At 40.8% G+C, this 144,179-nt stretch overlaps 7 protein-coding genes across 12 annotated transcripts; 3 read left to right on the top strand and 4 right to left on the bottom strand.

Annotated features, from left to right (window-relative positions):
* Positions 1-11,589: 11,589 nt before the first annotated feature.
* Positions 11,590-14,364, bottom strand: LOC119736656. Its single transcript, XM_038210671.1, has 4 exons — positions 14,350-14,364; positions 13,381-13,919; positions 12,723-12,863; positions 11,590-12,233 (listed from the first exon to the last, which is right to left on the bottom strand). The coding sequence occupies exons 1-4, from the start codon at positions 14,362-14,364 to the stop codon at positions 12,173-12,175; spliced, it is 756 nt and encodes a 251-aa protein (XP_038066599.1). The 3' UTR covers positions 11,590-12,172.
* A 6,729-nt stretch (positions 14,365-21,093) lies between these two features.
* LOC119738760 lies at positions 21,094-28,191 on the bottom strand. The gene is made up of 9 exons (XM_038213710.1): positions 27,996-28,191; positions 27,195-27,342; positions 26,765-26,872; positions 25,939-26,067; positions 25,320-25,526; positions 25,057-25,142; positions 24,628-24,680; positions 24,313-24,483; positions 21,094-23,149 (listed from the first exon to the last, which is right to left on the bottom strand). Exons 1-9 carry the CDS (start codon positions 28,143-28,145, stop codon positions 22,915-22,917), a joined length of 1,287 nt encoding a protein of 428 aa, XP_038069638.1. The 5' UTR covers positions 28,146-28,191; the 3' UTR covers positions 21,094-22,914.
* A 2,762-nt stretch (positions 28,192-30,953) lies between these two features.
* Positions 30,954-45,286, top strand: LOC119738325 (excitatory amino acid transporter 3-like). 2 transcript variants are annotated; one of them, XM_038213173.1, is made up of 9 exons: positions 30,954-31,334; positions 35,407-35,784; positions 36,738-36,898; positions 41,041-41,083; positions 42,283-42,578; positions 43,385-43,618; positions 44,019-44,213; positions 44,642-44,776; positions 45,087-45,270. In XM_038213173.1, exons 2-9 carry the CDS (start codon positions 35,413-35,415, stop codon positions 45,268-45,270), a joined length of 1,620 nt encoding a protein of 539 aa, XP_038069101.1. In that variant the 5' UTR covers positions 30,954-31,334; positions 35,407-35,412. The 2 variants fall into 2 exon arrangements, with proteins under 2 accessions (XP_038069101.1, XP_038069102.1); XM_038213174.1 differs by lacking the exon at positions 30,954-31,334 and having other exon boundaries at positions 35,413-35,784; positions 45,087-45,286.
* A 3,415-nt stretch (positions 45,287-48,701) lies between these two features.
* Positions 48,702-62,095, bottom strand: LOC119736657 (alpha-N-acetylglucosaminidase-like). Its single transcript, XM_038210672.1, has 20 exons — positions 62,087-62,095; positions 61,366-61,432; positions 59,763-59,914; positions 59,293-59,474; positions 58,523-58,741; positions 58,233-58,394; positions 57,451-57,522; positions 56,966-57,029; positions 56,132-56,205; positions 55,642-55,795; positions 54,844-54,993; positions 53,779-53,924; positions 52,771-52,939; positions 52,449-52,542; positions 52,068-52,236; positions 51,335-51,455; positions 51,040-51,102; positions 50,793-50,836; positions 50,047-50,204; positions 48,702-49,636 (listed from the first exon to the last, which is right to left on the bottom strand). The coding sequence occupies exons 1-20, from the start codon at positions 62,093-62,095 to the stop codon at positions 49,509-49,511; spliced, it is 2,397 nt and encodes a 798-aa protein (XP_038066600.1). The 3' UTR covers positions 48,702-49,508.
* Positions 62,096-86,012: 23,917 nt separating this feature from the next.
* Positions 86,013-115,923, top strand: LOC119737915. Of its 3 annotated transcripts, XM_038212569.1 has the most exons (30): positions 86,013-86,433; positions 87,278-87,487; positions 88,309-88,506; positions 88,726-88,878; positions 90,133-90,276; positions 90,533-90,739; positions 91,330-91,527; positions 92,197-92,349; positions 93,159-93,302; positions 93,898-94,104; positions 95,557-95,754; positions 97,713-97,853; positions 98,794-99,000; positions 99,624-99,821; positions 100,647-100,799; positions 101,748-101,894; positions 102,568-102,765; positions 103,751-103,957; positions 104,672-104,824; positions 105,694-105,846; positions 107,100-107,188; positions 108,129-108,396; positions 109,470-109,641; positions 110,436-110,614; positions 111,499-111,575; positions 111,833-111,936; positions 112,564-112,872; positions 113,685-113,722; positions 114,113-114,182; positions 114,567-115,923. In XM_038212569.1, exons 1-30 carry the CDS (start codon positions 86,271-86,273, stop codon positions 114,643-114,645), a joined length of 4,917 nt encoding a protein of 1,638 aa, XP_038068497.1. In that variant the 5' UTR covers positions 86,013-86,270; the 3' UTR covers positions 114,646-115,923. The 3 variants fall into 3 exon arrangements, with proteins under 3 accessions (XP_038068497.1, XP_038068496.1, XP_038068494.1); XM_038212568.1 differs by lacking the exons at positions 93,898-94,104; positions 95,557-95,754; positions 97,713-97,853 and having other exon boundaries at positions 86,072-86,433; XM_038212566.1 differs by lacking the exons at positions 97,713-97,853; positions 98,794-99,000; positions 99,624-99,821 and having other exon boundaries at positions 86,074-86,433.
* A 2,244-nt stretch (positions 115,924-118,167) lies between these two features.
* On the bottom strand, positions 118,168-134,133 carry LOC119736989 (aminopeptidase O-like). 2 transcript variants are annotated; one of them, XM_038211033.1, is made up of 11 exons: positions 134,012-134,133; positions 132,028-132,725; positions 131,463-131,629; positions 130,781-130,913; positions 129,637-129,822; positions 128,891-129,077; positions 128,298-128,519; positions 127,093-127,241; positions 125,437-125,560; positions 124,289-124,615; positions 118,168-123,276 (listed from the first exon to the last, which is right to left on the bottom strand). In XM_038211033.1, exons 2-11 carry the CDS (start codon positions 132,642-132,644, stop codon positions 123,127-123,129), a joined length of 2,262 nt encoding a protein of 753 aa, XP_038066961.1. In that variant the 5' UTR covers positions 132,645-132,725; positions 134,012-134,133; the 3' UTR covers positions 118,168-123,126. The 2 variants fall into 2 exon arrangements, with proteins under 2 accessions (XP_038066961.1, XP_038066962.1); XM_038211034.1 differs by having other exon boundaries at positions 123,127-123,276; positions 132,028-132,695; positions 134,012-134,068.
* LOC119736990 (hydroxysteroid dehydrogenase-like protein 2) lies at positions 134,063-142,798 on the top strand. 2 transcript variants are annotated; one of them, XM_038211035.1, is made up of 8 exons: positions 134,063-134,191; positions 135,281-135,444; positions 136,211-136,424; positions 137,332-137,435; positions 138,775-138,876; positions 139,519-139,722; positions 140,315-140,524; positions 140,903-142,792. In XM_038211035.1, exons 1-8 carry the CDS (start codon positions 134,178-134,180, stop codon positions 141,148-141,150), a joined length of 1,260 nt encoding a protein of 419 aa, XP_038066963.1. In that variant the 5' UTR covers positions 134,063-134,177; the 3' UTR covers positions 141,151-142,792. The 2 variants fall into 2 exon arrangements, with proteins under 2 accessions (XP_038066963.1, XP_038066964.1); XM_038211036.1 differs by lacking the exon at positions 134,063-134,191 and adding an exon at positions 134,906-134,997 and having other exon boundaries at positions 140,903-142,798.
* Positions 142,799-144,179: the final 1,381 nt, after the last annotated feature.

Here is a 144,179-nt window from a genome sequence, read left to right on the forward strand (position 1 = left end):
TGCAGCCCTACGGGTCCCATTCTTCACCAAACGAGGGCGCTATTTCATTGCCCAGTTTTCATTGGTACTCACATTTGAATCCCGTCTTGGCAAGCGTGCTTACGGAGCACTTTGACGTGGTTGTAAATGCGGTGACAACCGAAGTTATCAGAGACGCTTTGCCTGACGCAGTTTGGACATGCGCACTGGGCGTACAGCATCGTGCGGGGGTATCTGTCGGATGAAAGAAGAAACAAAATACAGATTATACGAGAACCAGTGTGATCATTCTTATTTTTCATTCTTGGAGCAACAGCCCTCTATTTCCAACAGCACTCGGTTTCAGTGGATTGTACTAATGGAGCAAATTGCGAAATTCCATGCCTTTTCTTAGTCTTGGATTTAGACGTCTCTATCTTTTGTCGTCGACAAAGGGCACAATTTGGTGATCGTCAACTTCTTGACCCTTACTCTAAGAATTGAATAAACGACACAATGAAATCGATTCCTTTTCACGCAATGAATCGAGTAAAATAAAGCACTAAATAAAGAATCAAGAATCCAATATAGTGGAGGATCGACTGAAGTTGCGAACAAATGTAAACTACGAAGGTCTTGGAACCAAGACTATGACAAACCTTCTGCATGTTTCTCTTCCAAAGCATGATAATGGTACTTACCTATCAACATCATTGTGCTCTACGTATGTCCACGGGCAGAGACCCCTAGTATTGACTTTTGTGTTGTCTACGGTAGGGATCAGTTCTTGGTGACACGTCTCCGACGTATACTCGGAGTATGTCGTCGGGGAGCTCGCGGCAACCGGCTGGCTGGAGCATCTGAAACTGACCGGTGCGGTCGAGTCGTCCAGCAGCCCTTGCAGCATCGCCGTCAACTGGGCACCGCTGAGATCTTCCGCGAGTGCAAAGGCGGCCGGTGCGTCGCGGCTCCTCCGGCTGGCGTCCCGGGGGGCAGAGCGTCTACTTTCCCGTTGTCCGTCGTCTCCCTTTCCCGCATCAAGCACCAACACGGTGTCTGTGTCTGATGAATTGTCCGAGGCGCTGGGGGTTTTTACGGCGTCTTGGAGCCGCAGAAGTAGGCCGGTGTTGTCGATGTCGACAGCATTGTCTCCCGGTTGAGGGATGACGCTGCCTCCCGTCAGTGATACGGAGAGGAGGAGGATGAAAACACACCAAGCAAGAAATGCCTGAATGAAAATAAAGGAATATTATTGTCAATAATCATTTTAACAACAGGTATTTATTCATATTCTTCAGTGGATGAATATGGCGTCAACATTTGATCTGTAGTCTCATTGTAACTACTGCTATAGTTGTTTGACGAAGACCGTTAACTGAAAACAAGTACGAGTGCGCAATAAGCTCTGGCGAAAAATGCGACGCCGATGGACCGAATGGAACACCATACTTTTGGTAAATGTTTGGGACATTTCATCCTTCTGGATACCGTCCAACAACTACACAAAATGGCGTCCACCTTGTTCGAGGAAGATGAACAGCGCACGTGCGAGGGCACAGTAAGCTCTGGCTGCGTTGCAAGAAGTCTTGCATGAAATTCTTGCAAGACGTCTTGCACGACAGTCTTGCATTAAATCGATCAAAATGATCCCTGCCAGAACTAAAAATGAAATCGATCAAAATGATCGCTGCGAGAGCTTAAAAATGCGACGCCGATGGCACATTAATGGTAAACGTTTGGTAAATTTTCGGGGGCAGACAGACAGACAGGCAGACAGACAGACAGACAAACCGACTGACCAACTGACACCAAGTGACATGTAGAAGCTCCTGCCAGAGCATGATGTTTCAATATTGCATTCAAGCACAAACATACATTAGCCGTGTCACTGAAATACCAACCAACTTCGGAAATGTGGCCTTCGTGCAATAACAGAAATATGTAGTCGCGATTATGGCCTGTGCAGCTCAGTAACTAAATAAGTAACGAAGATGTCAAAGAGCGGCTTTTACTGTTACCTCCTGTTTGAATTTGTCAATACTTTCGATTGTTCTCTCTCTGTGAAACTAATTGCAATGATCGGGTTGTTTCTATAGGCAGTGATGTACACAGTAAACAACTCATGCAGGTTCGCTGTCAACACTTCTCCATAATGATACGCTGCCTTTTTTTGGCTCAAACAAATCTAAGAGAACTTACCATTGCGTACCCCATCAGGCGCGAAGTGTTGAGTATAAAAATCTGCTGAAATCAGTGTTATTACAGTACACAGTGTTATTGGCGAAGCGATTGGTATAGACTGGTCTGGAGCTGTAGGTTTGATGCTTGAAGCCCGGAGGTGCAGATGCCGAATGTTGATTTTGGTGTGCCTGAGGAACCATTATATAATGTTTCTGCTGCTAGTAGATCCGGCACAAAACTATTGGCAGGGATGTCCATTCACACACCCACTCACTTTAAGAAATAAAAACCTTACAACAAGTCCATGTGATAAAAAAAAAACAAGGGAAAATATTAATGACAGCACCTGGTCCATAGGGGAATTCCAGACTAGTATCGTCTTGTCCGGGAATTGGTATCATCGTTGTTTAAGGCCGCGAATATTATACTTAAAAAAAAGCCTTTCCATAGGGGTTGTGAAATATACCAACAAAATATCAATTGACGGTCAATTTCGATTTTTTTGTTTTTTTTGGCTGAGGTGAATAATCAATATTTGTCTTGTACTTTTTAACATGAATGATAGTGGAGAAAAGTTTGTTTACTTACTCCACTAATTTGGTAACAAAAAAATAGGGTATTTCTCCCACAATGTTTAAGTCAATATTCATGTTATTCAAAACTTCTGTAGGCAACTTTTGTTCTTTTTCAGTTTCTACCTGGTTTTTTTAATTATTTTGTGCCGTTCGAAACATTTCAAATCATCATCAATGTTCTCACGAACCGATGCAATGGTTTCAGTTTGTTAGTAAATCTTAAATTTTGTTTCTTATTTTAAGTATTTTACTGTTTTATATTTTAAGTACGGGTGTCTTAAGAATATTTTTTTCTCCGATGAAGCTAGCCAAAAGTGTGAAAAAACTAAAATACTGACAACATATTGTTTTTTGAAGTATAGCCTTGATTTTTATAAATATAATTGTCTAGGCTATCTGCTAAAAGTGGATAATTTGTTGTGTTAGCAAAACAACTTGAATAAACTCTGATTGGTTGTTAATAAGTTTTCAAGTGTTTCAGTTTTAGCGTTCAAGTTTAGTCGACAAAAATCCCCCTAAAGATATCGATGGCATAATTGCAATAACGACCTATTCCACTCAGCTCCGATATCCATTTAACCAGCCAGACACCAGGTTTCCGGTAGTGAGCGCATTGCGTCGGGCCAGTGCAGGATTCGGATGTCAATCCGGGGAAAATCTTAACTCTATAGAAAGGAAACGTTCCAACGAGGAGTCTTATATTTTCCCTTATTTTTTTTTTTTTTTAAATCAAACGGATTTGTTAAGGTACTTATTTCTTTTAAGTGAGTGGGTGTGTGGACGTCCCTGCCAATAGTTTTGTGCCGGATCTTCGAGCAGCAGAAAAATTATATAATGGTTTCTTGGACACACCAAAATCAACATTCGGCATCTGCATCTTCGAGCTTCAAGCATCAAAACCTACAGCTCCAGACCAGTCTATACCAATCGCTTCGCCAATAACACTCTGTACTGTAATAACACCACTGACTTCAGCAGATTTTTATACTCAACACTTCACGCCCGATGGAGTCCGCAATGGTAAGTTCTCCTAGATTTGTTTGAGCAAAAAAAAGGCAGCGTATCATTATGGAGAAGCGTTGACAGCGAACCTGCATGAGTTGTTTATTGTGTACATCACTGCCTATAGAAACAACCCGATCATTGCAATTGCTTTCACAGAGAGAGAACAATCGAGAGTACCGACAAATTCAAGCAGCAGGTAACAGTGAAAGCCGCTATTGGATATCTTCGTTATACTTGTAATACTCACTGAGCTGCACAGGCCCTAATCGCGACCATACTCAGTCTTTTGTTTTTGCATGTACATTTCCGAAGTTGTTTGGCGTTTCAGTGCCACTGCTAAATTGTCTGTTAGGTGCTTGAATGCAATATTGATACATCAGAGTACAAATTGAAAATTTTTTTTTCATTTTAAGTTGTGTCTTCGTAAAACAACTACCAGTAGTTATCCAAAAATTCAGTCTACAAATCAAATGTTGACGCCATATTCATCAACTCAAGAGTAATAATGAATACCTGTTTTTAAAATAATTAATGACAGCAATAATTCCTTTCCTTTCATTCAGGCATTTCTTGCTTGGTGTGTTTTCACCGTCCTCCTCTCGGTATCATTGACGGGAGGCAGCGTCATCCCTCAACCGGGAGACAATGCTGTCGACATCGACAACACCGGCCTACTTCTGCGGCTCCTAGACGCCGTAAAACCCCCCAGCGCCTCAGACAATTCATCAGACACAGACACCGTGTTGGTGCTTGACGCGGGAAAGGGAGACGACGGACAACGGGAAAGTAGGCGCTCTGCCCCCCGGGACGCCAGCCGGAGGAGCCCCGGCTCGCCGGCCGCCTTTGCACTCGCGGAAGATCTCAGCGGTGCCCAGTTGGCGGCGATGCTGCACGGGCTGCTGGACGACTCGACCGCATCGGCCCGTTCCGTACCGGTCAGTTTAAGATGCTCCGGCCAGCCGGTTGCCGCTAGCTCCCCGTCGACATACTCCGAGTATACGTCGGAGACGTGTCACCAAGAACTGATCCCTACCGTAGACAACACACAAGTCAATACTAGGGGTCTCTGCCCGTGGACATACGTGGAGCACAATGACGTTGATAGGTAAGTACCATCATCATGCTTTGGAGGAGAAACATCAAAACTTCAGTCGATCCTCCATTGTATTTGATGATATGTGTTTCATTTCATTCGATTCATTGCATGGAAAGGAATCGATTCCATCGTGTCTTTTATTCGATTCCTAGGGTCCGACAAGAAGTGGACGACCACCAAATTGTGCCCTCTGTCGACGACAAAAATTTAGTAACGTCTTGGACCAAGACTATGTATTTCCGGCTTTGATGATTTTTTATTTGTTCTAGGATCGTCTTCATGAGATATCAGCCGGCTTGTCAACAGTGATATCACAATAATTTATTTACGGATAAGGCAACGAATTTTAGCAATTTGCTCTATTAGTACAATCTACTGAAACCTGAACGGCTGTGTTTCAACATCCGGAGTTGGAAATCGAGTGCTGTTGTTCCAAGAATAACAAATTAAAAAGACCATACTGACCTTGTGCTGAATTCGTGCGGTTCTCGTATAATCTGTTATTTTGTTGCTTCTTTTCATCCGACAGATACCCCAGCACCATGCTGTACGCCCAGTGCGCATGTTCAGACTGTGTCAGGCAAAGCGTCTCCGATGACTACGGTTGTCACCCCATTTACAACCATGTCAAAGTGCTCCGTAAGCACGCTTGCCAAGACGGGATTCAAATGTGAGTACCAATGAAAACTGGGCAATGAAATAGCGCCCTCGTTTGTTGAAGAATGGGACCTGTAGGGTTCGCTCGAACCCCCCGCCCTCACGCCCTGCAAACAGGGCGCTGGGAAGGGCAGATGAGCTTCACAGAATCTTGTGAAGAAAGTCGGGATGGCATTCTGGGTAATTTATCATGACCTATGTATAAAGCATCTGGCTGCAGCTGTAGACCGCGGTTAGCCAATACTATCCGAAAAGTTTGCCATAGAAATGCATACACACCATACCGGATGTGATTTCTTTCTCATTGCGGACCATGTGGACAAATTTTAAGCGTCGAATGCATGATAATGTGCATCACGACCCTTCGTAAATTCGAAACCGAGCCTGAGCAACTGACGGGAGTTGAAAATTTACAAAACAGACAAGTTTTACAAATTTTCCTACATTATTATGCTTTTTCAACCAAAAAAGGGTGCCGCGTTTATAAATGGGAATAAAAGAGTGATGAATGACTCCGTCTTAACGGCCGTTTCAAACCTTGTAGGGTCGTGGTCGTGATGACGCGCAGGTCACAGGTCACGCAAAATCTATCCAATCAGAGCGTTAATTCGTCAGCCCTTCCCAGCGTTCTGTGTGCAGGGCGGGGGTACGAGAGAACCTGTAGGGCTGCATGTGGGCCACTAATTTGTATACATTTTGAGGTCCGATTTTCCCCGTCCCTGTTACATCTAACATCTACGATTTCATAATTCTGATGCACTTCTTGATACAGTCCTCCTCCAAGAGTGAGTACCTACCCAACAATGTAAAATCGTTGAAGTCATTAGAATATTCTTAATGATACTTTTGGCAAATTCAAGTACTATTAATTATAACAGGTACAAAAAATATGCCAAACTTTGGACCATACATTTATAGAATGATCCGTGTGCGAACTTAACTGGATTTTGTACAAATTCCCTTCTAAAACCACCTCACAATACATCGCAGTGTTTCATCATTAGCCAAGTCTCAAAAGTGTTGCTTGAAATGGTAAATTGGCATTTTCTAACCAAGCTTGACCTATTTTCATTCGTTTTCCCCCAGATACGAATCAGTTTACGAGAGAGTACCCGTAGCCTGTGCTTGCCTCAGAGCTCTGGAGTAGTAGAACGGAGACCGCAGGACTGGTTAACATCTAGAACGCCCTCTGTTGTTAACAGCTACAATATAGCAGGCAATAATAATTGCATTACACAACTGAAGTGACCATGAGCTAGACTTTGAAGTGCTTTGACTGTGCAAATTGAATATAACTTGAATATAGCATATATTTATTTATATGTAACATAGTCAGTGAATATAACATAATCATATACTTTTGCTACTATTTATTTATTGACATGCACAATAGTTGATGTTAAGTGAAATTATATGTCCAATGCAATAACACCACGTTTCAATGCACATTTGTACAAAGATATTTAAGACATAAATAATATATTTATATAATTTATTGATCATGCCATTTATTGGTGCTATCTATGCATTCCGACTGATATTTATTCGATCATTACAAATGTCGTGTAATATTGATAAGTTTGTTTGGATATTATATGGTTTTATAGCAACGTGAGCTTGTTTACGTTCATAATTTATTTCGATTCGTTTTGATGAATTACTTTGAATAGAGATTTGAAAACCCGTACAGCTGCAGTTTGACAGTTACATTAGTAACACATATTGTGCTCAATATACTGGTTTGTAAAACTTACTTTGAATACATTGTATATATATATTTTTTGAATATTTTCTGAAAATAGAGAATTCCTCAAAAGTGCCCTAGGCACTGTAGCTCGAAAGCAGGCTGGAGAAACCTGTAGACAGGAGACAATGAGAAAAAATTAAAGGTGGGAGGAAAACCCCAGAAGAATATTCTGGGTAAAACCTACGGATTCAAATTGGGAATAAAAAACCCCAATCCACATTTGATCCGGGTAGGACCCGGGCCTTTGCGGTGGAAGGCGAGGAAAGTAACCGCTGCGCCAACCTGACTCCCTAATTTTGTGTAAGTTAGAGGTAACCTTTTAAAGGATGCACATTACAGGTGTTATGCTTTCGCCAAGATTTACTATTATTTTGGACCATATATTGCAGTCGAATGTGAGGGCGCTCTGCAAGCAACGCTCAAGTCATCCACCACGGATCACTGACAATATTACTTATATCCGGGTGCTCACAAGTATGTTTTCGTTGTTATCAAAATAGATTAGGCATTAACAAATAAGGAAAAACTGCCACAAAAGAGACAAAGATGTTACAAATATCAAAGACCAGCTTTCAGTTGTTAATCGTTTAAACTATTTATTTAATTAATATTTATTACATTATTGTTAATATTCATTTGATTAATAGATTCGCAATCTTTAAATGATTTTGGCAATAGATATACTCAGAACATCATAATATTTATTTATTTATCAGTAATTTAAGTTTATAATCAAATATTATATCGTTCAAAATATTAAATTGGTGTTTGCATTATATTACTGAAATGATAAGTGCTTGCTTGTCGCCAATTTGTGTACGTTATCTTTGACACAGAGCCGAATTATTTTACCTAAAAAGAGTTTTTTCCCTGATGTGACAATGGTGATCTCTTAGTTTCAACCATCACAATAAAATTGGAACACTGAGACATTCGAAGTCAGTTAAATTTGTGTTTCAAAGTCATCTGTTCAATTCCATCAACTCGAACTTCAAAAGACGTTTTGGTGACCTGAACTCCAAATTGGAAAGGGCAAAATGGTTTGTACAGGAAAAGAATCCTGCCTTGAACAAACCAGCCCAAATACGCTATCAGTTCCGCCAGGGAGTACTAGAGGACAATGAACCTTTTTACTAATAAATTCATAATTATGCACGCATGCGCATAAATGGGCCTGGCGGCAAGAAGCGAAAGCGGTCCATTGAAAATGTATAGGGGTCCAAATATTCGGGTCATTTTTTTCTCAATTTGTCCAGGATTTGTTGCTTTTTTTATTTGAAAAAGCCCCTAAAATCATCATAGGTACTACTTACTGAGCTAAATGGGTTATTGGCGGCACAGAATAAAAAAAAACCTTTAAAATGTTGCTTTCGTCCCGTGCGCACGAGGGCGAAGGATATCAGCAGGGCACCATTCAGCACGAATGGGAAAAAAATAGCCGTGTGCTTCGGGGAACCCACCCACCCAATTCCCCTAGACGGGCCGAATCGCGGTGCTGAATCGCGCCGGGCTTCTCCGTGGCTGAATCAGCCCGTGATTCAGCCATGTGGCGAGGTTATGCGATTGTGAAGAGGAGTAGGTGCCAAAGGACGCTTGAGCGAACGTGGGCGAACATGCCGTCATGGAACTGGCGAAGGAGAGTGATTAATTTAGAGGGATCCCAAATCTAGACGAACTGAGGCGCCATAGGCCATCTCGAGTAACAGTGTCAAATGCTTTTGTGAAGTCGACAAACAGCACAAGGATCGATGATGCTACGGCCAGCAAGCCACATTGTGATTCTGGCAAAATATCCTCAACGATTGGCTTAAGGCGTACTAACAGAAGCTTGCCTTAGGGATGGACATCCGCGGTAATATTCCACAGTCGCGTCGGTCGCCCTTCCGCTTGAAAATAGTGACAATGATCGCGTGGGGTCCGCTCATAAGTCCGACACCTCAAAGGTCCGACGCCTCATAAGTCCGACAATATCGCATCCCCTAACCAAATAAAGGCCCATAAGTCCGATGCCTCATAGGTCCGACGCCTCATAAGTCCGAAGCCTCATAAGTCTCTTGCCTCGTATGTCCGACAAATTCAACGCCTCGTTTTTCCGAGGTCGGACTTATGAGGCGTCGGACTTATAAGGCGTCGGACCTATGAGGCGGAATAAATAAATTGTATGCCTCATGAGTCCGACGCCTCAAAAGTCTGAAATGACCTATGAGGCGTCAGACTTATGATACGGCCCCGATCGCGTCACGGAACTGTTGTGGAAGCCGGTTGCAAACCCAACAGTGGGTGAAGAACTCATAAAGTGCATCCAACAGCCTCTCACTGCACTGCCGGCTCGGATCATTCCATTGGAATGCCATTAGCCCCGGCAGCTTTGCCGTTGGTACCGACGGTGATTACATCTTCATTTGGTGTAGTTCGTCCAGTTCATGTTTGAAACCCTAACCGTCGATTCCCATCCAGCCAAACTTCAGCACAAGGGTTTGGTAGAGTCCAACTTTATATGTGTACAGTTTAATACCACATTCGATTGGCAACGAGATAATCCAGTGGAGAGCAATTGCAATACGGCCTTGACATCTTCGCCCTCATCGTTCAATAATAGTTAGATTATTAAGTTTGTTCTTTGGTTTCCTGAAACGACCTTCTCAAGTGTGCGATGATGTCCTTTTCAAACTTTGTCGGTACGGCCGGCGGTAAAAAGCATTGTAGTCCTTTGGTTGTTCTTTTAACTGCCCCGTATTTCGTCCTTTGCATGTGAGACGTTCGTTTTGATCAAGTTGAATGAACTTTGTGTAGTGATCATTCTTTGTTTGATTTTGGCTTTTATGTCTGTTTGAAAAAGAAGAAGAGTTTTTCTGTTGTTTTGTCCTTTGCTCCAGTTTGTGTCTTCTTTGGTAAATCTTTTCATTGACTTTCATTTTGTCTTTTGTTTTGGTATGTTCTTTTTCTTAGATGTGTCCTTTGATTGAAAATGTTGCCCTTAATTGTTTGAGTGAGTTTGTCTTTCTTTTTGTTTTGTTTGAGTTGTTTGTAAATTGTAGTTTTGTCCTTAGTTTATTTCCGACTTTGTCTTTTCATAAATTAGTTCCTTAATTCTTGTGTTTGTTTATTGTATGCTTCTTAATGCTTCTGTTTTACATCTTATAAATTTTGGCCCTTTTGGCCGCCCATAATGTTTGTTCAAGGCACAATTGTTTTCCTGTACAAACCACTTTGTCCTTAACATTTTGAAGTAACCTACATGTCACCAAAACGAGTTTTGAAGTTCGAGTTGACCGAATAGATAGATTACTTTGGAACACAATCCTGACACCGAGTGTGTCAATGTTCTAATTTGTTTGTGCGAAGATTGGGGGAAAAAAGGAAAGATTACCATTGTCGAATAAGAGAAAAACCATTCTTTCTGTGGAATTCTTCGGCCTTGTGTCAAAGTTAACTTATTAAAATTGACAGCAATCACGCACTTATCATTTCAGTAAAATATGCAAAAAAACAAATTTAATGATTTTGAACGATATAATAATGCATTACAAACTTATACTGATAAGTAAATAAATACTATCATGTTCTGAGTATATCTACTGCCAAAAGCAGTTAAAGCTTGCGAATCTGTTGATCGAATAAATATTAAAATATAATCTAATAAATAGTAATCCAATATAATCTAATAGATATTAATGCAATAAATATTTAACGTGATTAACAACTGAAAGCTGGCCTTTTATAATTGTAACATCTTTGTCCCTTTTGTGGCAGTTTTTTCCTTTTTGGTCAATGCTTAATCTAATTTGACAACAACGAAAACATACCTGAGCACCCGGACATAATAGCGTTGCTTGTAGTGCGCCCTCGCATTCGACTGCAATACTATTATCAATAATTTTATCGGCACGATAGTTGTGTCGTGGGAGGGCGCACTACAGCGCTAACACTATCGTTTGGAAATAAGTCCGGAGGACAAAAATCTTTATACATGTACACAGATTAAGCAAGCACGGTCTGCAAATTATCTTCCTGGCAGAAAGATAGACAATCATGAAATATGGTCCAACATGCCTTAATCGCAAATCTTGGTGAAAGCATAACACCTGCAATGTGCATCCTTTAAAAAGTTACCTCTAACTTACACAATATTAGGGAATCAGGTTGGCGCAGCGGTTACTTTCCTCTGCAATGGCCCGGGTTCGATTCCTACCCGGACCACTTGTGGAATGGGTTTTTCCGTCCCACCTTGATTCCTTGGGTTTTACCCAGAAAATTCTTCTGGGTGTTTTCCTCCCACCTTAACTTTCTTCTCATTGTCTCCTCCTTACAGGTGCCTAGGGCACTTTTGAGGAATTCTTGGTTTCATAACAAGAAAAGAAAATAAATATTTTAAAAATGTATACACAGTATTCATATTGGTTATACAAACCAGTATATTGAGCACAATATGTGCTACTTATGTAACTGTCAAATGCAGCTGTACGGGTTTTCAAATTTCTACACAAAGCAATTCATCAAAACGAATCAAGATAAATTATGAACGTAAACAAGCTTACGTTGCCTATAAAACCATATAAATATCCAGGCAAGCTTATAAATATCAAACGAAATTTCACATGATCTAATAAATATCAGTTGGAATGCATCGATAGCACCAATAAATAGCGTGATCAATAAATTATATAAATATATTATATATATCTTAAATATCGTTGCACCAATATGCATTGAATCGTGGTGTTATTGCATTGGACATATTATTTCACTTAACATCAACTATTGCGCATGTGAATAAATAAATAGTACCAAAAGTATATAAATATGCTATATTAAGCGATTATGTTATATACAAGTATATATTATGCTATGTCAAGCTCATGGTTGTTTCAGTACTGTATTGCAATTATTGCCTGCTATATTGCAATTGTTACCAGCAGAGGGCGTTCTAGATGTTCACCAGTCTCCTTTCTTCTACTCTAGAGTTCTGAGGCACGCACAGGCTACGGGTACTCTCTCGTAAACTGAGTCGTATCTGGGGGGAAAACGAAGTTTGGTTATTTAATTTAATTTAATTATTTCAAGCATCCCTTTTGAGACTTGGCTAATTAGGAATCGCTGCGATGTATTGTGAGGTGGTTTTAGAAGGCAATTTGAACTAAATCCACTAGAGTTTCGTGCACGAGTCTTTCTATAAATTTGGGGTCCAAGGTATGACACGGTACCTAATATCATGAATAATGGTGCTTCAATTTGCCATAAGTTTCATTAAGAATATTGAACAATAACTTCAAACGGTTTTTTTATTTGTTTGGTAGGTACATGACTTGTAGTTGCCATTAATAATCACTCTTGTAGGAAGACTGCATTAAGGAGTGCATCAGAATTATGAAATCACAGACAGTGACGGGGAAAAAAGTGGACCCCAAATTTATGCAAAAGTGACTACATGTAGCCATCGGCTGAGGTTCTTCTTCACCAAACGAGGGCGCTACTTCATTGCCCAGTTTTCATTGGTACTCACATTTGGATCCCGTCTTGGCAAGCGTGCTTACGGAGCACTTTGACATCGTTGTAAATTGGGTGACAACCAAAGTCATCCGAGACGCTTTGCCTGACGCAGTCTGGACATGCGCACTGGGCGTACAGCATCGTGCTAGGGTATCTGTCGGATGAAAGAAGAAAAAATAACAGATTATAGGAGAAATTCAACACAGGGTCAGTAAGATCATTTTGGTGTTCCTTATTCTTGGAACAACAGCACCTGATTTCCAACTCCGGATGTTGAAACACAGCCGATCAGGTTTCAGTGGATAGAACTAATAGAGGAAATTGCGAAATTCCATGCCTTTTCCGTAAATAATATATCGCTATTGACAAGCCGGTTTATATCTCATGAAGACGATCGTAGAACATTGATCGAAACGTTACCATCTTTTGTCGTTGACAGAGAGCACAATTTGGTGGCTGTCCACTTCTTGACCCTTACTCTATAAGAATCGAGTAAAAGACACGATGGAATCGATTCCTTTCCAAGCAATGAATCGAGTGAAATAAAGCACTTAGAATCCAATACAGTGGAGGATCGACTGAAGTTTTGAGAAGAAAAAAAACACGAAGGTTTTGCAACCAAGACTATGGCAAACCTTCTGCAGGTTTCTTCTCCAAAGCATGGTACTTACCTGTCAATATCGACGTGCTCCACGTATGTCCACGGGCAGAGACCCCGAGTATTGACTTTTGAGTTGTTTACAGTAGGGATCAGTCCTTGGTGACACGTCTCCGACGTATATTCGGAGTGTGTCGTCGGGGTGCTAGCGGCAATCGGCTGCCCGGAGCATCTCAAACTGACCGGTACGGAACCGGCCGGTGCGGTCGAGTCGTCCAGCAGCCCTTGCAGAATCTCCGCCAACTGGGCTCCGCTGAGATCTTCCGCGAGTGCAAAGGCGGCCGGCGCGTCGCTCAGATTGATGTCCCCGGGGGCAGAGCTCCTACTGCCCCGTTGCCCAGCCTCGCCCTGGCCCGCGTCAAGCACCAACACGGTGTCTGTGTCGCTTGATGAATTGTCTGAGGCGCTGGGGAGTCTTACGGCGTCTAGGAGCCGCATAAGTAGGCCGGTGTTGTCGATGTCGGCAGCATTGTCTCCCAGTTGAGGGATGACGCTGCCTCCCGTCAATGATACCGAGAGGAGGACGGTGAAAACACACGAAGCAAGAAACGCCTGAATGAAAGTAAATTAAAGGAATACTTATTGTCAATAATTATTTTGAGTAACATGTATTCATTCATACTCTTCAGTGGATGAACATGGCGTCAACATTGACATGGTGAACACGATCATTTGATTTTGTAGCCTGACTTTTTGGATAACAACTGCTGTTGTGTTACGAAGACTGATGACTGTCAAAGAAAAACTTTTTCAAATTTCTACTCTGATGTATCATTTGTATTCAAACGCAAAGAGACAATTTAGCCTTGTAGATTGCTTCGGTGCTTTCGATTACTCTCTGTGAAACTAATTACAATGATCGGGTTGTTTCTATAGCCAGTGATGTATCATGTACACAGTATACAACGCATGCAGGTTCGCTATCAACGCTTCTCGTTACGCTGCTTTTTTTTTTGGCTCAAACAAATATACGAGAACTTACCATTGCGGACTCCATCGGGCGCGAAGACTCGAGTATAAAATCTGCTGAAATCAGTGTTATTACAGTACACAGTGTTATTGGCGGAGCGATTGGTATAGACTGGTCTGGAGCTGTAGGTTTGATGCTTGAAGCTCGAAGGTGCAGATGCCGAATGTTGATTTTGGTGTGTCCAAGAAGCCATTTATATAAAGTTTCTGCTTTTTGTAGATCCGCCACAAAACTAGTGGCGGGGATGTCCACACACCCACTCACTTAATAGAAATAAATAGGCCTACGTTACAATTTCATGTGATTTAAAAAAAAAATAGGGAAAATATTAATGGCAGCACGTGGTCATAATCTTATCGGGTATTGTTTTTCTGTGGAGAAGCTATTTTTAGCAGTGAGCTGTGATTGGTTTAAAGAGGTCTAGGGGAATTCCAGATTTGTATCGGTCTTGTCCGGGAATTTGGTATCAGCGTTGGTTGGAAGACCGCGAATTAAAACTCCGAAAAATAAGCCTTTCCATAGCTTGACACCGGGGTTGTAAAATATACCAACCAAATATCAATTGACGGTCAGTGTCGATTATTTTTTTTTGGCTAAGGTGAATAATCAATAAACTGCTATTTATTTGTACTTCTGTCTGGCACTTTTAAAATGAATGATAGTGGAGAAAACATAATCTGTATTTAATCCACGAATTTGGTGACAAAATTATCAGCGTTTTTTTTCCCACAATGTTTCCATCAATATTCATGTTATCAAAACTTTCGAAGGTAATCTTTGTTCCTTTCTATTTTTACCTTAATTCCATTATTCCGTGCCGTTCGAAACATGTTTTAGTAATAAAAAGAAATGTTTCGAACAGCACAAAATAATTAAATTCACGTCGCTTTGTCACGTGATACAATTCTTATATTGATTCTTCTTTCAGTTATTTCGTTTATTGTTTTTTGAATTTATTGCATTTTTTTGGGATGCTTTCTTGTATGTGCCATGGTTTTAGTTTGGTAATACTCAATTATAAAATTAAAATTTTAATTTTGTTTCTTATTTTAAGTATTTTGCTGTTTTACATTATATGTACGGGATGCCTTGAGAATATTTTTTCCAATTACTGATGAAGCCAGAAAAAAAATTTAAAAAAAACTCAAACACTACAATTTTGTAAGTAATAACCTTTTTTATTTAATTGTTTGTCTGCTTAAAGTGGATAATTTGTTGCTTTAGCAAAACAACATGAATAAACTTTGATAATTAAAAAATTTTTTTTTTCGCGTGTTTCAGTTGTAGCGTTCAAGTATATTAATATAAAGTTTAATATAAATATATCGATGACATAATCGCAAAATTGACCGATTCCACTCAGCTTCGAAATCCACCACACCAGCCAGACACCAGGTTTCCGGTAGTGAGCGCAGTAAGTGCCTGTGCAGGATTCGGATGTCACTCAGGGGAAAGTCCTTACCGTGTGGAAAGGAAACGCTCCAACTAAATATCCGCAAGCATACAATAAGCGTGTTCATTGTCTATACCTAACCAGGGGCGGGTCCAGGTCATATACCATGGGAGGGGGGGGGCGTTGAGCTGCTAGGGGAGGGGAGAGGAAGAGGGGGGGGAAGAAGCAGGCAATTGCTCTTTAATTCTTGCATGAGTTTCCTTTTATACGATCTCGGGGGGGGGGGGGGGGTCAAGTCAAACCCCATTAGCCTCACCCATGCCCACTTTCCCGCACCCAAGGGGGAGGGGGGGGGGGGGGGGAGGGGGGGGGGCTTGAGCCAAAAAAGGTTGTCAGGGTTTTTTTTAGGCCCACGATTTGACCGTGGTGATTATGTGGCCGGACTCATGCTCTGGTGTTTCAGAGCATAGAGCAAGGACCCATGTTCAGAGGCAACAGTGGCGTGGGTTCGAGCTCGCCGGGTGGCCACTAATTTGTGCCCTTGAGCAAGGCACTTAACCATTATTGCTTCGTCCTTCGGATGGGACGTAAAGCCGTAGGTCACGTGTGTTGTGTAATCCAATGCACGTAAAAGAACCCAGTAACACTTATCGCTTAGAGAAGGGGTTTGCCCCCGGGTTTCTGGTCTCCAGTATAAACTCCCACGCGGAGTATCATGATGAACCAACCAAGAACCAAGAAATGGTGCCACCAACGTCAATATAGTCCGTCCCCCCCCCCCCAAAAAAAAAATTCCCAGAACCCCAATTTTTTTCCGCGCCCAAAAAGTTGGGGAACATTTTTTTTTAATTCATAATTCCCCCCCCCAAAAAAAGAATAACAATTGTGAACCCCCCCCCCTCCCTCAGCCAAATCCTGGGTGCGCCACTGCACTGCGTAGATCCGCAACTGCAAATTGAATATACAGACTGCAAAGCTTAAAGGGAAAATACAACATTTGCAAACATCAAAAAACGAAATGATCAAATTATCACGAAATACCTTACTGAATTGTTAGGGACTGTCATTCTAAAGCATCCTTTAAAATCGTGGCTCCTGGTGTGCTGACATTTTGAAGAAAAACTGTATTTTTCCAACGCTGGTCGGCCGACCAGCGTTGGAGAAAACTGGCTTTTTTCCCAACAACTGTTCCTAATTTTTCATATTTAGTTATTCTGACTTTTCTTTGCAATTGATTACACACCTATGAAGGGGTACAAGCCTGCTAGGCTGATTCTCTGACCTTACAATTCCCCAAAGTGAATTAATTGCTCCGTTTCATCTTAAGTGGGGTCAGGGAACCAGACTCCAAGAACATGATAGGTTTTCTTGGTTTTTCCACAATCTACAAGTCCAAAACGAGAAAAAAGTCAGTTTAACAATGTTTTCTTTAACATACTAATCCTCCAAATCCATTTGTTTCTGAAAATTCCAGCAAAAGCAAATGTTGTACATTCCCTTTAATCATTATTTACAATAAATCTGAACTAAATATTTACAATGACAGAAGCCGTGGTCCAAAATGTCCATTGTCTAAGGTTACTGTTGACTCATTCTATGACGGGAATGATGTAATACATTTGTCATCGCGCGATGGTACGTCTCGCAGCAAGGAGTTCAACGCAAACTGGTGACAGTTTTTACAAAGGCGTGAGACAGAAATAGGCCTCTTTATAAATTAATGATATTGATTTCATACATTTCACTTTCGTCATGAAACTAGATCGAGATTTTTGTTCATCAATTTGAAACTTGATTCTTCGGCTTAGCCAGCTTATCGAGAATATCAGGATGTACGAGTAGTTCCCGGGTAAAACTGCCGGTGCTCAATGTCACGCGGGCAGTTGGGGGTACAGTCAACAAAATCCCGCGCTGCACGTACTGATCATGCCGCCTTTACGTAATAATACGTATAACCCAAAACTGATTTCAGCATAACTTCCCAAATTTACTTTTCCTCTCGTTTGTCTGTCAGAATTTGTTCGTGCGTCGACGAAAGCTTGCGGTTGGCGTGGACCTCAACACGATTTGAAACTTTCCAAGATGAAAAAAAAATACTTATCGAAACTTATGGTGCAGCCTAAAGGCCGGTGACATGCTAAAAACTGTCTGGTGCCGAGTAGTGTCCGCTCATTATAGCAAACTGCAATTTGAAATGCTATGCGCCTATGACGTCGTATTGTTGATGGAAGCTTATTGTAGAGTTTGTTTTGAATTGATATTTCTGTCATTTAAACTCACGTTGGCTAAAACCGTTATGTTTTTGCGTCAGGTCACCTTTTTCGAAACACGTGCACGCGAGTGTAGGCCTAGGTACGTAGCGTGATAGTAGTTAAAGCTAGGGTCCATCATTTGCAGCTGTCCAAAAAGTAACTGACGTAATAATTGTTGAAAAACATACTTGGTTGAAAGATAGTAAGGAAACTTGACTCCCTGTGAAATTATTCTTTATGGCATGCTGTCATTTTGAAGAAATCAACGAAAAAAGGCCTTTCCAACGGTGCGTCTCAAGACGCATTATTCCTCTGCTAAATAACAGTTTCTCTCACATTTTTTAGCATCATTTTGCGTAAGAACGGAGAGTATTTTGGCAATACAGTACCGGACTGAAATAAGTGCTACAATGCATGACATCGACAGCGCTCGGATTATATTTATCACTGGACACTATTTGGCACGTATAATAACCTGCCAAAAAGTGTCCTGCGCCTATTGCGCATGCTCAGCGGACACTATTTGGCACCGGACATTTTTTGGCATAACACCAGTTCATATACGAAGCATTCGCTGCGAACTTTGTCGAAGTTGAAATGTGGTTGACTTTCCAGCCGGAAAAAACTTCCCATGGCGTCACAAAATGGCTTTCGCCTTCGCTTTCGCGCTGAGTAGGAACAGGCTGTACCTCTCTAAAAAGATATAGCCCTAAGTCCAAAACCGCAACTCTTTACAGTTGACGTACTTTGTACAAATGCGAAACATTAATTGGTGGGTCTCTTGGAATGAAAACCAGTAATTTGTTACTAATAAAACCCCGAAGACAATGTGAGGCTCACGATCTAAGTTGAACTCTGATGGAAAAGTCCGCATGTTGCAATCAATTAACCAAAAATACACTTGATTACCGATTACCACTTGATCTCACTGCCATTAATTGAAATTTGTCAGTCGATACACTGAAACCCTAAAATGTTACTATAAATACGCCAGTCGTTTTCACTTTGTATTCATCCATGGTGTGCAGTCCGAAGCAGTTAAATCTTGAAGTTGCGTTCCCCGCGTGCTCACTCCTCAACTAAATTCGATTTTTGTTTTCTCTTGATAAATTGTCAACTTGTATGATTTATTCCCCCCCCAAAAAAAACCCCACACTTTGTCGGTCGGTCGGTCTGTCTGTTACCCGGAAAATTGACCAAAATAAGCCCCCATACCAAATGTTCATTTTCAAAAAAAAAAATAAAAAAAAAAATTAATAATTAACAAAATTGTTGGCAACAATTCGGAAAGATGTTTTTGAATGGAGGCAAAACATGTGCAGTAATTTTGTAGTCACGTGGTATTTATCACAAATCTAGGTAAAAATCTAAAGCATGGTGTTCCATATTGCCCATCGGCGTCGCATTTTGGGCGTCGCATATTTTCAGCTCTGGCAGGGATCATTTTGATAGATTTCATGCAAAAAAACGGCCGGAGCTTATTGCGCACTCGCACTTGTTTTCTTTTGGGGGCATTTGCATCCCCCCAGTGGCGTAAATCTGTGACGGCGAGTAGGGGGGGGGGGGGGGGGGGATGGGGGATGACCAAAAAAAAAAAAAAATGCCCGGCCGTGGAAATCCAAAGGGGACAGGGGGGAGGCTGGAGACCACATTACACAAGGGGCGCTTTTCATGATACATATGTACCTCTTTACTTACACCAAAGCGCTTACATCAAAACGCAGCATTTTAAGCTTTTGCACTTTTTTCTCCATTATTTAGTGCTATCAAATTTATTTTGGTGGTTGAGAAGTTCGATAAATACCTCGAAATCCGCATTTTGTGGTTCTCATCACGAAGGGGGGGGGGGGGGTGATTCAATAGCCCTTCCCCTGGTCAAGAGTGTGGGGGGGGGGGGGAATTTACCCCATCCCCACCGGGATCACGCCCCTGATCAAAATCTCCATGAAAATCTTGGTACCGTATTGTTTTTTTTTAATCTACGTAAATCATATTTAGTACACAAGTTATTTTTTTTATACAATCGAAAAATATCTTCATAAAATATTTTGACTAGAATTCTTCAACTGTGTATAAATCCCTATACCGAGAGATGAATTTGCCCATAGTTTTGATTTTAGTCGGGCGCCGCGCAGTTTTGAATAGTGCTCATGCAGTTTTGAATAGGGCCTGGCAGTCTATGCGTTAATAATCTGTGGCTCATACAATTTGCATTTCCCGAGACTGTGCGCATGCGCCATTCCGCGAGCACAAACCTGTCACTGCAATACGCCGAGAATGGTTACTGGGATTTCTTGCAAGCTATTCCACTATCTGCATGACACACACAGGATGTTATCTTCAGAGAGAATAATTTAAAGTGGCAAACTTTGGAAACCGAAAGTCCTGTGCCCTTGCAGGACCAGGACTTGTGATTCTGCGAAACTGAATCGGACATGACATATGACAAGAAACGAAGCAAATATGGAGTTTGGCTGTTGCCATAGCTACCACATAATGGAACATGGATATTTTGCACTCTGGTACAGATGACGCTATATAATGTGGTTAGGGTATTCTCTGAAACACAGGGCATAATAAGTACAGCAAACGGACATCAACGCATCAGTTATCTACAAACGGATCAGCATTCGACGAACATGAATAATTTGTCCAAAATATCGAATAATTCATGGTAATTCCCATCAGGAAAGACATTGGTATTCTTCTTTTTCATTCCCGATCAGTGAGTCATCAGCGGGCAGCTCTGATGCACTCTTCCTTTTGCAAAAAAAACCTAAAAAATTATCACGAAAGGGGGAATTTTCCTAAAACCAAAACTAATGATCATTATCAGGTCTTCAAATAATGTAAAAGTACCATAAAATGTAACATAAAGGTCACGTGCATGCCTAAACATGAACAAAGTGCAGATGCCTGATCCAGCATGTAAAGTCACAATCAGATTTTGTTTTTTCATAATATCGAGGTTTTTTAAATTTAACCAAAATACTTCGGCTTAATAAAATTTCATTTCTTTTTATCCCCTCAGAAAAAAATACATTAAGGAACATTACGTCTTGGAATGCGCCCAATTGGGCTACAAAACGCATTTTAAAAGAAACGATATTAACTATTGGAAAGGGCATTTAAAAGGAAGATATAAACGTCCACACAAGCATTCTTAAAAAAAAAATGGGCGTTTTGTGTTATTCTTGCGACCATGCGAGAACGCATTTCGGGAGTCAACATTTTGACTCTCAAAAATCGAGCTGCTGAGTGCTAGTTGTGAATCCTGCCGCATTCAGTTCATCGCATTCTGCGGACGTGCAATAAACCACATTTGTGTATTGGCGCTTTGTGTATTATGTGACACACACACCAGCGCATAACGTGTACCGTACATTGAATGAACACGGCTGGAAATACGTATGCTTATGAAAAATAAATGTCCGCCGCGTCCGATGTAAACAACCTGGTTTTCCCGTCTTTCCTTGGGAACGGTAAGACATTATAGTTTCCTTTCAACCAGACTTTTCAAACAAGATAAGTGAATAATCCAAACATTTTCCGGGATTTCAGGCCGTCATGCCCCTTTAACAAATCAACACTTCTGGGTAACTCATTACTTTATGAGAGTTTGAAGGAAATTACCAGAGAGTGCATAACAAAAGTTGAGGGGAAGTGTCGAAATAAAGGGATGTAGAGGGGATAATTAAGCCTATTGCCAATGTTTTGTTTTGTTTGTCTCTGTGGCTTGTGTGTGGCCAGGGGTATTATGTCTAGTTTGACCCCTTAATGGCTCGTAATTTGATGACGTCATGATGACGTCACCAAAGTTTCCTTTTTCTTTGGACAAGGGTTCATGTCTGTACATGGTTCCATCATCATCTCTTGAACCGTTTGGAAGAAATTCCGTTTGTTTTAACGTTGACGCTCTTGTCGGTGTACACGTATTTAATCTCATCTAAGTTTGACCTTCCGCAACCCCGGAAGTAAAGGTCAAGTAACTTCACGAACATGACAACACTTGTCATAGAGGCATGATCAGTCGGACCACAAAATGTGAACACGGTTCTAGTTTTTGTTAGATGAGTCATGACTGAAACAGCGTGGTCACTTTTGATCTAAAATCGCTTGTAATTTGATATATGATGACGTCAGATGACGTCATCTGACGCAATCAGCTTCTTTAATGTGAAGTGTACAATAACATTTAACACACAGGTCTGACCATGTACAAAGTGATCTGAAATGTAATATTCTGTAAGATACAGCATGTAAATTCACAATGCCATATTCTTCCTGACGTAGTTTCGAGGTGTTTATCGAGGTGTTTATTTATTTAACCCGTCAATACACTTCGGAATAACAAGGAAATTGTCAGAGAGCGAATAAAAAAACAACAGGGGAAGTCTCCAAAAGTTGTGATCAGCCCACAGAGGTGATAATAAATTTTAGCAAATTGCCCATGTCTGGTTTCCTTCTTCTCTTCCTTTGTTTGTGTGTGGGGTTGAGAGATCCCTGTAGCCAGGCTCCAAGACATGGGATCGTTTGCATTTATCCCAAAAGTAACCTACCAAATAAACAAATATTATCCAAAAAGCTTACTTGATCGTATTGGTAATATATTAACACCTCGAGTAATTATTCAGTCTGGCTTGCTGTCATTTAGAAGAAATCAAGATATGTAGGCGATTTCCAACAATCAGTCAATTAACTGTTATTTGGAAACAATAATATATTCAATAATAATATTATAAAGAGTACCATTGACGACAACGTGTTTCGTGATCAAAACAAAAAGATCGTGCTCGGTTTTGCACTATTTTCTCGAAAGGTGTAATATCCACTGAGCTGAAACTTCATCAGGTTAGGCTTTGAGCATTCGTTTTTGGATTTTGAGTGGTGTTATTATTGGAAGCGAACAAATTCCTTGAAAAGCTAATGATCCTATATGTCTTTAAATGTATAGACACTTAGCGTGCCTTGAGTCCAAGCAGGGATGAAGAGTTCCGGGAAACCGTCCCCGTCGATGTCCTGAATGGCCGGGCTGCCTACCGTCCCCTCGGCGTAGAAGACCGATGTCATGGTGTAGCTCCACACGGACGGATCGTTGTCGATCGTACTCTCCAAGATATACACGTTGCTGTCGTCATCGCCCGTCAGAAGAATCAGCGGCTTGATTCTGTCGAGATGAAGCAAAAGTAGCCTTCAATAAACTTGTGTCATGACTTAGGCCTTAGACGTTGGGGGCGTACGGTTGTAGCGACGCCACTTTGGGAAGGGTTCGCTCGTACCCCCGCCCTGCAAACAGGATGCTGGGAAGGGCTGACGAATTAACACTCTGATTGGATAGATTTTGCGTGACCTGTGACCTGCAAGTCATCACGGCCACGACCCTGCAAGGTTTGAAACAACGGCCGTTAAGACGGAGTCATTCGTCACTCTTTTAATTCCCATTCATAAATGCGGCGCCTTTTTTTTGGTTGAAAAGCATAATAGAAAATCTGTATAACTTATCTGTTTTTGTAAATGTTCAACTCCCTTTAGTTGCTAAATTCCGTTTTGAATTCACGAAGGGTCGACGAAGTGCCTATGATTCGACGCTCAAAATTGTGTCCACATGGTCCGCAATGAAAAGAAATCACATCCGGTATGGTGTGTATGCATTTCTATGGCAAACTTTTCGGATAGTATTTGCACGCATTGGCCAACCGCGGTCTACAGCTGCAGCCAGATGCTTTATACATAGGTCATGATAAATTACCCAGAATGCCATCCCCGCTTCCTTCACAAGGTTCTGTGAAGCTCATCTGCCCTTCCCTGCGCCCTGTTTGCATGGTGGGGGGTACGAGCGAATGGGAAGGGAACAAAACTAAAAGCAACTTTAACTGAATAAATTGTCATACTGATTAACCCCCCCCCCCCCCCCCCACCACCCCACCACCACCACCACCACCGGCATAAAATATGCACAATTTCAAAAAATTCACAATTGCAAAAATGCACAATTTCAAAAACAAAAGTGATACACGTATGGTTTTCTGTGTACATCCATGGCTGTTTCTTCCGCCATGGTACATCTAATGTGAACACGGATATATTAATAAACAGCGCCCTCAGTTGGGCACAAGTACGACCACAAACTCTTCAAGTCAGCTGGTGCCCGGTAACTCCTTTTTTTTGGGGGGGGGGCGGGGCAGTCTGCATTTTTGCCGAGATGTTTGAAAAGAAAGACAAACTGCGGGGACAGTATGACACAAAAGCCATTTATCTTCCAATCCTTTGAACTCAGTAGGTAATTATGATTCAAATCGACAGAGGGCGCTAGAGGGAAATCTGACCGACCTTTGACCCGGCGGTCCCGGGTAGAATGCGAAGGCGGACCCCGGTGACCCATGACCCTCGGTGATGACGTCAACATTGGGGATGAATCCCTCCACGATCAGATGGCGCCTCCACGCTCCCGTGCGGAAATCTCGCGGAATCTCATAGGCTAAAAGCTTCCCGTTTTGATTACTATGTGTATAATAAAGAATAAAAAATATGTTAAAAGGTTGATAGTTGATCCTTTTACCTTGATGATCAATTAAAACAAATTGTGATAAATCAAAGAGTGAATAGTTCTGGCATAAGGAAGAAAATACTTCTTCAATTTCTCACCTATTGACAGAAACTAGTAAGTCCACGTTGCCATCTATATTTAGATCCACTAGCTGTATGTATAATGGAAACAAAAAAAACCAGCACTGTCAAGTGTGTAAATGAATCAAGAAAGAACTGAAACTATCCTTAAACTCGAATTCCATCGAGCACAAAACCAAATGCGACGAATAAAATAGGCTGAGTTTCATTTTTTATTAAAATTACTGAAAACAAGTGTAGATGGATTTGAAGAACAGGGCCGGCAGTAGCTATTCAAGATTATTCTTGTATATGTTGAAATGTCCCTGAGAGCCTCTCCTTCTTTTGCTGCCTGATCTCGCTATAAGAGAAGCGCGGATATCTAGCGCGTGGAAAGATTTTAAGAAGTCTGAGGCAAGTCAACGGGAAATTGATAAAATAAAAATATTGCATGCTCTCATAACAAACCTGAATATCAAAGTAGCGTTCGTTAACTACATCTGAAATAACTCTATGCTGAATGGAAGACGGGTCATCCCAACTTGATGTCGGTCCTAAAAAAAAAAGACAAACAAACAAACTCACAAACACCCCATCAAGAGCGCGAAAAACAAAATGGCTGCAAAAATGCGATACGCAGTAACAGTTATCAACTTTTTACATTTTAATGATCTCAATTTCAGTGGAAAACAAATAGTGTGCATCTTGAAGTGGTTCATGGTTTTTGTTACCCTCGACCCAGGAGACGACGAGCTTCTCCGTGAAGTACTGAGCGCTGATGATAACCTCCAACTCCCGGCCGTCGGACACGGTCAACCGGCCGAAGCGCGTCAGTGCGTCCGGTCCGGGGTACATGACATGCTCCGACCATGTTCCGTACAGGGGATTACCGAACCTCGGCTGCTCGAACCAGACCATTTCTGCTACTGCTTGGCCATCTGCCGAACAAAAAGTTTTTAAATCAGCCCGAGTTCGGAGGTTCTGGTTTTATAACATTTTGATAAAAACTCAATGGTAATAAACCCCTTTTATCCAAATATGGGTTTCCCTACTTGCGGCATTTTCTATGTATTTTCTGTTACTTTTTAATGTTTAAGGTATCTGCCCATTCTATGAAATTAGGGTGTCTGTAGGGCGCTCTCCAGAGTTCAAACAGTTTGCACGCCTTTCTTTTGAGAAAGAGACAATACCATATACATCGTACCAATGAGATACTATGGGAGATCTTGATCAATGGGAATCGGAGTATACTATGTTAAACAAAACAAAAAATTCACTTAGTATATTAAGTTTGTCTATGGTGCTACAGCCGATGAGTGATTTGACAGCGCCCCCTGTCGTCCAACTCACTTGAATCGAGGTAGGCTCTGGAAGTGACAGCATCGATGCGGCCATCTTTGTTCATATCCGCCCATTCCACACGGTGATAGAACCAGTCTGTTGGGTCTAGCAAGCGGCTGGAAATATCATAGGTGGTGGCTGTGGGCGGGGTTAACAGAAAAGGAGGCGTGAGATTGAAAACAAGTGGTGATCTGTAAGTCCGTTGAACTCACCTTGTCCAGCAGGTCACATCATGGATCTCATTTGCATGCAGCAGCTAAGGTCAAGTTCGGGCAAGGACCATTAGTCGACTTGGTTGATTTGTGACATACCTTACGCCTGCGCACTAATAGCAACGTGCGAACGTCTCTAGTCAAACGCTGGTCAAAATGTCATCGCAAAACTTCTGGATCCTGGCTCCCTGTTGTACGTAATGAATGCGCGCGGCTATTGGTTACCAGCGATGCAACCAGCCCCAGTTGGTGGGTCCAAATAGTCGACTCGTCGACTAGACAGAGTTCGGGCTAACTTTAGTCGAACTATGGTTAACAATTATAGTCAACGATAGTTCTTGCACGAACTTGCCCCAAGTGCCACATATCACGTGAAGAATACTTGCCTTTGATTGGTTCAGAATAAAAAAAAAATTATCAGGTGTTGTCATTAAAGTTGATTCCCCTACTAAGTAAAAAACTCATTGGCCCTTGAAAATATCAATGTATCAATGGCTTCTTTTCAAAAGCCGTAAGGGAAATTGAATGACTACATTATTTTGTTTGTCAAGGCAAACAAATTACATCATTCCGGCAAAACTTCACAAAAACTCAAAACTGTATGAAATGTGTATTTTTACTACCTGGGACCATAATTCCTGCATCTATCAAAGCGATTACACCGTGTGTCTTAGTTGGCACCAAAAACCCGGAAGTTCCCCACCAAATGTCATCTCGACCAAGTACTTTCTCTGAAAGCAAAGGATTGATAAGAAGACGAATCAGAACGAGTAGAGTTAAAATGGCGTCATTGTAAGGAATCTAGCTACTGAGACCCACACATCAATAATTGCATTTATAACACGCCTGAATAAGTCCCCGACATATATTATTATGTCATTACATCTTCCCAATGCATGGCGCGGCAGCGCCGCACTAAAATAGAAGTTCCATTTTTAGACAGATGGAAGGGTCCATTTTACGAGGCAGAGCCAAGTAGAATGGAGCTAAACTCGAGCTCAAAAGTGTTGCACCCAGCTTCGTTCGTGAAACAATATAACTCGTCGGACTTACCGGGAACTTTGCCAACCTCATTGGGCCACTTTAGCTCATCTGTCAGTACCTCGGTCATCAGACCGTTACCGGCTTGAATTTGCCCGGCTACGTCACGGATGACGTAGACGTAATCGGTTGAAAAAGGGGTACTGCTGAAAGACGACACCTGCACACGACATGAAAGGAAAAGTTAAAAGTTAAAGAGTTAAAAAGTGTTGTCGTCAAACAGTTTATGGGGCAAAAAGTTATGGGGCAATACGTAACAGAACTTCAACCGAAAACTCAGAGAGAATAAAATTCATCTTTGACAAGGTCAGGCAATTTGAGGATGTTTATATTTTCACGCAGACTATGCGAATAACATCCTAATAATTTCTGACTTCTTACCCAAAAAACTCATGTATAGTAGATAGCAACGACTAATAGACATAAAACTGAGGTAGTGTCCACACATGCTATTCAATGTTTTTCTTTTCTTGTTAAATCATTTTTTTTGGAAAGTGAAGTATTACACTTTGTAATATTGTAATAGATATTACAAGGCGAATCACCCCCCCCCCCGGACTATATTGTGGGGAAAAAAACAAAGGTTCTTGTAAGTTCCCCTGAATTGATAACTCAATCTCTTGATATTGCAAATTTAATTAATTCCTTTTGTGGCTTCGTCACCGACACTAATATTCAATCTCGATTCAATTCATGAAACCTTTCTTTTTATACTGGTCACTGACAACACCGATACAAAGCGCGATCACATAAAATATAGTTGTGTTATATTAAAACAAGGCATTTTTATTCAAATATTGGTTTACAACTCACCACTACGTCATACAATCCGGTGCTTGGGTCAACCAAGACGGCTGACATGGCCGCGTATGGTATGTCCACCGTGGCTATTTGGCGTAATTGCCACGCCTCGCATCCATACATGTATAGAAGAACGAAGAACAAGTAAACCCGACTCATCATGCCGACAGAAAGAGCAAAGATAGTCCCAAAAAATGTAAAAGTAGTAACCGCTCTATCATTTCTGTGTGTTTGATTCTTTTTATACCAAACTAAAACGGGATTTCCTTGTGATTATCTGTTTGCAGAGCTTTTAATGGCAGACTTTGTATTACAGATGATTATGCTATAATCATATTTAAAAAAAAAATATGCTACAATGGCTAAATTAAACATACATTGTGTATGCTATGATAACAAATATTTAATACAATTACTATCTTCTCCCGGAATGAAAGGATGTTGAGATTAGTCAGATTATAGCACATATTTTCGGTTCCCATAATAGAGAGTGATTGTGATTATTTTTTTTTAAGTCAGTGCAGGCTTGCTATCTCACCAAATCGCTTATCACATTTTCTTTAATAGACATTCCTTCATTGTTCAAAAAAGGTGAAGAATTCGAGTGATGCACAGTTTAATGTCCTCAAAGAGTTGCTATGATCACGCTTCATCGCTGAAAGTTAAAAACATTGCTTTCTTTGGTATGTCTTTATTAATTTCTTCATGAAGGAATTTGTCACAGATTTTGAGCCGTGGCCTTTTGTCCTGTTTGGGGGAAAAAAATCCAATAATTTGAACAAAAAGGGAAAGACGAAGAATTCGAGTGGTGCACAGTTTAATTTCCCCAAAGACTTGTGGCTATTGGTTATTACTGGCGAAGCGAGGTCATTTTATAGTCTGGTTCCCTAGACCTGACAATTATTCCCGACGCTCACGTCTAAATAGGTCAGGCAGCCTCCGTGGTTAAAAATAAACATGACGACATTGATGGCCCTTTTTCAAATCTCGGCTTCGTTTCCGATTTCGCTTTATCACTTATAGCGTTTAATTTTCTGATCAAATTAGTAAATAAATCACTTGCTTCGTAATATAATACAGTTATGATAATACAGTTTGATATTTCTGTAAGATAATATTGACAATTGTTGATCTGGAATCTTCAAATTTAGGCACCAAAATAGCACTGTTATCAGGCGGAACCGAATGAAGACCGATTTTGGAAAATCTCGGTAACGGTCGTCAAATTCAAAATAGTACATGACACAGGCAAAAAGTTTGCCCATACGATCCGAGTATACTTGATGCACAAAATCGTCGTTGAATTTCAAGTTTTCTAAATGAAATCAATGAATATTAGTTATCAACTCATTTTAAAAAGTTTTTAATGAGCAATTAGCAGTTAATTAAACCTATATTATATTCGGAAATACTCGGGCGCTATCCGATTGTCGACGAAATAAATTCGGCAAACTTCCGACATTTTCGGAAAAAGGAGGAATTCCTCTCGTTTTAGTCACGTGACGTAAATTGTAATACAACCGGAGGCTACCGGACCTAAGATTCATCAGGAATAGTCAGAATCTTTTGGTCTGGGAACCAGACTAGGTCATTTTATAGGGGGGGGGTGGGAGTTAGACGTGAAAAAGGCACTCGCCCATGCGTGCTGAAAGGTATAGACAGGTCTTTTTCACTAGTCACCCGGTCTCCGTAAAATAAAAAAGGTAAAATTCCAAAAGGGCACTCGTTAGGGGCGCTCGTAAAAAAAAGGGCACTTGTGAGAAAAGGCACTCTTTACAGATATTGCGAAAATGTTTGCGACGTCTAAAATATTTGCGACATCGCAGATACTTGCAAAGATAGTTGCAAAATATTTGCGACATCGCAAATATTTGCTGAAATATTTGCGACATGCGATGCCCCTTTAGGTCTACCGTAGGTTTGCTGTACATTCACTCGTGGAGGACGACTGCATTAATATTTATACAATACTCATCAGATGTAACAGTCTGACGGCGCTGACATAAAAAGCGCCCTCTGAATTCTCAGTTGACCCATGCGTCGGGTGTTATTCGCTCGTACCTCGTACGGGGAGGTAGACATTTGCATCTCGGAGCTAAGCCCATGTGCAATTTACCTTGTATGGTCGATCGGAGGAGTTACTTTTCAAATTGGGTAAGGACTTCTCCTTCTGGAATCTCTCAATTTAAGGAACTTTATATTATTTCATTAGTCACGCACACGATATCACTTTTCTACGGGGTTGGGGACATCCGACTTGATAGAAAAAGCATCGTACCGTCTAACATGTTGTAAAAACAGACCCAACCTGCAACTGTTGTGGCTAGGGGCGTAACTAAACCCCGGGGGGTGAGAGATGGGGGTATATATCCCAAACTCGTTACCAGGGTGATTAGCCATTTGATCACCCAACCCCACCCCACATTTTCGTGGTGATAAACCAAAAATGACGGCGTTTGAGGTGTTTTTTTTAACTTTCCAACAACCAAACTAATGTAAATAATCAATATACTGTAAAATTTCATTTTTTTTTTTTTTTTTTTCTCCCTAAAAAGGAACAAAAAGTCCCCAGAAAGGGAGAAAAATTAAAAAAAAAGCTTTACATGCGCGTTTTGATGTAAGGTAAGAGGCGTAAGTATACATTATACATCTGTATCATGAACAGCGCCCCCAGTGTCATGTGGTGTCCAGCACCCCCCCCCCCCCCCCCCCCCCCCCCCTTTTTCCACGGCCGGGCAATGTTTTGATTTGAGTCATTCTCCATCCCCCCCCCCCCCCTCAGCCCCCGGCACATTATTTTACTAAAGTTTTGCTTTATTTCGCAAAATTATTGTGTTATGTTGCAAAAATGTTGCAATTTTTTTTTTTTTAAATACTTTTAAAACCTGGCACGGACGGGCTGCCGTACTTAAGTGATATGGCACTATTTTTTTCGTGCATGCCTACGTACCCGAGGTGAACGAACGTCTGTGACATGATTCCCATTACCTACCGAATATACTGGGGGTTTTTTTCAGACAATCGCTTTTACCTCACAATGCTTTTCCCACAAATATCCTCAACTAAGCGTGACAGCATTCAAGGACAATATGGAATTCGATCTACTGCATGCCTAATGAATTGAATAAAAAGGAGTCAGGTACAGTACGCGTACGACGGCATGTCCCTGTCGTCTTTTGAAACATTATTGACGTTGTGCGGATCGATATCAACCAGTGGGTTTTGTCACTGCGCACCCAGTTTGGTCGGGGCAAACTACACAGCCTGCGTCATAAGAAAACATCCCCACAGACAGTTGGATCACTTCATCGGCTTGGTGACACTTCAAAGTGCCTTGGATCAGAATTACAGGTAGGCCCTGACTACCGTCCGTTCAGAGAGTTTGCTTTTCATGCATTTTGTTCGTTTCCAATAATAGCACCACTCCAAATCCAAAGCAGAAAGTTCAAAACCTAATCTGTTGAAGTTTCAGCTCAGTGGATATTAGACTTTTCTAGAAAACAGTGAAAAAAACGTGCACAGCCTTATAATCACGAAATCCAATTTCGTCAATAGCACTCTTTATTTCCAACAACCGCCAATTGGCAGATCGTCGGAAATATACATTTCTTGATTTACATCTAAATGACAGCAAGCCAGAAGGTCTAATTTCACGTGGTGTTTAGACAAGTTAGGTTACTTTTTGGGATAAATGCAAATTATGCCATATAGAGCTATCCCTTCAAACGAAAACACAAAAAGCGAGTTGGCAACTTGTGTCCACTTGTGAAGTTGTAAACTGCAAATTAGATGATGTGAAAACCGAGAGACCGCCTCTTTTGAAGCAATACGAGGATGGTTTAGTTTAAAGGGCTATGTTTTTAGCAGAGAGTACAGAGTGAAGTTTGACTTAGACTTAGGATGATTGAGTGATTCAGTGCATTAGACTGTATACGTGTTTTATTATAATCCTTATCTTATTGTTTAAAAGCGCTATACTTTGAAAGTTACTTTGAAAGTTACCCAAGATTATACAATGTTTACCGCTGTCTTAAGCTTGTCTTTAGTAATTCGTTTGAGTCATGAATAGCACTTTTCCTTAAAAAAAAAAAAAAAAATCTGAATTATGAAACTCACTTTGGTTATTTATTACATCTGTGACTATTGTTAGCCAACAAAGGTATATCTATTTGATAATTCACAAAGAAATGTATTGTTCATCTGTTCGGGCTGAGCAGATAAATCTTGTTGCGGGCCATTTTTAATCATTGCATCCAAAGAAACAATGGGCTTCACAAGGGTGTTTCTGTTTCCAGCGAACTAATAAAAACCCACAAAACCCATACAACATCGACAAACATTGATGCTCGTCAAGTAGAGGGTCAACATTGACAAAGGGTGGCCTTTGTCTGTCTGTGAACTATTTCTCACCCACAAAGCAAATTTTCGTTTCTAGGATACCGATATATGGGCACAAATCCCGGGGATATAGGGGATATCCCCCCTCCGTTTTTGTTGTAAACAATTTCTCAGCCCCAATGCAATGAATGAAAAACTCACACGCACCAATGCTGTAGGGAAACAACTTGCTTGTTGAATCAGTGCATTTGGCCTGTTATTTGGCTAACAATGTTGAACTTGCACCATTGATGTGCTTAAATTGATACGGTGTTTCTGTGTGAGTGACACACCTGGCAAGCTGATGAGATGTGGGTGCAACAAAGCGAGAGTGCCATGCACCATTTCCCTAAATCCGTCCTAGGAGATGTTAACACTGCAATGAGCCGACCAAAAACAGTCGTTGATTTTCGATGGCAGCAGTGATGAATGAACTTAAACTAGATGTTCCATAATGCAGTAACAAACCTTTTTGCAAAGTGATTGTATACTCCTATGGACATTACTTTCAATGTATAGTAACTCAGAGAGTTTGCGCATTTTGCGCATTAATTAGATGCATTTGTAAAAGTTACTTTTTTCTGACATCATCAGTTAAATGATATATTGGTTTAGTTCATGTGTTCATCATGAAATTAATAGAACATCTGAATATAATGCTTTGTGTATGAAACACCTAAGTTCCGGTTTGATGACGCAATATATTAAAGACAATATGCACAAACACGGTAAAATAAAGAGGAGGTATTTTCTAAATCTTCAGGTAGCGCAGAATCGGTATTTCTCTCAAACTATCTAAAATCATGACAAGTTCATGATATTCTTAACTTGCGCAATATTTGTTTGCCTGTGGAAAATGCATGATGGATGGTATTTATATTCAAAAGGATGGTATTTATATTCAAAAGCATTTTTTTATAATTTTTTTATTATTGAATCATATTTTTTTCTTATTTTAGTCGTCGTACACGTATACACACTGTTTGTGTTCTTGTTATAGGTGTTGTTATGTTTATTCGTTTATTGTGAAGCTGTTACTTTTTTTCTTTTTTTTTGTAAACCGGCTGTTCCTTGACAAGCCCCGCTTTTTTGGAACGTGCCTCCACATCTGTTTATATTTATTGTACTTCTTTATGATTATGTGGAAATAAACGTTAATTGAATTGAATTGAAAAAAAAAGCAACGACCCTGGCCTCTGACACGACAATGGTAGCAAAGTTGTTAAAAATTATGCTTACCAGGAGTTGTTCGCACTTTTTCATTCGATCCTTCAATAGGGGCAATTGTTAATACCTTTCCCCTGAAGGTTTTTTTTTTCATTTTAAAGTTTCGTTGACGTTGCTAGCATTCTGTATTCAACCTTAACAAATACTAGGGTCCATTGGCGGTGACAAACATCCCAAACCGTGGGAATGGGACCGGCTTTCATTTAAACACGGATCCTACACACAAGGATTAACGACTCGGCCCAACTCCTGGTTAGACGCGTGATAACGGCCCGTACTGGTGGCAAATACCAGGAATACTTTTCAACACTAGACCACTGCGCGCGGTGGCTTTCAGATTTGCAAGGCTCTGCGCCCGATCTGGCCTCGAAAGTCTGTCAAGCCAGCGAATTATATTTTTGAATATTCATGAGTCTACGTTTTTGGTCTTTATTATTGAATTCTGATAAGTGATAACTACATAACTATGGTAATGCTGAGCACAATATCTTTAGCTTTAAGGTGAACAATGAAATGTCGCTTTTGTTTCATCGGTTCGGCATCTTATCTCTCTAAAACGTTTTAGTAAAAGCCTAATTAAAAACGAAATTTGGGTAAACGGTGTTCTCCTCGAAATTTGACGTTTATTTCCCGGGTAAATACTTCATCAATGACGACAAAAACTGCACAATACCATCATTTATATCCTGAAGTATTTATTTTCAAACAATTTTGGAACAATTAAATCTTGAATAAGGAGTAGTTTTGCTTACAGTTTTATGAATATTTCCGTTTTAGATGTCTTGCAAAAACCCAACACAATAGGACACCTGGAAAATTCACTATTACGCGCCAACGGGTATTAATGCCCGTTATCACGCGTCTACCCAATTAAGGCAAGTCCGCTCAGTGCATTTTGTAGTAGAGCTCAGAACAGTCGTTTATCCTGGTGTCTAGGATCCGTGATTTAAACTAGTCCTGCTTTTCGCCAATTCCAGTGTATTTTCGTTTTAATAAAAAAGTTAGTCATGCTTTACCATCAACAAGTTTTTCCCTAGACTGATAAGATATCGTCAATTGTCCCAAACTTGTCCACTGAACTATTTTATTGGCCAGCTAAGTTGTGAATATTCTTATGAACAGAAATGTCTCTATTTCCAGTGGAACCAATTGTGTTTTAACTTGAACAAAAAAAAGCATCCTTTCGAGTTTTACAAATTTCAGTATGCATTTTATTTACACTGACGAAGTGATCAGTAAAAATGTCCAAACTTAATATTGTAGGTCAGACAGGATAAACGTTCACCAATCAGTGAATATAACTAAAAATATGGAAATTATGATGAATATTTAAGTGTATTTCTATATTAATGACACTTATTCCGGTTCCGATTTTGAATTTAAAGGAAAGAAAACTGATCATTTTAAAATTCTCCCTACGATAACTTCCGGTCCGATGACGTCATGTTTCTGAAACCTCGCAAAGTCCTTTGAGACTATACAAAGAATATCTAGGGGTAATTTGGTGAAATTGGGACGAATGGCTTTTAAATTCAAGTTTTGTATATTTTTAAAGCACCGCTAGAGGGCGTCCTTTCAAGTAATGACGTCATCATGCCAATGTTTGTGTTGGACATTCCTCACTGATTATTTGCCTAATGTATCTAACTAGTAAAATGCTTCCATTTTCAAATTATATTTGAACTCGTAATCCGGGTGAAATCTGGCCAGGAAATTCAAGAGTGTACAGGCCTACTTTAATACCTCAACAATTGTACAATTTAGTTCATTCCAGTCAACAAGCAGTTTGCTTCTTTTTTATTGTGTTATAATTCATCAGCATCAGATGGATAACCACGTCTCAGAGATGAAAGACACGGAGGCAGCTACCGCAGATTTGGTGGAAGTCCGGGCCGAGTCAGAGACCTCCTCGGCCCGCCGACGCACCTCTTGGCGCACCTGCTGCTCGGGCTTCCTCCGCCGCAACCTCCTCGTCATCCTCCTCCTTCTGTCCCTCCTCCTGGGTCTCGGGGTCGGCTTCTTCATCAAGTTCGGCACCGATCTGACGTTCACGGCCAAGGAGATCTCCTACATTGCTTTTCCCGGGACGCTGTTCCTGAACATGCTCAAGATGGTCATCATCCCCCTAGTGGTGTCCAGTCTAATAGCGGGTATGGCGTCGCTGGATAAAAGCATGTCTGGTGTACTCGGCCTTAAGGTTAGTGTTAACACATCTTTAAGGCTACAGTCCATCATTGCAGCTATCCAGAAAGTAACTGACGTTAAAAAACATACTTGGTTGAAAGATAGTAAGGGAACTAAACTCCCTGTGAAAGTATGCTTTCTGGCAAGCTGTCATTTTGAAGGAATCAACGAACGAAGGCCTTTCCAACGATTTGAAATCGAGATCTTAGAATGTTGCTTTTCTCAAAATATACGGCTGAAGCTGAGCCGAAACTTCATCAGGTTAGTTGTTCAGCACCTTTCTTTAGATTTTGAGCACGTTTGTCGCTTCAAGCGAACACAATCTACAAATTACAAATGATGGACTGTACCTTTAATTAATTAGGTTGTAAAATTAACACAATGTTAATTAAACACTTGACAAATGAGGCTCAGTATTTCACACTGGGTCAAGTTAACACATTAAAAACTTTTGAGTATAAATGTGTGGTCGTATGGCAGGATATATCTCAACACTTGTCAAAATAGGCCCCAACGCTCAATTTTGCACATGCTTTTAATTTTGCCATGCATTGTTGCATATTGCTGTGAAAAGTGTTCAATAAACCACTATTTAGAATAACATCTACTTATCTTATATCCAGTCACGCAGATAGATAATGTTTGGAAAAGCCATCAACTAATTAAAAAATCGGATGGGTCACATATCTGGGAAACAATTAATTAATTAAATAAGTAATTCGCACACTTGTCATTTCCCTGAGTTCCTACCCTAGTTAGGTCAATTTAGGACACAAAAGTTGGGCCTTATTATTGTTCGAAAGAAGAAAAATGCAATACCCCAAACCCAACCGCCCGCCCCCACCCCCACCCCCACCCCCAAACAAAAATAGAGAGTAAGAATTGTATGGACTGTTATTTTCTATGCATTGTTACAAAACCCCACGGACTAGTTGTGAGAAAGTTTGCCAATTTTTGAAATTGCAGGCTTTGGTGTACTACTTCAGTACGACTTTCATGGCCGTAGCCCTGGGCATTCTCATGGTCATGACGATCCAACCCGGAAATCGACAGGAAACGACAGAAATCGATCGATCAGGCAACACAGAGTATGTCAACACAGCCGACGCCATCTTGGATTTGCTGAGGTAGGTCCTGGCCGCGTAATTTTTTTCCTAGGAGGTTTAGGGGCAATGTCATGAATAATTCAGTTTTTCCTTTGAATCATTGCAAGACTTAGGTTCTCGTTCTATTTTCCCCGTAATTTAAAATTATCTCAGTGATAAATTTGGAGAAGAAAAATAGCTGATGAAAATGAGCAGCGACGACGTGGATTCGAACCAGGGATATTTGTATCAATAGCTCATTTCGCTATCCAATAGGCTACTGTGTGGTAGCTCGACGACAACTGTTCTTTAAAATGCTTTAATGTATTGTAACTAGTTGAGTAACTAACAACAATGCTGTTGATGTCATTGTCCGTTCTCATGGATAAACATGAATTATTCATGACATTACCCCTAACCCTCCTAGGAATAAAAATTACGCGTCCTGGCCAGCCCCCAATTTCACGGCGCTGATAAGCACAAACATTTGCTTAGCGCAAAAAAAGTCTGGCTTACAAAAGCAGGTTTTCAGCCAAAACTCCATGTGATTTTCATGATAAGCAAACAACAGCTGAGAAACAATCACGAGCAATATACATCACGTGGAGTTTTGGCTGTTAACCTTCTTTTATAAGCCAGACTTTTTTGTGCTAAGCAAATTTTTGTGCTTAGCAGCGCCGTGAAATTGACCGTGTCCGAATTGCTTGGCTACGTCTATAATCTGGAAAGAACACATTGGTCACACGTCATTGGGAAGTGGCTGCATGCAGCCACTTCCATATACACGTGTGTAATTTCCAGCCGTAGCCATGAATCGGACCCGGCCTTATAGTACGAAAAAAACTGGTTTTGACACTGTAAGGAAATATATATGAGCGGGTACGACACAGTGTAATAGCCACTTTGATGCTACAAAATTGTCAACAGGAACATTTTGCTCCCTGTCTCTATGTCTATACATTTCTGTGCATAAGTTTTGCCACCAGACTACTGAATAACATTTCGAAAGTTTGACGCGGACCTTTCTATTGCTTGTAAATATTGAGCGCCATTCAGTATGGGACGCCTCCATGGCAAAAATTTAAGCCTTGTCGAGCAACAGATTTCGCAAAAAAATGTATATTATAACACCCTCATTAATTATGCAAGAAAGAGGCATTATAATTCAGTCTTTTGATAACGTTTGTTGGGTATTTTGTATTTTCAGCAATCTACTGATTAATATTATTAATTATTTTTTTTCATGATTAATATTATGTTTAGAAACATGCTTAACCATTAGTCATTTTTGTGTCTCTGACCTCTAATCTTCCATAGTTTGCCAACCCAAAGGTCTATAGGCTAGTTGTAGTTTCATGCAATCATCTCGGTCGAATGCATCCATTATTCGGGTAATTTTTTCCCCGATAACTCCCCCATTTTCCCCATTTCCCCCCTAAAACCCGGATACGCAACCATGTACCAGGAATCTGTAAACATTCTTCGCTTAATAATGACAAATGCCAAGGAACCTGTTTTCCGTTTATAACTTGAGTACAAAGATCTATTTGCATTAACCCATGGTTGCGTCAGTAAACGGTGTTAACTTGCTTTTTAAAGAGTTTGACAAGCAAAAGGGTTCTCACTGACCCCGTGTTAGCAAACACTAGCCTGACATTCCATGCCCTGGGTAAACCTTTAACGGTCGTAACCCCAAACAAAATACACGCGAGTCAATATTGGAATTTCCCCTCATTTAAGTAGGGCCCAAAAAATTAAGGCTCCGGTTTCTGGTATGGAGCTTGCCCCAAAAGTGGTGCGGCGACGCGGGTTTTTTTCACTACTTGTTTTCCTTCAAATGTCGGCGGATGTTGCAGATGACGCTTCGATCCCCTTAAAACTCTCAGCAATATCCTTCAGAGTGGAGCTTGAGGTGACCTCAGTAAGGCCATAAGGCTTGAGAATTCTGCACCTACTTACGATCCCGACCGACACGAACATTCTTCGGATAAGTTGGATAGTCAAAAACAAAAATCAGAGAAAACGGTAACGCCAGATCGGCCATACAGCGACATCGAGTCATCGACATCGTGCCTGTGCTGCCAGGCTTGTTAGCCCGCTTGCACTGATTAAAAAGCAGGGTGACCGTAAGGTCAGAGCCAAATTCTACTAAATGCGCGTCAAAATTTGTCAGATTTATCAAAAATCTGCCAAATTCCCCAGAATTACTCGAAGTACACTATAAACACTTAAAATCACATGCAGATTGGTAGTATTGTCTTAATTAAGATTCAAATTACATAATAAACAATCTAGTCACATAAAGATGTTGTGAAATTATTGGTAAATTTTGGGCAAAACGCGGATCCGGCCACAACGAAGTTCGTTTCCCAGTGAACCTCAGCACCGAGACCAGCCAACCTGTCCCATTATGCAAGGGTTTGTTTGAAAGGATTGAAGCTTTTTTAAACAAAATGTAAACTTTTTTGTTCAAATTTGCTGTTTTTCTGTCAAATAACCATTTTTGCAGAATTCTGCCAGAAATCTGCCAGAAAAATCCATTCTGTCAAATTTTCTGTCAAACTCGTTTTTTAACAAAAATCCTGTCAAAGTTAGCTGAAAATCGGCTTAAACGGTCACCCTGTTAAAAAAGCGTTTACAGGTTCCAGATATACACGACCATCGCTCCCGCAGTCTGGCTTCCAGACGCAAAATTACAAAATTACAACACTGTCTGCAAATGGTGCCCGACTAAATTTAGTGCAGAATATATGGGAGCCAAGAGAGGGCACATAAAGCTTTTACTCGATCGTAACCCCATCTAAAACACGTTGAAATTGTGCAGCAGCAGGATTCCAGTCAAACCAGTGTTTTTGGCGGTTTTGAGACATCATCTGACATTGAAAAACAACTTTTTTAATTTTGCCGACGCGCATGGCTACGGTATGGAAGTGTAGATAGGACATGGTTAAAAATAAAACTAATTCGTACGTACGAATTACTAAACCGTACGTACGAATTACTAATTCGTACGTACGAATTACTAATTCGTACGTACGAATTACTAAACCGTACGTACGAATTACTAAATCGTACGTACGAATTACTAAACCGTACGTACGAATTACTAAACCGTACGTACGAATTACTAAATCGTACGTACGAAATAATTAGTAATTCGTACGTACGGTTTAGTAATTCGTACGTACGATTTAGTACTTCGTACGTACGGTTTAGTAATTCCAGTGGCGTAGCCAGGAATTTTCCAGTGGGGGGGGGGGGGGGGGGGGCCGGGGGGGCCTGGAACATTTCAGGTGGGGGGGGGGGCGTCATGTAGATCAATGATAATTTTTTTTAGAAACTCAAAATCTCAGTGGGGGGGGGGGGGGCGACTTGGGGGGGGGACAAGGTTTCATGGGGGGGGGGCTGTCGCAGTGGCGTGGCCACGGGGGGGGGCGTGGGGGTGACAGCCCCCCCCCCCATGAAACATTGTCGCCCACCAGTCGCCCCCCACTGAGATTTTGAGTTTCTAAAAAAAATATCATTGATCTACATGACACCCCCCCCCATGAAATGTTCCAGCCCCCCCAGCGCCGCCCCCCCCCCCCCTGCCCACTGAAAAATTCCTGGCTACGCCACTGCCCCCACGCCCCCCCCCCCTCCCGTGGCTACGCCACTGAGTAATTCGTACGTGCGATTTATTAATTCGTACGTACGGTTTAGTAATTCGTACGTACGGTTTAGTAATTCGTACGTACGAATTAGTATTTCGTACGTACGAATTAGTATTTCGTACGTACGGTTTAGTAATTCGTACGTACGAATTAGATTTATTTTTAACCATGTCCTATCTACACTTCCATACTACGGCGACGCGCGCGCATACCAGAAACCGAAAACTTTTTGCATTTTGTCATTTTGTAATTGGCATTTTGTCAGCAACCCAAAGTTCTATTTTCATGATATTTTCATTATTTTGAAAGAAAAAACTCTCAGCTTTAATCTGATACCAAAAACATAAAAATCCACAGATCTTTTTTTTTAAGGCAAATGTTTTAGGGTTGCATTATATTTGGGTCACCCTGTATAACTGGCTTATGATTATGGATATAAAGGATGTGCCTGTCAACATGATATTGCCAAGCTGGTATTTTTATTGCAACACTAACAATTAATGACGTTTCCTTGTTCTCCTCCAATTTCAGGAACATGTTCCCGCCAAATATCGTGGAGGCCTGCTTCCGATCAGTGAGTTTAAAAGCTATCACCCAAGAATTATATTTGTTTATTCCATTTTTATTGCGTCAGCATGATATAGAGAAGTATACCTCACTAAACTTCGCCCACATCATCTCATATTTTTCGCATTTCCTTGTTAAACAACAACAGAAAAGATATTTTCTTTCCGTGATTCCGGATTTAAAGTACTATAGATTTCTTAAACTCGACTTGTGAATTCACTTCGTTATTATCTTTTGTATAATGAGTTTAAATTTTTGTTTTCTCCTAAAGTCTGATCATTAGTACATGTACTGATTCGCTGCATTAAACAGATAATAAGAAAGCAATATAGCGATCACATGTTCCTGTTTTTACTCCTTAAAAAGTAAACACTGTCTCGTAAAGAGTGACAATAATTTCGGCCAAAATCTGGTATATCAGGCCCAAAAAAAGTCTCCGGTTTCTGGTATGGAGCTTGCTCAAAAAGTGGTGCGGCGACGCGGCTTTTTTTTTTTGACCTGTTTTTTTTTGCTTCAAATGTCGGCTGATGACTGCAAATGGTGCCCGACTAAACTTAGTGCAAATATATGGGAGTCCAGAGAGGCCACATAAAGCTTATTCTCGATCATAACCCCATCTAAAAACACGTTTAAAATTGTGCAGCAGCAGGATTCCAGTCAAACCAGTGAGTTTGGCGGTTTTGAGACATCATCTTTTATTGAAAACAAAAACTTTTTCATTTTGCCGACGCGCATGGCTATGGCGAGGCGCGCGCATACCAGATACCGGAGACTTTTTTTGGGGGGGGGGGGCCTTAAGTAAGTTGATGTATGGTTACAAGTCAAAATGATACAAGTTAATACAATTATGGAAATAATTATGAAACTCAATACCACTTACAAAAATGGAACAACTTTACTAAAACTAATCATTAATAATTGCAAATCAATAAAGCTCAAAAGTGAACAGATTTGAAATTTGAAAAAATGGGTTCCACACCAAGTTGAAAGCACAAAGGATCATTTGTTTTCACGATTGTGTTCGTTTCCAATAACAACACCATTCAAAATCCAAAGAGGAATGTTTAAAACCTAACCAGTTGAAGTTTAAAGTCAGCAGATACTTCACTTTTCTATAAACAGTACCGAGTTAAGTGAGTTAACCCCCCCCCCCCCCCACCCGTTAACCCCAAGTTCCATAGGAAACGTTAATTTTTTTTCTCATAGTACAAGACGGTTCAGACACCAATGATGATGACAAACGACCAATCAGAAATGACGGGCATGCCCATGACGACCATAGAGGGCACCACCATGGGTACCATGGGAACCACACCCGAGCCCGAGGTCATCCTGGTGTCCAAGGGCGGGTACCAGGACCGCAGCAACGTGCTGGGGTTGGTGGTGTTCTCCTGTGCCTTCGGCATCGTGCTGGGTCGTATGGGACCCGCAGGGGAACCAGTGAAAGCCTTCGCCAACTCCATGATGGAGACCATTATGAGACTGGTGCGAGGCATCATCTGGTGAGAAAACAGACCATCTTCATGACGTTGGTGGCAGCAAAGTCTTAAGCGACTGGTCACAGGTCATGCGTTGTTTTTCATGATCTCTGGGAAAAGAAACTTAAGGTTGTGGTGTTTCATCAATTTCGGAAGATAAAACCCAAACAGCGCTACGTAAAAAAAAACCTTAAAAAAAAGCATGCATGCGGGGTAATGAAAGAGCCCTCTGTAGCTGAATCGTCATCACTAATAAAGAACTTTTAATTCCCTTTATGACATCAGGGATTTTCCAAACCTACTACATATGAATAATAAAAAAAGAAGAATGAACAGATCTCGGAAGCTGCGGCCCAAGTGTAGACCTGCTGTGGCCCATACGTCATGTAGGCCCCTACATGACGTAAAAGTCTGTGCTTAAAAATACACAACTACTCACGTGGTCCTGACTGCCAATTGACTGATTCCCATTATTGTTGAACGTCAGTTGATGCATTGAGCGTTTTATATCATGTCGAACACCCAATTTGTGTGCAGTACAGTGCCAGCTCTAATGCCAATTTTCTACCACTGCAATAAATTGGGGGGCAGGTGTTGTTGCGAGGGCCTAAGGGACAAAGTGATTGATTGCCAAAAAAGGCATTTGCTGAAGTTTGTTACTTACCAACCAAGAGCTATGACCATTTCTAGAGCTGCTTCCTGCAGCTAAAAATCAATTTTGAGTACCTCTTAAATACCTTACTCTTCCATTAAATTCAGCGCAATTTTCGGATTGTAGTAAAAGTTTTTCAATGACTGTTTCTTCTTTTTTTCCCTCTCCACTTGTTCAGGATTTCGCCCATCGGCATTTTCTTCTTGATCCTGGGTAAGATCCTCGGCATGGATGACTGGGTGACGGTCTTCAGCCAGATCGGCCTGTACTCGGCCACCGTGATCTCGGGTCTTCTCATTCACGGACTTCTTGTCTTGCCGCTCCTCTTCGTCATCTTTACTCGCAAGAATCCCTTCGCCTTCATCAAGGGCGTGTCCCCAGCCCTCATGACCGCCTTCGCTACTGCCTCAAGGTGGGAAACGCTGTCGGACCGGGTTGTGAATGCGAATTCGCAGCGAGTTTACTTGCCGAGCTGCGGTGATCACTCTGAATTGGCGTTTGCGTTCGAGCCAAGTATGAACTGGTGTCACATAAAATTTTGGGACCCCAATGAAATCTTCTCATCTTTATTAGCTTAATGGATTGTAACCCTCAATGCGACATGCGCAATAGGCCTAATTTTACATTATACCATCTTAACGGAAGCACTTTTAATGAGACCATCACTTATGCCGAAATAAGACTAGGTATACTAGCGAAAAAAATGTTAAAGAAACAAATACAATGCAAAGACAGTTATTAGTCCTACCACAGCAAGTACAAATCATGCATCGATCTTGATCATAAATATATCTTGTTTCGTTTCTTTCCAGTTCGGCTACTTTGCCCCTGACCATCTCCTGCCTGGAACAGAACAATCGCATCGACAAGCGCGTCACACGCTTCATGTTACCTATCGGCGCCACCATTAACATGGACGGCACCGCCCTCTATGAAGCGGTAGCCGCCATCTTCATCGCCCAAGTCAACAATTTGGAGATGGATGTGGCCACTGTCATTACTATCAGGTAAATTAGAACGGAAGATAGAAAGTAGAGAGTTGGACTATCTTGTACTGAGTGAGAAAATGATAAATTAAAAAAAAAAGTTGTCCCAAAACGGCTTGCCTCATGTATATGGCACGAGATATTTCTTTGACTACGTATTCATACAAAGATTTTTCACGCAGAGACGTCAAAAATAAAGTTACAACTATGGAAATAAAACAAAGGTAGGGCTATGACATCAAACTTTGTCAGTCTTGTCGGACGAAATGTAAAACTTGTTTTCAAACTTGCAATACTTGCGTAACAAATAGCCATCATAAAGGTTCTACGTTTCCGTGTGTCATCAATTCTGTCACAGTTCATTAAAATGTTCTTAGTCTCATTACTTCTGTCACAGCGTAACGGCCGTTACAGGTTTCAAGTTTTGTATGTCATTGCTTTTATCACAGCGTAACGGCCACCTTGGCTAGTATTGGTGCTGCTGGCGTTCCGCAGGCTGGCCTTGTCACGTTGGTCATTGTACTCAACGCGGTTGGCCTACCAGCTGAAGACGTCACGCTCATCATCGTCATTGATTGGTTCCTGTAAGTACTCATTTGAATATCATGTGATGCACGTCACAGTTTGTCATGTCAGCAAGCACTTATTTGAATATCACGTCACAGTTTATATAAGTACTCATTATAATATCATGTCACAGTTTGTAAGCTGTTAAAGAAATAGGACTGACTGCCATGCGGCCATGCTAAAAAAACGATTCTTCTTCAAAATTTCAAGATCTAGAGAAAACAAAAACATACTTTGCTAACAGTGTTCACCATCTGTATAGCAGGACATAGAGGGTAAAATAATTTTTTAACACATTTTCAACGGATTATGTTTATTCAACTCCAGGGATCGGATCCGCACCACCGTGAACGTAGCCGGGGATTCCTTTGGAGCGGGCATCGTCCATTACCGGTCTCAAGACCAACTGGCGAAGATGGATCGTCTCCATGGTAACGACAACAAGGACTTCCCTACCGACGAAGACACCGATTATCTCCCTAAACTCAAAGAGTTTAACACCAAGCTGTAAAGAAAATCACGATTTTGCAGAAATCACGTGTTACAACTGAAAAGCATTTGTATTCTAAATATGAGTTTTTTTTCTAATAGAAGTACCGATATTTTTGGAGAGAGAGAGTTTGAAAAACAGTTAAAAGCTTGCGTTCAAAAGGACGTCAGGAACAGTCTATCTGAAGCTTTACGGTGTTATTCTTTCAGGTCATTTCATATTTGCTAGGAAAAGCAAAATATATTTCTGCAGAATATCTATGCAACAAATGTAAATTTGCATAAACTCATTTGTATATAATCACAAATGATGTAGTTTGATTCGGTGTTATCTTTTATCCTTAATTGGAGTAACTTGAGTGTTTATGCACTAACTTTATTTTGCGTTAAACATAAATGAAACAAAAATAGATTAACGCATGTTACTGAAGCTCCTTTCTGCATAACCATGTGTTGTACAACATCTCTCCAAAAATGTAACAAAAATGTGGCTAGTATATCATATTAAACTTCTGTGATTGGTCGATGCATTTTATACATCAGAGGCAGTGGCGTAGCCACGGGGGGGGGGCGTGGGGGCGTGGGGGCGACAGCCCCCCCCCCCCCCGTGAAACCTTGTCACCCCCCAGTTGCCCCCCCCCCCCCCCACTGAGATTTTGATTTTCCAAAAAAATATCATTGATCTACATGACGCCCCCAATGAAATGTTCCAGCCCCCCCCCCCCCAGCGCCCCCCACTGAAAAATTCCTGGCTACGCCAAGGTGATGATTTTTTTTCAGCAGTTGAGTTCAACTTTGCTTCAGTGTATGTCATGGGTATTAATTTTAATCAGAACACATTGATTTCATATTCATCTAAATATTGGATATGGGCTTTGCGGGATATGGTTCTTTGTATTCTATTTTTACTGGGATTTGATTGAGATTTAAGGTTATTTTAGCGGTCAGTGCGATCCTATACTTTTACCACTATGATAAGTCTTTCATAAAAAAAATTATGTAACAAAATATTTTCAAGAACTAATTTTCTTTCATAAGACTTATATATATATATATATATATATGGTATTAGAATTTTTGAAGTAAAATATTGCATTTTCAAGGTGATTAGTGTTTAACGAAAGTACTTTGCTTCTTTTTTGTAAAATGACGTAAGCTGTGACGTAAGAGGGATTTTAACAGTGTCAAGTGTTTTGTATACACAACTCACACGTGTAAATATAATGGGAGATTCTTTTACAGTTTTGAGGCCGGGGTTAAAGGGACACCGGGTCCTAGAACAGCCCAATTGGGCTACAAAACGCGCTTTGAACGAAATGATATTTATCGGAAAGAACATTTAAAATAGGATAAAAACATCCACACAACTATCCTTTAAAACCTGGTCTTTTTTGTGTTATTCCTGTATTACGCGAGAACGAATTTCGGGTTCCACTTTTGCGACCGCAAAAAGTCGAGCTGTTTGGGTTCTAATTGTGATTTTGGTAAAGTGTTCGCCTTTAGCGGATGCCGAAGAAAATATTTTTTTTGCATTGGTGATTGGTCACCGCTGTTCCCGAGACAAACAAGTATATCGTACAAACAGGGAACGACAGGAAAAACGTATTCGCGCTCCGTAGTGTCCGATGTAAACAACCGGGTTTTTTTCTCGGGAACGGTAAGACATTAGGTTGGTTTCCTTTCAACCAGATGTTTGAAATACGATAAGTAAACAATCCATAACATGAAATTTTCCGGTGATTTCAGGACCTAGTGCCCCTTTAACGTGGAATTCAGGTGATTGTTTTACTTGTGTAAAAATGGTGATCGATATATGCCTTACAAATGCAAACGGAGTGTACCGTCTGCGAAAAAAAGAATGATATACAGGGCAAGAAAAAAAGCGGAACCCAAACCCCAAAAATTATATTTCATGTTTAAAAAAATGTGTAGCACCAAACTTAATTATGACTGAAAAGCCAATTTCATAAGCTACTTTTAGATGAAAAAAATACTGAAATCGGTCAATCCGTTCAAAGAATATCACCATTTTAAACACAATGCGATTTCAAGAATCGTCGTCACAATTGTCTTTAAACATCACCAGCGATAAAATCTCAGTTTAAATGTTTAAATATTCAACATAGTCTTTTTGAAGGCCCGTCTTAAAAAAAAGTAGATTTTATAAATGGTATTGTTTGTTTAACCGGGGTTGTTAATAAAGATTTTGTGCACTACAGGTGGTGACAGTTTTTGAAACAAGTATTCTGTGTCATTTTCTTTGTTGTTCCAAACAGTCAAAACACACAATAAATTGCTTTTTTGGACGAGAAAGGATTTAGGGTCGTTGCGTTTAAATGGTGATTTTTTTTGAACGGATTGAGCAATTTCAGTATTTTTTTCATCTAAAAGTAGCTTTTGAAATTGGCTTTCCAGTCATTATTATTTTTGGTGCTACATATTTTTTTAAATATGAAATATATTTTTGGAGGGTTTGGGTTCCGCTTTTTTTGACTCACCCTGTATCTATCCACAGTGCGAACTCGCCTATTATGTCTCTTTATTCTTCTCTGTCCAGGTTCTCTTAAACATGTAGCCTATACTCTAATGTAACATAGCGTGGTGTATATCGTAGCCTATGCGTACAGCGGTTCACTATAATAAACACAAAGAATAACAAACTTAAAGTAGCATGCATTAACAAACATAAAAGAATAGGAAATTATCCATATAGGCTATACTAACTTGATTATCAATGCCATGGAAAACACTAAATGAATTAAAGAAATCCTTATTAGGTATCACAATACATCAGTATTCCAGAATTATTTTGCTCGTAAACATAACTGGTCAAACAAATACATTGTACATGTAATATTAATAAAACAATACGTTTGTATTGCGTTCAGTTTAAAACTTGTTCATGTTTGCCATAAACCTAGCCTATAACTGCATATTAATCCAAAAACCCTTTGACCAATAATCACTCTTACCAACTAAATCAATTCACTAACTTCTATAACTATGATGAATAATTTGATCAAACAACAAAATGAAACAAATCTTACCAACTGAGTGGAAACTTCTCAATACTTTTCTAAATAACTTGCATCGTGAAACTACATGTAGACCCAACTTATATTGCTTTGTACTAAATGCTATATACTGCAAACTTCCATTGACATATGTGACAGTTGAGCCCTTGGTCTATTATACCTCTGGGTCATGACCATACTAAGCCTGGCATTCGGTCATTTCTACCTCTACCTTGTCTGGTTCCCTGACCCCATTGTCCTTGGCAGTTCGGACTTCAAAAATGGGCTCCGGTAACTAGCGGTGAATATGGTCTAAGGCCGTGTCCGAAACGGGCTTCCAGAGCTACGGCTACGTCTATTGTCAGCGCGTCCCCGCGTATTTTCAATGGGCGCAGACCTAGACCTAGCTCTAGACAACTGATTCGGATGCAGCCATACATTACGGAAATCCGTGAAATGTATGCAAATTATATGCATGACGTCAACAGGTCTGAATCCCGCCTCTTTAATTCAAAATCACAACGGTAATGTTTGCCCGCGCCCAGCCTATTGGAAAATTGCAATAGCCTGGCCACAAATTTGGAATTTTGGAGGTAATGAGCTTCGATATTTGTTGAGTTTGAAAGCATCTCTGGCAAATTACTCGTACCTTTTTAACATTCAAGAACGACTTTGAAGTGGCCGTTACAGGAGTACACACCTATTAAGTTCCTTTGGGCGCCATTTTCATAGAGCTGTAATTAATCAACAAGTCTTTCGCATTCAATCACACACAAATCAAGTACATGCCAAGCACATGCCAATCACAAGTCAAACACAATTCACTCACATGCCAATCACAAGTCAATCACATGTCAATCACCTGCCAATCACAAGTCAGTCCCAAGCCAGTCACATGTTCAATCCATGTTATGATAACAATGACACATTAAGGAACGTCTTTTTTAAAAACTATTATTCATTTGAATAACTTGTCACGTGACATGAGACGCAATGACTCGTGTCTCGTAGGGTGCACACATTAACGGTAAATAGGTGCCCAACCCACCAAAAATGGGTCAAGCCACCAAAATGCAAAAGAAATTGAAACACGACATGTTGGTCATCATTTGTCTGTGCAGCCTGGATACCCGTGAGAGTTTTGAGTATTTAAACAAATACAAATTTGAGTCGGGCATTTATCACTGTTGTCTATGGAAAATTATTTGATTGTGTGCATCCTGCAGCGACATGTTTGTAACTCCGTCTACTTGTACATTTCGGAGGAGTGGCTAAGCAGCTCCTTGCTACCGGCCTTTTTTCCATCTCCCTCCCCTGGCGCAAAATATGGCCGATAGTTTTGGTAGAGCTCTATCGAGAAGCTAACGGTGTCACCTGCACAGGAAAACCAAAACAAAACACGGCGGGTAAGAATCACGTCTGGACAACGTTTTGGTAAATGCATCGATGTTAAAGGCATAACGATGTAGGATCGTTTGCATTTATCCCAAGTACCAAACCGAATTATTGTCAAAAAGCTTTTAAAGATTAAAAATATACTGGTTCACAACACCCCGTGAAATTTCCAACGATCACCATTGACCGATTTTTGCAAAAGAGAGTGCTATTAATGAAATCGCGTTTGGTGATCAAAAAGCTTGTGCGTGATCTTCCATATTTTCTCGAAAAGTCATATGAGTTGAAATTGCAACAGGTTAGGTTTTGAACATTCTTCTTCTAAACATTTGTTTTAAAGAGAGAATCATTCCTTTACCAACTGACGCATGCGCAATGTGGTATCGTACCTTTAGGGGTGGTGGGAAACTTGTCATTGGAATGAGTCCAGGGCGATTCGATCCCTTGGAAGCAGGTTTCTCGGAAGTGAGTCTCGTTCAACGGTTGGTGATCCATGATTGCTTGCTCTATCATCGTCGTAAAAAGACTCCATCGCTCCAGGTAAAACCTAAGCAAAACACCAAGCTTCTGCTATGTTATTTGTGTATAATCTCATTTGTTGAAATTTTTTATACCTGTGTTTTTTAAGTAACACAATGAAGCTAAATACATAAACAAAAATGGTATTAGTGGTGAATTCGGGATTTTTCTACGGGGTAGATCCAGTGTTGATGTCCAAGAAGTTTTGGGTTAGGAATGCTTCGGTGGTGAAGCCAATATATAAAGTAACACACGGGCTGCAAGATAAGAACTATGTCTTCTGACAAAGTTTCATCCATTAAAGTTTTTTTTGTTGAACTTTTTTGGAAAGAGAACACGTTTATTCTAAGTTGATTTGTGCCGCTTACGCCAGAAAGATCCACCCTGCAGGAATTGACCTATTGTCAGACCCTTAGTAAATCGACATTTTTAAATTATCTACTCCATGAAGTTCATTCTTTGGTTCGTTGACTCATTCAAATGTGAATAACCTAGTTGGTATTGCAAAAGCAGTTGAAAACATTTTGAGGCGAATCTCAAAAATAAAACGGACAGAAGGCGACCATCTTTAAAAATGATTAATACAGATGATGACTAAACGTATTCTTATACGTACCTTCCTACCAATCCGGCCCAGTGTTTGTTTGCGTAGTCACGAATCTGTGAAGACAAAAAATCAAGTACATTTTTTGTTCATACTTATATAATTTTTCGTTCATACCGGATTAGAATCATAACAAATCGCAGATAATCTTCATATCCTGCATGAATCTTACAATTCAGGAATAAATTATTCATGTACTTGGCCTTAATGTCGTCGCACATTGTTGCGGTATATGGGATGTAATGCAGCTTTTCTATACCTCGCCTTTCGGTCCCCATAATGTAATCTGATTCCTCGCGTTGTACTCCAGCCACTTCTTCTCCTGAATATGAAAACGAACAAAAAAAATCGGTTGAGATTTCTGCTATAAAAATGCCAATTTGAATTCCTTTTTTTAGTAACGTTTTCATGAGGTTATTGTGATCAAACTTGGACAAACAGTCAATCCATTTGATTATTCGTATCCCCGACCTTTACCCCTTTCCCATCCCACCCCTCCCGCCATATCTTATACCCCCTCTACAGTCCAAGGCCAGCCAAAAACAGGGCCATACCTCTGGGGTAGTTCCTATAGCCTTCGCTGCCTCCAACCAGTTGCCTAGCAACCAACGGCTGTCAGTGGACAACAGGTTGTCCAGACGCAGCATCAGTGTCATCAGGTTTACCAAGTTGTTACTGGGAGAGAGAAAAAAAAATCTTGTATTCATGGAAAAATTTCATCTGTGAAGACGTTTGCTAATATTTTTGTCAATAAACTTCCCACCAATCGAATCTGCCCATTAGGTTAACGGATATCTCGCCACATGAGTATCGTAACGGCAATGGCCTCACTATTCTCCAATGCTATTGGTTGCAGCTATGCGCCGTGACGATTTCTCCCTGTTGCCTGATTGGCTAAAGACGCATGCAAATATTTAAATGATGTTGGCCCCGTGTTAGAGTTCATCAGGTAGAGTGCTGTATTCTGACTCTACATCGAAGGGACCACCAGTCTATACATACCGGTGCACACATACACGTACTTTGTCTACATATACCAATGGATATCTGTCAATCAACCAGTTCGCTGTAACCAATTAGATCACGACTTTTGGTCACGTGACCACGGTAGACCGGTCAAACTCGTTTCACAAGCACTGTGAAAAATGGACACAAACCAAGGTGGGCTGGACTAATGGTCAATTGGATGGCCTCAATTCTCGTCTGCTTTGTTTGTCGGTTTGTCTGGTTATCTGTGTACATGTCGTTCATCTTACATAATCTTTGATTTACAAAGGAGAACCTTACGAGACGTCTTCCAGACTCCGCCTGCCGTAAGCCGCTGAAACGTTCAGGTACATGTGGTACGATAAATCCTGCAGGACTTGGCGGGAAACATCAATCAGGTCGTATCTGCATAAATAGAGGAACTGGTTTCGTGAGTCGAGTCCAATTGGAAATGTACCTCTGTAGTTGGCTTAAAACCCAAAAATATCACAGTATCTTCGACTTCAATATATTGTTCGTTTCTCTTCCGATGGATGGGGCATCAGTTACGTATACGTGTTTCTTTTGCATTGTAAATCCTTGGGTCTCCATTCCGCAATACTCATCCCTTTAGGAAACTGTAAATTAGAAAAAAAGTAATGCCAGCAGATGTCATGCGCCCTCTATTGACGTATCGCGTACCTGAACAGACTGCTGTTCTTGATGTCGGGGTGGCTTTTGTGGCTTCGTTCATCAGATTCCAGGCTTTGGCCACTTGGGTCCAGTCATACCAAATCTGAAATGGTCAATCGATTGTCAATTTAATCAATTCGGTATTAAAATAAAATGGCCCCGCCCCCATTGCTACAAAATGACCAAGTCGTTAGTGAGAGAAAGTGAAAAAACACTTATGCAAGGGCGCTAAACAACAATAATGCAACTATCGCTCTTGATTACTGACGTCTTGGGCCAAGACTATTTGCAATCAAACTCTCATATTTATTTGCCTTCCCTAGCTACATACATTTGGCTTGATTCCTGATGGTTGCGGTAACCGCACGATGGGTCCGTGGTTACCATTGCCGTGGTTGTCTTTACAGTTGTAGACCGTCTCTTGAAGGATTTCCCAGGCCTGAAGCACTTCCTTGGACGACCGGCTTGGACCGTAGCGAGCGAGGGTGTAGTTGCTAATCCTGTATCAAAATTGGGGAGAGATTCCTGGAGTGATTGGTCTGCTTCGGGGGGGGGGGGGAGGTATATAGGCCGTGTTTAACTTCCTCCTCGTTTTTTTTCTTCAAATGATCAACATTTTTTAAAACTCGCCATAATGAGCCCCAGTTCAATAAAATTGGCCTAGATTTGTCCGATTTTACCGAAACGAGTACCTTACAAAAATAATCGACTGTTCTTGATCGTGTGTGTCAATCAAACAGTGCTCGCTGACCAATTGGATCACGAATTTTGGTCAGGTGACCACGCTGGCTCCGTCAAACTCAGTCACGTGCACCGTGAGGAATGTACCAAAACCAAAGGTGGGCAGGGCTTGCGCTTATGGCAAACCGCGGAACGGTCCATTTTCCCTCCTCATATTGTGAAAGTCTAAGCGAATTATTATTTCCGGTGCTAAACTCCCCCTGGGGGCCAACGGGGGCCATGCCCCCCACGAACCCATTTTTTTGTTCAGTGACGTCACTATATAAAGGCAGGCACTGCGTACATCATCATCTTTTTCTCCCAAAAAGTTGGTCAAAGTGGTCAGAAATTGCCTCACATTGCACCACAGAGCATTTAGAATCCAGATATTTTCGGGGCCCCAGCGAGCCCCGAACCCCACGCCCTAATTTTTTAACTCACTTTTTTTTTGGGGGGGGTTCGATTTTTTTGGCCCTCACCCCCCCCCCCCCCCACCCCAACAAAATGTGTTCTGAAGTCGGCCTTGTCTGATGCCTGCCTGTTTAAATATCCTTATTTATTTTAGTAAAATAAAACAGAGAACTTTAAGTCAATAATCTTTAATATCAATAAAGCTCACCATTGAGGAATGGATGCGACCTTCTGTGACCTCCACGTCAGGTCATTCATAAATGCATACATGACGTCATTCTGATTAATCCCCTCCATTGTTAAGCCGGTTCCAACGATGGTTGTATTGACGAAATCATACGCAGCAGTCAACCCCTAAATGAAACAAAAAACGTCTTTTAAAGGTAATTAATGGACACAACTGGCAAACAAAATTGAATTTGAACCGATTCAAGGAACAGCAGAACAATCAATATGAAGCGGCTTATCATAAAAAAATAAATCTATCGAAAGCTCAGCTCAGTAGATACCATACCATACCATAATGATCGCCAGTTTGTTACTCAGGAAAATACTTTTCATTCACGGATGTTTGCAAACCGATTGCAAACTAAACTCATATTCGATCATTTTCCGGGCAGTATTCGAGAAAAAAAACCGGTTTTTTTTCTCAAGAGATGGTTTGGTCCTAATCATCACAAAGAAAAACGTACCTTGCTCAGTGATATTCGCAGAATTCTTACACCAAGTATGATATTTCATAGTATTAATTTCCGGCAGTTAAATTTTCGAATGTCTGGAAATGGTGTTCATGACCATTAACCCTAAAAGGGCCGGCCTTTTTTTTAACCATCTCTCAGCCGGGGGGGGGGGGCGGATTCCGTCCCCCCCCCCAAGATCTCGGCCATTGAGTGACAAAACATTTTGAAACTCGGTACATACACAGAGCAACTCATCATGAACATTTTCAAGGAATTTCATGACCATAGGTCAAAAGGTTATGGAATTATTCATATGTACGAATGGTAATTCTGTTCTGTGTACACTACGTATATGGGATTTTTTGTTTTTGGTATCCAAAGATGCGCAAGGCTCGAGGCAGCTCGGGTCGCGAAAAAAAATTCAAAGCTATCGCAGAAAAAATTGAGGGGGGGGGGATTCCGCCCCGGCCCTTTTAGGGTTAAGGTAAACAAAAAACAGTGAAAGTTCAAGGGTCAGACTCCAAGTTTAAAAAGTCGTAAAAAAATAAACTGTGAGTTAAGAAAAAAGAAAAACGAATAGAAAGAAAACTGACCTCATTCACCGCGTCAAGTTTCCCGTACAGACCATGATTGCCTCCAAAGTTACCCAGCATGCACCAGATGAAATACTGGCCGTAGAACGAATGAAAGCGGCTGTATTGAGGGCGCTCTGCACTGGCCAGGTCAAGCACGATCATTGTCCACTAAGATAAACAAGTAAACCAAAGATTAATTAAGCAATATAATATTCTCTCAGCGTTGACAAAAAAGTAATTTGGACGTTATGAAGGACAGGTGCTAAGAATATACGTAATAATAATAAGATAAAACTAGATAGCACTGGAAGAGCGCAAACCCCCACCGAGGCTAAACAATCCCCCACCATAATTGTCAGAACACCCAATAAAAATACTGGCATAAACGGTAAAGAATCCTTTAAAAAAAATCCTGCATCCAGATCCAGATCACTCCAGATATGTAATCGATTTGCACTTGTACCCCGGACCGGGGTCTACCCGATGTTCCCCCATACCGATGTTCCCCACTACCGATGTTCTCCACTACCGATGTTCCCCGAAATCCTTGGGACTAGGATTAGGATTAGGCTCAGGGTTAGGGCGAGAACATCGGTATTGGGGAACATCGGTATTTGGGAACATAGGTATGCATCCCCCCAAGGACCACCCCTAAAAAAATGTCATGCAAATCCGTCCATAACTTTTCAACCAACCAACAAACTAACCCAACGCCGATGAAAACATAGCCTCTGTGGCTGAGGTAATAACATTTAAAAAAAGTCCAAACCAACACAAAAAACCCCAAGAAAACAGTTTTCCTTTATACATGTATACCTGTGGTACGCCTTGGATGTATGCCCTCACGCGGTATGGTGTCCAGAATGCATCCAGGAAAAGCCAACCTTGCATCAGCCAGATGCCGTTGGGATCCGCTGCAGCGATACCATTATACACTGCCTCGCTTGCACTCGCAAGATACTCGATATCTCTACATCATAATGGAGTAAAAGTATAAGCCAAGTTGAGACCAAAATTGGGAAAACCCGAAGGCTGAGTTTTTTTTGTTGTGTGATTTTTTTTATCAAAGACTCCTCGACTGTTAAAATATTGAAACGGCTAAATTAATAAAACCTTAACTTAATACCTTTCCATGTGCAACAGTTTGAAGTTGCAATTTCTGTAGAGTAAGCCAAGTTCGTATTAGACACATGTTTGTGATATTTCAGAGCCATTGTAATTCTGAAGCATCGATTTTTTTCCAATTCTAAATTGTCAAAAGAAATTCCATCGAAGTCTCCTTTATCTTAAACACACTGATACCAACCCTTGTTTTGGTGTCATCTCATTGAAGGTATCGCCACTGTACATGTGATCCGTCCCATTAAATTCTTCAATCAACTGAAAAGTAAGCAGAAACAATTCAATTTAATCCAATTCATTTTCTGTGGAGGCATCATCCCAAAAGGCCGAAGCATGTAGTGGATGTGCCCAACGATACAACTAATTATAACATTTAGAAATAATAACAATAGTTATTATTATTATAACAGTTAAACAGAGTAGACACGACAATAAACAACATAACGGCTAAAGTCAACTTAACGTAATAATGAATTTAAGTAGGCATGTTTTCAGTTCATATATGAATGTATTACTTGAAGGGCAATTAGTTATAGACGGCGAAAAGTACTTCTTTTGTTTTGGTCCAGAGAAAGAAATGGTATGATTAGAAAAGTTGTTCTGACTTGAGGTATATGACAGATTTGCAATCCTCTTTTCTTTTCGAAAATTCTCCTAAAAAGAAAAGCAATCATTAACCGTTTATTTTCAGAAATAGATGGATGGGGGTTATCATTTTATAGCAAATATTGTTACACTGGCCTTTTTAATGTTTTGTGTTCGTACTACGTAGATGCTGGAAAACCCAAGAAAAACATATTGTTCTTGTTGTCTTGTTCCCTGACCCTATAAATTAACGGAGCAATTAATAGACTTCGGGGAATTGTCAGGTCAGGGAGCCAGACTAGATGGTTTATACTCGTTTACGTTACTCGTTTATTTTATAATAATTTGGTAGTTTTTTTTTGAATGTTTGCAAATGTTGCATATTACATGGAATGACTCTCAGCACGGAATAATGTGATATGTTTCCACTCACAGCCTCGACAAAAGCTTTCCCGATGGTTGTGAATAACGCGTCTGTCGGATCCAGTAAATAGTCACTGGAAAAGAAAGAAGGGAAAAATAACACGTCACTTTTAAACAACAGAGTATAGCTGGAATGTATGTCACTTGATGCATCCGGTACACTTTGGGTAAATAGATAATCGTAAAAGCTCAATCCACTCAAACAAATGTCTGCTTCAGTTCAAATTTTGAACATACGACACATGACCTTCAGGCTGACAGTCTTCAAACCATTTTATAACCAGTAGACTTTATTTGAAATTCAGGGGCGGAGCAAGCTCATTTTTATTTAGGGCGTAAACATTTCTTGAAGGGGCACTTGCACATCCGTGCTGAAATGTAGACACCTTTTTTTCCGGACTGTTGGCCTCCGTAAAAAAGTACATGCAACACAGTTTTCGTATATGAAATACGAATGCAAAGATTTACATATTTTGTCAGGTGATTAATACTCACCAGCAATACTCCGGGTCCATACCAAAGTTGCTCCATGCTGGCTGAGGTGTGACTAAAGCATGCGGAAACACACTTTCAAGAAATGGTATTAGAATCCAAAATTATGATATCCAGAAATAAATAAGAAATTATAGCTGAATTATAAATAAATTATTTATATTTTCCAAGCATACCAGAAAAAAAACTGGCCAAACCGGCAAGTTGCCGGCCAGATCACACCAGTTAAGGCCGGCAGACACGGCATTATTACGGCCACACTGGCGCAATACCGACCAAACCAACACTATATGCTGTTCAATTCGGCACAATGCCGGCCAAACCGGCAGTATGCAGGTCATATTGGTGTCATGCCGACCACATTGGCGTCATGCTGGCCACTTTGGCACAATGCCATCTCAACTGGCACTACGCCAGCCAAAGCGGCACCAATGCCGGCCAAACCGGCAGTACGCCGGTCACATTGGCATCATGCCGGCCACTTTGGCACAATGCCAACCCAACTGGCACTAATCCGGCTAAAGCGGCACTATACCGGCCAAACTGGCAAAATGTCGCCCCCCAACCGGCACTATGCCGGCCAAAACGATACTATGGCGGCCAATTCGCTAAAATGTCGGCCATATCGGCAAAATGCAGAGTGTCGGACAAAATGAGCACAAAACCGGCGAAACAGGCAGTATGCCGTTCAAAGTGACACAATACCGGCCAAATGCCGATAAAATGTAGATACTGGCGGCCAAGTATATATGTTACATAGTGCATGAGCTGAAAGCAGCACTCACCTTTTGATAGATTTAGGGACATGTCCAGCAAATGCAGGGAGTACGGGTGTCATGCCCAGATCTCGCATTCTCTTCAGGATTTGATGCTGTAACTGCAGCTGATTGGCGTGCCAAGTTTGCGTCAGGGGTCCGCCCCAGCCGTGAATATTGCCCATGCGGGCCCTGTAGATTAAACAATGAGCTTTAATAATATGTTCTTTTCGTTTTACTGCTTAAACTGTCGTACCACTCTCATTAGCCACGACACCTATAGTGTCATTTCTTGATATATCATGATCATACAACCCTACCACGCAAGGAAAGCAGGTCCTGCAAAGTGCGTATCCAGATCCTTCTGGGTGAAACCCATCTTGAGGTAGACCTTCTGCCAGATGGCTTCCTGGGCAGTGGATGCTAGGGGCAAGTTGATGCCATTCATGGCCATCCAATCGATCTCTCTCTCCCATCGCGTCCAGTTCCACCAGACCGATGAGTAGCTGACAGTGCAGACATTCTGGTAGTAACGGAATCTGAGAAAACCAAGCCCACATTAAGACAAACAGATTATGAAAGGGCATTCCTTGCGACTTTGTACAGCGAGAATTTCATAATATCTCAGACATGAAAAGTTATAGTGATTCTGAGGGCAGTGTTACAATGTAGGCCTACTCGAAAATATGCAACTTTTACATGAAGAAAAATATCACAACTGTTATACTTGTTACAGTTTTTAACTCTCGATATAACATGTCGTTCCTTTTCAAACTAGAAAGCACTCAGAGGGCAAACCTCCGCCAAGGCTAAACAATTCCCCGTCATAATACTCGAATAAATAGTGAAGAATTCTTTTTAAAAAAAACGCGGATCCAGATCCGGACTCGGATCACTTTCAAAATCTAATCGATTTGTACTTCTACCATGGACCAGCCCTAACAATGTTTTCATGCAAATCCCTCCATAACCTTTTAAGTCATCTTGTTAACAGACAAACAAATCAACCACCAACAAACTAACCAAATCCGAAAACATAACCTCCTTGGCGGAGGTGTACCGTTTGCATAGACTTGTAACAGTCGCTCACCTGTTTGGGCTGGTAATTTTCAGAGCAGGTTGCACTTTGGGCAATTGTTCGGGCACATCTAGCTGGTCCCCAGCCCACGAGACATGACAACTGCAGTATTTATTCAGGTAGTGATAGAACCCCCACGCTGCAGCCACACCCGTGGTACCAGTGATGTTCACTCTAACCCCATCAGACTCAATCTGTCCAGTAAAGTTTGCGCATGTATATAAGTTTCATATACAGTTATTTCCATTTACAATATTGAAAACGAAATCTACGTTTTTTCAACGTGAACATATTATCTGCTACTCTTGAGGGAAAATGATATAATTGTACATTTCGTTTAATTCGGAAAAGAAGTTTCATCCAGCGCCCCCAGAGAGAACAGTCTTAGATAACTGATGGGGCTACCCTGGTAAAATAAAACGACAAATAAATAAAATAAATGAACTTTCAATGTCAAATATACATTCTGTAAATAAAGATACCTGAAAAGTGTCCGCATTCAGCGGTCCAATGTCGACATTTACGACGACATGAAAGGCCTCGGCTCTCGCTGGTATCAGGCGCTGAATCAAGTCCTGCACCGCTTGGGCTTGCACAGGAGCTGGTGTCTTCGTGCGTATAGCAGCTAAACGGTCTGTTTTGCGATAGAATAGACTATTATCATGTTGCGGCCATCTTGATGTATCCCCATTCAAATCAACGTAACCAAAGCGAGGCTGGAAGGAAAAATAGTCTGGTTCCTTTTTTTGCACAAAGACATTATCATTCAGTACTGTCATTGGATACAGGGAACATGACTGAAATGGTGGCAGCATGATAAAGGTCTATAATGTCTTGCGTTCTTGTTAACTTCATTGGTATTTGTCAACATTTTTCTTTGTTTTGCTGTCAATACCGAGTCAAAATTAAAATTCTGTTTCACATAAAACAGCAGTTGTTCGAATTTAATAAATTAGTTCCTTGTCATTGCTAGTACATGCAGTATAGAAAGAAAACTTAATTGTGGTATCAAAAAAGTATCAAACTTTATGGAGAAGCTTGAAGAAAAATGTTATTCTCTTTAAAGGTATAAATAGGATTTTGTCTTTCATCCATTTTGTTCGTTTCCAATATTTACACCAAAATTCAAAGGCGAATATTTTCATAAAACCTGTTAAAGTTTCAACTCAGTGGATATTACACTTTTAGAAAAAATAGTGAAAAACAATACACAACCTTTTGATCATAAAACATAATAAGCCTCTGTACTGATGACGTCACGCTTTGTTTACACGTGCACTTTACTATGGAGCCAGTGGGGACCCACAGTCCACTGAGTACCATAGGAAAGCACACGCGTAAACAAAGTGTGACGTCATCAGTACAGAGGCTTATCGTGTCAAAATAACTCTTTATTTCAAACGAATCGGTGAATTGACTGATCGTTTAAATCTAGCAGCAACCAGAGGAAACAATTCACGGGTGGTTATGGGATCTTTAATCCAGGTAAGGACAATATTTCGGTAGGTTACTTTTGGGATAAATGCACGTGATCCTATCAAGTGACTTGCGGATGATTTCTTCGACTTGAAATCCCTCGGCTTTTGACTTTAAAATTAATGTGACCGGCTCCACAAAAAAAGGGTATTAAGTCGCGCTGAGCATTTTTTGTGTAATGGCCCGCTCAACATTGAGAGGGTGAAAATTTCGTCAAAATGTGATCTTCATTTTGTTTTTGTCATGAATGTCATATTTAATGCCTACAGTTTTAGGTTTCATTCACAGAAATGTTGATTTTGATGAACAAAGTGGAAAAACAACCGTTTTGTGTGCATCGTTGATGTTGTTCATCAGCATAGCCAGCTATTTCAAAGCCTGTTTTCTCAGTTGAGTAATTTGAACTCCAAGGAAGTAATTAATATGCAAACACGTCATATCTCCAGAACGGGAGGGGCTATGGAGCTCTATTATATACCAAATGAAAGCTTACATTGTGGGCTTTCCTATCATGTATATAACTCAATTATATATAATATAACTTTTTTGCGACCATAATACCCTTTTTGTGGAGCCGGTCACAGTTATTCTTTGAGATAAGTTAATTACCTGCACCGCTCGGAGCTTGTCCCCAGACGGCAAACACAGTTAGGAAGAGGGCGATGGCACACGGCGTCTAAAAAAGCCACAAATTAGTATGTTTAATTAACATGTCACTTCATTCTAAATTTCAAGAGCATGTATTCACATTTTAAATTCATTTGTTGAAGCAGTTGCAAACGTTTTCGTTTAAAAACTGTTTATGAGATCATTGTGCAGATAAGAATCAAATATGCAGTTATCAGGAGCAAATCTATGGGTGCTATTCAGCCGCTGATTTGTTTAAATGATCCAATGTACTAGTAAAATGAGGCCAAAAATAATACAATTATGCCCAGGACCCCCTATAGCAGGGGCACGCCTTCGCTTAAACCCCCCCCCCCCCCAGTCTCCATGCGTCTCCTGCAAGCTTGACCCACCACTACCCCCTGGAAAAGATTCAAAAGGCTTGGGTTAAACTTTGAGACAACGTATCTGATGCTCCAAGGATTATGCTCTGCATTGCCTAACCCTGCTGAATCCAACAGAATCCACCCGTTGGAGCCTGTTGGATTGAGCAGTAAACCCCTTGTACAAACGTACACGTGCATATTCAGAGTCGGATTCTGTTGAGTCCTGATAAATGAAGCCAAGCTGGACACTGTTGGCTCTCGCAGACAACGATATCAACAGTATTATTATTGCATCAAGCTATACAAGTTTTGAAAAAGTATACACCAATAATACATACCAACTTCATTTTGCAAAAAGTGCGACGTTCGAATATGAATTCTTCAGAGGCAACTGTTCAGAAGTCAGCCTGCAGTCGCTTAAATATCAAAGCGCTGTCACGACGCTCACGCGTAATGCCTATTTTTATTTTCACAACACATCACACTCACATGACAGACCAAGGTGTAAGTTCAGAGTCCATCGGTTTTTTTTATTTATAAAATATTTTGGTCGAGTTCATTGAGATGAACAAAATGGTAACAAAAAAGTTCACCGTTGAATGGGTCTGGATAAAGGCAGCCTCCGTGGCTAAAAATAAACATGACTACACTGACGGCCCTTTTTCAAAGCTCGGCTTCGTTTCCAAATTCGCTTTATCACTTAAAGCTTTCAATGTTCCAGGTCAGCAGGCAGCCTCCGTGGCTGAAAATAAACATGACGACATTGACGGCCTTTTTTCAAAGCTCGGCTTCGTTTCCGAATTCGCTTTATCACTTAAAGCTGTTAATGTTCCGATCTAATTTTTAAAATTAATCACTTGCTTCATATATCATACAGTTATGATATACTTCTGTAAGAAAACACTGACTAATGTTGACCTGGAATCTTCAAAGTCCTACACCCAAATAGCACTGCTAGCAGGCGGAGCCGAATGGAGACCACGCCGAGTTTTGGAAAATCCCGGTAACGGTCGTCAAATTCAAAATAGTACATGACGCAGCAAAAAGTTCGCCCCTCGATCGTATACGATCCGAGTATACTTGATGCACAAAATTTTCGTTGAATTTCAGGTTTTCTAAATGAAAGCAATGAATATTAATTTGCAACTCATTTTGTAAAGTCTGTAATAATCAATTAGCAGTTACTAAAACCTATATTATACTCGGAAATACTCGGGCGCTATCCGATTGTCGACGAAATGAATTCGGAAAACTTCGGAAAAGGGAGGAATGCCTCCAGTTTTAGTCACGTGACGTAAATTGTAATACAATGTATTACCGAAGGCTACCTGATGATTCATCAGGAATAGTCGGGATCTTTTGGTCTGGGAACCAAACTATGAATAAAGTCTTCATTTGAGGAATGCGTTTTACTTTAGTGGGAAGAATCGTCAACCATCGGAAATCAACTTATAATGGATATAGTGAAAGGAGTTTTTTTTCCGGTATTAAATGGCGGCACAAAGTTACATACAAAAGATACGTGGGTCATTAATTTTTTATTTTTCTAAACATAGCAAATAGCTTTCCACGCAGTTTTTTGTGATCTAGGGACGTCAATTAAAACAAAAAATGATTTCCGAGGGTGCAAGATATATACCACCTCCTTCCCACCATTCCTTAAAATGAAGAATTTATTCAGACACATTCGTCGACGGTGAACTCTCCATCACCACTTTGTTTAGCTTCATAAACTCAATCAAAATAGCTCTGGTGTGAATAAAAAAAACCTTTTCGATGGCCTTTGAACTGAGGGATCCGCGGGAGATTGCAGACCAGACCAAACCAAAAGCCAATGGCCAATGTTGTACGTGTGTAATGATATAACTACTTTATATTTTCTAATCTACTTCTTTAGTAATAAATACAGTAGAAAAAAGTGCAGGGCTCACATAGAAGTTACAACATGTAGGATGGGTTGCCAATTTTAGCGCGGTAGTTATCACGTTTCTCGTTTGGAATAGAGATTGCCCACTAACCTTCCCGAATTGTCCTGTCTTTTGTGAAGTATAACTCTTCCTTTTCAAATTGGTAAAAAAGAAATCTGACGGTGGTGTGGTTTATTCTGTGTACGATGCCTGTAGAAATAGACATGCTCGGAGTGTGCGAACGGAGGTGGACTCCCTATTATCGCGGCATGCGGGAGTGGTTTTTATAATAATCTCAATTTTTTTATTTATAGTTAATGTTTGACCAAAACATCCCCTGAATAAAGTCTGATATTTTCCCTGTAACATTCAAGTTGATTAAAGACTATATGTCTGCGGGATGATTTCTTAAGACCCTGCCCTTCCCCCGAAAGGAGAACACAAATCACTGAGGCTAGTCTACTGATTGGCGATTGGGGGCGCCATTCACTTTTAAAATACACGGTGTGCCCATAGGGTAGCAGACCAGTAAATAAACTTCCATAGACCCCAATGGTAAATGCTCCCACTTCAAAAATTCGGGAAAAATACTCACAACTCTCCAAGGTGTTCGAGACACACATCAAATTAAAGCTTATTTCATCATCTTTTATTTTCTGTTCAATTTACGGGGGGTCAACTGATGACTTTTAGGAGAAATTTCAATCTGAAGACGATCACCCCTGAAAATAGTCCTGAAGCGGCATCGCCATTTTGAAAAACGATGCCTTACACAGAACTGCAAGCTCCCAGTCCTGTGCACGGCTTCCACCCATATTTTTTACAAACCCTCAAGTTCATGGCCCACAGCATGCTCAAATACCGAAGATTTTGAGGGCATGCAAATCGCGATTTGGCCGGCGCAGGCAATTTCGGACCGATTTACTGGTCTGCACCCATAGACATATAATAAAACTCGTATTGGTTGTGTAATGCGCACGCACCTCTGTGCAACTTCACTAGGCAGCTCTTTTGTTATCTGTAGTATACATAGCACTGAAAATTGACCGTAAATTGCCTGCAGAAGTCGTGCATGCGCATTAGTTTCCCCCATTTTTTTGGGGGGGGGGGGAATTTCAGCGGATTCCCTAGACGTTGTTCTGACAAGTTCGTGGGCGACATTGGTTGGTCGTGATAGCGCCTTCTTGCGGCGGCGGGTTATTGCGTATACAACGTCTCACCCCCAGACTAGTTATTCACCCGTTGTCGCGTCATCACAAAACTATACATAGCAACAATACAGCTCTGTAATTTGTTACGCGATACGCGCCCGGCTGTTGTAGTATTACAAATCATTGCATTCGAACATTTAGTCCTAATTTGGGAATGAAATGATGTAACGATTTAGTAAAGTCAACTCCGATTGGCTGATACGCGAGATCGCATAAATAAATCTGGATGCTGGATAAATCTGGATAAATCTAGATATCAGACGTTAGACAGCAGTACGTCCGACTCCTTGGATAACGGCTGATACTCAGGCTACCTAAAAAATCGGTCAGAAATGAGAATCAAAGAAATGCAGCGGGTCCTGTTATTAATCTTAACATGAACACACGCAATTAACAAGAGCTCAGAATTTGCTGTTTCGGGGGAACTACGTTACCAAAACAGCAAATTCTGAGCGGACTACTTTTCGTAAGTTGAACTCCCAAAACAAACTGCGCGTAGGCTTGACCGTTAAACTCGAATAGCGCCCTCAATCAACTAAAAGTAATCACGCATACCTATCGTCATTGCACACTGTATAAATATTATGTAATTATTTACCATTCTTTCTAATCACAACAGCAAATAATCCCTTAATCTATCTTTAATTTCAATGTGAACACACTTAATTAATACGAGCTGTTTCGGCGAAGTACGTCGCCGAAACAGCTAATTATCTGCGAACTACTTTTCGTACGTTTAACCCCCAAACCAAACCTGCGTAGGCTTGACCGTTAAATTGAAATAGTGCCCTCAATTGACTGAGAGAGAATCGCCACAAATAATCGTTATTGAACAATGTAATAGATTTCTTTCCAATCGCAACAGTACCAAGGAATTCGAACGCTGGAATTACACTATTGACAGCGCACTCTGTTACGTAACTTTTTAGCGCATTCAATTGTTACGCCAAATTGCCGATTCAACTTCACTGGCGATGGAGGAACCACCCCTCTCTCAAACTATTCTTCTTTTGTTTCTTTTCTCGCAATCAACAATTCGTTTCACGTCGCACGACCGCTCAGTACTTGTTCTGGTCTCGCGCCCATGTACATACAACTTAGGCCAAATCCAGAACATACCAGTAAAAAAAAAAAAAATGTTCCCCGAAAACGTGGTTCTAAAATGTTCCGCCCCTGGACTCTTCATGCCGGTGCATAATGGTGGCGAAATTATAATGTTGTAAGCAATGGCTGCCTTTTTTGTGACGTCACACTTAAAAAAAGAAAGAATGTTGATTTCTTTTTGAGGGGGCATGGCCCCCGTTGAACCCAGTTCAACCCTGCCCCCCCCCCCGGATCCGCTGTTTTGTGTGCATGTCCCTAGTTTTCACTGTGGCATCTTGGTCGACAGAGCCTAGGTTTCAACCGATTTTTTTTCTCAGTGAGTAAAATTCCAGCAAGTTCCAAATGCATGTATTCCACTTTATAAATATTGAGTTTATCACCTCGCTATATTACACAAAGCTGCGAAAAACGGGGGAAATTTTGTTTCAGGAAATAACAAAGGTCATCATATCCATGTTTTGGTTTTAAAAAAAGTCAGTTATTGTGTGCTTTTGCGGAAGGTATGAACCTATGAAGATATGAAAACTATAGCTTCATATATCAAGTTAAACATTCAGCAAAATAGATTCGTAGACACAGCTTTGCTCACGAAGTGACAAAAACCTCGAAAATCGATAATTGTTCGATTTCGAGGTTTACTAACATTTTTATTATAGTTGTCTCAAGGAACAATTTGACCAAGTTTCAAGGAAAAATATTGTTTACTTTCTTAATTATTGTAAACAAACATTTGACAAAAAGCCTGAAATCCGAGATTTTCGTTTTTACGAAGTGTAAAAAAAGTGTAAAATGTTCTCACGAAGTGACAAAAAGTCACCTCGTGAGTAGGGACGGAGGAATTATGCATTGGTCTACACGCGTCAGGATGGGAGCATACGAGCACGCGCAAAGTAATTGGGAAAATAAAGGACCCAAAGAGCAAATTAAAAAAAATTAATTAAGAACTATTTTCAACAAACCACTATGAATTAGCAAAGAGCAAATCATATATGCTATCGGACCGAGCACAAATTTCCGAATTCTGTAACTGCAAAGTTGTCGAAAATGTCTTTTGAAAAAAATGAATAACTTCAAATGCGATTGTCTCGGGATGCACTTTTGTCAAATTTTGAGGTTTTTGTCACTTCGTGAGCAAAGTGACGATATAGAACTTCTTCAGAAATCAGTGAGAGTACTGTAATTCGGTTCCCTCGCAGTTTTAAAGCAAAAGAAGCAGTAAACGGCGGATGAAGGTGACTAGCTTGCCGCGTAGAGTGATGTATATCGAAATTCCGAGAAACAAAATTAATGGGTTGAAAAGTATATTGGAAATAGATCGACACATTGCCAAAAAAACAAAAACAAAAACACGTTCGTTTACCCGTCATTTAAATCGTTTGTTTTATGACGGGAGTTTCGAAGTTTAGATGTTTTTTTTGCACGCATGTATGAAGGCAAAGCGCAGATTGCGCTAATAATCATCCAAGTGTTTCCAACTATATATTAAGACTCAGTGGTTCGAAGACTGTATGTACAATAGCCTAGTGGTTAGGGTACTTGTCCACAGACCGCGGGGTCCGAGGTTCGAAACGGACCGCGGTGCATTTTTTGGTTTTCAATACACGCGCTCAGTCATTTACTTTAAGAGTCTTAATTTCCCGTCGTCAAATACCAACCGACCTTAGCTCAATCAGTTAAGTCACCGGCTGGGACTGTCTGCGAAGTCCAGGTTATGCATCTACTCATAGGTACGGGGCTCTTTTGCTGTCTCGGCAGCAAGGCATAGGGTGTCGCCTCGTTTCCTCCCTTAACGGTGCTTGGCCCCCCGGGGTTACATGGATGGATAGGGAAGGAGGTGTGGTGGGCCGGGGAATCCGAGACCCAGGAAGAGCCCTATATGGGAGCCGGTAACCAATCGCGGCCCCTGAATGCTTGGTCAACACCACATAACTTTTTGTTTTTCTTTATACCATTGTTTTTTTCATTGTCGAGACTTTATAAGCAACAGTAAAAACGAAAAGGTTTTCTTCAAAAATAAATTCGCCCTTAACATTTTTCCAGCCGGGCTACTGAAACAGACTCTTAATTTTAACAAGCCCGGTTTTTTTTCTTTCAGTGTCTCATAAACAAGAATGTACATACATGTAAAACATGTATCCTGAGGCAATCTTGTCAGTGTTTTAAATAAACAGTTTTTTTTCCCCTAAACAACTAATAAAATTAGACACAAATTCATACAGGTTTGCCTTCTGAATTGAATGATTTATTTCTTGATTGATTTCTTGTCGTCCTTCCATCTTTGCTATAGCACAATAATTATCACTCGCCAGCCGGGTTTCTTAGTCTTGCAGGCCCCCACTAAAGTCAAACCCTGAACATATGAAAAAGCTATATCAACATTTTAGTGTAAACAGAATATCCAAGCACAATGATCATCTCTGGCTGCACGGGTCCCTATTCGCTACTGGGTTGATGGGAAGCAAATATTGATATAAAGTGTCTTGCCCAAGGACAACTTACACTTCAATATAGCAAGGTTGCTTGTCGGGACCGCACAATGACTCAACTGCGTCCAATTCACTCCACTTGGAGTCTTGCTATTGCCTTTTTGAAACCTCTGCTGCACTCCAGCAAGATTAAGGCCCAAAGTGAAGGCCGGAAAAAATCTTGACAAAAATAAAGGCATTTCTACAACTTTACGGAAAAGCCAAAAATTGAATCACTAGGCCTATATAGGCGATTTAGGTGAAGGGTTGCCTAACGTGGGGGACTAAATTGACACATTTACTCCGTAAATACAAAACAATTTGACGCAGACATAATTATCATAAAGCGATTGATGCCCTTGACTATACGTTACCAAAACAGCAAATTATGCGCGAATTACTTTTCGCACATTAAACACCAAAAACAAACTGCGCTTAGGCTTGACCGTTAAACTTGAGTAGCGCCCTCAATCAACTCGAAGTAATCACTGTACAAATATTATGTAATCAAATACAATTCCTTTGATCACAACTGCAAATAACCCCTTAATCTATCTTTAATTTCAATATGAACACACGCAATAAATAGGAGCTGTTTCGGCAAACTACGTCGCAAAAGTTATACGCGAACTACTTTTCGTACGTTTAACCCCCAAAACCCAACCTGCGTAGGCTTGACCGTTAAACTTAAATAGTGCCCTCAATTGACTCAGAGTAGCGTCACAAATAATCGTCATTGAACAATTACTCGAATTCTTTCCAATCACTACAGTCTGTGCCCACTAGTCTTTAGAGATCAGTGACAGTACCAAGGAATTCGAACGCACCTTACTTTCTCTTCCAATATCGGGCGTTACACTATTGACAGCGCACTCTGTTACGTAATTTTTAGCGCGTTCATTGTTACGCCGAATTGCCTATTCAACTTCTCTCTCGATACAGGAACCACCCCTCAGTCTCAAGCTATTCTTCCTTTGTTTCACTTCTTGCAATCAACAATTCGTTGCATGTCGCGCGACTGTTCAGTCCGGTACTGGTCTCGCGCCCACGTAGGCCAAATCCAGGACACAGTGGCTTTTTACGGTGGGCCAAACCTTTTTCCCCCGAAAAGTGGGTCAAAAAATGTTCTGCCTCAAATTTGATATGAAAAAGCATGGGGGCAGTCTTCATGTCATCGGTGCATGGTGGCACAATTGTTATGCTGTACGCAGGTGGCTGCCTTTTTAGCGACGTCACTTTAAAAAGAAAAGAAATGGGTTTGGTGATTTCTTTTGGGGAGGGGGGGGGGGGCATGGCCCCATTGCGCCCCCCCCCCCCGGATCCGCCGATGCGATGTAAACAATGTTTTGTTAAACACTTTAACACTTGGCAATATATTTTTTTACCCAACATCGCTTGCAAACGACCTCATTTGTGTAAAAATTGTCCAACTATCGGGAAGAATTTGCCCAGGAGTTTAACCTGGTGAAATTTTTACCAACGTTGGTCTTCATATCAACCAATTTTCCCACGTTTTTACATAATGATTGTCCCTATTTACCTGTGGCACCTTGACTGAGCCAATCGGTTATAATCGAGTCTTTTTCTTTACTTAGTAGAATTCCAGCAAGTTCCAAATGCATGTAGGCCTATTCCACTTTATAAAACTTATGAGTTTTTCAACTCGCTATAATTATGGGATCGAAGTCATTGATTCGTGTTTTACACAAAGCTGCGATAAACTGGGGAATTTTTGTTTCAGGAAATAAAAAGGTCATCATATTTTGGTATCAAAAAGAATTCGCAAGCTCTTGCGGAAGATTTGAACCTATCACATCCCTGCCCAGTTTATGAACAGTAGGTTGTTGGATAATTTAGAAGGGGCTTAGAAAAAGTGTACTTGCTTGGGCGTTTCTGTTCTAGTTTCAATACCGTATCTCGCATCCAATGCAACAGACCCGAATACCGTCTAAATGCAGGTTGATTGGGTAAAGTGGTGTGCCCTGTTCGCTCTTTGTATCGCGATGTTGGAACAAAAGCGGAGAAGTTAAACTGGCGACTTCGCGTTCGCAAAAAAAAATACTTAACTGTGGGAGAGCGAATTTTAAATAGTGCGTTGCACCCAAAAGTAAACGAAAGTAAATTTTCCACGGGTGAACCATTGTGCATGCGTTTGTGGTTTGATCCTTCGGAAACAACGTTTCGAGTCGAGTCGCTCGCGCGAGACCGAAACCTTTCCGCGCAGTCTTACAACAAACCAGGGATTGGGGACGACGCGCCGTACGGTGAACCGGCCCGCCGCCCGCAGATGCGGCTTTCGAAATTTCTTCGGGCAGACACTTTGAAGACCTTTTCGTATATTCCGCAGGCAATCCCGCGGGTGTGCACGTTTTGTGGGGGAAGCGACATTAAAGATGACAACCCGTGTTGTTTACATACCTTTTTCTTCTAGGCTAACTAGTTTTCGATTAGCACCTTTTATTTTAAAGAGAACAATTACTTTTATTCAAATTTTGGGCGTCTGCAACCCTCTGAAAAAGGAGTTTCATATTGTACACAAATGAACCCACCCTGCGTTAGCTGATTTAATGTCTGGCAGCCAATAATTCGATACTTTTTAAAGAAGAAATAAGTCAGTTTCTAAACGTCAATTTACGAGGTGAAACGCAGCGAGGGGACGCATCTTTAATAACTGAACCTGCTCGCTCCCCTCCCCAACAACAAAATGTTTTATTCAGTGAAATCGCTTATTTTCTTGCAGTACCCAACACCCTATCATGTTCGAGAATGGACTGGACCCAGAACCAGTTCAGTTGCTCGGCGCGTCTGTTTGTTATGTGCGCAAACGTAACCTGAAATAAAAAGCTTCTTATTTGGACGACCCCCCCCCCCCCCTCAAAAAATATAATAATAATATAAAGAAAAACAGCGATAAAGCAAGAACTGGAAGATAATTGGGTACATTTAAACAAAAAAGGAGAAACATTGTCCAAACACGTCCATGAAACTAGTGAAATAAGATGTGTTGTAAATGACGCTTTTTTTAGCTGCTCCCATCTAACTTGACATTATGGTTTTTTTAGACGCCCTAAAATAATAGCATTGATAGGGAGCGTAAATAACACATTCTAATTGCTTTAATTTTGTGCTGTAGTATTAATTTCATCAGATTCATATCCTAGGCCTACATCCGATTCAACTTTGGCTGTCATATAGCAACGCGCACATGTAATGACGTCATTATGTCTTATGGGCGACATGCAGACACTGAGTTTCAATACCATATCTTTCTTTCCATGCAACAGGCCTACGCCCAAGCACAGGTATAAGCCGGCATATGCCCCATTTGCTCTTGTGCCACGATATTGGAACAAAAGCGGAGAACAGGCGGAGGCTTCCCATTCACGTTGCAATAACGTATACGTTTTGAACAAAAAAGTTACGTAACTCTTTTTTTGTTACGTAACGGAGGACTCTACCAACAGTGCGCTACACCCGTCGTGAAACAAAGACCGTATCTTGAAGCAACTCTTCCACGGTGAAACCAATGCTTTGATCCTCTGCAAAGAAACTGGTGAACAATCGAATTCGGAAACAAAGCTCACGAGTCGCTAGGGGAGACCAAAACCTCGCCCTGCAGTCTTAAAACAAACTGTACTAGGACTAGACGACACTATCGTGACCAACATAACAGGAACATAACATGCTCCATACATGCTCAAACTGAGTCACTAGCGACGTTTCTTTAAAAAAAAGAATGGGTTTGGTGATTTTTTTGGGGGGGGGGGGGCTGCTCCCATCTAACTTGACATTATGTGTTTTTTAGACACCCTAAAATAATAGCATTGATATATGGGAGCGTAAATAACACATTCTAATTGCTTTAGTTTTGTGCTGTAGTATTAATTTCATCAGATTCATATCCTAGGCCTAAATCCGATTCAACTTTGGCTGTCATATAGCAACGCGCACAAGTAATGACGTCATTATGTCCTATGGGCGACATGCAGACATGGGCGTCAATCCTGGGGGGGGGGAGGGACAGGGGGACATGTCCCCCCCCCCCCACACTGTTTGAAGGGTGGGGGACACAATATCACATGTCCCCCCCGCCAGATTTTTGAACTTGTGTCTCATTTACAGGGCCCTGTTATGTACTACAATGTATCTTTTGCTTAGAAAATACAATGTATTGGATAAAGTGGTCAGAAATTGCCTCAGATCGAACACAGAGCATTTAGAATCCAAAATTGTTCGGGCCCAAGCGGGCCCCGACCCCTATGCCGGAGAAAACCTCTAAAATTATGTTTAAATTATTATCATTTGCTAAGAAAATATTGGTTAAAGTGGTCAGAAATTGCTTCAGATCGCATCACAGAGCATTTGCAATCCAAAAATTGTCGGGGCCCCGTATGCATTTTGCTGAAAAAATCTCGAAAATTAATTTTGAATTATTATCTTTTGCTAAGAAAATATTGGTTAAAGAGGTCAGAAATCAACCGGTAGCTGATTCAGTGACTCAAAAACGATGTTCAAATTAGTATCTTTTGCCAAGAAAATATTAGTTAAAGCATGGAAGAAAGTGGTAAGAAATTGCCTCAGATCACACCACAGAACATCTAAAATCCAATTTTTTAGGGGCCCTTAAGCGGGCCCCGAACCCCACGCCGTAAGGGCTTTGCGCTTCGCGCTCACATCAGTTCTAGTTCTGATCTGAGTTTCAATACCATATCTTTCTTTCCATGCAACAGGCCTACGCCCAAGCACATGTAAAAGCCGGCATATGCCCCGTTTGCTCTTGTGCAACGATATTGGAACGAAAGCGGAGGAGTTGAACAGGCGAAGGCTTCCCATTCACGTTGCAATAACGTATACGTTTTGAACAAAATGTTACGTAACTCTTTTTTGTTACGTAACGGAGGACTCTACGAACAGTGCGCTACAACTGGTGAACAATCGAATTCGGAAACAAAGCTCACAACGGGATGGCCCCCGTTGCCCCCCCCCCCCCCCCATCTGCCGTTGCGCATGAATGTCCCTTTTCTCCTGTGGTATCTTGACAGAGCCAATTGGTTTTAACCGAATTTTTTTTCCACATTGAGTAAAATTCCAGCAAGTTCCAAATGCATGTATTCCACTTTATAAATCTTGAGTTTATCAAATCGCTATAATTATGCGACCGAAGTCATTGAATCGTGTTTTACACACAGCTGCGATAAAGTGGGGAATTTTTGTTTCATGAAATAAAAAGGTCATATTTATCCATGTTTTGGTATAAAAAAAAGACGTCAGTCTTCTCTTGCGGAAGATATGAACCTATCACATCCCTGCCCAGTTTATGAACAACTTCGGTTATTCGATAATTTAGAAGGGGCTTTGAAAACAGTGTACTTGCTCGGGCGTTTCTGCAAGTTCTAGTTTCAATACCGTATCTCGCTTCCATTCCAATGCAACAGACCCGAATACCGTCTAAATGCAGGTTGATCGGGTATAACGGCGTGTGCCCTATTCGCTCTTTGTATCGCGATGTTGGAACAAAAGCGGAGAAGCCTGAACCGGCAACTTCGCAATCACAAAAAAGGTTACGTAACGTCGGGAGAGCGCATTAAGAATAGTGGGTTGCACCCAAAAGTAAGAGAAAGTATTAAGTAACTTTTCCACGGTGAACCATTTTACGTGCATTTATGGTTTGATCCTTCGGAAACAACGCTTCGAGTCGCTCGCGCGAGACCGAAACCTCTCCGTTCGTGCAGTCTATTACAACAAACCAGGGTTTGGGGACGACGCGCCGTACGGTGAACCGGCCCGTCGCCCGCAGGTGCGGCTTTCGATGTTTTTTTTGACAGACACTTTGAAGACCTTTTCGTATTCCGCAGGCAATCCCCGCGGGCGTGCTCGGTTTATGGGGTAAACGACATTGAAGACGGCACGTACCGCGTGCTGTTTACATACTTTTTATAGTTTTCGATGTGAATCATTGTCTCAAAGAGAATTTTTTTCCCCAAATTTTGGGCGTCTGCAACCCTCTGAAAAAGGAGTTTTCATTTTGCACACAAATTAATGAACCCACCGCGGGTGAGCTATAATTTAATATCTGGCAGCCAATATGTCGATTTTTTTTGGAACAGTTCTATACGTCGTTGGACTAGGAAAATAGCATTCGGACGGTCAATTTTCGAGGTGAAACGCAGCGAGGGTCAATATTGAACCTGTTCGGCTGTACTCGTTCCCCTCCCCAACAGCAAAACATTTTATTGTGATATCGCTAATGTTCTAGCAGAACAAAAATTCCTAACTTTTGCATGTAAGACACGATATAGGTTCATGGTACCCAAAACCCTACCATGTTCGATATTATTGGATTGGAAACCAGTTCAGTTGCTCGACGGATCTTTTTGTTATGTGCACAAACGCAACCTTGGAGCCCACCCCCCAAAAAATAATTAAAAAAATTGGGGGGGGGGGGATTGAGCAATATTCCAAAGAAAAACAGTGATAAAGAACTAGAAGTGACAGAGAACTAGAAGATAATGGGGTATGTTTAAAGAAAACAATAAAAAGCATTGTCGAAACAAGTCCAAAGATGTGTTGTAAATGAAGTTTTTTTTAAAGCTGCTCCCATCTATAACTTGCAAAATAATAGCATTAATTGGGAGCGTAAATAACATACTAATTGTTTTAGTTTTGTGCTGTAGTAATAATTTCATCAGATTTATATCCTACATCCGATTCAACTTAGGCGCTCATTGCGAAGTGCACATGTAAACAAAGCGTGACGTCATTATGTCTTAGGTTTTTTGGGCGACATGCAGACACTGAGTTTCAATACCGTATCTACATGTATCTTTCTTTCCATGCAACAGGCCTGCACCGCCCAAGCACAGGTTAATACAAGCCGTGCCCCATTCGCTCTTGTATCACGATATTGGAACAAAAGCGGAGAAGTTGAACGGGCAAAGGCTTCCCATTCACGTTGCTATAACTACACCTTTTGAACAAAAAAAGTTACGTAACGGAGGACTCTGCGAACAGCATATGCGCTGCACCCGTCGTGAAACAAAGACCGTATCTTGAAAGCAACTCTTCCATGGTGAAACCAATGATTTGATCCTCTGCAAAGAAACTGGTGAACAATCGTATTCGGAAACAAAGCTCAAGAGTCACTCGCGCGAGACCGAAACCTCGACCCGCAGTCTTAAAACAACGAATAGACGACACATCGTGACCAACATAACATGCTCCACACAAGTCATGCTCATACAAGTCAGCTAGTGCCGTCCCTCGACTATGTGACAAATAACGACTATGTGACTATGTGACTCGTACCTCCGTAAATAAAGGCCGCACTTCAACATGTACAAAAACGTGTCGAACTTTGTCAAATTTTGATTTTCACATTTAGGCTTAGTTTGTTGGTTTTTTTGCTTTATACTCACTATCTTCATAGGCTAATCAGAAAGTGCTGCCTTTTTCAGATGTCTATTTGCATTTGCACACGTTTGCGTATCAAACTTTCAACATGAAATTTCACGAAAATTAGCTTAAAATTCTACAACAAAATGAATTACAAGCAGACACAATGTTAAAGTGAAAGGAAAGAGGAAAGGACATCGAGTAGTCAGTGGATACTGCAACATGGACTTACCTGTTCAAACGTTTCTTTATAGAAGTCAGTTCTGTTCATTTATTTCCAGTGTTCACAAATCAGTGTGTGTACATGTACATGTCCAAGTGAAAAACTGTAGAGGAATCCATAAGAAAACACAGCTTGTATATAGACATGGGCCCTATAACACAGTAGGCCTAATGTTCAGACACTAAGTGACAATGAGGCAAAATGCTGTGTTCAGAAAAAAATATTTACATGCAAAGAAAGACAAGGGTACATATCAATAATTTTATAAGCCAACAAAAGAATGTCAGAAATAAATAACTATAGTATCACATATCAAAGTAAAATTCAGCAGAATAAATTTTGTAAGCGGCGAATGTACCGTATACTATTGAGTATACGAATACAAAAACAATCAGAAAAAGTGCCTTAATGAAACAGGTTCGTTTACAAGTCATTTAAATCGTTTGTTTATACGGGAGTTTAGAAGTTTTTTCTTACATGCATGTATGAATACAAAACGCAGATTGAGCCAACGATCCTCCAAGTGTTTCCAACTATATATTAAGACTCAGTGGTTTAAAGACTGCATATACAATAGCCTAGTGTTTAGGGTACTTGTCCACAGACCGCGGGGTCCGGGGTTCGAAACGGACTTTGGTGCAATTTTTTGTGCACCCATACATTGATTTGTGAACACTGGCAATAAAAATGAACTAAACTGAACTGACTTCTACAACGAAACGTTTGAACATGCAGGTAAGTCCTTTCACTTTTTTTAGCTGTTTCGGTGACACACCGAAACAGCTCTTGTTTTCGTTAAGATTTTTTTTAGCTGTTTCGGTGTACACACCGAAACAGCTCTTGTTTTCGTTAAGATTTTTTTTTTTCTTTTTCTTTTTTTTTTTTTTTTTCTCCTTTTTCAGACTTTTTCCCATAGGTTTAACACACGTTTCTTCTGGCAGTCCACTTTGCCACTTTTATAAAACCGATTGATTTCAGACTTGGTACATACTGAGACCACCACCCACAGATGGTCCTAGAAGAAATTTGTGATCGTGACGTCATCAGGTGTCAGGTTACGTTACATTAAAGATGCATTTTTCCCCATATGTTTTGTACACGTTTTAAAACACTCCAGTTTGGTATCTTCGTAAATCCAATCGACTTTAAACTTAATTTATAATTAGACTACCACCCACAAATGGTCCTAGAAGAAATTCGTGATCGTGACGTCATCAAGAGTCAGGTTACGTCACATTAAAGATGCTTATTTCCCCATAGGGTTTGTACATGTTTTAAAACGCTCCATTTCGGCACTTTCGTAAATCTGATCGACGTTACACTTGGTACACACTTAGACCATCACCCACAAATGGTCCTTGAAGAAATTCGTGATCATGACGTCATCAGGTGTCACGTTACTTCACATTAAAGATGCACATTTTCCCCATAGGTTTTGTACACGTTTTAAAACGCTTCACTTTTTGGCACTTTCGTAAATTTGATCGACTTTATACTTGGTACACACTTAGACAACCACCCACAGATGGTCCTAGAAGAAATTCGTGATCGTGACGTCATCAGGTGTTTGGTTACATCACATTAAAGATGCATTTTTCCCCATAGGGTTTGTACACGTTTTAAAACAAAGTACCTTAAATCGTCACGTGTCATACCTAACACTTTCTGTCATCGTCTCATCATATCGGTTGTTTCGTTTCAGCTAAATAACTGATTGAGTTGTAACTTCTTGTTATAGTGTCATACGTGAATTTAATAGTGACATCATGACGATGTCGTCACAAGTCGACGTCTCTCCAAACAGCCGAAACAGCTGTGTTTGTACACAAACACCTCTAGTTTTTCTTTTTTTTTCTTTTTTTTTTTCAGACTTTTTCTCCATAGGTTTAACACACGTTTCTTCAGCCAGTCCACTTTGCCACTTTTTTAAATCCGATCGATTTCAGACTTGGTACATACTTAGACCACCACCCACAGATGGTCCTAGAGGAAATTTGTGACCGTGACGTCATCAGGTGTCGGGTTACGTCACATTATAGATGCATTTTTCCCCATAGGGTTTGTACACGTTTTCATAAAACACTCCACTATGGCACTTTCATAAATTCGATGGACTTAACACTTGGCACACACTTAGACCATCACCCACAGATGGTCCTAGAACAAATTTGTGATCGTGACGTCATCAGGTGTCGGGTTACGTCACATTATAGATGCATTTTTCCCCATATGTTTTGTACACGTTTTAAAAGACTCCACTTTGGCCTCTTCGTCAATCCGATCGACCTCAGACTTGATACATACTTAGACCACCACCCACAGATGGTTGTAGAAGAAATTCGTGACCGTGACGTCATCAGGTGTCGGGTTACGTCACATTAAAGATGCATTTTCCCCATAGGGTTTGTACACGTTTTCATAAAACACTCCACTATGGCACTTTCATAAATTCGATGGACTTTACACTTGGCACACACTTAGACCATCACCCACAGATGGTCCTAGAACAAATTTGTGATCGTGACGTCATCAGGTGTTGGTTTACGTCACATTAAAGATGCATTTTTCCCCGTAGGGTTTGTACACGTTTTAAAACATTCTACTTTGGCACTTTGGTAAATCCGATCGACATTAGACTTTGTACACACTTAGACTACCACCCACAGATGGTCCTAGAAAAAATTCGTGATCGTGACATCATCAGGTGTAAGGTTACTTCACATTAAAGATGCATTTTCCCCATAGGTTTTGTACACGTTTTTCTTCAAACCATGTACTTTGGCACTGTATGTCTGATTGACTTTTCACTTGGCAGATGACATTCGAAGTGACTTCATCAAGTGTTCATCACATGCACAGAGTATTTCAAATATCCGAAACAGCTTGTGTTTGTCCACAAACACATTTCTAGTTATCTTCTTTTTTTTATCACGTATCGCAAGAGTATCTCGTTTGAAGGCATTGTGAAAGCGGCGGGCCCGGCTCACCGTACGGGTGCCCGTATTATCATATAGTCGAGTGACGGGAGTAGTATGAGCATATGTGAAGCAGGTTATGTTAGTCACGATGTCGTCTGATCCCTAGTATAGTTGTTTAAAAGACCGAGGGGGAGGTTTCGGTCTCGCGCGAGCGACTCTTGAGCTTTGTTTCCGAATACTATTGTTCACCAGCTTCTTTGCAGAGATCAATTCATTGGTTTCACCGTGGAAGAGTTGCTTTTATAGATCAAGATACGGTCTTTGTTTCACGACGGGTGCAGCGCACTGTTCGTAGGAGTCCTTCGTTACGTAATTTTTTTGTTCAAAACGTAAACGTTATTGCAATGTGAATGGAAGCCGCCGCCTGTTCAACTTCTCGTGATACAAGAGCGAATCGAGCATATACCGGCTATTTACCTGTGTTTGGGCGGTGTAGGCCTGTTGCATGGAAAGAAATTAAGATACGGTATTGAAACCCGGTAGTGTCTGCATGTCGCCCAAAAGACCTAAGACATAATGACGTCACGCTTTGTTTACATGTGCGCTTTGCTACGAGAGCCAAAGTTGAATCGGAAGTTGGATATAAATCTGATGAAATTAATACTACAGCTCAAAATTAAAGCAATAAGAATGAGTTATTTACGCTCCCTGTCAATGCTATTATTTTAATATTGCATGGACAATGTTTTTGCTCCCTTTTTTCTTTCAAATATACCCAATTAGGCCTATCTTCCAGTTCTTTTTTTATCGCTGTTTTTCTTTGGAATACTGCTCAATCCCCCCCCCCCCCACAAAAAAATATGTTTATTAATATCATTATTTTAATGGGGGCGTCCAAATAAGTAGCGTTTTATTTCATGTTGCGTTTGCGCACATAACAAACAGACCTGTCGAGCAACTGAATTGGTTTCCAATCCATTCTCGAACATGATAGGGTGTCTGGGTACCAACCTATATCATGTCTTATATATGCAAAAGTGAAGAACTTTTATAATGCTAGAAAATTATTGATTTCACAATAAATGTTTTGTTGTTGGGGAGGGGAGCGAGTACAAGCCGAAAATATCACAAGTTCAATTGTTAAATATGCGTCCCCTCGCTGCGTTTCACCTCGAAATTTGACGTTTAGAAACCGATTTGTTTCTTCGAATTATTGGCTGTCAGATATTAATTCAGCTCACGCAGGTCGGGTTCGTTTGTGTGCAAAATGAAAACCCCCTTTTTTTTTCAGAGGGTTGCAGCGCAGACGCCCAAAATTGGAATAAAAGTAAATTTTCTCGTTAAAACAAAAGATACACATCGAAAACTAGTAAGCCTTGATGAAAAAGGCTTATTATAAACAGCACGGGGTGTCATATTTAATGTCGTTCACCCCATAAGCCGTGCACACCCGTGAGGGTTGCCTGCGGAATACGAAAAGGTCTTTTAAGTGTCTGTGCAAATAGAAATTACGAAAGCCGCACCCACCGGCGGGCGGCGGGTGGCGGGCCAGATCACCGTACGGCGCGTCGTCACAATACCGCAGAGAGGTTTTGGTCTCGCGCGAGCGACTCAAAGCGTTGTTTCCGTTGTTTTCAAACCACATCAATGCATGCACAATGGTTCACCATGGAAAAGTTACTTCATGCTTTCTTTTACTTTTGGGTGCAACGGATAGCTTCTCCCGCAGTTACGTAATTTTTTTGTGAACGCGAAGTTGCCAGTTCAGCTTCTCCGCTTTTGTTCCTTGAACATCGCGATACAAAGAGCGAATAGGGCACACACCGCTTTACCCGATCAACCTGTATTTAGACGGTATTCGGGTCTGTTGCAAGCGAGATACGGTATTGAAACTAGAACAGAGCGATTTACTCTTTTCCAAGCCCCTTCTAATATCGAACAACTTACAGTTCATAAACTGGACAGGGATGTGATATGTTCCGCAAGAGCTTATGATTTTTTTTTAATACCAAAATATGATGACCTTTTTATTTCCCGAAATAAACATTTTGTAAAACACGAATCAATGACTTCGATAGCATAATTCATAGCGAGTTGAAAACTCAAGATTTATGAAGTGGAATACATGCATTAGGAAAAAAAGTCGGTTAAAACCAATTGGCTTTGTCAAGATGCCACAGGTGAATAGGGACATACACAATGGCGGATGGGGGGAGGGCAACGGGGGCCATGCCCCCCCCCCCCCCAAATAAAAAATCACCAAACCCATATCTTTTTGAAGATGACGTCGCAAAAAGGCAGCCACCAGCGTACAGCATTAAGGAAAAAAAACGCATTTTTTTCGGGGAACAAAAAAGAAAGAAAAAGCTTGGCCCAACCTAAAAAAAAACCCACTGTGACCTGGATTTGGCCTGATACATTCGTGAGTGCGAGACCAGCATACCGGACTGAACAGTCGCGCGACATGCAACGAATTGTTGATTGCAAGAAGTGAAACAAAGGAAGAATAGTTTGAGAGAGGGGTGGTTCCTCCATCGAGAGTGCAGTTGAATAGGCAATTCGGCGTAACAATGAACGCGCTAGAAAATTACGTAACAGAGTGCGCTGTCAATAGTGTAACGCCCGATATTGGAAGGGAAAGTAAGGTGCGTTCGAATTCCTTGGTACTGTAGTGATTGGAAGGAATTCGAGTACATTGTTCAATGATGAATATTTGTGGGATACTCTCAGTCAATTGAGGGCACTATTTAAGTTTAACGGTCAAGCCTACGCAGGTTTGGTTGGGGGTTAAACGTACGAAAAGTAGTTCGAAAATAATTAGCTGTTTCGGCGACGTAGTTTGCCGAAACAGCTCCTTTTAATTACGTGTGTTCATTTTGATATTAAAGATAGATAAAGGGATTCTTTGCTGTTGTGATTAGAAAGAATTGTTTGTGATTACATAATAATTGTACAGTGTGCAGTGACGATCAGTTGTGCGATTACTTTTAGTTGATTGAGGGCGCTATTCAAGTTTAACGGTCAAGCCTACGCGTAGTTTGTTTTGGGAGTTGAACGTACGAAAAGTAGTTCGCGTATAATTGGCTGTTTTGGTAACGCTGTTCGCCAAAACAGTTCTAGTTGCGTGTATTTCGTGTTAGGATTCAAAATAGCAACCGGGGCATTTCTTTTATTCTCATTTGTAACCGACTCCAATTTTAGACTCCCAACCAGGCGAAATACCTGGAACTTCTAGATCCATATTCTACGTAATGTCACAAATGAAAAAAAAAAAGATATACATGTATAATTCTGGTAATCAGTCTATGTTACCCACAACTCTCTAAGCCGCAGTTCCGTGCGTTTGAGACACCCACCAAATCAAAGCTTATTTCATAATCTTATATTTTCTGTTTTATTTTTGTTAATTTATCCTATGACTTTTGGAAGAAAATTCCATCAAAGGATGTCATTCCGAAAAAGTAGTCCTTATGGTCCATCGCCATTTTGCAAAATAGCGTATGCGCTCCATTGCAAAATAGAGCAATTTTTGGGCCCGATTTCATGCAAATATCACAGAAACACAGGCTCACACTCCTGTGTACGGCTTCCACCCATTTTTTGGGGAACAAGTTCAAAGCCATCAACGGTGTCCACTCTGCGTTTGTAACTCCACAAACGCCTTGACCTCTAGTTGTGTTTGAATTTTCAGTTTAAAGTGAAATGTTAGTACATGTAGGCCTACAGCTGTTACATAAGTTCAGGGTTCGACTTTAGCGGTGACCCGCTAGCCTAAGTAGCCCGGTTGGCGAGTGAAAAATTATTAGGCTACTGCAAAGATGAAAAGGACTGGAAGAAATAAATCATTCAATTCACAAGCAAACCTGTATCAATTTGTGTCTTATTTTAATATTTGATTATGGTCAGATTATTTAAACACTGACAAGGGTGCCTCATGATACATGTTTTAGGCAACATGTACATTCTTGTTTATAAGACACTCTTTAGCAACCCACACTCTATAATAAAAAACACGCGGGCTTGTAAAAATTAAGGGTCTTGTAAAAATTCAGGGTCTGTAGTAACCCGGCTAGAAAAAAAATGTCAAGGGCAAATTTATTTTTAAAGAAAACCATTTCGTTTTCACTGTACCTTATAAACCCCGACAATGGTAAAACTAATAATGGGATAAAGAAAAACAAAAAGTTATGTGGTGTTGACCAAGCATTCAGGGGTCGCGATTGGTTACCGACTCCCATATAGGGCTCTTCCTGGGTCTCGGATTCCCCGGCCCACCACACCTCCTTCCCTATCCATCCATGTAACCCCGGAGGGCCAAGCACCGTTAAGGGAGGAAACGAGGCGACACCCTATGCCTTGCTGCCGAGACAGCAAAAGAGCCCCGTACCTATGAGTAGATGCATAACCTGGACTTCGCAGACAGTCCCAGCCGGTGACTTAACTGATTGAGCTAAGGTCGGTTGGTATTTGACGACAGGAAATTAAGACTCTTAAAGTAAATGACTGAGCGCGTGTATTGAAAACCAAAAATGCACCCCGGTCCGTTTCGAACCCCGGACCCCGCGGTCTATGGACGATGACTCGTACCACTAGGCTATTGTACATACAGTCTTCAAACTCAGAGTCTTAATATATAGTTGGAAACAGAGAGGATTGTCAGCTGCAGTCTGCGCTTTGCCTTCATACATGCATGTAAAAAAGAACCCTCTAAGCTTCGAAACTCCCGTCATAAACAAATGATTTAAATGTCTTGAAAAAAATGTACCTGTTTCATGAACATGCACTTTGGCTGAAATTATGTATTCGTATAGGCGGTACATTCGCCGTACCCCCCCCCCCCCCGCAAAGTATCGGTCTATTTCCAATACATGTACCTTATACTCTTCAATCCATTAATGTTATTTCTCTGAATTTCGATATACATCAATCTACTAGGCAAACTATTCATCTCCGTCCGTCATTTACTGCTTCTTTTGCTTCAAAAATACGGGGGAACCAAGTGATGGTACTCTCCACTGATCCCTGAAGAATTTTCTATATTTTTACAAATCTAATTTGCTGAATGTTTAACTTGCTATATCATACTATAGTTTTCATATCTTCATAGGTTTATTTCTTCCGCATTACGATCGCTGACTTTTTATATACCAAAACGTGGATATGATGACCTTTTTATTTCTTGAAACAAAATTTCCCCCGTTTTTCGCAGCTTTGTGTAATACTTTATAGCGAGTTGACAAACTCCAGTTTCTGAAAGTGGAGAACATACATGTTGAACTTGCTGGAATTTTACTCATTGAGTAAAAAAGAAAGAAAAGAAATGGGTAATTGGTAATTTTTTTTTTTTTTTAATTTGAAGGGGGGGGGGGGGGCATTGCCCCTGTTGGCCCCCGACCGGTTCCGCCGTGTATGTCCCTTTTCACTGTGACATCTTCATTGACAGAGCCACTAATTTTTTTTCAGTGTGACGTCGCAAAAAAGGTAGCCATGTTGCGTACAGCATTAAAATTCAGCCACCATGCAATGATGCCAGGAAGAGTCCTAGTGCCCCCTTGCTTTTCATATCGAATTTGGGGCGGAACATTTTGAACCCACTTTTTCGGGGAACAAAATAATGTTTGGCTCACCCTAAAAAAAAAAAACCGCTGTGGTGTCGATTTGGCCTTATACAATGTGTGCGAGACCAGTACCGGTACTGAACGGTCGCGCTACGTGAAACGAATGGTTGATTGCGAGGAAAGAAACAAAAGAAGAATAGTTTGAGAGAGGGGTGGATAGGCAATTCGGCGTAACAATGAACGCGCTAAAAAAACCCATAAGGAACAGAGTGCGGATTGAGTACATTGTTCAGTGAGGATTACTTGTGGTGATACTCTCAGTCAATACAATTGAGGGCACTATGCAAGTTTAACGGTCAAGCCTACGCAGGTTTGGTTTAGGGTAAAAAGTACGAAAAGTAGTTCGAGCAAAATTAGCTGTTTCGGCGGCCTAGCTCGTTTAAAGTTTCAAACTTGTGTGCGCGCAGGTTTAAACTTGCGCGCGCAAGTTTAAACTTGCGTGGGGGACTCAAATTGCGCTCGACATATCCCTTTACAGCATGTATTCTGCACTGTTCTGCAAATACTACACTGTACGACGGCACAAACAGGTGGATTTTATTTTAACTAATTTAACGGGGCAGATTTATGAGGGTGGGTATAATTATATCCCCCTTCCCGGGGGGGGGGGGGGGAGGGGGGGGGGGCGGGTACCATATTTCAGTAGGGGGCGCTGTTCAAATTCGATGATTATTAACACTAGATTATTAGAATCGTGTACTGTACTTTGAACAGGCAAACATTATACCAGTATAACTTTTTTGGGGTGTCACAGGCACAGCAGGGGCGAGGAGGGGGGGGGGGGGGGGGGGGGGGGGTTCGACTAATTTTTTAGGAATTTGTGCCCCCCCCCCCCCTGGATCCGCGCCTGATGGCTTTTCCGGACAACTGAGGGCGATGTAACGTTAGCTGTTCAATTTCCTGATGACAGTTCACTGAGTTTTTGTGAGAAAGTAAATTGCTCATTCAAGTTGGCTATTGACACAACAAGGAATTAGCAAAGATCTGAAATCAAATTTGCAACAATGAACTTTTCAAAACTCCAGCAAGTTTTGGTGCTGAAATAGCTGTAATATTAAATATTGAAGTTTCTGCCTGAAATGATATCACTTTTTTGGCTCATGAATATGGAAATTACATTAGCATAAAAACCAAAAAGTCACCAAAATACCCTTGAAAATGGCATTGGAAACATACATTGAAAATAGGGTTAAATGGTACACAAAGGTTGATTTTCAATGATTGCATTAAAAAAAATTACATTCACAGCATGCCCTTTTAGTAAGGGTATAGCTAGGCCACATAAAAGTTTTCACTCAATAAAAAGGATTTATTGGGATTATCTAACTGGCATGTGTTGGACCTGGTCAGTCAATATTCAATGTGTTAAGCCTAAGGACAGTAAAAAAGTGCAAAGTTCAAGTGGCTGACCTGCACCCCGCAATTTATAATATAATCACAACACTCTGAGGAGATAGAGATCGTTTACACACAGCTCAAATTATCTATTTGAATCTATAGACTAGGCAAAGTTGTTCCTGGTAATAATTGTTCAGTGGGCGGGTTCAGTTTCTGCAGGTTTGGAGTTTCAAAGTACAAAGTTCAAAATCTGGTTTATTGTACCTGTAATATAATAACTTGTACCCAGTTTTGCATAGAGCATCGGTAATTTTCGAGGAGATCTCCATTTGAATAAAAAGTTTAAATGCTCTGGAATGCAACGCGTGATTCTTCATTTACACTGATTGGATGTTTTACCAGAATACCAAAAAAAGTGAAAAAAATGTTCATGATGTCGTGGTGGATCGTTTGTATTTTATCTTCCTTCTTGGGGTTCACGAACTTGTCGGCTTTCACGCAGACAACTGGTACGTACAATATAACTTTATCCACCAAAAAGAAAAAAAAGTAATCCAAGATTTGAGTTCTCCAGACTCCTGGAGTATACTTTTGCTCAAGGTGTACTTTACATGCTTGGCGCATAATTTTGATTAGTGATTTTCCTGCTTCAGATCTCCATGAGATTGTTGTTTATCAGAGAAGAAGACACCGCTCTAATAAGCTTCTTTTTTCGATAAGTAAGGATTCAGGGTATATATGTCCCAGAATGGTGATTGTAAGCATAGATCTCCTTAAAAGCAGACTATAGCTGTGAAATTTGGCCCTAACTGGTCAAAGGCGGATCCAGAACACAATTTTAGGGGGGGGGGCAAAAAAAAAAATTGTCCCCCAAAAAAGTGGGTCCAAAAAATTACGGCGTGGGGTTCGGGGCCCGCTTAAGGGCCCCGAAAAATTTTTGGATTCTAGATGCTCTGTGGTGCGATCTGAGGCAATTTCTGACCACTTTAACCAATTTTTTTTGAGGAAAAGATGGTGGTGTACTCATTGCCTGCCTTTATTGCGATGTCACATAGAAAATTAAAAAAAATTTGTTTCATTTTTGGGGGGGGCCATGGCCCCCTTTGGCCCCCCCCCCCTGGATCCGCCCTTGTAACTGGTCCGCATATTGTGGACTCAATACTGTGTACGAGATAGCCCTAACCATACAAATCGTCCTGCCCAGAACAGCATCTCCCGGGCCCAAACGGTTCCCGGTACTATGGTTCTACTTCTATCATGACGTTGATGATACCAACTGGTATGTGTTTTATATCGCCGGGCCCTCGATCAGTCGTGCATAATGTCCATTGTGTTTTCTATTCCTTTTACCAGCGGGTCCCTGCCCAGAAGAGTATGTCCTGGGCCCAAATGGATCTTGTTACTGGTTCTATCATGACGTCAATGATACCAACTGGTGGTATTACAGTCGAGGAGCGTGTCAGAACCGAGGCAGTGACTTGCTGATCATCGACAGTCAAGAAGAGTTGGATTACATCCTGAATCAGACACAAACACTAGCTCCTGACCAAACGTGGTGGATCGGTAAATTTAGGATTTAATTTTGGTTGTTTTTTTTTCACTGCGTTTTTAACTTCCGTGATTTAAATCACGCATTGATGGACGGGATCCGCTCAACACCTCATAGTCCAACACCTCATAGGTCCGACGCCTCATAAGTTCGACAAAATTGCATACCCTAACCAAATAAAGGCCCATAAGTCCGACGCCTCATAGCTCCGACGCCTTGTAGGTCTGACAAATTAAACACCTTGTTTTTCTGACGTCGGACTTATGAGGCGTTGGACTTCTGAGGCGTCGGACCTATGAGGCAGAATTTATGCCTCAAAAGTCTGACGCCTCATAAGTCCGAAATTTCGGACTTATGAGGCGTCAAACCTATGAGGTGTCGGACTTATGATACAGCCCCTGATGAATCTTAAGACTACAATTTTTAGGAGTGGGTTTGAAAACATTAAAACTTATCGACATGATTTTTTAATTATTATTTGTCTCTGGTGATGAAACAAGGTATTTCCTCGAAAACATCTTCTCATAGCTCAAAAAGGCTGCGGAAAGCATGCTGATCAGTTTTAGAGGTGGGAGGAAAACCTTAGAAGACTATTCTGGGGAAGCCAATCCACATGTGGACCAGGGCGGACATCAAATCTCGGCCACAGAGGTGGAAGGCAAGGACAGGAGGACTGGGCCAACCTGACTCCCCATACATTACATTCACTTTGATGCAAATTAACTCTGTATAGGCTACCAGACGTCTTCAGTGACAATTTTGGGCAAAAGCGAAGGACATTACATCCGATATTGGTGACTATTTAAAAAAAAAAAAAATTATATTTTTTGGTCAGGTTATTATGATGTTTCAGTGGAGGGGACGTGGCGCTGGGTTGATTGCAGCGATACCAGTGATTGGCAGTCAACTCTATGGGTGTCGGGGGAACCAGCTATCAGGAAAGATTGCGGTATTCTTCTGGGCGGCACGGGGCAACTGAGCAGTGAAATATGCGACGAGAAATTCAACTTTATCTGTGAGGTGTCACCAAAAGGTAGGAAGAAAATGATACTTGCTACAGACACAAACAAGCATGGTTGTCCCTTTGATACAGCAATTCATTCCTTGGCGAAGAGAAGCTGCTTGGTGTAAAATGCCTTGCCCAAGGACACAAACTTCAACCTTAAAGGCTGGACTTGAACACAGAATCTGACTTTCAAACAAGAGTTTTAGATCCTCAACTAATGAATGTTTGTTTTTGTTTAACCCCTAGACTTCACCATCGCCGACACCAATGCGCGAAATGTGAAAGCCGTCGCTATCAATGAAACGGCAATAAGAGTGACTTGGGACGTGTCACCGTACAACTGTGACGTCTTTGGATATAGAGTGCACTACCAACAATATCGAGAACCGAGCAACGCAGGTAAGCAACACAAACATTGTTGAAAGAGTTAGCTGGGGTTTTTTTCACGGTAAAATTTGGTTGTTGAAACTGAGACTAGCTGTCTAGGCAAACCAAAGCTTCTAGAATGGGTTCTCAGGTAATTGACTCCGTGCATGAACAATAGATGGCGCTTTGTGACCCCTTTCAAGACCCCCGGTGGGAGGGGCTTGCACGTTCTGGTCTGTAGGCGTATGGCGAGAAGTACGCACGACTGATTTTCATTTTGAATGGGCACTCATCTGTAGCGTTTTTGCGTGAGCGTCAGGCGTTGATAGCAATGTGTTCAAAGGTCCCTCCCAGTGGTCTCCCCCTACTCTCTCTTTGTAACCACTAGAGGGGTGTTTGTGCACGGAGTCTATCCTCTATAACTTAATGTAGCCTCACTTTGGTAATTCAAGCAAGAGCGAATGGAATGCTCCCTTAACCTTTTATCCTTTTAGTAAATCTAAACTTAGATTTAAAGTTAAAGGCCGTATGTGTCCGAAACAGTTGGAAATAACACACCCCGATTCTAAGGGAAGTGGCTGCTGTGGGCTCCGTGCGCCAACAAAAGAGGGCGCGTTTTTGTCTCTTTTGAAAGCTCGGTGGACGGGACACACAGCGTGCGCGTATTGTACTGCACTGGTTGGCGTGCAAAGTACGCACAACTTCCTGAATGTGCAAAAGCTATAGCCACCGTGTCTTCACGTGAGTGTCCGGCATCATCCGCGCGCGAATGCGTTCAAATTCAACTTGTGATGGTCTCTGAGACTAATCCCTGCCTCCAATAACTTTGGATACATTCGAAATACCCGGTGGATGGATCCAGAACAAGGTCACCCCCAACTCTCCTTTTCTGGCAGTTGGCGAGGTACTTGTGCACGGAGCCCATAGCTAGAGGCTTCCATAGGTGTGCGCATTAATGCAAGCCTTGGTCAGGGCCCAATTTCACGGCGCTGCTAAGCACATAATTTTCTGCTAACAGAGCCTCCGTCTATTTCATGGAGACCGTAAGCATAAGCACAGCAAAAGGCATGCTTACTTCAGAGGAAAATTTGCTTAACTTAGTGACGTAACAGTAGAAATCTCCATGCACGCGCGACCGAGTTAGCACGTCCACGCCGTGAAATAGTGCTTAAGGTTAGCAAATTTTTCTGCTATACTGTTAAGCAGCGCCGTGAAATTGGGCCCTGGTGATTCACACCCAGCCATATCTGGCCAATGATATCGTGTTTCTGACTTTTTGCCTTTCAGGTTTTGTACAAGTCTACGAGGGCAGTGCCAATGAAACCATTCTTTCCCCTCTTTATGCGACAAATGCGATGTGGCAAATCTACGTAGCTGGCATGCAGATTGAGAAGGAGTTGGAAAAAGTTGGACCAGCTGAGGTATGGTTTGGTAAGTGAAACCCTCAGCAAGCGTACCTTTTATAAAAGGTATCTGGAAACAGTTTTGAAATCTTTCAATTCTGCACTCGTAGTTCTTTCCCCCAAAAGTTGTCCCTTTTCAAGAATGGCATTTAACTGGACCTATAATGGTTCTTTCTCCTTGTTCAATCACAATTTTAATAACCCAGGCTGGTGTTTGTTCTTCTGTCCTCTAGTATCTACCGGTCATACGTTATGTCCATTGTCGTGATATATCTTTTAACCAGGTCCCTGCCCAGAATGGCATATTCCAGGCCCAAATGGTACTTGTTACTGGTTCTATCATGACGTCAATGACACCAACTGGTGGTATTACAGCCGAGGAGCGTGTCAGGACCGAGGCAGTGACTTGCTGATCATCGACAGTCAAGAAGAGTTGGATTACATCCTGAACCAGACACAAATACTGGCTCCTGGCCAAACGTGGTGGATCGGTAAGTTTAGGATTTTTGTTGGTGTTTGTTTTGTTTTTGCTGTATTTTTAAGCACTGTGACTTAAATCAGGCACTGAGGGATCTGAGGACAGATACAGGATAAAACCTGGTTCACTTCGCTTGATTGTTCAAAGAGGATTTGAAAATGACAAATCTATCATTAGTATTTTGTTTATTATATTATGTATTTCTGGTAATGAAACCAAGGATTCCACAAAAATGCCTTTAGGGACTGTAACTCAAGAAGCCTTGAGAAAGTTGCTGAAAGAAGACAATGAACAAATGTTTTAGAGGTGGGAGGAAAACTCCAGAAAAATACTCTGGGGAAAACCCAATCCATGTGTAGATCAGGGTGGGAATCGAACCTGGGCCATAGAGGTGAAAGGGGATCGAGGACAGGACCACTGCAATTGGACTCCCCATACATTATCAAGTCTATACGAGTGGTTTTTATCGTCAACTTTTAGCACAGGTAAAGAAACTTTCATCCGTTATCGGTGACTAAGTTTGAAAAAAATAAATACTGCTTCAAAAGTTTTGCATTTTATGTCTCTTCGAAAATGTCAAGTTCTTTTCTTTTTTTTGGTCAGGTTATTATGATGTTTCAGTGGAGGGGACGTGGCGCTGGGTGGATTGCAGCGATACCAGTGATTGGCAGTCAACTCTATGGGTGTCAGGGGAACCAGCTATCAGGAAAGATTGCGGTATTCTTCTGGGCGGCACGGGGCAACTGAGCAGTGAAATATGCGACGAGAAATTCAACTTTATCTGTGAGGTGTCACCAAAAGGTAAGAAGAAAAACTTACAGGCTACAGTGTGCTGAAGAACTTTGTTGATTGACAATATTCACAACAGGTGTAGAGCGGAAGTATAGGCAAAACAAACCTCAATATTTCAGGCTTTTCTTAAGATGAGTGGTGTTCAGTTTACCTGGTTGGATGACAATCTTTCACATTTTAGACAAACTTACTCGCTTTGGTCATGGTTTGCACAATTTGGACTGAGTTTCTTGAGAATGTATATTTCTTAAGGCTTGATACTTAGATTTTGAGTGCACAATTGAGACACAACCAGCATTGTTGTTCCTCATGAGACAGTCATTTGTGCCAGGGTTTAGAGAAGCTACTTATGTAAAATGCCTTGCCCAAGGACACACAATGCAACTCCACAGGCTGGACTCAAACCCACAGTCGGTAGAGTTTCAAACAGTATTTTTGAGTTTGATTTAAAAATTAAGACCCAACAAACACAATTGTCCCTCTGATGAGGTAGCAATTTATGCCTGAGTGGAAAGAAGATACTTAATGTAAAATGCCTTGCCCAAGGACACACAATGCAACCCCACAGGCTGGACTCAAATGGAGAATCTGTAGACTTAAAAATAAGATGTTTAGTTCGGGACTCCTACTCTATGAAGCCACGTCAGTGAACTTGTTTTGTTTTTGTTTGACCACTAGACTTCACCCTCGCCGACACCAATGCACGAAATGTGAAAGCCGTCGCTATCAATGAAACGGCAATAAGAGTGACTTGGGACGTGTCACCATACAACTGTGACGTCTTTGGATATAGAGTGCACTACCAACAATATCAAGAACCGAGTAACGCAGGTAAACAAAACCATTGTTGTTAAGGGTCCATGAGATAAATTTGTCTTAGGAACACATTTTCTGCAACTTTCTGCTCCTCTTAAAATGTATGAAAACTATTTGACATTCCTTTCTGGTTAATTTTATTGAAAAGTGCACTTCTTTAAACATTTCAGATTTCCCTTGTATTTTCAGACTACTGAGGGCGCAGTTGCGGTGATGTCATTTCAGGAAGACACTTCAGTTTAGGGGTTTTGTTCAAATTGTGAACACAATTTTTTTTTCGTGGTTGAAAACATTTGTGAGAAAGTTTGCTCACTGGCTTACTGCCATGCACTGACTCAACAACAAATCACCAAAGAAAAGAACATTTACAACGGCAAAATATTGAAAAATCTGGCAACTTTTGGTGCTGAAATAGCTGTAGCATTGAAGTTTCTGCCTGAAATGACATCACGCTTTTGCTCATGAATATGCAAATTTTCATTAGCATAAAAACCAAAAAGTCTCCAAAATGCCCTTCAAATTGGCAAAGTGGTCAATTGGGACACAAGGGTGCATTTCCAAAGATTGCATAAATTTTTTGTTAAAAATTACATTGCATGGGCCCTTCAAAAGTTTTTCCACCTTTTAAAAATCCAAACTTAGACCTACAAATATGATAGGTCGTTCAAGACGACCGGAAATAATACACAAGTCTATGGGAAGTGGCTGAAGCCGCTAGCCAGTGGCTTCCATAGTTGTGCATGTTATTCACAGCCGTAGCCAAGTGATTCGAACACAGCCATATCTGGCCAATAATGTCGTGTTTCTGGCTTTTTGCCTGTCAGGTTTTGTACAAGTCTACAAGGGCAGTGCCAATGAAACCATTCTGTCCCCTCTTTATGCGACAAATGTGATGTGGCAAATCTACGTAGCTGGCATGCAGATTGAGGAGGAGTTAGACAAAGTTGGGCCAGCTGAAGTATGGCTAGGTAAGTGCAAGACGTCTTTCTTTTTCTTCTTTCTTGCAAGTGCTGTCTCATGTGGTTGAAGATAAACACACTGCCAGAAACACCGGGGCAAACCCCTTCTCGTAGTGATAAGTGTTACTGGGTTCTTTTATGCGCATTACAAAATGCACGGGACCTATGGCTGTACGTCCCATCTGAAGGACGAAGCGATAATGGTTAAGTGTCTTGCTTAAGGACACAAGTGTCAAGACTGGAACTCTGCTGATCAGAAACACCAGAGCTTGAGTCGGGTGCTCTTAACTGCTCGGCAATGACACTTCACTTGACAATTAATATAACACTTGAGAGCAATGACTTGACATTACATACCTATAAAAAAGAAATCTTGAAACAGTTTGGAAATCTTTAAAATCTGCACTTGCATTTATTTCCCCAAATATACTGGTATTGCTTTGAGGAGAAGTTATATCTTCAAAAGTGGCTCTACCAGGAATGGTATTTAACCAGACCTAAAGATTCTTTCTATTTGTTCTATCATGACGTTAATAACACAGGCTGGTGTGTGTTATACCGCCCTCTGCCGGTCACACATAATGTCCATTATTCCTTCTACCAGGTCCCTGCCCAGAATGGCATCTTCCAGGCCCCAACGGATCCTGTTACTGGTTCTATCATGACGTCAATGATACCAACTGGTGGTATTACAGTCGAGGAGCGTGTCAGAACCGAGGCAGTGACTTGCTGATCATCGACAGTCAAGAAGAGTTGGATTACATCCTGAACCAGACACAAATACTGGCTCCTGACCAAACGTGGTGGATCGGTAAAGTTTAGGATTTTTTTAGATGTTTTTTGTTTTGTTGTTGCTGTGTTCTTAACCACTGTCATTTAAATCAGGCTTTGATGGAAGTTCAATACAGGATAAAGCCTGGTTCATCACTTCAAGATTTTTTTCAAAGCTGATTTAAAAAAGTTAAATTGATCATGATTTTTTTTTTTAATTATTATTTTATGCTGGCCATGAAACCAAGGATTCCTCAAAAATGCCCTTGGCACTGTAGCTCAAAAAGCCTGGAGAAAGCTGACAGTGAACGAATATTCACTTTTAGAGGTGGGAGAAAAACCCCAGAGGAATATTCTGGTGGAACTCCAGAAAAATATTCTGGTGGGAAAAAAAAATGGCATCATGTAGGGACTGAAACCTAATCCACATGTGGACCAGGGCAGGAATCAAACCCTGGCCATAGAGGTGTACGGCCGGGAACATAAAACCCCCAAATCCTCCACTGTGCAGAAAATCAGTGGCACACTTTTTGTTTTCAACTTTCAGGGTCTACTGTCCTCAATCTTACCAGATCTTTCAAAAACCTAATGGAATATACAAAGAAACCAAGTCGAATAGAGGCAATCAACTATTTTTAAGCTCTTGCAGGAGCTTCTTACAAGTCACTCTGGTGTCGATCGCTTGGTCGGTCGTTCGCTCGTACCCCTCGCCCTGCAGGGCGGTTGGTACGAGCGAAGTTCAGTCGGTCCATGAAGCAAGCACTGTACCAACCTGATTAGAGGTGTGCATTTACGGGTAGTAGGGAACCAGGTACCCTATTGAAGTAAAATGCGGGTACCCGGGTACCCTATTGAAGTAAATGCGGGTACCTGGGTACCTGGGTACCCTATTGAAGTAAATGCGGGTATCTGGGTACCCTATTGAAGTAAATGGGAGTACCTGGGTACCCAAATGCGGGTACCTGGGTACCCTATTGAAATAAATGCGGGCGCCTGGGTACCTTGGTACCCTATTGAAGTAAATGCGGGTACCTGGGTACCCGGGTACCCTATTGAAGTAAAATGCGGGTACCTGGGTACCCGGGTACCCTATTGAAGTAAAATGCGGGTACCTGGGTACCTAGGTACCCTATTGAAGTAAATGCGGGTACCATGGTACCCTATTGAAGTAAAATGTGGGTACCTGGGTACCCGCAAAAGGAGCACACAATAACACTTCCACACTTGCGTCGATGCAGCAAGATAAGTACTTTATAAAGTTGGTTACAAGTACCCGATCCCATAATCTGGAACCGGCTCTTGACATCAGCGGTCGGGCACTCGGTTTCCGACGTACACCCCTAAAACTGACTCCCCATACATTATACATACACTTTGATGTAAATCTAAAAATCAAGTCTTTACCACTGATCTTTATTGATACCTTTGAGCACAGGCACAGAAACTTCCATCCTTTTCAATAACGTCCATTTCGTTTTGTTTGGGAGGGCAGGTTATTACGATGTTTCTGTTGAGGGGACGTGGCGCTGGGTGGATTGCAGCGATACCAGTGATTGGCAGTCAACTCTATGGGTGTCAGGGGAACCAGCTATCGGGAAAGATTGCGGTATTCTTCTGGGCGCCACGGGGCAACTGAGCAGTGAAATATGCGACGAGAAATTCAACTTCATTTGTGAGGTGTCGCCAAAAGGTAAGAATTTAAGAAGACGGAAGAAAAAGATACAGGCTACTGTCAAGAGTTCTTGAAATTTGGTGTTGTGTGTTGTACAAGGGTTTTTGTTAAGATGAGCAGGGTTCTGTTTGCTTGGCTCTTTGACTATCAGTATCATTCTAATGTTAGACAAACTTATTCAGTTCGGAGTCTTGGACACAGTTTCCACAATTTGGAGTTACTTGAGAATGTATTTATTGGGGCCTAAGTGTTTTTAGATTTGTGGTACAAAAAGATTTGATGCAACGATTTATTCGTGGATGGAGAGAAGCTACTTAGTGTAAATTGCCTTGCCCAAGGACACACACTAGCGCTGGACTTGAACCCAGAATCTGTAGAGTTATAAACAAGAGTTGTAGATCCTCAACTAATGAATGTTTGTTTTTGTTTGACCCCTAGACTTCACCCTCGCCGACACCAATGCGCGAAATGTGAAAGCCGTCGCTATCAATGAAACGGCAATAAGAGTGACTTGGGACGTGTCACCGTACAACTGTGACGTCTTTGGATATAGAGTGCACTACCAACAATATCAAGAACCCAGTAACGCAGGTAAACAACACCAACATTAAAAGAGTATTCTAAAAAGAACCGGAACACAATTGGCTGTATTTTTTTAATGGTAAAATTTGGTTGTTGAAACTGAGACTAGCTCTCTTGGTAAACTGGAGCTACTTGAATGGGTTCTCAGGTAATTGACTCCGTGCATGAACATAGAGGGCGCTTTGTGCCTTTTTCAAGACCCCTAGTGGGAGGGGCATGCACGAACTGGTTTGTAGGCGTAGGCCGCAAAGTACGCACGACTGATTTCGTTCTGAATGTGTGCAAAACCAAAGCATCTTTGCGTGATTGCGGCAGCGTAGGCAATGTGTTCAGATGTCCCTCACAGTGGTCTTCCCCAACTCTCCCTTTGTAACCACAAGAGGGGGTACTTGTGCACGAGGTCTGTAACTTAGTAGAGCCTAGCTTTGGTAATTCCAAGCAAGAGTGAATGGAATGCTCCCGTAATGTTTTCCCCTTTAGTAAATCCAAACTTAGACCTACAGTTATAATGGGCTGTACATGATGGCTGGAAATAACACACGGGTCTATGGAAAGTGGCTGTAGCTGCTTCCATAGGTGCATGTATGGCTTCAGCCATATCCATAGCCGCTTGTGTAATTGCAAGCCGTAGTCAAGTAATGTGGCCAAGGCCGTGTTTGAATTACTTGGCTACGGCTAGGAAATAACACACTGGTCTATGGGAAGTGGCTGTAGCCGTTTCCATAAGCGCGTGTATGGCTTCAGCCATATCCATAGCTTCTTGTGTAATTGTGAGCCGTAGTCAAGTAATGTACGGCCAAGGCCGTGTTTGAATTACTTGGCTACGGCTAGGAAATAACACACAGGTCTATGGTAAGTGTCTTCAGCCATATCCATAGCCGCTTGTGTAATTGCAAGCCGTAGTCAGTAATGTGGCCAAGGCCAAGTTTGAATTACTTGGCTACGGCTAGGAAATAAACAGGTCTATGGGAAGTGGATGTAGCCGCTTCCATAGGCGCGTGTATGGCTTCAGCCATATCCATAGCCGCTTGTGTAATTGCAAGCCGTAGTCAAGTAATGTGGCCAAGGCCGTGTTTGAATTACTTGGCTACGGCTAGGAAATAACACACGGGTCTATGGGAAGAGGCTGCAGCCACTTCCATAGGCGCGTGTATGGCTTCAGCCATATCCATAGCCGCTTGTGTAATTGCAAGCCGTAGTCAAGTAATGTGGCCAAGGCCGTGTTTGAATTACTTGGCTACGGCTAGGAAATACACTGGTCTATGGGAAGAGGCTGCAGCCGCTAGCCAGTGGCTTCCACAGTTGTGCATGTTATTCCCAGCCATAGCCCAGTGATTCGAACACAGCCATATCTGGCTAAATACAGTTTGGTTTTGACACTCTTTGCCTTTCAGGTTTTCTACAAGTCTACGAGGGCAATGCCAATGAAACCATTCTATCCCCTCTTACGACAAATGTGTGGTGGCAAATCTACGTAGCTGGCATGCAGATTGAAGAGGAGTTGGACAAAGTGGGGCCAGCTGAAGTATGGTTAGGTAAGTGCAAGACTTGACAGCATACCTGTAAAAAAGAAAATCTTGAAACAGTTTGGAAATCTTTAAATTCTGCACTCGCACTTATTTCCCGGATACCGGTATATATTGTGTTGAGGGGAAGTCATGCATTTATTTAATATTCATAAATACCTAATACAGTTTACCCATTCCTATTGGTCGAGAGCTGTCATGTGGCCGTTTTAAACGGATGATAAAGACATGGCTGGCTGGTCTTAAACACTTTTTCAGTGTCGCATGCAATTTGGACTCCCATGAAATCCGGTGCCTTTTAACGTTTCATTGGTTGAAAGTTCAAATTCCTCATGTAGGCATGCGTAGTACTACCAGTGAATCAGTATATTTCATAGTCCCAAATTCACAATACACCAGCCCAGCTGCGTTTTGCGCAACATCGCGCAGTACGCATGACGCGTGCGCCGATCATCCTTATAAGGTAAGGAGTTGTAGAGGGACATTCCATTTTAAAGTCAGAGGGGTGGTTCATCAAACATGAAGTAAATGGTTGGCAGTGTCTAGTTTTTGACTTGTTTTGATTTTTGGACTGAAAAGATTTTTTTTTTTTGACGGAAAAGGTATTGATGAATGGGAATAAATATGTGCTTGGTCGGTATTAAACACTCTGTTTAAGACCGGTTGGAGTCTGGAATGCTGAAAATTGCCCTTGGCTTCGCCTCAGGTAATTATCACCAATCCAGACTCCAACTGGTCTTAAAGAGAGTGTTTAAATACCTCCCAAACACACATTTATTCCCTTATTAAATATGTCCTCAAAAGTGGTCCCACTCCAGAAAGGTATTTACCGTGACCCAATGGTTCTTTTTACTGGTTCTATCACAACCTTAGCAACACAGCCCAGTGTTTGGTATACCGCCCTCTCTTGGTCCTGCATAATACCTATTGTGCTATTTCTTTCAACCAGGTCCTTGCCCAGGATGGCATCTACCAGGTCCCAACAATTCCTGTTACTGGTTCTATCACGATCCGAATAACACGGGCTGGTGGTCCAGCAGGAGAAACAGCTGCTTAAATCGAGGCAGTGACTTGCTGATCATCGACAATCAGGAAGAGTTGGATTACATCCTGAATCAGACGGAAACCCTGGCTCCTGACCAAACGTGGTGGATCGGTAAGTTTAGTTACTATGGACTCTGACCACAAATATCTCTCAGTGATAAAAATTTTAACTTGTCATTTGTGCATTTTTTTCATTAGCAACAAAAGTGCTCAAAATCTTAAGACGGGTGCTGAACAACTAACCTAATGAAGTTTTAGCTCAGTGAATGCCGTGTATTCCGCAAACAATATTCGAGGATCTCGGTTTCACTTGAATTCAAAAATTGCCGAGTCATATTTTGAATTGCACCCGAAATCAGCGTCCGAGACACGTTCTCACTCAGCTGATTGCCGCTACGTGATGTCACGCGCTGAACTGACGAATAATAGCAACAGCGAGCCCGTCGTGTCAACGCTTACGCGCACCCATTAACGAATTGGATTAATTACCAGCCGTCACTTGACGCATCTTTGGAATTTGCCTTCTTTTATTGTTTTCTTAAAGAACGACAGCATGCAAGAAAGAAAAAATTCACAGGGAGTTAATAGTACCATTACTATCTTTAAACCAAATAAGCTTTTTTTTAAGCAATAATTTTGTCAATTGAAAAGTTGAACATAAAGAAATCGACCACGACTGGAGCAACTTTTTTGACTTTTTTTTTGATCCACTTTTTGACTTGTTTTCCCCAATAGGTTACTATGACGTGTCCGTTGAGGGGACGTGGCGCTGGGTGGATTGCAGCGATACCAGTGATTGGCAGTCAACTCTATGGGTGCCAGGGGAACCAGCTTTAAGGAAAGATTGCGGTATTCTTCTGGGCGGCACGGGGCAACTGAGCAGTGAAATATGCGACGAGAAATTCAACTTTATCTGTGAGGTGTCACCAAAAGGTAAGAATTTAAGAAGACGAAAAACTTTCTTTTATTTTTTTGAGAAGAATTAAGTTTTGTACTTAAAGGGAAAATACAACATTTGCAAGCATCAAAAAATAAAACTACCAAATTATTTTGAAATACTTTGCTGGACTGTTAGTGAATGACAGTCTAAAGCATCCTGTAAAATCATGGCACCTGGTATACTGTCATTTTCAAGAAAATTGGTATTTTCGTATCAATTTCCAACGCTGGTCGGCCGACCAGCATTGGAAAAAAACTGGCTTTTTTCACATACTGGCCCCAATTGACCATATTTAGTTAGTCCGCATTTGTTTGCGATTGATTACACACCTATGAACGGGTACAAGCCAGCTAAACTTGTTCCCTGACCTTACAATTCCCCAATGTCTATAAATCGCTCCGTTTCATCTTTAATGGAGTCAGGGAACCAGACTGCAGGAAACTGATTGTTTTTCTTGATTTTTATAGCATCTACGAACCCGAAATGTCAAAAAAGACAGTTTAACAATATTTGCTATATATTACCAACCCCCCAAATCCATCCATTTCTGAAAATTACAGCAAAAGTAAATGATGTATATTCCCTTTAACTAAAATGTATCAACGTAAGAATAAGAGAAATTGACTGGAGCGGGGCTTGAAACCTCCGCATTGTCGTTCCAGTGCTGAGCTGTCTCGCCCTATGTTGGCATTTTGCCAGTTGTCAATGTATGCGATTTTTACATCATATTTTTTTGAATTCAAAGCAAGGATGAGCAAGGAATAGTTTCAAGACTTTACCTTTTAAAAATAACAACATCTTCTTTTGTTTGCTGGAAGATTTTACCGAGGAGGATACGAAACCCACAAACGTTGCCGCCGTTGCCATGACGCCCTTCAGTGTAAAAGTGACGTGGGACGTGTCGGCGGATAACTGTGATGTCATCGGATATCGAGTGCATTACTTCAAAACGTCGGACAAAAATCAGAAAGGTAATTGTAGTACGTCGTATTTATTCACTGATGAATTGGGCAGTTTCAGGCCAGGGAGGCAGGGAGATTTGGGGCACTACAGTGGCCAAGCGGTCAACTTGACCCATCTGTTTTGTATCGGCAAGTAGGCTCGGTGGTTGGAAACTGTCCAATGGGTTCCGTTCGCAAACAAGAGAGGGCGCTGTATTCCTTAAGAGCTCCATGGACGGGACACACTGCGTAAGCATACTGGTTCGCACGCGTAAAGCGTGAAGTACACATGGCTAATTTTATTCTTCATGTGCCCAAATTCATAGCATCTTATGGTTAGTGTCAAGCATCAGGCGTTGTCAGCAGTGCGTTCGAATGTCTCGATATCTCCCAGAGGTCTCCCAATAAGCCTCAATGACCTCACATTTTGTTTACGTGTGTGCTTTCCTATGGTGCTCAGTGGACCGTGGGCCCCGCCTGGCTCCATAGGAAAGTGCACATGTAAACAAAGTGTGATGTCATCAGTACAGAGGCCTATTCTCCCTTTCTTACCGTTGAGGGGGTACTTGTGCACGCAGAGCCCATAATCTGACAGTAAATCCATTCTATTGAATCCCAATTTGGGCGATTCACAATGCAGTGCGTCACCAAGAGTTGGCCATGCATGGCCCATTTGAATGAGTGTCAGTAGACAACTTGAACTAATTTGTTATAGATTGGGGCATAGCATTCTGCCGCCTTACAAAAAACACCACATTGAAAAAAAGGAAACAAAAGGGCAACCAGATACTCGAAGCATACCTTTACGAAACTACTGACTGGAAAAACGAACATCAAATGCCCCGCGCTGTGAATTTGTCGACCATCTCCCACAATGCACTGGGAAAAATGAATTCTCCGTGGCAAACTCTTAGTGGCGCACTGCATTGTGAATCGCCCAAATTGATCTAATAGATTTTTACTATTATCTGTTTACAGGTTCACAGACTGTCTATGAAGGTAATGCCAACAATACTTTGCTGAGTAGTCTAGAGACAAACACGGAGTATTCAATCGGTGTGGCAGTCATCAACTTGAACGAAGAACTGGAGCAGGTCGGGCCGGTGTTAGTGACCACACCCTGGGGTAGGTGACGGTGGAGTGGACGAACAATCTTTATTATTAAATGTGTAAAGGTACCACTAAGGAGACAGGGTATCGTAATTTCTTCGAATGATGTGAGACATCTGTCATTAGGGAGACATTTTCATGTCACAGCCCCCCTTTAGAGGCTCAATTTTATCGTCACAATTAGATTATACTTGTTGCTCATGGTCTAATTAGTAAACATACCGAGATTCGTGGGAAAAGGACAAGGGAATATAGGGTTAGGGCGCATCTAAGTTTGAAAAGAAGTTTTGCCTGTAGCACTTTCAAAATCTAGGATAGGAAAGCCCAATCCATGTGCTTTCTTTTAGTACAAGAATCATTCAAATCACTCATGTACTTTTCAAGTTACGGAATTTTGAACACAAACACCGTTTTAAAGTTCTGTCCACGGATCACAAAAAAAGGTACTTGTTCTTTCAGCAAAACGAAAACAATTCACATAATTCCCCATGTGAAGTGCTTTCGTTTTGCTGAAAAAAACAACTCTGTCTTTCACAATAAAAACTGAACATTCCCATCACTTTCTTCTAGAGAAGAATTTTGGTAAACATGTAACGGCATCACATCTAATAGGCATGTTAATAGAAAGAAATATAAAAGTGTTGTAAGAAAACAACTTCGCAATAACCGCACTTTTGTCTTTTCTCAGGTTGTCCAGATGGTTATGAGGAAGGCCCTGAACGGTCCTGCTTCGCTTTCCTCAACTTCACCAGGCCATGGGGCGTGGCGCGACAATACTGCCAGGACGTGGCTAACGGGGACCTGGCTATCATCGACAGTCAGCCGGAGCTGGAGTTTGTGCAGAGGAGGATGCAGGAGGTCAACCCGGGTCAAATGTGGTGGATTGGTAAAATCATCCATTTATAAATTTACCGTTATGCATTTTTTAAACTAGCTGCTTGATGTGCAGTGGCGTAAAACTGTGCTGGCGAGTTTGGGGGGGGGGGGGGAGGGGGATGGGGGTGACCAAAATCCAAAACTTGCCCGGCTGTGGAAATTTAAAAAGCAGTTGGGGGGGGGGGGGGCTAGACACCACATTTCACTAGGGGCGCTCTTCAGGATATAGATGTACATCCTGGCACATTTTAAAAGCTTTTGTCCTTTGTTTCTCCAATTTTTAGTGCTATTGAATGCATTGTGGTTGTTGGGATGTTCGAAAAATACCTCGAAATCCGCATTTTTTCTTCTCATTACGAACAAGTTGGGGGGGGCGGGAATGATGCAATAGCTTATCCCCCGTGGTCCAAAAGTGGCGGGGGGGGGGGGGGGGGGTATATATATAAAACCCCTTCCCCCCGGGATTTACACTCCTAACTTTTCACAGTGTCAAATTTGGAATGGAAATATATAGAGCACTGTATGTTGACAGTATGTGAAATGCTTGGACTATTCCTAATATTGAGTGCAACTGTTTTGCATAGGTAATGGAAAGTAGACAGAGTTTTGCACTCGAAACAAAATTTAAAAGCTGAGGTAGGCTGGTTCCGGCTCCACAATCAGTATCAATAATGTACAGACTGGGAGCCAGTCTGCTTTTGCAGGCCTGCAGATCTGTTTGGTGCCCAAAATAAAAACCTTTCTTCAGAGAGTTGCAGATGTTCCGTGAAAAAAGACAGGTTTTCTTGGTAGGAATAAAACATACAAGTTGAAAAATTTGTTGGAGAGAAAAAAGAAATGTAATTTGGTGCAGAGCACAGGGAACGTAACTTTTAACTGGAAATTGATCCCTTGATTGGGTTGGAACCCACCCTCAAAAAGAATCCATACTAAAATCCTTCTTTTTTTTTTCATTGAGCTGTTCTCCGTAAAGTTGTGCCTGATATTCCTTCTAGGTTACGATGACATATCGGTGGAGGGGGACTGGCGATGGTTGGATTGTCAGCCCACAGCCGAATGGCAGCTACCTCTCTGGCCCTCGGATGAGCCCAGGTTTGCCACAAAGGATTGTGGGTACATACGAGAGAGCGAGAGTGCCGTGGAGATACGGTCGGCCAATTGCGGCGAGAACAAGTACATACTGTGTGAGATTACAGACAAAGGTAGGGAAATTTGGATGCTTGTAGAAGTTGTAAAATAGGCTGAAAATGTAAAATTGGTCTCATTTGAAAAGTTGAATTCCAATTGGAACCAAACTTGAGTCACAGAGATGCAACATTGCGACCTTCATATGATAATGCTGTCAAAGGTCACATACCAAGGTCAAAGGTCATCTGAGGTCAAGTTGTGAAATAGGCTGAAAATGTGAAATTGGTCTCATTTGAAAAGTTGAGGATGTCAAAGGTCACATACGAAGTTCAGTTTGACTTTTTTTTACAGACCACATCCTCTAAGCTTAAATGCGCGACTATTGATCCTTCACTTCATGTTGCAATTCAGTGTAATGTTTCTATAATTATTGGCAGTTCATACAATTCCATCTTTGGAAAGGCCTTCTTTCATTGTTTTCTTCAAAATGACAGCTTGCCAGAACGAATAATTTCACGGGGAGCTTAGTTCCACTATCTTTAAACCAAGTATGCTTTTCAACAATAATTTAGTCAGTTACTTTTTGGATAACTGAAAATGATGGACTGTTAAGTCATATGTGGTTGGCAACAGATTTATAACAGATTGCATATCATTTTAACACCCTCATTATGTGGGAAAGAGGCATTTTGATTCAGTCTTTGGCAGAGCTTGCTGGTTATTTCGTGTTCAACAATCCAATGATATTTTTCAGAAACATTAAAAAACTTTATTTTTGCAACGTCCAGGTTTTGTTCCTGAGGACGGCAATGCTAGGAACGTCCGAGCGTCACCTTTGACCCCAGCAAGCTTTGAGGTCAAGTGGGACGGCTCTCCAACAAGCTGCGATGTGATTGGCTACAGCATCTTCTACAGTAAAGAGACCAGTCCGTCGGAGGAAGGTGAGTTGGGAGGGGCGGAGTCAATAGATCTAAATAGGGAGGGGAGCCAGTGTAATTTGAAATTCGCTCTTCAGATTGTTGATCTTTGTGATGTTCTTTTGGCTAGTATAGTGACAAGAAACATTCTCTCTAAACATTCTCACTGACACCTTTGATCATTCTTGATGTTCTAAAGCCTTTTGTCAGGGATACAAGTTCTCAATTTTGGTTTTCCGATTCATATTATTTTTTTTCTAAATTTCAGTGTTTTTTTTTTCAAGTAGACATTTGTTTCCGTACTTTCAAATCTTGATAATTACAAACATATTAATATTAATTAAATAAAATATGCAATTAACAATAAGGAAATGCAACATATTTATGTACAAAATTACTCAGAATTAGAAGGCGCGGAGGCATTTTAAAAAAAGCAGGAGCTTTTATAGAAATGCCTAGCAAAATACTGGGGAAACATTACAAGGAAATATGATAGAAAGAAAAAAAACATACTGGTGAACACAAACATGACAGGAAACAAAAACAGGACAGCATAAAGAGAGGGACACAAACAGACAGACAGTACAGAGTATTGTGTAAAGAAAAAACAAAGTAATGTAGTTAACACACTGGCACCATATACTATCTAATTACACCTGAAACTTCCTGAATTTTTTTTAGAGTCTACGTACATCTCTGCTCCCTGCACATGCTCAGAATTTAAATCAAATCGGTTGCTAAGATACGAGGTCGTACAGTAAAGTTTTGGATGTATGCAAAGCATAACGCTCAACGTTTGTAGGAACAAAGAAGTCACACTAGTGCCGTCACATTTAAGATGTTACCTGTGCCCACAAAGTTCTTACATAACTCCAACCCTCTATCATTTCCAGAGCTTGAGACTGTGTATGGTGGTGAGGCCAGAGATGCCCAGATTGAGGTTGCCATGGTATCGCAGGACACCGTCTACCTGGTATCCGTGGCCGGTTTGAACTGGCTGGGCGTCCTGAGTCGCATTGGACCCGTCCGAGTTACCTTGACGCCTGGTAAGACCTTTTGTCCAAGTCAGTAAATTTTCTTGACAGTACTACATCTCCAGTAACGAAACTGTTGGGTTCGAACCCACAACTTGAATTTGAGCCCAAAATTGTCTCCAGCTGGCAGCTAGAGACAATGACGTGATATGTTAGCTGACCCGGCCTGCATCATCTGGGCACCGGAAAGTCAGCGTCACCATTGTAGGAGGCAAAGATGACATAGCATCGCATGTCGTATTTGGTAGAATAGCCTTCAAAGCTGTGATGGATGGCCAAAAATGTGAAAGAAACACTGATTCATGAACTCCCAGTGGTGGGTCAGCACAATTATGACAACTGTACATGACACAAACGCTTGCCTGCTGCAATGGTGGCCGCTCGCGCACTAGGAAACCAGATGATCACGTGGTACTTTGATATCATACAATTCGGGCGATTCACAATGCAGTACGCCACCAAGAGTTTGTCATGGAGGGTCAATTTTTGAAGTTTACGGCCGACAAAACACTGCCCATTTGAACAAGTGTCAGTAGACAACTTGAGCTAATTTGTTTCAGATTCAAGCTTAGCCTTCTACCGCCTTACAAAAAAAAACCTATTTATAAAAAGTAAAGAAAAGGGCAAACATATACTCGAATCATACGCTTACGAAACTACTAGCCGGAAAAACTAACGATTTCAAAAGTCCCGCACTGCGAATTTGTCGACCATCTCCCACAATGCACTGGGAAAAATTAAATCTCCATGGCAAACTCTTGGTGGCACACTGCATTGTGAAACGCAGGAATTGGAACTTTTAGCAATTTAGTAATGAAAGACTTCTTCAATCACTTTGAAGCCCAAAATCTCTGTAGCAACGCTCTTTTCAGAAATCATTGATAAAGAATCAACTTTTAGAATCGACTTGACAATTGTTTCTATTGAGATAGCCATATAGTTCCTTTTGTATCCCAAAATTTTACCAAAATATACTCATTTGAGACCTTGCGATTTGGAACAGGTATCCAATGATTGGAACATCTCAGTGTCGTCAAAGCAAGAATAAAGATGAAATCGGTGATTTTTATTAGCTTCAGAAATTTGAACTGGTCTGTTTATTTTTGCGTAAGTGCATAGCGAAAAAAAGAGGTTATTGTAGCGACGTTTGTTAATTGCAAGTATTTCCGTCGTAGTGGCAGGCATAAGCATAGAAATCACATCATAAATCACTAGAGGGCGTTTTTCATGAGATTCCTTTTTGTATTTTGCATGTTCTTGTCTAGAATCGGACAATCGGGAGTATTTCTCATTGACGGGAGACAGTGGAGCTATAACCTCCCCCGGTTGGCCCACGAGCTACGAAAACAATAAGGTAAGGTCAAGAGAACTGTGACGTTAAGGCGCGATTTTAAATCAAATTGATCTTGTCTGTGACGACAAGCATGGACGCATATGTTACTAGAGTCACTATCAGTGTTTATTTATTTCACTGCTGCTGAATGTAGAGTACGCCACTGTCGTCTTGTGGATAATTTAGAGACCAGTTTCGGAACATTTTTTTGTCCCTGTTACCTTGCCATGCAGGTATCATTAAAAAACATGTAGGAGTAGAATTTGTAGCTATCCAAAAAGTAACTAAAAAAATTATTGTTGAAAAGCGTACTTGGTTTAAAGATAGTAATGGCACTAATTAACTTTCTGTAAAATTATTCTTTCTGACATGCATTTTGAAGAAAACGATAAAAGAAGGCCATTTCCAAAGACGCGTCTATCAGAAGATGCATTTTGGGAAATTTCCATTACTTATTTGGTTTGCAATTTGGTGAATCTGTGAATGGATGTGGGCCCGCACCCACGTGCTGATTGCTATTATTTGTCAGTTTGGTGCGTGACATCGAGTAGCTGCAATCGGCTAAATGAGAGCATGTCCCGGACGCTGATTTTGGGCACAATTCAAAACATGACTCAGCAACTTTTGATTTGAAATCAAGATCCTAGGATATTGTTTCCACTGATCTAAAACATCGGATAAGTTGTTAAGCACCCTTCTTTAGATTTGAGCACTTTTGTTGCTTCAAACAAAAACATTGCACAAATGGCAAATGATCTAACCTTAAGAATGCCTTCAAAATGGTATTTTATTTGTTGGGTAGTAGTTTGTTATTCATAGTCACTCTTGGAGGACGACTGCATTAAGGAGTGCATCAGAATTATAAAATCATGGATGTCAGATGGACAGGAAAAAAGTGGACTCAAATTAAAAAAATGACCCACAGAGATTAAATCTGTCATTTGCAATTGCCATCCTCTAGGACATCACATGGACCATCACCGTCACCAAACCCGGCCGCGTTCTCTTGACGATTGTCTCCATCCGTCTCGACCCCAGCGGTGACTATCTGACCGTCGGTTCTGGGGCAACATCGGGCGTCAACGAGCTGGGGCGGTACACCGGTCACAAAGAGAACGTTGGGACGCTAGAGAGTCAATTCAACCAAATGTGGCTGCGATTCATCACCGACTCGACCATCACCGCACAGGGATTCTCAGTCACATTTGAAAAACTGGACGATGGCCCTGGTATGTTAAGATGTATAACATTGTATTACATTGTATTTCTTTGTATTACATTGTATTACATTGTATTACATAATATTACATTGTATTTACATGATAGTCATTCCCTGATAAATCTGTTAACCCATGCTGGGGCAGTTTTGGGCAGTACAGGGAGTAATAGGTTAGCGGATTTCAGAATGTTGAAAGTACATGATCTGTGAATTGTATATTGACAGATCAGCCGTATCCTCTATGAGTGATCCCTGTCTGCTATTTCCCAGGTTTGCAGCATTGCTAATGTTGCTAGCATTGTGACATTGGGGCGTGATCCCTGGCTACATGGTATAAACAGTTTTATGGCTTCTGACTAGCGCCCCTTGAACAAAGACATTGACGAAATGGTGAACCACCAACATAGGGCTGGATAGCTCAGTTGGTAGAGCACCGGAACGGCAATTCGGAGGTCGCAGGTTCAAACCCCGCTCCAGTCAATTATCTTGTTCAACTTTTAAAAAACTGTTTATTTGCTTAGCTTATTCTTGCTTAACTACTCCTCAAGTTTACTCCAGATCTTGTACGGTTTAAAAGCATTGAAAACCCAAATTTACAGAACATAACAATGCATGGGATAAAATAGTGATCACAGATGTACATCTCATAGAGAAAGAATTGGGGTAAATTATCTTGCGCAAGAACACAATTTTCAATGTTCATAATAAGTCTTCATGATGTAAGATTTTAGGCTTTGCATGATGGAGTATCAGTATCATTTCGGTTTGCGGTAACACCATGCGGTAATAATTACTGTCGCTCAGTAGATATTTAGTTCTGATAAGAACATGCCTGCTTATTATCAACTTTCGCTGTGTTGTTTTTTTAGTTCTGATAAGAACAGTCCTGTTTTAAGTTCTAAAAGAACTTGTCTTTTAGGATTTCATGAATTATGCTGTATCTGAGACTAGTAGTGTGAGAGAACAATGTCAAAACGAGCCCTGAACAATATTATTACAATAAATGAAATATTAAAGAAAACTAACAAATAAGTAAATCATGGTAAAATGTCTTGCTTAAGAACTTCTTTATTGCTGTTTCAGTGGAGGATTGTGGCAGAGCCTTCACGGATCTTCCAAGTGGAACGATCACCTCGCCTAATTTCCTAGATTCCAAACCGTACCCGAATAACGCCGCTTGCGTCTGGACGATCAGTCTGCTGGACAAGATGGCTCTCGTCGAGCTCAGCTTCACCACATTCGATCTGGAAAGAGAGTAAGACTGATTTCCAATTGACTGGTCACGGCCAGCTTTTTGGCAAGCTTGTTAATTCAGTTGTTGAGACGTTTTCTTCATTTGGCTTTTGAGTCCACACCAGCCAAGTATTATCATGTGTAATTACAACATCGGTAGAGCTCAAATTAGGTTTTGCCCTTCACCGACGTATAAACACTGTATACTCAGTGTGTTACCTCCCGAGTGAAAGTTGGAAATAATCACTCGGGTGGGACTCGAACCCACGACCTCCTGCTTTCTAGTGCAGATGTCTTACCACTCGACCACCGCGCTAACGGGATCGGTTGGCTGGTTCGAATCTGATGTATAGCAGTGGGTACTTTCACTCGGGAGGTAACACACTGAGTATACAGTGTTTATACGTCGGTGAAGGGCAAAACCTAATTTGATTTACATCACCCGCCGACGCAAAAATCCCATCTCATTTATAGTTAATGCGGTACCTGCTACTATGTACATTAGATTCGAACCAGCCAACCGATCCCGTTAGCTCGGTGGTCGAGTGGTAAGACATCTGTACTAGAAAGCAGGAGGTCGTGGGTTCGAGTCCCACCCAAGTGATTTTTTTCAACTTTCACTCAAGAGGTAACACACTGAGTATACAGTGTTTATACGTCGGTGAAGGGCAAAACCTAATTTGATTTACATCACCCCGATGCAAAAATCCCATCTCACTAATTGTAGAGCTGTCTAAATATCCTAACTGTTATCTTTTCTGCAAACAATAGAACTCGCTGACTGTGTTCTTGGCTTTTACTTTTCTTCATTTGCAGTCAGGATTTCTTGGTCATCGGTTCCGGTCTGACGGTGAATGAGAACATACTGCAGTGGCTGACAGGACAGCACGATTCACGGACTGTTATGAGTCCAACCCATGAGATGTGGTTACATTTCATATCAGATGAGAGTCAGTCAGGCCAAGGGTTCAGGGCAATGTTTACATCCAAGGCTGGTAAGATATCATCAGGGGGGGGGGGGAGGGGGAAGGGGGAGTGTGGTTTCTCTGGTTTACTTTATTCTGTCACTTAAATTTCATTCTCTGTTGAATGTGTCAATTAACTGCGAGGCAGGTGATTTGCCTGCAAAGCCGCCTCCCCACACGTGTTTTGAAGCGTAATTCTCTGTTGATTCTGTCACGTTTAGTCTATTATCTGTGTCAATTAACTGCGAAGCGGGGGACTTGCCTTCAAAGCCACCTTCCTGCGGGCGAGGTACTAATTAACCCTCCGGCGCAGAATCTAGCCCTTTTGGGGACCCAATTTGGTTAATTACCTTAATAAAAAAAAAAAATTCAAACCAATTCTGGTGATCTTCCATCTAATCCTAGCAAGAGACACCCTCTACGGATATATGCAGTCACCTTTAGTGTGTGACCCGGGTCAGGCATATCTGAGCATGACAACCTGGGCTAAGGACCGATGCAATTTCTGCCCATCCGGGGACCCACCATATACACGCGCACAAAACAACTCCGACGCAATTTCTGCCCACCCGGGGACCCACCATATACACGTGCACAAACAAGGTCACTTGCGAGTAGACAGTGCACGGCTTGACCACAGACTATGTATACAAATACACCTCCTTAGTCTACAGACATGGCAAGATTGTGTTCATGTGGATACAGTGTTGTGTAGCCTCAAACCGTGGCGCTAAATATTTGGGTCCCCGGGGGACCCCTTACTGTAAGTGTGTTACTAAATGGGCTTTCTGCGTCGGAGGGTGAAGGGAATGTGCAATACCTCCTGCATTGCCAGATGAATAAATAATGTGTTGAGAATGGTTTTGAGATCTCAATCAGTATTTATCTTTCGTTTTTTTTTTTTTTTTTTTAAGGTGAGCCACCGACAACTCCAGTTTACAAAGCAACTGATTCCGTCCTTTTTGTCGTCTTCAACCAGAACGTGGGATGGGTGAGTAAGCTTTAGCCTCTAGGGTCAAATCTGTTTTGCAATTTATGTGGACTTTGTGTGAGAACAGTAGATGGGTTGCATGACCAGTCACAAGAGCTTGAGCAGACGCTTACAAAAATGCCAAATGTCTGATGTCATTTTAAGCTCTTCAGTAAATAATTACCGTTCTAAACTTAGAACTGGGTCTGTTGCAACAGTCCATAGTTGTTATTTCACCACGCATTAGCAATGAAGAATCTTCTGGTTGTTATTTCCAGTTTGACGCCGTGAATCAAGTCCAGCTCGCATCCACCATCGCAGAGGTCTTGAATCGATACAATGTCGCAGGACAGACAGAAACCAGACAACAAGGAGACTTTGAGTAAGTCTAGCAGGGGCTGACTGTTTGATGCTGGATGCTTCACACAAATATTGTAGAGATTTTTACAATTATTACCTCTGTCATCAAGCCAGGAGATCAAATGTTTTATGCTTCAGTTCAATATTGCAATACTGCAACCTTTAGTTCTCTATGTTCAGCAGTATTTTTATTTCAGCCACATCCAACAGCGCAAGCGCCAATAACAGGATGGATAAATGAAGATAAGACAATGAGAAGAAGTTACAGTTTTAGAGGTGGAAGAAAAAGCCCAGAAGAATATTCTGGGGAAAACCCACGTAATCAGGCAGGGACGGAAAACACAATCCACATATTGGCCCAGGCGGGATTCGAACCCGGGTCACAGCGGTGGAAGGCGAGGAAAGCACCGCTACGCCAACGTGACTCCCCTGATACTCCTGGGTGGAGAGAAGCAATTGTGATAAAGTGTCCTGCCAAAGGACACGGACACTGTGATGCCCTCATCGGCTACCGTCACCCACAAATAAGACTCTATCATCATGGTCACTGAACTTGAGTTTGGAAGTCAAACATGTTCTTAGAAGCCACGATCAGTTTTGATGCCAATGTCACAAATCTCAAAATACTTAAGTCTATGTTTTGTCGCAGTGCCTCTGATGTGGTCTTCGTCAGTTTCTACAACGTCGACAGCGACCTTCACATCGTGACCTGGGTGCGGGACGCGACCTGGGCCGACCCCAAGGCACCTCTGAACCCCGACACGGTAATCGCGGCCGTGACGTCGGAGAGCGAGTATTTCCAAACCAGTATGGGAGAGTCATTCGAGTATAAACTGCAACGAGCTGTGACACCGGAGCCTTCAGCGGCGCCCTCGGGCCTGGAGGACTGGGTGATTGCCGTCATCGCTGTGGGGGCGCTGTTGATGCTCGTTCTGGTTGGCCTTGGCGTTTTCGGATGGTAAGCTGCTGTATTGTGAAGTGTGGAGTTGAAGTATTTATAAGATAATCTATTTTGAAATTTGTCTGTCGGGGAGATGCAAAATCAGAATTGGGTTTTGCACATCACGGATGTATTTAATAAAGACTGTGTACTCAATGTTGTCCGAAAAATTCAAAAGCATACTCGGGTTGGACTCGAACCCATGACCTCCTGCTTACTAGTGTTAAAGGTTGTGTCTTTGTGTGTCTCACTGTTGTCCATTTTGTCCTTTGTCACTGTCTCTGTTTTTCTCGGTCATGTCCACTTGTCTGTCGATAGGTTAGGGTACAAAAGCGTGACGCTTCACCTTATACCTAAATGTTGTCGTAAATTTGTTCTAGTATTGATCCATGTACATTATTATACACAATTACATAACTCCTTGCATTTTGCTCTGTATAATATGTTTACACGGCATTGTAACATTTTATTGTGTGGAAATGGCAACATTGAAATAAATGTTTCTACTACTTTTTACTACTAAATTGAAGTGGTGCCCTTACCCGCCAAGGGAAATCAGGGAATTTACTCTACTTTTTAGATTAATGTTTACTGATTTTTGGGGGGAATGTTAGTATTTTTTTACCAAAACTGTCATAACTGGTTTTGCTTGATTATGATAGATAAGGGACTATGCACTAAGCTATTGGTATTGTACACTAAGCCTGATTTCCAATGTTTAAGTAAAATGGATCTGGCCTTGGTTTTCTGTGATAGATTTTGTTGGATCAGATATCAGGAAATTAGTTCATAGTCTAACAGTTTAAATCTCTTTTTGTTTTTCTTTTCAGTGGGAAGAGCAGCCAAGACAAACAAAGTGCGAAAAAAGGTAGGATTGCTGAAATACTTGTAACTTATTACCTCCGCCAAGGAGGTTATGTATTCATGGGATTTGGTTAGTTTGCTTGTTGGTTGGTTTGTCTGTTAACAAGATAACTCAAAAAGTTATGGACGGATTTGCATGAAAGTTTTTTTTAGGGTGGTCCTTGCTACAAGTACAAATCGATTAGATTTTGGAAGTGATCCGGATCTGGGTCTGGATCCAGGATTTCTTTTAAGGATTCTCCACCATTTATGCGAGTATTTCTATTGGGTGTACTGGCAATATGGCGGGAATTGTTTAGCCTTGGTGGAGGTTTGCGCTCTCTGAGTGCTTTCTAGTTGTAACTGTAATACCTCTGTAATTATTTTCACTTAAAAATTTTCTGTTGCCTTCTAGATGAGCGGACTCGTGGTGGAAATGAACATGACGATTTCAGGCCAACGTCATTTGGATCGGATGGCACATGGTAAGAAAAATTTTCTGCTCTGAGGCTACAGAAAAATCTTGTGCATACATGTAATTGCAGAATTGTTTTTTTATCATATTGGAAAAAAAAACACGATTTCTAGATTTCTAGATCTCTCCCCAAAAAACTTCATTCAATTAATGATAAAAAGTAGTCAGTTCTATGTTAAATTTTAACTGACTTTAATTTAATTTTTTTTTTTTAACTTTGATGCGTGATAAACTCACTCACTTGAATTCACCCAATAAATTGACACATCTTGAAATGGGCAAAATTACTAACACCACAAATTGACTGCCGTTAGCAGTCAACAGAGGGCGCTGTTCACTTCAAACCCTCCAGTGAGTTTTGTCATCGTGTTTTTATTGTTTATTCTTTGTGCAGGAACCCGGCTTTTCATCCGGTTGTCGACGACACTGAACCTGAAGATGATGAAGAGCCCCCCGCAGTGACAGTATTGTGAAAACAGCACTGCGCTTAAATAAATTGCATTCAAACTCATATATGTACACAATGTAAAATAGTATGTAGGGAAAAGCATATCATGTTACAGCCAAACCAGTTTAGAGGACCTGACGTGTTTCGATCATAGGCAAAAATATCCTGTTACAATTGAAGCTGTAGGTTTTCTATAAACCTTTTTGATTTGTTATATTTAAATGGAAAAACTACAGTTTCTATTTTGGACACGTTCAGCCTGTTTTTAACCACTTCGCGCCAGGTTTACTTTTGCCGAAAATTTCGACAGTTTCAAAAGGCACAGTTTACTAGCCAACTTCTGATATACAACTCCACAAACACTGATTCACAAGAGTGATTTCAACAGTATTTGTACGATATTTCTTGCCGAAACCTCATATGTTTCAAAACTCTGGGGTGTGCACTGGAACGTACATTGTGAAACGGCCCACACAGCGGTCAGCATGTGGTCTGCCTCCACAGACTTCATGGACTTTGTGTGTGTGTGTGTACAAAAGGCACGAGAGATTAGCATGTTTAGACGTCACCCCAGGGTGAGGCGAGGCAATCTAGATGTCTTAACTTGTCAGCAGTGCCTGTTTTCACGATCTCTGGCGCGAACTGGTTAACAGGGTGAACTTCAAACATTGTACGGGGTGAACAACTTTAAATGATACTGTCAAAATGTGTTATTGTGAGACAAAGTTTGAGATGTTTTGCTAAAAGATAAACTGTTTCGTAAAGATGTCAAAGCGGACCTTTATTGTATTATTACAAAATAATGTTATGATCTAGTGAAAGGAAATCTAGAAAAAGAACTGAATTGTAAAAAAAAAAAGGAAATGCTTTTCGTGATTATATTCAGGCATGCAACTTTTCCTCAGATCAGCTGATTTCCTCTTTTTTACTTCCCATGTGTGTCATTGAAAATAGAAAAACACTGTACAAAGTCTGGGAAAGATTTGAATTTCCTCTTTTTTTGTGTGACTTTCCAGTTGCATGGCTGTATATTAAGTTTGCAGGCTGCATTTTTATTCTGTTTTGGTTGGTATAGGAAGCACATTGGGTCGTTCATTATGGTAGCTTTTTTATTTTGTGTATTTTTTTCAGTAGCTTTACTTTTTTCATCATAGTTTGATTTGTTTGACCTCCATGCAGTATCAGTGGTTTCATACATCATTTTTGTCCGTTTGTGTAAATTCAAAATAAAAATGTAATTTTATTAAAGAGAGAATAATTATTAAAATTACTATGTGTTTTTCACAAGTTGATTGCCGAGTGACATTAGTAAAAACTGTATCTTTATTTCCGGCTACTGTTTTCCCCACAAATTAACTTTGCAAGGGGTTAACCTTGGAAATATAATCAAAATTTGCATATTTGAAAACACCCACCAAATTAACTTTGCAAAGGGTTTACCTTGTAAATAGAATCAAAATTTGCATGTTTTGATAATTCCCCACAAAAATATATTTCTAAGGTTATGCCCTTGGAAAGTTAATCAAAATATGCATATTTTGAAAATACAACTCAAATTAACTTCGTAAGGGGTTAACCTTGTAAATATAATAATTTGCCTGTTTTGATAATTCCCAATAAATTAACTTTGCAAGGGCCTAACCTTGTAAATATAATCAAAATTTGCATGTTTTGATAATTCCCCACAAAATATATTTCTAAGGTTAAACCCTTGCAAAGTTAATCAAAATATGCATACTTTAAAAATACCCCACAAATCAACTTTGCAAGGGGTTAACCTTGCAAATATAACCAATATTTGCATATTTTGAAAACACCCCATAAATTAACTTTGCAAAGGGTTAACCTTATAAATATAATCAAAATTTGCATATTTTGAAAACACCCACCAAATTAACTTCGCAAGGGGTTAACCTCATAAATATAATCAAAATTTGCATATTTTGTAAACACCCACCAAATTAACTTCGCAAAGGGTTAACCTTATAAATATAATCAAATTTTTTTTTTTCAAAACACCCACCAAATTAACTTTGCAAAGGGTTTACCTTGTAAATAGAATCAAAATTTGCATGTTTTGATAATTCCCCACAAAATGTATTTCTAAGGTTATACTCTTGCAAAGTTGATCAAAATATGCATATTTTGAAAATACCCCACAAATTAACTTCGCAAGGGGTAAACCTTGTAAATATAATCAAAATTTGCATGTTTTGATAATTCCCCAAAAATTAACTTTGTAAATATAACCAATATTTGCATGTTTTGATAATTCTCCACAAATTAACTTCGCAAGAGGTTAACCTTGTAAATATAACCAATATTTGCATGTTTTGATAATTCCCCAAAAATTAACTTTGCAAGGGGTTAACCTAAGAAATATAATCAAAATTTGCATGTTTTGATAATTTCCAACAAATTAACTTTGCAATGAGTTAGCCTTGGAAATATAATCAAAATGAGCATGTTTTGATAATTCCCAAAAAATTAACCTCGCAAGGGGTTTACCTTGTAAATATAACCAAAATTTGCATGTTTTGATAATTCCCCAAAAAATTAACCTCGCAAGGGGTTTACCTTGTAAATATAACCAAAATTTGCATGTTTTGATAATTCCCCACAAAATATATTTCTAAGGTTATTCCTTTGCAAAGTTAATCAAAATATGCATATTTGAAAATACCCCACAAATTAACTTCGCAAGGGTTTAACCTTGTAAATATAACCAATATTTACATACACATGGTATTTTGAAAATACCCCACAAATTAACTTCGCAAGGGGTTAGCCTTGGAAATATAATCAAATTTTGCATGTTTTGATAATTCCCCACAAAATGTATTTCTAAGGTTATACTCTTGCAAAGTTAATCAAAATTTGCATATTTTGAAAACACCCACCAAATTAACTTCGCAAGGGGTTAACCTCATAAATATAATCAAAATTTGCATATTTTGAAAACACCCACCAAATTAACTTCGCAAAGGGTTAACCTTATAAAAATAATCAAAATTTGCATATTTGAAAACACCCACCAAATTAACTTTGCAAAGGGTTTACCTTGTAAATAGAATCAAAATTTGCATGTTTTGATAATTCCCCACAAAATGTATTTCTAATGTTATATTCTTGCAAAGTTGATCAAAATATGCATATTTTGATAATTTCCAACAAATTAACTTTGCAATGAGTTAGCCTTGGAAATATAATCAAAATGAGCATGTTTTGATAATTCCCCACGAATTAACTTTGCAAGGGGTTAACCTTGGAAATATAATCAAAATGAGCACGTTTTGATAATTCCCCACAAATTAACTTTGCAAGGGGTTAACCTTGTAAGTATAATCAAAATTTGCATGTTTTGATAATCCCCGAAAATTAACTTTGCAAGGGGTTAACCTTGGAAATATAATCAAAATGTGTATGTTTTCATTTTAATTATATTCAATTTTCCCGACAAAAGAACAGTTTGCAAGAGGTTAACCTTATATGGTTCAACAAAATGACGGAAATTCGGACAACACTGAACGAGACAATGAAACCTTTCTTAGTTATATGACTGTTTTAATAAGTCTCGTGTGGACAACATAAACATTAAAAAAAAAATGCAACGCAACTGCATTTACTAAGCCTTTGATAGTATTTACAAGTGTTGAAAGTGCACAATCATTTTACGACTAAATACTGTGACTACGATTCCAAATCAACCTACGGATAATAACATCACACGTTTTTTTATTCGCATACTGGTTATACATATTACTGGCTAATGTACAATGGATGCATTCATCTTTCTCGTCATTCATTCGTTTAATTTTGATGCCTTTGGCAAATTGAATACTTTAAATTATTATATTATTACAAAAGAGCTTTTTTTATGTAAACTATATACAATGGTTTAAAAAATAAACACTGAGAGTTTCTTAAAAAGCAAAGTATTTGTCCTGTACGTTGTTGGATGCTAAACTAGCATAGAAAAATACTTTAACACATGCAGTAGATTCAAAAACTTATTTGGAACTAGGTGAACGCGCATCTACTACAATAACTAGCATGTGAGAACTGCTTATATTACTACTTTTTGGCATAAGTTAAACTAGTAATAAGTTGGATTAAAATGCAAACTAGTCAAGAACGTTTTGCACTGTTCATCTCATAGATGCAAGATTTTAAATTAATGCTTGTTGGGATCGGCATTTTTTCCTAATATCCCACAAAATTCCTCTACTTGTGATATTTAACATTTGATTTGGTTCTCCTAACAAATTTTCAATTTGTATCTCTTAAACAGAGAAGCAACCTTTTTGTTAATTTTTTAAAAACATCAATTTTTTGAGATAAAACTCTAAAACAGCAAGGAGAAAGCAACTTAAAAAAAAGTCAGTGTATGAATTATATTTTAACAGCTCAACAAGAAATTCTCAACATAAAAGATCAACGTTAGTTAAAGTTGTACACTGGTCTATTATTAGTCTTTTCGTGATATGTTCAGGCAGACACAAAAGGAGGGTGCTACACTCCAAATAGCGCCCTCTTTTTGTGTCCACAGTGAAGCAAACTGAATTGTAATGCTAAGGTCAAAGTTCAACATGTAAAATATGCTATGACTTTTAAAAAAAAATCATGCATGTCACATTAACGGGTGCTGATGTACCTTTTATTCTGTGCTTCTTTTCCGATTACAGAAATGAAAAACCACAAGTATTTTCAACGTCACTGTAACACAGAAAGACATCTAACATGGGGTAGGTCCATTGCAAAATGTAGGAGGCATTTTGAAACATGCCCTGGCCCTTAAAAGACATCAGAATATCAGCTAAGTAATGAAGGTGCGGGTCATTCATGACAAATCGCTGGCACAAATATTTCAATTTCTTTGTTTGTTTAAAAAAAGTGCATATCTAGGTGTAAGACCCACAGACGTTTCATGCAGGATCGATTCGGTCAACCAACTCTGAAATGTGGTTTCAGTTATTTAGCATAGACTTAAGCATGTTTACTTGCTCTGAACAAAGAAAAATATTAATTCAACATCACCAACACAACAAGGTCTAAACTGCAAAACACTAAGCACAAGGTAACATTCCAACTAAAAAAAAAGTATCTTTGAAAACTTTTTCCAAACACCACGAGACACACCATTTCAAATTAAACTGACCATTTTACTGTTTTACTGCGAGTGCAACGTATCTTCATTAATAAATACTTTTGAAACAATCAATATTTATGAATTTGCTTCCAAAATTTGCTTGGCAATTTTGGTTGCGATGTGAAAACTAAAACAAAAAACACCTTATTTTGTCTTATTCGAGCGCAGCTTATACAATTCAAGATCATCAGAGTTTTATGTACAGTTTTCCGGGCAATGAATATTTACATATTTACAAAGGAAGACGGTTAAATGATTGATTATTTTGTCTCACAAACTGGAGATTATTCAGGCAAATATCCATGTTTGTCGGACTCATTCAAGACTGAAAAATGAACAGGCAGCTTGTTTTTTACCGGGGGAGGGTTCACCAATTATTAGAAATAATAGTCCTTTAGTTCACCTTCGGTGTGAACTACCCAGAAATTGCTACTCTAAAGGTAGAAAGTCGAGGGACAAAGTTTCCAAATGTGTATAATTTAGGACTACACTGACATTCTTGTGACCATTATTATCTAAATATAACGTGGATAAAAAGCAACCTGTACAGTGTATTTTAAGTTTGTGTAGGAGAGATATACTAATAGTTAGATTTTACATTTTGGTAGAAATAAAAACTGTTACATAGTGCCTCCATCGATACACATCATTCAAAGATCATACATGTATATTTCAGTTATTTACACATTAAGAATCAAGCTACTTTTATTTAAAAAAAAAAATTAAAAAAGAACGGAAAAAGAAGGAGTTCTAGGAAATTCACAAATGAATTGATTTTGCAGCTAAACCCTAAAGTCCCTAATAATGGTTCGATTAGCCTCACTGGAGTTAAGAAACACAACACATTAATCTGCTTCAGAGATGCTGATCAATGAATATTCTTGCTATTAAAATTTTACAATTTTCCACCTAAAATAATAATGCATACTCGTTTATGATCGCTAAACACGCAGTTGAAATAATAACAAAAATTGGGCTCTTTCTCGAACCCTGAATCTAAAAAGGAATAAATAAAGAAAAATAAATGTTTACATCAAAGTCTAAAATATCAATTAAAAAGTATTTTAAAAACTCTATGAAGTTGTCAACTACGGTAAAATTTATTGTTTATCTTAGCTGCTTTGTATTTTTGAAACATTGTCTTTTTCTTTTTGAAATAATTGCTGATATCCGTCCTCTAAATATTTGTTTCAAAATCGTCCGTCCTTTAATAGTGGAGAGACAGTCTCATTTAAAAAATAAATTCTTATAAATATTGAAAGCCTTTCATTAAAAAATAACTTCTTTTACGCTAGCTGGCAACTGTTTTCCTAAAATTAGAACACCTGAAATGGAACGCTTCCCTTTCTTGCAATCTTTTGTAACCTAATCATATTTGGATTAACCTCATCAATAATTATCTTCAAGCCATGCAAATAATTACTAAAAGCAAACTGAATCTTTCCAGTATTTTTTTTCAGTTACTGACAGTCGACTTCAAGTAAATTTTGAGAATATGAAAAATCAAAATTTGTATTTGAGTTTGTTAAAATTTCCTGTTTCATTTTTAAAATTTCAAATAGACATTCAGCTTTTCCTATTAAAAAAAAAATTAAAAAATAACCCTTTAGCAATTGTAATAATTTGTATTACATTGTATTTACTCCTCCGTGAATCAAAACCATAGAGTGTTGGGGCGGGCTGGGGCGGTATGAGGAGTAACAGGCGGGGCAGTTTGGGGCGGCTCAAGAGCTATGGGGTTAAGAGCGCATTCATTTAAAAAGAAAATTGTACCAAATAGAAACCAACTGTTTCACCGTGCTGAAGCAATGATCAAATCAGTCCAACAGCAAACAAAGCTTTCAGCACAAATAATTTTTGTCAATTTTAAAAAAATAAAAGATATGTGGAGGCTGAGATGTGTTTTCAGACAGATTTCACAAATTACTGAGTTTTTAAAACTTAAAAAAAAATAAAGCAGATACTGAACAAACGATCAACTATTTATTTCAAGTTAAAAGCAGAGAATGTACAACGAATCTATTGAAGATCATGCTTACTAGCTGGCAACATGTAGAGCGATTTTCTCCCAACTTGTCATTTGCTTGATCAATTGTTTTGGGACTTAGCAAAACAACGCCGTGAACCGGTTTAAGCAACATACATCAAGTGATTTTTGACTGGTCCCAACTGCACAGAACCGCTAAGCTGAATGCATCACATTTCAAGTTGTCCGGTTATGCAAATTTCAGGGAACCGGCCAGAAGCTGCAACACAATGTATGGCGCTTTTGGCCGGTTACCTTATTCTTTGCTTAATAGCAACATAGTGGTCAGCAACTTTGATTTAACTGCTCGAAAAACCAGCCGTGTTTTTATCCATTAGCTTCTGCAGTTGACAGTACCGTTCAATGTCATTTTGGAGTAGACAATCAACTCATACTTTATTTGGCTATTTGTGCAAATAAAAAAATAGTTTAAAACTTATTTCAACTGAGATGTACTTCCAGGTCTTACAAGTGCATATTTCTGTACTGTGTTTACTACTACTTTCGCTCGTAACCACCTAAACTATATATTTGCGCTACAGACCTCTAATTTCATTGAAACTGTATACAAATAATGAATGTTTATAAGTGCAACGGCAAGAATAATTTCATGAGGTGACAGATGGAATGTTCCATTCCACTCTGCTTCTTGTCATGGAATGGAACATTCCATCTGTCACCGAATAAAATTAATCTTTCCATTGCACGAATGTGAAAACATTTATTACTTTTTTTGTACAACGCCTGAATAAATCCTCGTCATCTGATTGGTAATAGTGTGACCATGCAATTAAACTTCGACTTACTGGGGACTGGAACTTCTATTTTTGTGGTGCGGCCCCACCGTGGGTTGGGAGGAACCAATCAGATGACGGGGATTTTTTTTCAGACATTGTATAAAAGATTATGTTTGACTGATGAGTGACCAACATTCAACTCTGTTTAACACGCATGTGCACAGTGTGTGTTCATATCTTAAGTGTCTTAGTCATGGTAGTCAGCTACTGTGCATTTTTTTTTTCAAAATAAAATTGTGAAAGAAATAAGCAATCAGCCAGCGCCATGTGATGGGTGGCGGGTCGGAGTGACCTTCAAAATGGCAACAGAACAGCGCCCTCTATTAGTGAACAAAATACAGTCAAAATAGATACTTGTCACTTGCCATCACCAGCGCTTTTGAATGGGCAACGGAAATGCGGGATCTCCAAATGGCAACGGACTGGTAATGGATAAACAAACAGCGAAATTGATGCTTGTGACGAGCCTTAATTTTCGAACAGCGCCCTCTACTTGTAAAGAAAACACGGTCGAAGTGATATTTGTAAGGAGTCTTACGTTTCGCCAAAGAGCATCTTCTGCACCTTGAGCAGGCATCCCGGATCCATCTCGCTCTCCACGGCCTGCAGGCAAGCCTCGGCTACAAGTCTCTGGACGGGGTCCCGCGTTGCAATCAGCTCACCGTACAGGTACACGCCCATCGACTGTCAACGGGAAAAAACCAATGTGGGTTGATAAGTGTAATAATACTGGAGTCTTATATAGCGAACGTATCTACCGACAACTAGGTGCTCAAGGCGCTAGTAACCACTAGACTATAAGAAACAGGAGGACACACCCATGGATAAACAGCAAAGCAACAAACTACGGGTCAGGTTGTAATCACAGGACATACCGATAGTCCGTCAACAGAATTGTCATTTGTGTAATCAACAAAATAACTGAAATAGAATCAATAGAAAATCAAGAGAAAAATATGATTCATATCAGTCTCCGTAACAAGATTAATTTATTTTAAGGCACACAAAAAAGTATTTGGAAAAGTAATATAAGCGCATTGTATGGAAATTAAAAAACAAGAAAATATTATTCAAGGCGCAAAACAGAGTTGAGAAATAATATTAGAAACAACGCACGTTGCACATTGTAGATTTTCTTTTGCAGTTGTGTCTAAGATGATTGAAAGCATTGTCTCTTTGCAGTGGAGATGTGCGGTTTGGTGTGTAGGGTTAGTGATTTATTATCAAAAGGCCAGGATTGAAGAAAAAAAATTATTCCTGAACATTTGTTGTGTCCTTGGGCAAGTTACTTTATCCCCACTTGCTTCTTTCTACCAAGAAGCACAAATATATGCACCGGGATCAGCTAGGGAGTAACCTGGGATGGATTGGCATCCCAAACAGGGAAATAGAAATATCAACGTTTGTATCATGACAACAAAGTAAGGGAAAACTAATAGCATGATGAACCATAATGGTTGATTTTATTACCTTTTACCAGCAGAAGACATGAAAATTATTTTCACAGGCAAATTGCTGAATGTGCAATGCATTTACATGCACTACAACAGTGAAAGGCATGTATATTTCTTTTTCTTCAAATTTTTTAAATCTGTATACGTGTACCTCAGGGCCCTTAGGGAGAACAGTGCACTGAACACTGATGGGGCTCCTCAGGTAAAATTACAATGAATCGCTAAATCAATTAACTATCCACCTGTTCTTCTAGCAGAAATATCCTGATATCCCCGTAGCCATCCATGAAGCGATTCCTGATGACCATCTCACACCAGCGGTGTCGGACATCGGCGTTCTGCTTGACCAGTCCGTAGGTCTCCTTGAGTTGCTGCATGGTCTTAGCGGTCAGTCGGTGACCGCTCTCGATGAGTATCTCCAGCAGGAGGACCAGCTGGTCGGGGCTGAGCTTGGCCCAGCTCTTGTTGGTGGGGTCCGTCAGTTTGGCCAAGAGCGCCCCCGTGTGTTTACGCTTCTGTGGCTTGCCGCCGTGCCGGTTGGCCTTGTCTAAAGCCAGCCACCTATTGCACTGGCGATAGAGGGTACAAAAACATAATGGTCAGGGATCATTTTAACTGATCTCCTTAGAATATTTCCGCTTAGAATAGAAATTTGCCCAGAACAACATTTGCTTAGCGAAAAACTGGTCACCAACTATGTACGTTACACACTCACTACGCACTCCTTGTGACTGATTCTCCGACTATTTTTTTGCTCAGAATGTCCAAATCTGCTAAGCTATTTGGTTTCTGCTTAGCATCTCCATAAAACTGGATCCAGGTGAAACTTAACTTTGCCTTTTTTTTTCAAGATCAGAGGAAAAGTTAGGGCTTGTAAGACTAGGTGCAAGAATGATGGTAAAGAAAAGAAGATTCTCAAATGATCTATGACCCACCTCTGATGCAACTGCTCAGCATATGTAATCAAACGACGCATTTGACCAACCACATATTTTAAAACTTTGAATTCAGGCATGAAACTGGGAATTTAGAAAAAACGAGGAAACTCCAAACCACACAAGACTTTGTACAGTATTTTTCAATTTGTAATGGCATTCATGAGAAGTAAAAAACGAGGAAATCTGCGGAACCGAGGAAAAGTTGCATGCCTGTGGATTAGGCCATTTTTTCCCGTATAATTTGTTTAACAGTTTAAATTCAGATAATTCTCATCCTGGTAGTCCTTTTTTTTTCTTGACTGAATAAGCATTCATTATTTAGATAGTGGCTTGTATGAAATGTCACAGTAAAAACAACAATAAATTAGTGAAACCATGGTTGATTGCAGAGCACATTGCTACATCAAGACAAATTTCCAGGACTTTTGCAGCTTTTGCTTTTGTTTGCTTACCTCCGACTCCACCTGTTTTACCAGGCTGTTATCCCAACTGAAAGTCTCGGCTCTCAAAGCTGATGGCATACCGGCACAGTCCAACCACTCGGAACTCACTACCTCTGGGCTTAAACCATTATCCCTACACATCACGGAAAAATAAATTAATTGATGCCATGCATAAATTGGAAACAAATTTGGTCACAAGTCCAGTCACAAGTCCAGTCACAAGTCCAGCCACAAATCCAGCCACAAATCCAGTCCCAAGTCCAGTCCCAAGTCCAGTCGCAAGTCCAGTCGCAAGTCCAGTCGCAAGTCCAGTCGCAAGTCCAGTCGCAAGTCCAGCCACAAGTCCAGTCACAAGTCCAGTCACAAGTCCAGTCACAAGTCCAGTCACAAGTCAAGTCACAAGTCCAGTCACAAATCCAGTCACAAATCCAGTCACAAATCCAGTCACAAGTTCAGTCACAAATCAAGTCACAATTCCAGTCACAAATCCAGTCACAAATCCAGCCACAAATCCATCACAAGTCCAGTCACAAGTCCATCACAAGTCCAGTCACAAGTCCAGTCACAAGTCCAGTCACAAGTCCAGTCACATGTCCAGTCACAAGTCCAGTCACATGTCCAGTCACAAGTCCAGTCACATGGCCAGTCATAAGTCCAGTCACAAATCCAGTAATAAATCCAGTCACAAATCCAGTCACAAATCCAGTCACAAATCCATCACAAGTCCAGTCACAAGTCCATCACAAATCCATCACAAGTCCAGTCACAAATCCATCACAAGTCCAGTCACAAGTCCAGCCACAAGTCCAGTCACAAGTCCAGTCACAAGTCCAGTCACAAGTCCAGTCACAAGTCCAGTCACAAGTCCAGTCACAAGTCCAGTCACAAGTCCAGTCACAAGTCCTGTCACAAGTCCAGTCACAAGTCCAGTCACAAGTCCAGTCACAAGTCCAGTCACAAGTCCAGTCACAAGTCCAGCCACAAGTCCTGTCACAAGTCCAGTCACAAGTCCAGTCACAAGTCCAGTCACAAGTCCAGTCACAAGTCCAGTCACAAGTCCAGTCACAAGTCCAGTCACAAGTCCAGTCACAAGTCCTGTCACAAGTCCAGTCACAAGTCCAGTCACAAGTCCAGTCACAAGTCCAGTCACAAGTCCAGTCACAAGTCCAGTCACAAGTCCTGTCACAAGTCCAGTCACAAGTCCAGTCACAAGTCCGTTCACAAGTCCATTCACAAGTCCATTCACAAGTCCAGTCACAAGTCCAGCCACAAGTCCAGTCACAAGTCCAGTCACAAGTCCAGTCACAAGTCCAGTCACAAGTCCTGTCACAAGTCCAGTCACAAGTCCAGTCACAAGTCCAGTCACAAGTCCAGTCACAAGTCCAGCCACAAGTCCAGCCACAAGTCCAGCCACAAGTCCAGCCACAAGTCCAGCCACAAGTCCAGTCACAAGTCCAGCCACAAGTCCAGTCACAAGTCCAGCCACAAGTCCAGCCACAAGTCCAGTCACAAGTCCAGTCACATGTCCACTGCACTGTAACTCAGTTTGATAAACCAATTAAGATGCAGTGATTGTGACGTCATGAATTATAACTATAATTTGCTGTCGTGACAGGCTAAAAAGCAATGAAACCATGATGACTGTCAATAACATTACGGACTCACTGGAGTTGTGGAAACGTCTCAAACAGCATATTGATGAACTGTTGCGTTAGCACTAGCTGACCTCGGAACTTGTTGACGTATGATCTGATGAATCGCAGTAACTGTGACGAGCCAACTTTGAGTGAAAGATGCTGAAGAAAGAAGTACCCCTATGATCGAAGAGAGAAATATGAAACAGTATTAGACCAAGCAGTGATCAAGTTTCAGCATTACAACCAGCCAACAGTGGTGTAGTTGAATCGTTTGGTTGGCTGGTTAGTTGCCTGGTGTGGTTGACTGGTTAGTGGCCTAGTGTGGTTGACCGGTTAGTTGCCTGGTGTGGTTGATTGGTTAGTTGACTGGTGTGGTTGACTGGTTAGTTGACTGATGTGGTTGACTGGCTTGTTGACTGGTATGGTTGACTGGTTAGTTGAATGGTGTGGTTGACTGGTTAGTTGACAGGTGTGGTTGACTGGTTAGTTGACTGGTGTGGTTGACTGGTTAGTTGAATGGTGTGATTGACTGGTTAGTTGACTTGTGTGGTTGACTGGTTAGTTGACTGGCATGGTTGACTGGTTTGGTTGATCGGTTATTAGTGAACCCCTGTTGTTGATTGGCTTGTTGACTGGTGTGGTTCACTGGTTAGTAAAATGGTTTTACTGACTTGCCAGTTGATTGGTGTGGTTGATTTGCTTGCCAACTTGTGTTGTTGATTGTTGACTAATTAGTTGAAAAAAATTAAGTGTTAAGTTAGGTAAAATAACCGACTGGGTTGCTGTTTGGTGTGGATGACTGATTAGTTGACTAGTGTTGATAAACGGTGTGTTGATTAAATATCGGTGGTTGACTGGATTAATTAAATGCTGTAACCGACTAGTTGTGTGATGCCATTGATTGGCATGTTAACCAGTGTTTACTGAAGAAGTTGACTGGTTAGTGGACAGGTACGCGAAGTGGTACTGCTGACAGTTTGCTGTCTCTGTGGCTGACCAGGTCGTTGACTGGTGTTCTTAATTGGTTAAAGAACTTCCAAAAATCTAATCTAATCTAATCTAATAATTGACTAGTGTTGTTAACTTGTTTCTTAATTGGTGTGGTTGATTTCTTTGTTAACTTGTTTCTTAATTGGTGTGGTTGATTTTTTTTAGTTTACTAGTTAGTTGACTAGTTAGTTGATTTGTGTGGTGTAGTATGGTGTAACTGATCTTCAAAGAAAATCCTCTTACCTTCAGGTAATGCACCTGTTGGAACCATTTGTCCTGATTCAATCCATTCTTGACGTAGGCCGGTTTATTGCTCCCCGCTCCAGCATGATTCAGTGCGTTGTCGCCAGCCATGGGTCTCATGATCTGCAAGTCGGCCGACGTGTTCCTCAACTCCTGCTGGAGGACCTTGAAGCGGATCAGTGCCTTCAGGTTGGACCAGTCCTTAAACTGTTTCTCTGAGAGCTGTAAATAAAACAATCAACAAAAGAAAGAAAAAACATAATGCTCCAAAATCCTACAAAACTTTCTGATAGATTTTGAAGGATCTGGGAAGGATGAGTTGAGATGGACTTGTGAGGACTTATGATGACCTGACTATAACACTGATAGTGGCTGTGCCCTACCTTTCTCTCTCTATCCTACAAAACCCTAAGAAATTCAAATAAAATCCACCAAAACCATTTGGTGTATTTTGAAGGATATCGGATGGAAGACTTGAGATACACTTGCGACGGACCTGACTTCAACACTAACAGTGATTGGACTTTCTACCTCAATCCTGCAAAATCTTACAAAATCCTATGGAATCCTACCAATTCAGATCTGGGACTCACCTTCTCTGCTAAGCCGTGTATGGGATCCTCCAGGAAGGTTGCAAATCCCTCGCTAAGCCACTCTTCCGTCCAGTCTTCTGCTCCAATCAGCAGACCAAACCAGGCGTGGGTGATCTCGTGGGCAAGTCGGGGACAGAAGCTACGGTCGCCGGGCAGTAAGGTTTGCGATACAAATACAAGGCTGGGACTGGTCACGGTAGAAAACAAAAACAAAACAAAAAATTACAGAAACAGGCCAAATTCCAAAATGATCTTATGAAAGTTTGTCGCCCTAGTACCCTTTTCCAAGAATATACTTGTACAAAAAAAAACAATTATAAACATTAACTTTTGAACAACTTAAAGAAATGAGGCAGATTCCAACACAGCTAGTTTTTGAGTTTGTACAGGTCCTAAAAAAAAAAAAAAAAAAAAAATTGCAAGTCAAAAAAATCAACAGGAAAATGTCTTTATTTACCAGGATGTCAAACTTGCATGTGGGTCATTCTGTAAAATTAGGGTCTGAAGTCTGACATTGTTCCTGTCCCTGTTACCTTGGTATTTTGTTATTTGCCATTCAAGTATCATCAAGAATGACTTCAAACAAATTTTTGTGTGTTGAGTCGTTAGCTTGCTATTCATAATCGCTCTTGGAGGACGACTGCATTAAGGAGTGCATCAGAATTATGAAATCATAGATGTCAAGATGTAACAGGAAAAAAAAATGGACCCTAAATTTATAGAATGACCCATAAAACAGGATTTACCTTGCAAGGCCGAGGCTGGCAAAGCACTTGGGCATGACCAGGACGTCCAGTCGACGGAAGGGATGTGCACCCAAGACCTCATGGCTGGCGGCTAGGTATCTGGGGAGGAGTTGTGCAAACTCCGCCTCCACGAAATGAAGGATGGAGGCAGGGGCGAAAAGACGTGCTGGCAGTGTGGATGGAGAGCTGCGATAGAACGAAAAAAAATGAAGCTGCAATTATCGCGTTATCAGAGTTGGAGTGGAGGGGGTCGGTATCGTGTTGAGGAGGCATAGGCTGAGGTGGTATGGTCACGTGGAGAGAAAGGATGAAGCCAGCTGGGTCAAGAGGTGTACCAAAATAGTCGTGGGTGGGCCAACACCCGTTGGCCGACCGCGCAAGACGTGGCAGAGCTCTGTGACAGATGACATGCGACTGCTTGGAGTCAATGCGAGGGATGCGACGGACAGGGCCAAGTGGAGGAGAGCCATAGGGAGAAAGCAGGCCAACCCAGAACAGACTGGACAACGGCCTTAAAACCGATGATGGAATGAAAACCATCAAAGTTGCCCTCTTTTAACGATCACAGACAGTCAAAATTTTGATCTATTTCCTATCAACTTATACACAGGAAACCACCGACGGGACGTCAGCCAGAGGGGACGGTTTGCAGTCACTGCTGCTAGAAAGGATTCGGACAAGCCACTTGAGCCAGACTAGCCGAGTGTTCTAGTGCTAACTGCTAAGACGTCTGCACTAGTAAGCAGGAGGTTGTGGGTTCAAGTCCCACCTGAGTATGCTTGTAAAAATTTTCCTCACAAGATCTTTGGCAGCACAACACTCTGTTCATCTAAGTTACAATTGGCCTCTTTCAAGAACTGTTCCAACGTCAATGGTAGCCTCTCATTCAGGGAACAATTAAGAAATTGCTGCAAAGCATCTTGCTCAAGGACACAACAATGGCAGTGTTAGAACCCGAAGATTCTTTCATTGAAATATTTTGTTTTCCATTTCTTACCTGTCTCCCTGCTCCAACCTCAATGGTAGCCTCTCATTCAGGGAACAATTAAGAAATTGCTGCAAAGCATCTTGCTCATGGACACAAACATGGCAGTGTTAAGAACCTGATGATTCTTTTATTGATTTATTTTTTTCCAGTTCTTACCTATCTCCCGTGTTGGTTGGAGGCTGGCCTTGCAATGGGGGAATGTTGACTGATTTCCACTGACCAATGGCTAACGCTAAGACAGAACAGGGCATGGGCATTGAGGTGCTTTGATATCGATGCGACACAAAACCTGCCAAGAATAAAAAGAGGTACAGTCATTCATAAATACACATTCATAAATACCCTAAGACAGTTAACCCATTCCTATTGCAGGCATGCAACTGTAAATTTACCAAAAAAGAGGAAATTCCTTAATTCTGAAGACTTTGTACAGTGATTTTCAATTTTGAATGGGAGAACTAAGAAAAAAAAAGAGGAAATCAGCTGATCTGAGGAAAAGTTGCATGCCTGCTATTGGTTGAGAGCCCATCACATGGACAGTCTTAAACGGATGATAAAGACATGGCTGGCTGGTCTTAAACACTTTTTCAGTGTCCATGAAATTTGGACTGCTATGAAATCCGGTGCCTTTTATTGTTTTATTGGTTTAACGTTCACAATCCTCACGTAGGCATGCGCAACACTACACCCAAATAACTTGCTAGTAGCACAGTCTATGGGGAGTAACTGTAGTAGCTGATTTTCCACAAGGATCCGAGCTTGAATAACTGCCTTAGCCAAGTAACTTGCACAGATTGATTTAAACATATCTGCATGAACACAATCAAGCGGTTTCTACCATTTTGCTCAGGCGTTGTGATTGCTTCGTCATCCCCACTCATCAGGACGACAAACTCCTTCGGCGTTCTGATCTTAGCCTGCCACGTAGCTAAGGCTCCGGGGGGCTCCTGACACGGGAACAGGGAACGGTTGTTGATCCAGGCACCTGGTGTGAAGACACACTCGCTGCAGATAAATAAAACAAGTGAAGGGTTTTGAAGATGAATAACAATAAATGAAGAGTTTGCTTCCAAAACGTGATAGATGCCATTTTGTTGCCTTTTAGAATCCCTGGGAGAAATAGGGAACCTGTAGTGTTGGGCCATAAATTTATTTAAACAATAAGCCAACAGCAATCTGCACAAATGTTATGTTCAATGTACATGACTGAAGGTTTGTCTGAAACCTCATCAGACAATGTAGAGATTCTTCTCGTCTGTATCATCTTGAAAATAGTAAATCAAACACATATCAAGCACCCAGTCAGCAGAGACAAAGAAATGGATGAACGAACATACTTTTTACCATTTACTCAAGATGAAATACTTCAGAGATTTTGTTTGATAAGCAAATTTCTGCCTTACTTGCCGGCCTGGTCGTATACCCACATCAGAGATCTCCCTTTGGACTTGGTGCTGTATTTGATTAGAACAGCCGCAGGGAAATCTTCCGGACTTCTCACTCCGTCCTTCCAGACTTTGAGGCACCACGGTTCCACGCTGAACTGCAGGGCCTGGCCGACTCGACTCGACGAACCCTCCTCCTGAAAGTCTCCGTTCTCGGGACTGACCCTCGAGGAATTCTGAGTTGATTCCAATTTGCTTCCGGAGGTGGAGGGCAGACGTCTGTCCTTACGGGGGACACCCTGTGACGAAGACGAGGAGTCCTTCCTTGGAGATTTGCTGGTGATGATCTCGTGGGCTGACTCCACCGTGATGTCACAGCTGTCCAGGATCAGCACAAAGTTGCCCTTGGAGTCCGTGGAGTAGGTGCCTTTGCTGTCCCGACGGCCGTTGCGTCGACCGGGGTTACTGCCCCCGTCTCTCCTGTCTTGTGGCTGCTCCAGGAAGAGCGTGACGCTGCCAGAGAAGGTGTGCATGTCGAAGTGGACTGCTAGGTCCAGGATGTACCGACGGACCCGGATGACGTCGCTGTTTGCCATGAGTGGAAGGTCCTTGTTGGGATCCATGGCTCTGCTCATGGTCTTGATGAGTTGGTCCAACCACGATTTGCAGCTTTGTTGATGAGCTGTCTAAATCACAGACAAGTCATCGCAATCAATCTACAAATTGAAAAGGTTTTTTTTTTATGAGGAAAAAATATGGCTCATTTAAAAGAATCAAAATCCTCGGGGAAAAATGTGTTAATAATTGAACACCAATGATTAAATAATATATTTATCCCCACCCGACACTTACATCTTTTGCATCTGTTCAACACGTTCAAATTGCAAGCAAAATATACTTCATCTTAACCATGCACCAAACGACATTTTTGGTTGAAATGGCCAAAATCTAGTTTAACAAGACAAGGCCATTCCTGTACAAAAAAAAAAGTGCCTGCAAAAATAGTTTTCTTTAAAAGAAAAGGCTCATAAAATGAGTACAATTTTAATCATCAAACATACAGTTAGTGTGGAACTTTCACCAGGCATGTCAGGGTTATGGGTCAGGGTTAGTTCAAGTTATGTGCTTTGGTGAATTGCTCTGCAATAGGAAATCCTTCAAGGTTTCATGGATTTTGAAAGAATAAATGTTTCAACACATTGGAAAAAAACTTTCATTTTGTAAAATAAGGTCAACACTGGTCTGTATTAGGAATTATCAAGGTCTCCACATTTTCCGTTTCGACCTTGTTGTCTTGTCAATAAAAACACATAGTGACTGCATACGTTTACCTGTAAATAATTTCTTTTTTTAAAGGACGTTCCGGTGCCCCTTTTAGTTTTTGCAAAACAAGGTAATAAATCTGAATCTAGGTCAAATAAGCATTATAAATTATAAGATTGTCTGTCTGCAAGCACACAGTCGATGTTGCAAACGTTCCGTGTTTATAGTAAGACATAAAATTATATGTGGGAAGCTTAAGTGTACCATTTTGAGTACCCGAGTTGCTACATAAATTTTTTTTTTATTTCAACATAAATTAGGCCCTAAGCCTTTTTTTTTTACATTTGTGTTTATTAAATTTCTAACTAATCGCTTTTGTTATCTGATGTAACATAACACAAAGCAAATTGTATGTGCAATAACAAGGTATGTATACACAGTATTTACTGAAAATGAAATTGTCAAAATATAAGTTTTACATTACACTTTACAGTTTACACCGAGAAATTGGCCCAATTTTATACATTTTGAATTTTACAATTCAAATTGAAACAAAAATCCAAACAACAACAGTGTTTATTCTCGCCAGATTTAAACTCTTCCCAAGGTCTATAGCGCCTGCAAATCCCTCAAAAGCCCAGAACAAGTCCTTTAGAACCCCGGGGGAAGATCAAAATCAAACAAAAATGGGAAAATCTGGAAAATCTATTCAAATAAATTTGTCAACAATCAAACGAACCAGGGCCTGCGGTCGCGTCACATCAGATTTTTGGGGGACAGTTCGGGCGTTAGCTGGTTACCGTTATTTGCCTCGTAAATTAATTAGCGGTCATTGTAGGAAAGCCGTGTGCGGAGTACCAGGGAAACGCCAGGGTACAGTGACCTTTGACACAAAAGTCGAAATCATGCTCAACACAGGGTGAGTACATTTTCGACAATATCGCGATTTTAAAGGTTAAAAGACCAATAGTGGCATTTGATGTACTATGGGTTATGATGATCATACACTAATGATGACGTTTGGCATTTTTTTATTTTCGGAATAACACGTTTGGGGTGTCTAAATGTTATTTTTTTTTAACACGTAATCGAGCTTCGTTAACGCTGTGTAAACTGAATTCACCCTCATTTCCGACATCGACTCAAGGGAAAATGAGGGCGCCCTTTCTTTGCGCCAGTCCTATTTGATTATTTTTCCTTTAAATGCATGAATTTGATGAAAACACATAAATGGGAAATCATATATATTTTAAGGGTGCCGCTTTGATTTGTTGAAGGTTCATATATTTCTGTGCAAGCAACTTTTCAAGTCCCTTTTTTTATTTTAATTTACCAAATAATTTTTTTTAAAGATTTTTAGGAAAACTAACAACTGTTAACTTGACTTTTTTTTTCCATATCAACTGTTGGCAATATGGTTGCTTTTCCTAAAAAAATATCTATAGGCCTAGGTCGATATTATGAATAAACTTTTATATCCTTCTGAAGTTTTGTAGGTAGGCCTATTAAATGTGTGCACTGTAGTCTGTAGCCCCTTTAACCAAATAAACTTTAGACCTTTGTTGATCGTAATCTTGAATGATAATGTACAGTGTTCAATTAAGCTTGCATAGCGCTGATGCAGTGATTTAGCACTATTCAAATATTGTACTGAATCAGACTTCAGATCATTTGGTTTGGTGAAGAGTACAAAAGACTGCCCCATAAAATGCAGAAAAATTCTGGGTATGTATCATGAAAATTAAAAACTACTAAAAATAAACTAGTGCATTTGTATGGTATGAACATAGTGCTCAACATAGTGCTTTAATGATATGCACTTTGTTGCTTTAAACACGGCTTGTTAATGGTGCAATTGTTCAAACCAAATTATCCATAAGAGCCTGGTTTGGGAGTGGGTTGTTGGTGGTATAGTCAGCCCCTTTGTAAAAACGAAGACATAATGGGATAACAAAGAATGAACGACTTTTAGTTCAAAAGATCTGTGTTTGTTTTTTGCCTTCTCCAGGAAACTCGCTGGGCGTACCCTGTTCATCACCGGTGCCAGCCGAGGCATCGGTAAAGCCATAGCGCTCAAGGCCGCTCGCGATGGTGCCAACATCGTCATAGCTGCCAAGACGGCAACGGCTCATCCGAAGCTACCCGGAACCATCTACACTGCCGCTAAAGAGGGTAGGTGGCCCTGGTTCGATTCCCACAAGTGTCTTCAATTTGATGCCTTCCAGAAAATCTTTACCATGGAAAAAGAAAGAGGGTTATGAACAGATACATCTTATAAAAAAATGAAAAAGTCTCCATGAAGCAAGTTTGGGAGCCGTCCTTTCCTTGTCTTTAACATCACATGTTCTAGGTTTGAACCAGGGACCTTTGGAGCACTACACGAGTGCTCCACCAACAGAGCTATCTAGGCGTATATTGAAAAGATGTTTCGATGCCTTCGTTCATGGGACTTGATAAACCTGAATCTGCCATGTGGCCAGGGATGACTCCCAAATCAAAGTTGTGATTTCAGCAGCATCAGCAATGCCGCAAAAACCCAGGAAATGGAATCGGGATTAGGCCAAAAAAAAATATATAGTTCTGCTTCCGATTTCCCTACCTACCCTATTCTGACAGCCCCTAATTATTTTGGAAAAATGAGAAAAAAACACCCAAAACCATCACTTTTTACCTTTCACCCTTAATTACGCGCAGACGTCTCCATATGATCGTACACAAACAAAAGTTGCAGAAAAAAAATTCTGTACCTACCTACCCTATTTTCAAATGCCATGTAATCGGAAGCAGAACTAATTTTTTGTTGGCCTTATTCAAGAAGGATGCACAGTTTTATTACAAGCCATCAAGTAAACCACAAATTGAAACTGTAGCCCATTTCCCCTTGATGGGTTATTTGATGATCGCATAATAAGCAATTTATTTAATTTTTTGTTGGCAGTGGAGGATGCCGGTGGTAAGTGCCTTCCCTGCATCGTTGACATTCAACAAGAAGATCAGGTCAAGTCGGCCGTAGAGGAGGCCGTTAAAACCTTCGGTGGAATCGACATCCTCATCAATAACGCTAGCGCCATCTCACTGACAGGAACGCTTCAGACGCCCATGAAGAAATATGACTTGATGAACAACATCAACACAAGAGGGACATACATGGTGTAAGTTATTTAGTTAGCAGGTGTGGTCATCAGAAGCCGCTAAGCACCAGAAAGGTTTTAGATTAGGCCAAAAAAAAAAAATAATTGGTCTCCTGTAAGACCGAAGTTCCGGAATTGATGGGGCGACGCGTGTTTTTTTTTTTTGGTGGCTTTTTTTTTTTTTTCAAGCTTGAATTGTACAGACAAGGTGGGTACTATTTTGCTTTTTTGTGTCCTCATTATACATTGGTGTCCTCCATAATTTGCCTCGGTGCCCTTTATCATTTGCCTTGGTGCAATTTCCCCATTCCTTGGTGCTCCTTGGTACAAAAATTTGAGGAGGTGCGGCAGTAGAGGGCGCTGTTGTAGCTTCCTTGTTAATTTGAAGGGAAAAAAAAGGCTGACGTGCATGATTTAAAATCGACGCGCGCGCTGACCAGAGACCGAGTAATTTTTTGTTTTGGCCTTATATTTATTTTTTTTTAATTGTGGATGATGCAGAAACTTTTTTTTGCCAATGGCAGATGGAAGATTGTCTCTTTTTCAAAACGTCATCCAATTTCGTGCAATTTTTTTTTCAAGACGGCAGATCCTGTTTTTCTCAAAAGTGCCTTCACTTTTCTAAGACTAGCTTTTTAACCTCAAAATGGCTACTCATTCATGAAACAAATATTAAGACACAAGATATTTCTGCTGGTCAAAAAATATCAGAAAATACGGCAGATTTCGCCGTTAAAAGTGTGAAACTTAAGGAAAAAAATTAAAATAAAAACATGATGTGACAAGAAAAACAGGATTACGGCGGGGAAGAGAAACTGTTTTTTTTTTATTTGGCCCAAGTATCAAGGAAAAAAGTGAAATAAAATTAAATCAATGGTTATTGAGTTATTCGCAGATAAAATTGCTTTTTTTTTTTTTTTTTTTACAGATCAAGAACATGTATACCTTACCTCAAGGAGGGCAAGAACCCCCACATCCTGAACCTGAGTCCCCCACTGTCCATGCAACCTAAATGGTTTGGCGGTCATGTCGGTGAGTAAACCATCATCGGAAACTACATTTTTTACACGAGAAATCATTTTACCAAAAAGCTCATAGACCAGCTGGAAGCAATTCAAAATAGGGCTGCTAGATTTGTCACGGGACTACGGACGTAAAAGTAGTGTCACAGCAATGGAAAAGGACTTAAACTGGGAAGATCTACAACAGAGAAGAAAAGTATGGTGTCTCACAAACTTCCAACATGCGGTCGCGGCTCCTGGTCAAAAGGAACTTCAGACACACATCAAACTTCCAACAGCTGCATACCCATCACTACCAATAAAAACCGTTATAAATTTGCCTTCATCCCCTGCACGATCGTCGATTGGAACGCTTTACCAGACACCATTGCTACAATCCAGAGAAGCAGGACACAACTACCTAAGCCAGCAAAACAAATGACTCATCACTCTCTGTGCATTTTCACTACTTGCAACTAACCCTGTCCGGTTGGCCACTATATTTAGGGTTGTTGGGCAGTATTGCAACAGGACAAGAATCACATTTTCCCACATGGAACAATTTCACGTAGATGCTCAGCTAAAAATACTACTTAGCCAAGTTGTGTGTTGAGCATGGAAGCTGCTTATGAGAACCAGTTACAATGGGTTCCCTATTGAAGTAAAACACGGGTAGCGGGGTATCCGTAATAGAAACACAACCCCAAAATTCAAATCCTGGAAATTGTCTAAAGGGCTTTATAGCTTTACGCTGTACCTGCAACTTTCGCGAGTGTCTCCTGTCGCGCGTTAAAACACACATAAACTTAAAATTTGCTTTGGTTTTCCATGTAGCCTGGTTTTCATTTTGAGAATTCCCCACAAATGGCATTCAAACACTTTTCTTTTTCGTTGTCTGAGGAGTTACCAAGTAATTTGTGAAGTTGGTTACGGGTACCCAATCCCATAATCTGGAACCGGTTCCTGACATCATGGGTGAGGGACTCAGGTACCCGGCTCCGATGCAAACCCCTAGACACGCTGGTGACAAGTTTTTTACTAGTGTCTGTACACCTGGGATATTAACCCTATCCTTCCCAAATCCATCCTCCATTTTGGGGATTTTAGTAGGCAAGCCATGAGTACCAAGTCCATCAAAATCCACCTGTAGTAGTGGTGGTCTTGTGGTGGATTTCCGTGGATTTGGTCCTAAAGCATTATGTGAAGCAGGGTCAGTGATGGATTTTGGCGGACTTGGTCCAGTACTTATCAAAAGGCACTCGGGAGTTAGGGTTGATGAATGTAGCCCAAAAAAACCTGCAAATTAGAGTGTCAAAAACATTTGAATGGTTTCTTTGTCTTGATTTCTTTCTCTCTCTTTTTTTTTACAGCCTATTCCATAGCTAAGTATGGCATGTCTATGTGTGTGCTGGGAATGGCTGAAGAGTTTAAACCTGACGGAATAGCGGTCAATGCACTCTGGCCCAAAACAGGTAGGAAATCACAACTGTACAAAAAGTCAAATAATACATGAAAAATTGTCATTTATGAAAAATTGTCATTTATACTTAACGTGAATTTTGATTTCTTTTACCGTTACAGGGGGACAAACATAAATTAATCGTGGGTTCGATTCCTGGTCTCGACACTTGTGTCCTTAAGCAAGACACTTAACCATTATTGCTTCGTCCTTCAGATGGGACGTAAAGCCTTAGGCCCTGTGTGAAATGCATGTAAAAGAGCCCAGTAACACTTAGAGAAGGGGTTTGCCCCGGTGTTTCTGGCAGTGCGTTTATCTTCAACCATACGAAGGCAGCACTTGTAAGGATCGAATGAAGGAAGGAATAAGTTCATTAGTGGACTTCTCAAAATAACAGGTTGTGTCTCAAATATGGTTGTATTACAAACCAAGAATATAACAAGCAAATTTGACAAGGTGGCAGGACCTTGGTTGATTCTTTATTTGGTCCATACAATTTCTTTTTTCAATAAATTGAAATTTTTATAAATTTACAAATGGGACAAAAAAGTTACTTTCATGGTATTGCTTGTCAAGAGTCCAAGCAACAAAAGATGTCACATTATTTTGAATTTTTGGACTTCTTTTTTCATTTCCTTATGCCATTGCTCATCAGCTATCTGGACGGCAGCCATGAGCATGCTGGGAGGCGGCAGCGAGGAGATGAGGAAACAGTGCCGAACCTCCGAGATCCTGGCTGATGCGGCCTACGTCATGCTGACCAAAGACAGCAAGTCCTTCACGGGGAACTTCACCATCGACGAAGACGTCTTGAAGGACGTGGGTGTGACCGACTTGGATCAGTATGCCTGCGAGCCTGGTAAGGGAACCAGGCAATGGATTGCATTGAATGCTAATGGTCTGTGCAGGAAATATAGAGGGCACCAGTTAATTTAAGCAGTAGAGCTTGCAACAGGCAATTTGATCTAGTAGTCGGAGAAATCAGAGTTTTCAAAATCCAGTTATCCTGATTTTGTTTTTCAAGCTGAGTAACTGTTGTCCGGTTATTTCACCAGAAGTTCCCATTCAGCCCCCAGTCAAGGCAACAGAAAGTGCCCAGTGATATGCCACATGGGCCTCCACCAATTAAGGTTCAATATTTAAAACAAAATCCGCCTTTTTGGCTGTCAAATATAGCCCAGCTCCTTTCATGAAGGCGGAGAAAATCAATAACTCACATTCCAGAAACTGCCTAAGTGTTTGCCGTCCAATAAGAACTGGTCATCCAATCAGAGGACATGCTGTTCTCACTTTTCCTGGAAGGTGTCAATCAAATTGTCCAATGAGAGCTCCTTAAAATCAGCCTGTGCCGGTGAGCTTCGTTTCATGCATGCTGAGTATTGGCCAAGTTGCATTTGTTGATCAACAACAGACGTTTTTATCGCCAATCTCATTTTTTTTCCTCCTTAAAGGCCACGAACTCCTACCAGATTTCTTCCTCCCCGATGAGGACCCCAAGGACCTCAAGCAGCAGATGGAGCAGGCCGGCATCAAGCCAGCCTTCTCAGGTTCGGCACCACCAGCCCAGAGCCAAGTAGCCAAGGTGTTTGAGAGCATTCAGGGTCTATTGGGGGAGACGTACGTGGCCGGCACACAGGCCGTCTATCAGTTTGAATTGAAGGGTAGGTGTACATTTGGTCTTTGCTGATTAAGGGTCCTCATTGTACAAAGACATTGTTTGTACTTTTGTCATAATCCATCTTTGGCTGTACAGCATAATCACACATGTACACTCACACAAAACAAACGGCCAAAAATGATCACGGCTTAGTGACAACTACAGACATATAATTTTGAGATTAGATTCTTCCTTACGTTGTCGTTAACATTTTGATAATTACAGGTTACGTTACGCTGAAATTACATAGCTACAATGAAGGGTAAATGAAAAACTAACACAAAAAATTGTTTTCAGTTTGGTACAACAAATAGGAATGCATAGCACATTTTCTTATTGTATGGAAATCATGACTCTTCTACAAAATGTTCATTATTCTCAGGTGACGAAGCTGGGCAGTGGTTCTTGGATCTCAAGAACGGAGCCGGCAGCGCGGGAAGCGGCGCGCCACCCGAGGGGGCCGCCGACGTGACCATGAAGATGGACTCGGCCGACTTTGTCAAGATGTTCCAGGGAGAAATCAAGCCCACAGCCGCGTTCATGTCGGGCAAGCTGAAGATGGAAGGCGATCTGATGAAAGCCATGAAGCTGGAGACGTTGATGAAGAAGATGCCGCAGTCCAAGTTGTAGGAGGAACGGGACCAGATCTCTAAGAGCGACACGGGACAATTTCTCTACAAGACTGATTATACAGGGCCTTGGTACGATATTGAAGATGCCGGGCCTAAGACTGGGTTTTGTGCCCGTGTTTTGTTCTTCACGGGCGCCAATTTCATGGCGCTGATTACTTGGCATAGAAATTATGCTTACATTAAGCACTGATTCATGGCATGTGCCCACACTTGTGCACATGGAGGTTTCTATTATTACGTCGCTGATTTAACCAGCTCACGCCAGGATTATTTTGACAAGAACGGAACGTGGCGCGGGATATATTTTCACTGGACTTCAAGCCAGGCGGGTTGAAGCCAGCACCCTCCGACAGCTCACTCATATTTCCGGCCTCGCTCGCTGCGAGCGGGTCGCTGACTCGCTCCCTGCGTGTTTATGTCATCTGTTCCGAATACCGCAAAACTTGTGCGTGTATTCACGGCCTCCAGCTTGAACTGGTTAAGCAACTTTTTCCCCCCGAGGTAAGCGTGCCTTTTGCTGTGCTCACTGCTTACGGTCTCCATGAAATAGACGGAGGCTCTGTTAGTAAGTACAATGTAGAAAATCTCGTGCTTAGCAGCGCCATGAAATTGGGCCCAGGTTGTAGTCAAACACTAAGCTTGTACAAATATTGGAATCAGGGAAAAATTGTGCATCATGATGAACGAAAAAAAATAGTCATTCGAGTTTTGTTTTTGTTCCGTTGAGATCAACATCATTCTTGCAATACCGACCAAAAAAATTATAAATGGAATTAAACGATTTAAGATTAAAACATTGAATCTGAAGCAAGTAATAAGCCCATGGCAAACACAAGAGACAATAAAGTTAATATGTCGGAAATTATATGTAATGTTTTCATGAACAATTTTATTGTCAAAAATCTCATATGGTTTTGACAAAATGGATAGTCAATTCCTGTCAATACAAACTTAGCCGGACCTAGTCAAAATGTTGGTTATATCTAAACTTTGCATTAAGAGGAGCATCAGTCCCATTCATTGTGCACACTAATGCACAGTCGGGGACCACCGTTTGTTGTTCACTATAACCAGAACTTGTATTTACAGAGTTTGTATTAACGAGAGTGACGGTTTATGTGGCAACTGATTATATATATCCTACCATCAACTTTACAATATAAGTTGTCAATTTACAAAAAAAGTCTGTGTACTTCAGAAACATTGTCTTGTTCCAAGCCGGAATTTTTGTTGTTGTATGTGTGGCACAAGAAAGGCATTTGTAACGGCAAACAGATGAAATGACTTCTCAATCTGTTATCACATGCTCCTATAAAAGCGCATGTGTAAACGAACCATGACGTCAATTTGTCTCAGGGCCGTTTTTGCAAGTTGCGTATGTTAGGAGCTTCGTGATTCACATAATTTACACAAAATGGTTTTCATTAAAAATAACACGATCTCTAAAGTTTGACCTCATCAAACTTTGTAGCATTCTTCTTTTGTAGCAATTTTTGTAGTGTGTAAATTTTTATTTGAATTAAAAAAAAAAATTCAACGTATTCTGCACCTAAAAGCCGAATGTTAACACAAAACATTTCAATGCAAAAAATGTGGAAGACCAATAAAATAAAAGTTTTCCTGAAATATTTAGGGAATAAAACGTCGGTTGTCAATTCATACGTTTGTAAACAAGATTATTTAGGTTTTATATTTCAAATAACTATACAGCTCACTAGTAGTTCTACTAAAAATTTAAAATCCACATGAACCCTTATATTAGTTCACACTTTCGATAATTTTCCTATAATAGTACCTCATGTTGAATTCCCTTTTAAAATGTACAATATCACAAGTTACAAACAATGAACTTTTGATACCCCTGCATTTAAATAACGCATTTTCAGGCATGAAAATGAGAATTTAGAAGGGAAAAAAAACGAGAAAATTCATAACACACAACTTTGTACAGTGTTTTTCATGACACTGATGAGAAATTAAAAAACAAGAAAATCAGCAGATCCGTGGAAAAGTTGCATACCTGCATGGCATAAGGAATTTCAGAAAATTTATTATATAAACAATTTGTCTGAAAACCCTCTGCCATCACTTTTAGAAGCTACAAAAAACATTCAAAAAATGGCCAAGGTCTCTTTCAACAATGTTCTCCCTTTGCAGTCTTTGTTATCTTCACGTTAACAAGTTCAAGTCATCTTCAAGGTGGGGTGCTGTGGTTACGGTGTTCAACTCGTGTGCCGTGGTACGTGGGTTCGAATCCTGACTGTGGGAACATGGTGCTTGTGCTCTTGAGCAAGGCACTTTACCACTATTGTTTTGTCCTTCGGATGGGATGTAAAGCCGTAGGTCCTGTGTGTTGTGTAATGCACGTTAAAGAACCCAGTAACACTTGTCGCTAAGAGAAGGGGTTCGCCCCAGTGTTTCTGGCAGTGACCGTAGCACCTTGTAAACCCTTATAAGGTGCTACATAATGGGTCTCATATCTCTCATGTACATGTACTCCATTCATCTAACAATAGACATAACTCCCAGTGCCTTGAGTACCTCAGTACTCCGTTGCGCTAATGCCTAAATACGTTTCTGCAACGTAACCATACAGACTGATACAGAGAAGTTCGCCACTTGCAGAATTTGGTCATTAGAGTCATTTTTTTCCCCCTCTTGATTAGCAAGCCTCAAGCCTCTGTATTTCCCTCTCAATGTTGGCTCTGGCTTGATCCTCGTACAACTCCCGGAAGTCTCTTGTGGCATAGATGTTGGGCGTCTTGAGAAATACCTTTAAAATCTGCAACAAAATAATAAAGAATACACACACATTAGTAATTGCACTCTCACTGACCCACACGACCTGGCTTACGTCCAGTTATCTATTCTAGAAGGCAAACATAGTAGTAGGCAAGCATTCAAAGCTGTGATGGCCGGCAAAATCTGTGAGAAAAACACGGAGCCAACACCCTGGGTCAGCACGAGTGCGACAACCTTACACGGCACAGGTAGTGCCCATTATGGAAACTGATAAAGAATTTACGG

This window comes from Patiria miniata, unplaced genomic scaffold (genome assembly GCF_015706575.1).
Source record: "Patiria miniata isolate m_02_andy unplaced genomic scaffold, ASM1570657v1 HiC_scaffold_3, whole genome shotgun sequence".
NCBI lineage: Eukaryota > Metazoa > Echinodermata > Asteroidea > Valvatida > Asterinidae > Patiria > Patiria miniata.

Excerpts from the sequence above, each read along its gene's own strand:
- LOC119736656 (XM_038210671.1), bottom strand. Across the intron at positions 12,864-13,380 it reads GAGCACGTCGATATTGACAG|ATACCCTAGCACGATGCTGT; the intron begins GTAAGTACCATG and ends TTCATCCGACAG. Across the intron at positions 12,234-12,722 it reads TGCCAAGACGGGATCCAAAT|ATACGACTCAGTTTACGAGA; the intron begins GTGAGTACCAAT and ends TTTTCCCCCCAG.
- LOC119738760 (XM_038213710.1), bottom strand. The coding sequence starts at position 28,145 with ATGATGAGTCGGGTTTACTTGTTCTTCGTTCTTCTATACATGTATGGA. Across the intron at positions 26,873-27,194 it reads TGAGGTTGGCAAAGTTCCCG|AGAAAGTACTTGGTCGAGAT; the intron begins GTAAGTCCGACG and ends CTTTGCTTTCAG. Across the intron at positions 24,681-25,056 it reads AACGCTACTTTGATATTCAG|CTAGTGGATCTAAATATAGA; the intron begins GTTTGTTATGAG and ends TTATACATACAG.
- LOC119738325 (XM_038213173.1), top strand. The coding sequence starts at position 35,413 with ATGGATAACCACGTCTCAGAGATGAAAGACACGGAGGCAGCTACCGCA. Across the intron at positions 35,785-36,737 it reads CTGGTGTACTCGGCCTTAAG|GCTTTGGTGTACTACTTCAG; the intron begins GTTAGTGTTAAC and ends TTGAAATTGCAG. Across the intron at positions 44,214-44,641 it reads GCCACTGTCATTACTATCAG|CGTAACGGCCACCTTGGCTA; the intron begins GTAAATTAGAAC and ends CTTTTATCACAG.
- LOC119736657 (XM_038210672.1), bottom strand. Across the intron at positions 55,796-56,131 it reads GAGATGACACCAAAACAAGG|AGATATCGAGTATCTTGCGA; the intron begins GTTGGTATCAGT and ends ATTATGATGTAG. Across the intron at positions 50,205-50,792 it reads TGGGCCGGATTGGTAGGAAG|GTTTTACCTGGAGCGATGGA; the intron begins GTACGTATAAGA and ends TGTTTTGCTTAG.
- LOC119737915 (XM_038212569.1), top strand. The coding sequence starts at position 86,271 with ATGCTCTGGAATGCAACGCGTGATTCTTCATTTACACTGATTGGATGT. Across the intron at positions 101,895-102,567 it reads GTTAGTGACCACACCCTGGG|GTTGTCCAGATGGTTATGAG; the intron begins GTAGGTGACGGT and ends GTCTTTTCTCAG. Across the intron at positions 104,825-105,693 it reads GACCAGTCCGTCGGAGGAAG|AGCTTGAGACTGTGTATGGT; the intron begins GTGAGTTGGGAG and ends TATCATTTCCAG.
- LOC119736989 (XM_038211033.1), bottom strand. The coding sequence starts at position 132,644 with ATGAGCAGAGCCATGGATCCCAACAAGGACCTTCCACTCATGGCAAAC. Across the intron at positions 125,561-127,092 it reads GAGACGTTTCCACAACTCCA|GGATAATGGTTTAAGCCCAG; the intron begins GTGAGTCCGTAA and ends CGTGATGTGTAG. Across the intron at positions 124,616-125,436 it reads TAAAACAGGTGGAGTCGGAG|TGCAATAGGTGGCTGGCTTT; the intron begins GTAAGCAAACAA and ends CTCTATCGCCAG.
- LOC119736990 (XM_038211036.1), top strand. Across the intron at positions 136,425-137,331 it reads ACAAGAGGGACATACATGGT|ATCAAGAACATGTATACCTT; the intron begins GTAAGTTATTTA and ends TTTTTTTTACAG. Across the intron at positions 138,877-139,518 it reads TGCACTCTGGCCCAAAACAG|CTATCTGGACGGCAGCCATG; the intron begins GTAGGAAATCAC and ends ATTGCTCATCAG.